The sequence below is a fragment of the Cavia porcellus genome, unplaced genomic scaffold (assembly GCF_034190915.1).
Source record: "Cavia porcellus strain 051 isolate PalLab524CR breed Dunkin Hartley unplaced genomic scaffold, mCavPor4.1 scaffold_34, whole genome shotgun sequence".
NCBI lineage: Eukaryota > Metazoa > Chordata > Mammalia > Rodentia > Caviidae > Cavia > Cavia porcellus.
Window position 1 is genome coordinate 19,778,750 of NW_026947517.1, and position 144,179 is coordinate 19,922,928.

A 144,179-nucleotide genomic window follows, 5' to 3' on the forward strand; every position below is an offset into this window, starting at 1 on the left:
CAAACCTACAGCCAACGTTATATTAAATGGACAAAAATTGAAAGCCTTCACACTAAAATCAGGAAGAAGACAAAGATGTCCACTATCCCAACTCCTATTCAATATAGTCCTGCAAATATTATTCTGAGCAATGAGACAAGAGTGTGAAATAAAAGGAATAAAAATAAGGAAAGAAGTTAAATTATCATTACTTACAGGCAACATGATACTCTACACAGAAGACTCCAAAAACTCCATTAAAAGACTACTAAAGGTAATAAACAAATTCAGCAGCATCGCTGGATACAAAATGAACACACAAAAAATGAATAGCATTTCTGTACACAAATGCCATGAGAGAGAAATTATGGAAATATCACCTTCCATAATAGCACATAAAATAATGAAATACTTGGTAATCAAACTAGCCAAGAATATAAAAGTATGTGCTGAAAATTATACTACTCTTAAAAAAGAGACTGAGGAGGATATTTTAAAATTGAGGCATATTCCTTGGTTGTGGTTAGGAACAACCAACACTGTGAAAATGGCCATACTCCCAAAACTGTTTCACAGATTCAATTCAATCCCAATCAAAATACCATTAACATCCCTTGCAGATCTAGAGAAAATATTCCTACAATTCATCTGGAAACAGAAGAAACATAGAATAGCAAAGGCGATTTTGTGTAACAAAGGCAAGACAGGAGGCATCTCAATTCCTGACTTAAAACTATATACAGAATTACAGTAATAAAAATCAACATAGTACTGGCAGAGACCTGAGAGAAGATGCAAACAGTACCACAGAGATACTCGGCCACATTACATTTGACAAACTAGCTAAATATGTTCCCTAAAAGAAAGATAGCCTCCATAATAAATGGTGTTGGAAAAATTGGCTTTCCACATGCCGAACACTGAAACTACATTCATGTTTATCACCATACACTAAACTAAAGTTCAAATGGATGAAGGATCTAAATATTAAAAAAAGAAACACTAAATCAACTGGAGAACAAGGTAGGTAGAAATCTTGGGGACATTGGGGTTGGCAGAGAATTTGTGAATAAAATGCAAACCACATAGAAAATGCTTCAAAGATTCAACAACTAGGATCTCATATTATTGAAACATTTTTGCACTTCAAAAGAAATCAACAACTAAGTGAAAAGTAAACTCACAAAATGGCAAAGTATTGTAGCAAACAGCCACTCAGACAAAGGACTTATATCCAGAACATATAAAGAAAAACATGAAGCCCCCCAGATTTGAAGACCATCTCCACAAATGGGCATCAAAAATAAACACACAGTTCTCAGACGAAGATATACAAATAGCAAATAAATATATGAAAAAATATTCATCATTAATGATCATTTGAGAAATGCACATTAAGACAGCATGGAGATTTCCTCTCACTCCAGAAAGAATGGCTGCCATCAAGAAATCAACTGATAACAAATATTGGTGAGGCTGCGGGGGAAAAAGGAACATCAAGAATTACCCCTGTGTTCCTGGGGTAAATCCCACTTGGTCATGTTGTATAATCTTCTTGATGATTTGGTGGGAGTGCAGACTGGTGCAACCACTGTGGAAATCAGTATTGAGATTCCTCAAAAAACAAAGATTGGAAGTTCCATTCAATCCAGTTATTCCTTTCCTGGCTATTTTCACAGAAAAACTGAAAATGTCATGTCACAGTGATATATGTGCACCCATGTTCATAGCAGCACAATATGTGATAGCTAAATCTGGAAAACAACCAAAATGGTCATCAGCTGCAGAGTGGATAAAAATGTATTTTTATACAATGGAATACTACTCAGATATAGAAAAGGACGGTCTTGAGTTCTTTATAGGTAAATGGAGGCAACTTGAGAATATCCTCATAAGTGAAATAAACAAAACTCACAGTAGTAAATATCACATTGTTTCAATGGTGTAAAACATACTAAAAATGACAAAGTAATATGATCCAAAAAGTATAATAGATATTGTAAAGGAGAAAGGAAACTGCTTTAGAGGATATAATGGTATGTATAGTGTGTAAGATAGATGTCCATATTACTAGATTTCTGTTAATCATTGATAAGAAGGTTTTGCACTGTAAATGTTTGAGTGTTTAGCCACATGATATGCTGTTTTTGTAACTTTAAAAATTATTTTAAGATGACAATATGTAATGTATCAGTTAGCGATTTTATGATGTTAATTTTTTTGAGATCTGTATGCTACCTTTTTATTGTTTGTTTTAATAAAATTTTTTTAAAAGAAATGGATGTGGAGTTCTCTGCCCTCCAGGCCTTGCAGCAAGACCTGCATATGCAGTGGAGAGAATCCTTGGGATCCATTTCACTCTGGGTGGCCATAAGCTGCACTGCAGTGGGATTAGTTGTATTATGGTTTACATTTATAGTGGTTGTGGTATTTTGTGCATGAATCCATCATATGGGTCACTTACAATAAGCCTATTTTCCCTGATCTTTGAGGTGCTGGAATGTGGGAAACCACTTCACATTGTTTCAACCCCAAAGGCTTTGAGGACCTGTATGAACCTGACCCAACTGAATAGCATATGCACAGCATGGACACAAGTCTATAAGCAGGACTTAGCATAGACAGCCATGGATGTGCTAAGGCTTGTGAGAGTATGCAAGAATGTAATGCCTAATGATGGATGATATATCCAGGCTGGATAATGAAGATGCTTGCTTACTGCTGTTGCTAATATTGGCTCTGTGTGGTTTCTTCTCCTTTTACCCACTAAAATATCCATTCACCACCCTATCTCTGAGAAAATCTCATACCACAAACACAGGGAACTTTAATACTCCACAAAACTAAAGCCTCTGTCCCCTGTTTCAAGGCACACATAACATCCTAAAGACCAAGTCTCTTTTGGGGTACAGCTTTAGAAAAGAGACGAAGTTTCAAGTCTGCACCTTGAAGATCACTTCTTAGCTCTGTAATGAACATCTGCCTCACTTCCATCCATCCTCTGTATACACAGAGCATTAAAGTTCTAAAATGTTCTGACCTTGACCTGGAATGCAGCTCCCCAAGCAACAAATGTGCAGCCTTCAAGCAGACTGGTCAGTCAATGTGCTCAGATGAGTCAATCCCCAGGCTGAAGGACAAGAACAGTGTTATCTGTTGACCCCACTGTCACACAGTGGAGCTACTTACCAGAATATATTAGCCTCCCTTGATTCCTGAACCCATGGGGACTCACTTTTCCTGTGGTTCATAGTGTGTTAAAGCCAGGCACAGAATTAATGTGTGTTAGGGAGAACCCATGCCCTTCACAACCCCTACTGAAGTCAGCTCCTTATGTACTCTGCAAGGCACCTGTTCTTATCAAGTCACATATAAAAGTATGTTGATAAAATATATGTTGAATGCCTTGCTAGCCGTCTCCACCAAGCCCACTTGGCAGCAGCTCAGCCTTCAAACCTCCATTGGGCAGGTAGGGGAGGAAAGTAGAGGAAGACAAGGGGCTTTCTCTGCCAAGACAGAAAATATAGAAGGACAAGGAGCATCTCCAGCTGTCACTGTTACACCCACTTCTGAGCCTAATTCCTGAGGCCAGAGAGGAGACAGATATTTTGATTACTTTGCTAGAAATCAAGAGTCTGAGCAGAGCAGAGCTACAAAGGCTGGACTGAGGAGCCCAACTGAGGGCTCCTCAGGAAGATTTGCCTGCATTTTGTTTTCACTTTCTTTTCCATGACTCAGTCATCACCAGCTGTTGGCAGTGTGGGTTCACTTGTCTTCCCAAATGATCTGCTTCTGGGGATCTTGGGTAGTCAGCACACAGTGAGATCTCTATGTGTCTCTGTTAGGTTTTGCACAGAGCAAAGTATAAAAGTGCAGTTCCCATGATAGCAAGGTTGGCCCCAAAATTCCATTAGTGAGGTCTTAGTTTGAGGACAGCTGATGCTTTGATTGTCCGGTTTGCTTGTGCATGAAGGACTCAGTGCTGGCCAGGAAGAGTGTGTCCTTCTGGCATGAGATTTTTCATCAGTTGTGCTTTTATTCCCATATATCAGAAGTGGATTTTCTAGCTGTGTGTTTTGCTTGTAAATTATCATATTTTTTGCTAGTACCTATATACAGTGCATACTGATTATGTTTTTGATAGGTCCATGGCACATGTGATGCATACAATGGAAATTAGGCCCTACCTTGTGCACAATGGTGCAGTCCATCAACTCATGACTGTTCTCAATGTTGTGGGCATTGAGAACCTAGCTCAGGACCAGGACAGTGCCAGCACAAAGCACTGCTTTGTCTGGATTGTCCTTACTTTATGATCAATGAAGTGCATATGATGCAATATTTGGAAGCTTAGTCCAGACCTAACCCTAACTCTAACCTGAACCCTAAATCTTACTAACACTAAAAAGTCACTACCAGCATTCTCTGGGCAAAGAAAACTTGATGGCATTGATGTGGGAAATGTAACATAAGTTGATTATGAGGATGTAAGGTTACTGGTGGCTGGGGTGGAGTAGGAGGAGAAAGTAAAAAAAAAGCATTGTGTAAAAATTTGAAGAACATTCTGGAATTGGACAGTGGGGAAATCCACACAACACTGAGAATACACTGAATGCCAGCAAGCTGATTACTTTAAACTTCATTAAAATGTTAAATTTTATTTATTTTGTTCTGTCATGAACAAATGTCTGAGAAATAAGGGTAGCGATGAATACAAAGATAAATAAAACTGGAAGAGAGGAGAATGGCAGCTGTGGGTCAAGAACTGCACACAGGTAGAACTCAAGAGGTGACTCCTGCTGTAAGGCACCCAGGAGGTCCAGCTCTGCAGCTGATGGACAAGGGGATCCAGGTGCTGGCTCTTGCTGTGGGGCCAGAGCTGGTGAGGGAGCTGCAGATGGAGCTGGCATAAGGTCAGGAGGTGCAACTTACACATGGATTGAAACTGGCCCTGTAATTTCAGGAAGAGAAAATATCACCAACTGTCCATGGATTTCTTGGACAAAACCTTCCCACTGCCTGTCAGAGGCAGCTGTGTGCACCAGCTCAGCCCCAGCAAAGCCTCCCAGACTACATCCCCACACTGACTGCTGAGGATCTCATGCTCCTGGGTCACACAGCATCTGGGCACTTTGCTTAGTTCCAAGGCATATCCCCTCCCCACAAACCCACAAACTCTGGAGCTCAGGCCTGGAAAGTTCAGGATGCTCTAACTGTTCCTGAAGAAGCTTAGCCTGGGGATCTACATCGAAGTACAGTTTCAATGAAGAGTCAAGTAAAGAAGATGTAGACATGGGGTAGAAGGGAGCGGAGTGAGAGGCTTGATATACCTGGGCAACTCACCTGTAGGGAGGGGTGTGTAGGCCTTCTTCCCAGTCTGTACAGCATCCAGCCACAGCCTCTCCCAACCACAGTGGGTCACTTTGGGCCCATGAAGCCCTTAGTGGCTGAAAGAAATCTCTGAGAGGGAGAACTTGCATAATTGTATCACAATTGTACTTTCTGACACATTGTCTCCCTGCCCCTCCCCAGTGCAGTCAGCTTGGTGAAGGCAGTGATAGGTAAATGCCATGTCTTTTCACTCAATGGATCGGGACCACTGCTCCACAAATATCTGAGAAGTGAGAGGCCAGTCATTATCTGTCTTGCTTCTCTGCAGTCTCTAGCTTAGGCAGTGATCCATTGCTGTACCCACTTATGCATGGTCTGTACCCACATTTGAGGGAGGCCTGGGGTCCAGAAAAATGGCTTTTAGGTGAGCAATATCTGTTCTGCTGCAAATGGTGACTCTGTGGCCTCCAAAGAACATTGTAACTCAAAAGGGCAGGAGTTGCATCTGCTCTGCTTACAAGGTCATTGCCAATACCCTGAAATGTGTCTGCACACAGTGTGTCTTCATGTGTATTTCTAGCATGATTATACCTATTTGCTCTTCCATGATATGTGGCAGTCATGGATTCTTTGATGTCCCCTGGATTTCCTGCATTGAACAAACCCTGAGGCCCATATAGTGACTCTCCAATCTCCTTTCCAAAGAAAAGAACAGCTTCCCCCATGTGTTGCTCAGTAAAGGGGATAGAAGATCATTCGTGGGAATCAGCACAGCCTCTACTGTAGGACTTCATGGGGCCAAGGCCAAAGCTAACCACTTTGCATGGAGCTCCCATTTCATCCTCAGTGACCCTGAGTTCTCAATTCACTCAGCACCTCATCATTCAGCATTGTAAACTGGGGTTGAGGGATCAACTTGCACATGACCAGGACCTGAATCTGCAGGTGTCCAAGTCTCGCTGAGCTGCTAAGGTAAGAAGTCACCTTCTCAGCTTTCGTGTCTGTGGGGCTATGATGTCAGCCATGGAGCAAGACAAAGAGGATTGCCCAGAAATGGGGCAGCTGTCCAGGAAGGCTAAGTTCCGAGTCTCCTTCAGGCTGTGAGGTCCATCTGCCTGCACCTGGCTTGCTGTACAGACATCTGCCAGGATCTCTGTTGGCTGACTTCCAATCTGTGATGAGACAGTGGGGAGACATGGAATGGTGTTGTGCACATGACTTCTCAGAAGGGTTGGAGCTGAAGCAAAGCCCACACTCCAAATGGTCCACAGAGGCTTGTGTTACAGGGCTCACTAAGGAATATTACCATGCTCACATCATTTTGATAGAGGAGACACAGAATATGTCTATGCATTAACTAAACCTATGAGTCTTAAGATGGCCTCCAAGTTTAGAGATAATAAAATGGAGGATCATTCTGGATTTCCAGATCCATTAATGAGGCCCCACAGAATGTTCCCCAGTTTCCTGATAGCATGTCCACAGGAAGAAATTAAGTTACCCTTCCATAGCCATGGAAGGTGAGCAGCTGTGTTCACTACTCTTATTGTGCTCAATTAGCCCTGAGGCTCCTATGATAGGAACTGCGGTGCCTGAAAAATTCCTGTAAGACAAGTGCCAGAAAAATAGACAGAGTAGACTGACATTTGAGGTGAGCACATCTGTGGTGAGTTGATGATGTGTAAGTGCTGGGGATAGGGTAGAGAGGCAGCCAGCTAATGGTCCATGGACACCAGGCCTAGGGCTGAATATGAGATACAATGGCAGAATTCAATGATGCCAAGAAATGAAGTGACTTTTAATTTGTGTCCCATTTCCCCTTCTCCCACCAATGTGTGTACAATGACCTTGCCTGTGACAAGGTAGAAGCTGAGTAGAGAGCATATGGTATTGGAGCACTTGGAGTCTAGATTCCTTGAGAGCAGGACCACAGACACAGTGTTTGACAAGTCCTGGATGGATGTGCTTAAATGGTTAATCTGACCAAAAATTTGCTCAGTATTCTATAGGCCTCTATACAGTCCCTTCTGCTGACACACCCTGCACTAGAGCAGATACCTATTGTTATTGTGGGTACCATGTCTGGAGCAAGGACATGACAAACAGGGCCCACGGGCCAGGTCCAAGCCCATGTCCTGTGTACAGCTCTGTTGGGGCAGAGCCCAGAAACCTGGAGAAAGCCTGAAGCTCTGAGAAACCACAGGATTCACATTGTTAAACAACATAAACTTACTTTCCTCAAAGACAAATGTACTGTCCCACACTTCTACCCAGGAGAACAAGAGATGACTCTGGAGGCTGTGGATAAACATGGCCACTGCCCTTTCCTCCTGACAGCCCTGTCCTAGATGGGAACATAAATGTGACAGTGGCTCAAGCTGAGTTTCCCTGTCCCTGATCAGGAGCATTTGCTCCTTTGCTCACTTTGAAAATTTAAATGCAGCAAACATACAGATGCTTCAGATGTGGCAGGCATGGTGCCAAGCACACAATTCCATCCAAAGGTTCCATTGTCTCTGATGATGAGGTGTTAGCAGTGTCTTCAATTAGAGATCTGTAACATTTTCAAGTGACTTGCTTTCCTGGGCATACATTAGTTTCATTTCAGTTTCATTAGGGATCATGGAGATGTTCCCAGAATGCCCATAATATTTTTCCTTGATGGATGTGAATGTTTCATGTTAAAACCCCCACACGTCCAGGGGAGGAGGATTCCTAGCAAGTCTTCCTCTCACATGCCTATGAATGATTACTTATTAGTCCTTGGATGTTTACCTCAGCCACACACTGTAGTGCTCCATACTCTGATAGCCTATGGGGGTGGGGGGCGGCAGCAGGTGGTGAGAGCAAGGGAAGGCGTTGCAAGGCCATGAACAACATTACCCCATGTGGATGAAGGACACATGTGCGTCACTCCTGGGGAACTTGTCTCCTAGCCAGTGCTATCACTCCCAGTCCTCCCATCCCAAACAGCTCATGAGCTTTGTGTCCCTCCTGGGTAGTTTGCCTTTACTAGAGGTGATGGTGCTGAGCCTGTTCAGTGGCAATGCTCTTTGGTTGGTCTCCTTCAAGCAATACCTCTGTGCTGGGCTCCCTCTGTGCTGTCACCACCTGCTATTATGGGGCTGAGCCAACCAACTGTGACTTGTTCATGCATGTGTCACCTATGTGCTGATGGCGGTTTATTCTGTTTATGGCTTGGTTATTGAAAGCGGGATGCCACAGACATTTTTATACATGTTCTTGTGTGTATATAGTTTTATTTCAAAGAAATGTGCTTGAATGTGAAATTACTGGATCATATTTCTGTTGTATGGCTAACTTAGAAATTCTTAAAGTATCTTTGGAAGCAGTTGATTCAAGCAGAGTTAAGTGGTTGATTTTTGTTTTGTTGTGCTATACTATGCCATCCTATGTTATGTTCCACTATGTTAAGTGTTGGTTAGGAGTTTGAAACTCCTTCAGTGCTTTCTGATTTGATTTTGAATAATCAACCTGAGAAAATATTAGAATATAACTTAATTTTGTTTTGGAGAAAATTTAAAAAGGAAAACCCAGTCAGGGACGTTGGTGCACACTTGTCATTCCAGTACTCAGAGGGGTTGAGGCAGAGGGATTGTAGTGACTTTGAGGTCATCCTTGGCTACAAGGTAAGAAGAAGACCAGCCTGAACTACATAGCAAACCCTTTCTAAAAACAGAATAAAGAAATAAAGAATGAATGAAAGAAAGACAAAATAAATAATATAAAAATGAAAAGTCAAGTCACCTGTCAATTGAGAAATCAAATTTTGTGAGGTTTTCTTGAATATGTACTTTAGTCAACACAACTAGCATAAGATTTAGCATTATGTAGGCATTGATGTTCTGCCTGGTGTTTGCATTGTTCTAATATTTTAAAGTTTTCACTGAAATGACTGCAGATATGCTACTGAATATTCCCTCTTAGTATATGAGTAGCTCAGTATGAAGAGAATTTGATCATTCCTATTTTCTCCGTCCTAAATTTATGTTTCAAACCAAAATTTGATCAAGGGATTACTATCTTTTTTGAAATAGTAATAAGAATCATAAAATATATGCTTTTTGAGTGTATAAAACTGTAAAAATAATTACAGATTAATGGTGTTTAATGTACCATACACTGGGATTTCTGGGATTTCTGAAAGATTGATATTTTCACACATTTGAAAAATTATTTACAAATCTTAACACATGGTCTCACTAATTTTCTATGTTTCCCAGGCTAGGCTTAAAACATTCCTCATCTTTCCTCACACCTCCAGAGTGCTGGGATTACAGGTGTACATTATCCTGCATTGGCAATTGGTAGCAATGTTGTGTATTCATGGATTAAATGTTCAGCTTTGGTCCTTAGACACTTTGCAGAAAGAGTCCATCTAGTTAACCTATCTGCTCCCTTCCTAGCCTGCAGTTTCTTTTACAGAGAGTAAGACTGAAAATCCCATTGACACTGTTGTAGATTCTGTGCTTTTTAACTGTGGTCCGCACGAGCTTCAGAGCATCACTCCAAATGTGTTCTGCACTGGAATGAGACTTGCCGTCCTTGAAGCACATTTTCTTTTTCTTTGATCACTCATGGAATTTGATGATTATTTGAATTCAGATCCCAGAAAAGTGTGAAAGTTAAAGCTACTTGGAGCATACTGCCCTCCCAAAGGCCAGGCCAGTGTAAAACATTATTTTTCCTTTAGTCCTACTTTCCAAGGTTTTGTTTTGGTTTTTGGATATTGATTTTTATTTGTATTTTTTGTTTAGTTTCTAGGGATTTGAATACAGAGTTTTGCACTTGGTTCCTTTGCCTTCTCCCTTTAAAATTATTCTTACTTTAAGCCAGGTTCTAAGTAAGTGGCTAAATAGCTGAGGCTCTCCTTAAATTTGTGATGTTTCCACGTCAGCATTTCAGACTGCTAGGCTGACAACTCCAGCAGACCTGGTTTCATCATAGCGATGTAAAAATCTCATTGGCTGAGCAAGGAATGGTGCAAATGCCTGCAATGCCTTCATTCAGCCTGCTGAGGCAGCAGGATTCCTGGGAGTTCCACACAAGCCTGCAACACACTCTGAATTCAGCTCAGGCCTTAACCACACAGGGAGATCCTGACCATAAAAAGAAATCTAAAAATATAGGAAAAGAAAGAAGAAACAACACAAAACTCCTGGTGACTGAGGACTTGGTTTGTCTCTGGGCCAGATGTTTAATCTGCGGCCCTGTTCTTGCATTACAAGACCCTTTTGAGTGTTGTCACTTTATAATAGACCAGAAAACAATGTACTTTGGTATCTCTACCTATAATGTTCTTTACATGGCTGCAGGAAAACTCCTTGTACTTCCTTGTGAATTTTCATATTGTTTTTCCATTTTTAGAAAAATAGCATTGCTATTTTGACAGCAATGGTATTGAAACACCTGGTTGCTTTGGGTAGCACGTACATTATAACAACATCAATCCTTCCCTCTCTCATCACTGTCTGTCATTACTTCTGTTAGTGCTGCTTCACTCATTTCATCAATTTCTACAATTTTCAAAGAGTTTGATTAAATTTTATCTAAGCATTACCCATTTTTGATGAATCATGATATGAAATATATTCCTTATAATTGGGACTGCCATTTGTTTGAAGTGTATAGAAATGAATTGATTAGGACATGTGGATCTTGTACCCTGAAACTTAAGGGATTGGTGAGTTTGTTCTAAAAGGTTTTCACTGGAGTTTTAAGTTTCTTATATGAAGAGATGCAGCCTTAGGAAACAGAGAAAAACCTCAACACTTCCTTTCTGCTTTGTAAGTATTTGATTTCTTATTCTTGTCTGAATTCTATGTCTAGGACTTTGAGTACTGTGTTGAAAAGAATTGCAAGCCTTGTCTCCTTCCTGAACTGAGAAGAAAATCTTGCAGATTGTCAGCCTCTGAGCACCATGTCAGGGATGGGCTCAGCATTTTCTGTACTTGTTGCCATCTGTGGTGATTGCTTTTGAGTTACAAGAATTTGTCACTTCTCTCACAAAGTGGACTCTTGAGACATCTTTCACACCTGTAATAACAATCATCTATCTAAATATTGGTTGTATGGAAAGGTTTCCTGCTGCAGTCTGTACATTAGTCTTGTTTCTGTTTTTCAAATGTGATGTATCAGAACTTTCAATCTCCCTTCTGTCACAGAAATCACTGGAACATGATTTTCCAACATGAAAAGATAAGTATATACAAAATGGTCTCTACATTTACCCTGTAGAATTTGTCTATCTGGTATTTTCTCTTCTATCAAAGAGCAATAACAGCCATTCTCTTCCAGCAATGTTTGGCCAAACAGAATCTGATGCACTGATATGAAAGATTCAGAGTAGCAAATCACATCGAGCAAAATGTTAGAAGCACATGGGGACTAGTAGGAGAGTACAGGCGTATGGATGGGTCCAAAACAGCAGAATGCTGAAACTCAACAGATGTGAATATTGTACAAATTGGTGATGCGCTTATGATAGGGCTACTGAGTTGAACATGTTGAAACTAATAAAATCTTAACTGTTAATTTAAATTAACTTAGAATGTAATGTTTAGAAGAATTACATAAGAGTAGAAATGCAAACTGAAAGAAATATAAGGGTTACAAGGGGAGGGAAGGGAAAGGCAATTCTTTGCAGGACTTGGTCCTATGCAGAGCTCAGGATGTCTACCATGGTGCCAGCAACAGCCCCAGCTCTGAAATTTATGAAGTCCTGGTACTGAACTGGGCATAGCTTTCACATTGATCCCAGAGCTGGTGAGGTCACTGGAGCTGGAGCTCGCATAAGCTCAGCAAATAGGACTTGAGCTCAGTCAGGTACCAACCCTGCCTTGGAGGAGGGAGAAAAATCACCAACTGTCCTTGATGCTTGCAGGCCCCAAAGCCGCCCAAGGCCTCTCAAAGGCAATTCTGTGCACAAATACACCCCAGAAAAGCTTCCTGTTCTGGCTTGCCCCACACACTTGTGCATGCCTCATTGTTGCAGAAGGCCCCAAGTTTGAGATTCTTTCTCCATGTAAAGTTACACATGCCCTCCCCAGAGAATAACAGAACAAGCTCAAAGCTTGCTCTCTGTAGTTCTTGTCTTCAGTGAGTTCAGGTTGTTCCAAAAGACTCAGTTTAGTTTGGACTGAGTGTCCCAACTTGGTAAGCAGCACCTACCAGGAGTCAGTAAAAGAAGCACTGGTCCTAGGGAGGAAAATTGCAAGCAGCAGTACAGGTCCAGCCTCTCTCCCAAACTGCCCTCCCAAGGCATCCTGTGGAGTTTGACACCAGCCTCTTGTTCCAGCTACAGAGAGCTCAGCCCCAGCTATCACTGTGCCCCGAATGGGACAGTGCTGACCCAGGCAGCCCTCATGTGCTAATGGAAGTCCCTGGACAGTGCTGTGACCACCTGTTCTCCATTCTTCAGGAAGCCTGAAATGCATCTCCCTTTCCCAACCTCATGGCATGTTACCTCTGTGAGAAAGAGAGTGGTGTCTTCAGTGTTACTCTACTCATGGGTACTGTACAGGGTGCTGCTCTCTAACTATCTGAGAAGTGATCAGATGGAGTGTGTCCTGCCTGTTTTTCGTTCATCTTCAGTTCATATACTGATGCATCACTCCATTCTGTGTGGCTTCCCATGACATTCTCCTCTATTTTGTGTCCCCATGTACAGAGGCCAGGAACATAATCTATAATATTTGTAGTATTTGGTCCAAGTTGATTGTGTGCCTGGACAAAATGAAAGCACAGGAGAGCAATTGTTGCATCTGCTCTTGGCATTACATCATGGTCAGTGCCTGGTACACTCATGATTTAAAGCATTCTCCAGCTCCTTCCATGATGTGTGTGTGGACCTGAGTCCTCTGATATCCCCCAGAGATTACTGCTCTGCATACCACAGAAACCCATGGAATGACCCTCTGGTGTCCTTCACAGTGAAGAGAACAGCTTCACCGAGGAAAGGGCTGCTTGGTAGGAGGCAAAGCTTCCACATAGGAAAGAAAAAACAGCAGTGTAGCTAGGGTGCCACTTCTTAGGAGAAAGACCTGCGTTTAGACCTAACTCCTCCTTCTGACTTCCTGTGTAAACCTAGGTAAGACATCATGCACTCTGGAGGTCATACTGTCATCTGCTTCCTAGGGGCATCATCAGAGGTGTGAGATGACATTTGTGAAAATTGGCAGCTGGTATCCCAGGTACATAATGTATAGAAATAGAGGAGAAATCTGGGAAGGGTTGGAATGGAGGTGAATACAGTGCACGCTGGGGTGGTTCCTCCTTTCTGGTGGTGGAAATGACACTCACCTCTGGACATGTTTCCCTGGTGGCATCATGAGGAGACAGAAGTTCATCAGTTTGGCCATCCTTATGTTCCCTAAGCAGTGCAATTGTTTCTATGTATTGGTATTGTAGCCTCAAGTGCAGAAAGTTATTGACATCTCATAGAATGACCCCTGGGTACAGCCTGGAGAGAGACAGCAATCAACCATGTTCTGAAGGTGCTCAGCCAGACTATAGCAGTAGATTGGGAGTTGGTTTTTTAAAAACTCCTAGAGAAACCAGTTGAGGATTGAGTCTCTGTAATCCCCATGTTCTACCAGACTAGGGCAAGAGGGTCACATATTTTGAGCCCAGAGTGAACAACTTAGCTGCACAGTGAGACTCAGTGTCAAATTTAAATATCAAAAACTAAAAGGGGATGGGGATGTCGCTCTGTGGGGAGGCCCTCAGTTCAACCCTCCTATATCAATACAAAACTTATTACCTTGTGAAGAAGCTCAATCAAGAGGATTCTACAACTTCCTTGGGGCAATATGAAAGGAAATTCCCCTAGGAACCTTAAGCCCCGATTGTCCAAAATGGTATGAGATTCAGTAATTTGTAAGAGAAGGTGAGTCAAGTTGTAGGCAATGTTCATCCATCTTCAAGAAGCAGAGGTGAGGCCATGTCATGATGTTGTGCTCTCTGCTGAGATGTCATGGGGATGCAGTGTCCCCATAGGAACACCACAGCTTGTAGACCTGCATTTGCCAGAGGTCACCATGAAGCTCTGTGCATGGACACTGTACATGCAGACCCATGGACAGGAACTGGTCCTATGCGAGCTTCTATGACGGTGACAGAAAAATTCCACTGCTAAGAATCTAACACACAAAATGAGATTTACAAAGGTGGTTGCTTCACATAGGATAGAGTCTGACAAGACTGTGTCTCCACATCCTAGATGCAATCTATGAGGAACTGTTCCCTGAGACACACTCCCCACCCAGCAGTTTTTTTTTTAAAGAAAAGGAAACAAAAAAAAAATGCATGGAGATGAAAAAAAAAAAGGGTAGAAATAATACAATATTACAGAAAAACAAATGGTAAGCAATTGCTGGTTGATAAGTTACACATTGTCATCTTAGAAATATCTGTTCAGGTTATAGAATTAAAGTATTTAGAATGACATTCAAAAAGTGACCCTACAAACCATTCTGCTCTATGATCGAACAAAAGCTCAGTAATATGATTATCAGTCCTACACATTGGTTTTACATCTCAAAGAAGGTAAGATTAAGCATATCAAAACAGAACAGAACATTTAAAAAAATAATTTAAAGAAATACAGATTTCAAAGCAAGTCCATTGGAGATCTTCATTATCTATATGTCTCTAGTTTCTTACAAATAGTTGTCCCTATCTTCACCCACTTTATATACTTATTGCATATTATAGAACTAATCAAATCATTACAGGATGATGAAGTCTTTTTAGGTCCTCAAGTTCCAAATTAGGGAAGACAATAGTAACTACCATCGCATCTCTCATTCTCTTTTTGATAGCTGTCCCCATCTCTACATATGCTGAAGTTGAACTCAAGAAACCAGTCCAATGTCATTCTAATCAGTGAACAATAGATTGCTAGAATTTATATTATAATGCGACAAAATAAGCCTCGGGTTTCTCAGCATCTCTTCCTCAGAGTATCTGTTCCTTACATCTTGCATTATATAATCTGTTCCCATAAATAATTAGAAAAAACCCATGTGTGAATTTCTACAAATATATCTATCCTCTCTGTGTTATAGGGAAAACCAAATCATAGCAAGACAGCAAAACAATTTCCTAGAAAAACATGCAATGGATAAGACATATAAGACTACAATATAAATGATCTTCCATAGCTACTATGTTTTCTCTTGTTATTTTCAATAGATTTGTCCACAACACTGGCTTATTATAATTAAACATAGTATCACCTATTTTTATAAAAACTTAACTTTGACAGCATTGTAGGATTTGAGAGCTGTTACTAATTAATACCAGTATGGATATCCTTTACATCTTGTCATGCTCAGAGTAGTTGCCTCTACTTTTAGGGTTGATACTAACAAGCATACCAATTTCAAATAAAATCAGCCAAGGCCAACCAATAGTCTTATGATTCAGATTCAATTAAGATCAGTCATAGTAAGGCAATGAAAGTAATACAGGATTTCAGTTTAAGTTAATAGGAAAGTAAGGATAGTTACCATGGTATAACCTGCTATTTTTGGTTCAAGATGTCTGTGCCCTCAAATCTGACGTGAGTGGACAGACCAGAACAAATTAAATTCAAACTAAATATGGCAATAGGACTACTGTGTCTTTTAAATCGTTATACACCATTAACAACTACCTCTGCTTTTTTAAAAATATAATTTCAGAGTTGTCTATACTAAAGACTATAGCTTACTGTCTCTGCCTCATGTCTGCTACTCCACTTTTCTGCTATAATTTGTCCATCTTATTCCCTCATTCCATTGTCTGCCCCATTCACCGAGGCCTCTCTGCCACTGTTGCTGGAATCCTGGTATCTCTTCCTCTCTTTCTCTGTAATGTCCTTCAGCACTCTCTGTAGGGTTGGATTGGTGGCCACGAACTCCCACAGTTCCTCCTTGGCTTGAAAGTATCTTATTTCTTCATTAATTTTGAGAGAGAGTTGTGATGGGTATATGAACTTTGGTTGCATATTTTTTAATTTCAGGACTTGGAATATTTTTCCCCACTCCCTTCTTGACTTAAGAGTTTGTGTTGATAAGTCTGCTGTTATTTTGATACCCGTTGTAGGTAATCTGGATCTTTTCTCTGGCTGCTTTTAATATTCTGTTCTTTTGGTGGATTTCTGGAATCTTGATTATTATATGTCTAGGCATAGATCTGTTTTGGTTGTAGGTAGCTTGTGTTCTGTATGCCTCTTTTATCTGGATATCATTTCTTTTTGCTATACATGGGAAATTTTGCTTTAATATATCTGTGAATATTTTTTGTATTTCATTTTTGGTTGCTCCTGCTTCCTCACTCACATTCTTTATTTTTAAGTTATGTATCTTTTTGTCATCCTCCAGTTTTTGAATTGCTTCTTTCTGGTTCCTTGTTATTTTTAAGAGGCTTTTTCTTTTACGATCATATGCCATAAATCTCTCTTCAAGTTTCAGAAGGCTGTCTTTAGTTTCTGTCAAGGCATTTGGCCAGTGTTCAATGGAGTTTTTAGTTTCCTCGTATTCTCTTTGTATCTGTTTCATGTATTCTAAGTTATGTTTAAATTCTTCTTCAGAAGTTTCTCTTTCTTTTCTGATTTCCTCATTTTTTGAATCTGTGTTCTCTTGGGCGGGGCTTGTCATTTCTTTAATTAATCTCTTTATATCTTGCCTCACTTGGATCAGTAGTACAGCTTTAAATTCCTCTATGAGATTTTAATTTCGGCTGATGCTGTGTCGAGCAATGGATGGTTACTGTGCTTGTTCTCTTCAGTGTTTACTTCTCCGGGGCTTATTTTCTCATGTTGGGCAGCTAGAGATTTTTTTTTTAAATTTTTATCTCTTGTCATGTTTCTGGTTTCTTTCAGACTGTCCTGGGGTTCTCTGGCCCTCTCCAAATTGCTTAGGGCCTTTCAGAAGCGTGCTGACTTGAGTTTTTGCTGTCCTCCCCAATTTGCTGTTATCTGGGGTAGGCTGGGATGCAGTGGCGGTACAGGCTAGTCTCCAGCCTCTGTGCCAGTTAATCCATAAATTAGGCTGTACTTTCTGGATGTCACTGAGTTGTGACTATTTTGTATCCACTCATTGGGCCCCAAGCAGAGGCTTGGTTTAGCCCCAGTAGCTCCTGCCAGTTCTCTGTGTACCAGAAGCAGCTGACTAATGTCACTATGGCACAGGGTTCTTCCCAAATCCCAGCTGTTCTCTTCCAGACCTCTCTGTGACAGGAGCACCAGAACAGCTGATCTGCCCAGATCCAAGATGTCTCCTACTAGTTCTCTGTATGGAGCTGAAGCCAGCACGTAATCAGGCTCTGCAAAATTTCAAGATGTCTTCCACCAGCCCTCTCTACAGGGGGACCTTGTGATGTCACCGAGCTGTAGTTTCTGCCCAACACTAAAATGTCTGCCGCCAGACTCTGTGTTATTGATTTCCCAGTGGTGGCGGGCACTGTCCAGTTCCAAGATGTTCCCTGGCCAACCCCAGCAGCCGCAGGGTTCCCAGTACTTACCAGAGTCCAGCGCAGGTCCTCATTCCAGGTCCACCACACACCAAGCTGCCCACCTTTCCCACACTCCCAGCACAGCGTGGGATGGTGCACAACATGCGCTCCTGGCACAACACGGAATGGTCAGAAATCTGCGCACCATTTAGACTTGGAATTCCAGAGCATTGTACGATCTCCTCTGGTGCAGCGCTGCAGTCCTGGCTGCTACTCGGAGTCCCAGGTCCCAGTTTGCCGCAGTCACCAAAAGCCAACACAGCTTTTCCTGCTGGGTCCACGGGTCAGTTTGTTGGTTTAAAGGCACGGGATCTGCAGCCTCCCATTATCAGCATTCACTATCTCAGCACGACTTTAAATCCTCCAGCTGTACTGTCTTGGTTAATAAGAATCGCTATCAATTTGTCTGGCCCTCTCCATGTTGTCATATTCTAGCTTCTAGTATGATTTCTCCAGAGAGACTCTTCGCTCGATCCCCTAGCAAGCTGCCATTTTGATCGAATCCCCCACCCAACAGTTAAAACACTCAGGCTGACCCTAAAAATGAGACTGAAAGAGTAGCACCTAGGAGGGAGGCCACTGTTCCTGGATGGAACAACAGCCACTATGTCCTATATTATTCACTCATATTGCATTGTGTATTTAACCATAATGTGTATTTCTTGCCCCAGAAAAGAATACTGGATAATTTACTGATTCTGTGATTGACTAACCAAGGACATTAGCTTAAGATTCTGCCTTCTCACAAAAAAGCAACATTAAAAAGTCACATCCAGCACCCTCTGGCTGAAGAGAACTTGATGGCATTGATGTGGAAAATGTAGCAGAGGTAAATTATGAGGACATAAGATGAGTGGTGGCTGGGATGGAGCAGGATGGTGAAAAAAAGAAAACACCTTTCTGTACAAAATTGAGGAGGAAAATGTTCTGGAAGTGGTGAAATTTGCAAAACTTTGAGAATACACAGAATGCTACCAGTCTGATTATTTTAAACATGACTGAAATAGTAAACTTTATTCATATTAGTTCCATCACTGCCATACCTCTGGGAAATAAGGGTAGCAATGAATACACTGATAAGTAAATCTGTAAGAGAGGGGAATGGCAGGTGTGGGTCAAGGGTTCCCTGCAGGTAGAACTCAAGAAATGACTCCTGCTGGGGAGCCCCAGGAAGTCCAGCTCTGCAGCTGGTGGAGAACTGAATCCAGGTGCTGGCTCTTGGTGTGGGGCCAGAGCTGGTGAAGGAGCTGCAGGTGGGGCTGGCACGAGTTCTGTGGGTGCAACTTCAGCATGCACTGGAATTGCCTCTGCAGTTGCAGGAGGAGAAAACACCAGTGACATTGCAGGGACCTCTCAGGATGAAATCTTCCCACTGCTTCATGCTGTGTGCATGAATACATCCCTAGTAAAGCCTCCCAGACTGCATCCCCAAAATGACTGCTGAGGGGCTCACGTTCCTGGGTCTCCCATCATCTGGACACATTGCTGAATTCCCTAGCACATTCCCTGCCCTCAGGGCCACAGTCCACATCCCAGGGCTCCTTACCCTGTGACTTAGGCTCCAGGGACTTAGGAAGCTCCAGATGGTCCATGAGAAGGTTGACTTGGGGATCCACCTTGGAGTTCAGCTCCAGTTAGGAGTCAAGAACAGGATATGTGGACCTGGGGCAGACAGGGAGGCAGCAGAGTGAGAGGTCTGGCCTCTCTTCTCACACTACCTACAAAGGTAACCTTAGGAAGGGTGCATGGGGCAGTAGCCCAGCAAGTGCAGTATCCACTTTCACTGTCTCCCAAATACAGTGTGGAACTGTGGACCTTGGGAACCCTGACAGGCTGACAGAATGCTCCATAGGAGGCAGTCCTTGCTTAGTGGCATGACACCACTCCCTTCTTCAGGGAATCCTGACACAGTGTCTCCCTGTCCTTCCCCACTATGGGTCAGCTCAACAAAGGCAAAGACTGATATCTGCCATGTTTTTGCACTCAAGGGCTCAGGGCTGATGCTACATGAATATCAGAGAAGTGATGGGTCACCATTATCTGTCCTGCTTTTCTCCAGTGTCTAGATCAGGCAAAGATCTCTTGCCTAGTTCTCTTTGCCTCTGTACAACTCCTCCTGCATGGTCTGTACCCACATCTACCGAAGCCTTGGACCCAGAAAAACTGATTTGAGGTGGACAGTGTCTGTTCTACTTTCAATGCTGACTTTGTGACCTCCAAAGAACATCAAAACTCAAAAGGGCATTGTTTGCACCTGTTCTCCTTACAGGACCATGGACAATACATGGAAAAGTGTCTTCACACAGGGTTTATTCATGTGTATTTGTGCCTTGATGACATCCACCCACTTTCCAATGATACCTGTGGGCTGTGGACACTTTGCCATCCCCAAGAATTCCTGTTCTAAGCACACCCTGAACTCACTAGTGTGACTATCCAATCTCCTTTCCAATGAACAGAACAGCTTCCTGCAAGTGTGGGTCAGTGAGGGGGGTGAAGGTCATCCCTGGGAATCAGCATAGCCTCTGGTCTTCATGGGGATAAGGCCACAGCTATCCCCTTGCCATGGAGCCCCCATTTCCTCCTCAGTTACACTGCACTCTGCATCCACTCAGCACTGCATTGTTCAGTGTTGTAAACTGAGGCTGAGGTGCTTGCTCATGGCCACAACTTGAATGCACAGGTAGCCAAGTTCCACAGGGCTGCTCAGATAAGAACTTACCTTCCCAGTATCTGAACTTATCCTGGACTCAGTGTCTCTGAGTGCCTGCTGAGTGAGCCTAGGTATAACTGTCCTGGGCTCCCTCTTGTCTCTGGGAGCCTCTGGCCTGGGGCTGGTGAGTCCTGGCCTGAGCTGCCCATGATGGTTGGGTGTTTTCAGGTTAGCTTCCTGAAGCATCTGGGCCAAGTGAACCATTCTCTCATATGTTCCCACATGGTTCAGTGACACAGGGTCCTGATGCTGGAGCTGCGAGGCCTGGGAAAGCAGCACAGCATTTTCCCTATTCACTCTCTCAAACCAACGGTCTGTGATGGCCCACTGTCACCAGAATAAGGTGCCTCGTGAACAGATCCTTCAGAGTTCTGTTTGGACCTGACACCAAGGAAGTGAGGTCATGTGCTGGGGTCCACAGTTGATCCTCTCCCTCTGATGCCTCCTTTGTTTTTATTGTGAGCTCATCTTTGTCCTCCTTAGAAACAGCAAGTTAAAAGACTAGAAAAATATGTGTGTTTTTAGACTTTTCTGCACTTTGAAGATTTTAATGCAACAAACATGTAGATGTTTCAGGCAGGGTGCCAAACACACTTTTCCATCCAAAAGATCCTTTCCCATGAGGATGAGGTGCACAGTGTCTTCACTTAGACATTTCACAAATTTTGTTTTGACTGTGTTTTCTGTGCTTATCTTTTTTTATGTCAATTTCATTAAGGAGCATGATGATGTTTCCCAGAATGCCCACTATAATTTTCCTTGAAGGATATGAAATGTTTCATGTTATAACACCCATGTGTCTAGGGGAGGAGGATTCATAGCAAGTTTTACTCTCACGTGCCTATGAATGATCACTTATTCATCCTTAGATGTTTCCCTCAGCCACACACTATAGTGCTCTGTACTCTGACATTGTGTGAGGAGGGACAGCAGGTGGTGAGTGCAAGGGAGGCTTTGCAAGGCTGTGGACATCATCACCCCAGGCTGATGAAGGACACATGAGCATCACTACTGGGGAACTTGTCTCCTAGCCACTGCTTTCACTTCCTGTCCTCCCATCCCAAACATACCATGGGCTTTGTGTCACTGCTGGGTAGTTTGTCTTTACTAGTGGTGATGACGCTATGCCTGTTCAGTGTCAATGCTCTTGGTTGGTCTTCTTCAAGCAATGTCTGTGTGCTGGGCTCCCTCTGTGCTGCTTCTTATTGGTGGTGGATCCACCACACACTCTCATGGGGCTGAACCAACCAAATGTGGCTTTTTCATGCATCTGTCACCCATCTGCTGATCCCATTTGTTTTGTTTCTAGGTTGGCCCTGGAAAGCCACCTGCCACAGCCTTCTTATGCACGGTCTTGAGTGGACACAAACTTTTATTTCAAAGAAAAATACTTAGATGTGAAATTGCCAGATTATATGTCTTCTGTATGGTTAACTTACAAAATGTTATGGTACCCCTGGGAGCATTTTTTAGAATTAAAGTTAGGTGGTTATTTTCAGTTTGGTGATGGGGATTGAATTTATGAACTCAGGTTTACTGAGTGGGCACTTACACTGCTGAATTAAACCCCAATCCCTGTTTTCTTATTTTGTTTTGCTTTGTTTTGTTGTGTTTTTTATGCTATATTGTGTTACGTTATGTTATGTTATGTTATGTTATGTTATGTTATGTTATGTTATGATATGATATGTTACACTGTGTTTTCTGTTGGTGAGCATTTTGAATTTCCTTCAGGGTATTTTCAGTGCTTTCTGATTTCATTTTGTATAACTCACCTGATAAACTATGAGAATATCACATTATCCTGGGTAATTTTATTTTGGAGCTAATTTAAAAAGGAAATGAGAGCCAGGTTTAATAGTAAAAGTCTGTAATGCCAGAAGTTACAAGGCTGAGGCAGCAAGATTGCTGTGACTTGAGGTTGGCTTGGGCAACAACGTCCTGAGTTCAAGGCAGTCTGAACTTCATAGCAAAACAGTTTCTCAAAAATAAAAAAAATAAAAATAAAAATAAATTTAAAAAGGTTAAAAAAGAGACAAAAATTGTCTATCAATCGACAAATCAAATATCTGTGAATTTGTCTTACATTTGTACTTTAGTCAGCACACTGAGCGTAAGGTTTACCATCTGTTAGACATTGATCTACTGTCAAGATGTAGAACTGTTTCAATTTTTTTGACCTTTTAACTGAGATGAATGTAGATATGCTACTAAATATACCCTCCCAGGATTTGGAGAGCTTAGTATGAAGAGAAATTGATGGTTCTTTTTATTTTTGAACTAAATTTTTATATGGAAGTAGGATTTGAGCAAAGTGTTACATTACTATTTTTTGAAAGACTTCCTTGTCTTATTTTAATGTAACTCATGTACATTTTACTAAGGACCACATAAAAGATGCTATTTTTAAGTCTATAAAAGGATAAAAAATTATACAGAATAATAATGAGAGAATAACATTAGCTAATGTATTGTACACAAAGATTTCTTGGATTTTTTAATGATCTATAGTTTCATAAGGTTTTTAAAATTGTTAATGTTTTTACAAATTTTAAAGCATGATCTCACTAAGATTGTGAGTTTCCCAGGCCAGGCTTAAATCTTTCCTTATTCAATCTGCTTCCTCCACCCAGAGTGCTAGGATTGCAGATGTACATTATCTTGTGTTGGCAATCAGCAATAATTTTGTGCATTCATAGAATGAAATAATTTGCTTTGATCTTTAGACACTTTGCAGAAAGAGTGGATCTAGGTAAGCTCTCTACCACCTTCCTGACTGGCAGTTTCTTTCATAGTGAGTAGGATTGAAAATCCCATTAACACTGTTAGTAGATTCTCTGCTTGGTAACTGTGGTCATCATGCACTTCAGAATATCACTGCAAATGCCTTCTGCACTAGGACTGAGGCTTGGTGTCCTTGAAGCACATTCAGTATTTTTTTTATCCTTCATGGATTTTGATGATTGTTTGAAGTCAAACCCCAAGAAAGTTGTGAAAGTTAAAGCTACTTGGGTAACACTGCCCTGCAAAAGGCCAGGACACTGTAAAAAATTATTTTCTCTACCATCGGGCTGTCCAAGGTTTTTTGTTTTACATTCAATTTCTACAGATTGAATACTGAGGTTTGCACTTAGCTCCATGACCTTCCACATTTAAAATTCTTTTTCTTCTCATCCAGGTTCTGGATAAGTGGCTACATTGCTGAGGCTGTGCTTAAATTTGTGATGTTGCTGCCGCAGCCTTCCAGAGTGCTGGCATTACTAGCACATCACCAGACCTCCTTTCATCATAGTGTTGTTAAAATTTATTGGTTGAGCAAGGAATTCCTGCAAAGGTGAAAATTCCTGCAATGCCTCCACTCAGGAGGCTGAGGCAGCAGGATTCCTGGGAGTTCCAGACAAGTCTGCAACACACTATGAGTTCAGCTTAGGCCAGAGCTACACAGGAAGACCTTGACCAAAAAAAGAAAAAGAAAAAGAAAGAAAACTAGAGAAAATGGGAGCAAACTAAAGAGGAGAGGAGAGGAGAGGAAAGGAGAGGAGAGGAGAGGAGAGGAGAGGAGAGGAGAGGACCCAAGAAGCAAAGCTTGCAGCTTGTCAGCCTCTGAGCAGGATGTCAGTGATGGGCTTGTCATTTGTGTTATTTACTGTGCTGAGATTCACTCCTCCTACACATGGTGTATGAATGGTTCTTATCATGAAAGGATGGAGACCTTTTGAATTTCTCAAAATGATTTTTCCAAATCTCTTGAGGGGTTCATTGTGCCTCATGCTGTGAATGTGGCAAGTGACACTGAATGATTTGTGCAAGTGGAACCATTCTAGCACCACTGAGGATGAACCCAGTGTTTATTGTGGTGTTTGCATGGTGGTGTTTTGCACGTGCTGGTGAATTTAGTTGATGAGCATTTGGTTGAATATTTTTGTGTATGTTAAGAATATTGCCCATTAGAGTGTTACCATTTTTTAATGCATTATGGTCTGGCTTTGTTAGCAGGTGACTTCATCATCTACAAGGAGTTGGGGTTGGTTCCCTTCCCTTGAAAGACATGAAAGATGATTAGTAAATAATTTTTTTCAAATTTTATTTTGATGGTAGGTAATACAACAGAGCAAAACAGAATAAACAAGTGGAAACAATGCAGTGAAATTGGTACAGAACTTCACAACAGGGTACCATAACAAGTAAGAGGTACCATAATATATCTCATTATCTTCACAATAATTTTCCACTCAATAAGTTATAGCATAATCAGACCCAAAAAAAACCATTTACAAACCATTCAAAAGAGAATATTGAACAGAGCAAAACAATAAATCATAACAAAGCAAAAGATTAAAGACAACATCTGTTTTCAAACAGAAGATAAAAGGAAATCCCCCATATTTTCTATATTGCACACAGTCATATTTCCAAGAGATGCTCAGAACTCAGCATCCTGTTGCTAAACAGGGGGTGAGCAACAGGGATGTATGTTTCTCAGTCCACGCACAAGTAGGCTCACTGGAAATGGTGACTGGTTCTCCTCCTGGATCCCACCAGGGGTGCTTTCCAGGAAGGCCTGAGAATTTTTTTCAGCTGCCTAAGTCTCAACATGGCTAGATCCATTATTTATTCTTTATTATGCACTTGATAAAACTCAGCTGGGCTTTTATCATATGCTGGCATTTGTTGTTGTTATTAAGCAGTTATGATTGTAGACCCATTGCCTGTGTTTGTTATAGCTCTGTGAAATGGTGTGTTTTTCTCCTGAGGGTGTGGGTTAGGGACACCAAAAGTGATCATGTTCCCATTAAGGGTCATGTCTCATTTTACTTAAGGACATAACCATTTACTTTTGTATCTTCAAACTTCCCCTACAATATATATATATATATATATATATATATATATATATATATATATGTAACCTGTTAAGTTATTTACTCTTTTAATGCTCATTGTTGCAGGGTGCAGTTACTCCTGGAGCACACTGGGGCAGGCTAGGGTCAGGTCTCTTAATTCAGGCTTTTTACCCTTAACTGCCTGAGGAGTGTCCCCACCTCCTCACTTGCTCCCTGTAAACACCTGTCCTGCTCCACAGCTGTGGTGAGTCCACATGCAGCAGTTGAGATCTCAACTGGGTGGAAGACGTTCAGTCAAGTTGGGCTGTGTAACAGGCTGAACTCATACAGAGCTCCACTGAGTGAGACAGGGGGTCTCAGGCCTGCAGTGAGGAGCTCTGACAGCACGGCCATTCCCAGTCCTCTCTTATCCAGCAAGCAGTGTGTGCTGCTTTGCTGAGAAGCTGACTGATGGATCAGAAGGCCTGGACCTGGGCATTTCTTGCCCATGATTCTCTACTAGGTACCCTGGTGTCCTGAACTCTGCCTGGTCCATCTTCCCTGGACATCAGATCTCCACAGAGACTTGAGCATCCCTGAGCTTCTCCTTCTAGGCTCCAACTCTGTGCTTAGGTCTAGTGTGAATTCTAAGACCAGAAAATTCAATTTACATATGGTTAACCTGGAAATTCCACTTCTAATGCCTCATTATAATAAAATGAGATTGACAGACACCTGTAATCTCTTCTTCCTCAGTTACGAGTGTGGGTAATTAGAAGCCATGAATGTGTCAGAGCAGAGCTGCTGAGTCAATTATAAAATTACAGTCACAGAAAATGCTGAAAGAAGGTCTTGCCCTAGGCCACTGAAAATGTGGAAAGAAAGCATATTCCTGGGCCATGTCCCCATTCCTACCTGAGATGATAGAAGAGCTGATGGCCTGGCCTCTCTCCACCCAGGAATGAAGAGACACAAACCCAAATCACAGATGAGGACAAGAAAGAGTATCTCCTGGAGGGCAGCCCACTGATCCTGGGAAGGATGCTTTTGTGGAGTATTTCCCATTTTTCATTCCATTGCATTATTTATAGTGTTCTATTCAATATTACTTTTATTCAATTCAGTTAGCATTTAATAGTGCCTAATTTCTTGAATAGGTTTGTGGAAATGGATGATTTAATTTCATTATTATATAACGAAAGTTATGCACAATACAGACACTTTGAATACAACTGTATATATACAAAATAAGGAGGCTTGATATTCAGCAAGCCAACACAACTTTCATGACTAACTTTTAAAAACTCCAACACATAAAACCATGAGCATTCCTCTGTGGTGTGTGTTGCTGCCCTTCCTACCTTAGAAACCATCGTGCTCACCTGTGCTTGCTACTGCAGAGGACAGAAAGAGTTTTTATTCAGAGTCTATTTTTCCAGCAAGGAATTCCTGAACCTTCCTGCCTTCAGGCAGAACAGGGAGTTTGCAGCATGCAAAGGAGCCCAGCACTACCTGCCGTACATCCCTTAACCTCACCACATCCATGCTGCATCCCTGCAGACACGGGAAGTCAGAGCAGCCAGGATGCATCAAAGACTCTGCCACCTCTGGCACAGGGGCCTCAGTTACGGGGTCCTGGTCCCAGGATTCAGGTGCTACCCTGCATTCATCTGGCTTAGTGGGCTGGGCACACACTCTGCCCCTTAGGGGAGGAAGACCACTCACACAGTGACCCTTCCAGCCTGCAAATTTTGCTTCTCTCCTTTCTAACTGAGGCTGTGACATTTTAACAAAACACAGCATTGTCATTACATTTCTTTTTCTTCTCCTTTTTTCCCAGTTTCTCTGTTTATTTAAGCATATATTTAGAACTGCATTTTGCCAAAAAAAACAAAAACAAAACAAAACCTTTCCTTGTCTTTTCATTCCTCACTTAACAGAAAATTTTACAGATTTCTACTGTAGTTCAAACTCTATGTGCTTGAATGCTGAGAATCCACTCTCCAGCTTGGTAGAATGAGGGAAGCAAAGCAGAAACTGAACTTGGGGACATTTCTGTGCCTTCCAGCATTTTGTACAGCAAACCTTGACTCATGCCTGTTTACCCACAAAATATGGGCTTCCGTACTAACTGAATCTGTCAATGACAAATGAGTTTCCTACATTTACTTCAAACAATCTCATTTGCCCTCAGCTGTCTAACCACATTGTGTAAGGTTTATTATGCCTAAACTTGAAAAATAATTTCCAGTAAACAAGAGGCTACCACCCATACAGGAAATCATGATGGGATTTTATGTAAATACAGTCTGATACACATCCTGGCAGCCATGAGCTGAGAGAGCTGTAGATGGCTTATGCAGGTAGAAACACCTCCAAATTGTCAACCAGCAGCAGCATCAAGCAGGGAGCAGAGCTGCTGAGCCTTCACAGTTGCATGATGGAATCTTGTGGTGGGCTTTGTGCTGGGTTTACTGAGGTGGTAAATCTAGGTTGCTGCTGGGATTTTCCTTCCTGTAGTGCAGTGCCAAAAGGAAGTCATGTACATGTAGCATTTATTTGGAGTTTTTCTTTTGCAGTTATGAAACCTGCATGCATGTGATTTCACACCTCTGCCATAGCAGACCCACCCATGGGCATGATTTTCATGACTTGTAAAGGGTACGTTTATTTATACAACATGCAGAATGCTGTTATCAGCCTTTTAGTTTTACTTAGACTTGTGTATTTTAAATCATTTCTTCAAAGGAAGCTAAACAGTTTAGTCTGAGCAAACTTCAGTTGTGTTGCTTTGCTTCTGTGTGAAGTCCTTGCTGACAGACCTGAAGCAGGAAGTGAGATGGACCTGCTGGAGGTTCAGCTCCAGAGTGATACACTTTGCTCAACTGTGTCTGGCAGGGCTGACCCTCACCTGACTGGCCACTCTGGCATCAAAATGCTCTTGCCCAGTGCTGGCCCTGGATTTGGGAAGCACTCGTTTGCAGTATAGACTCACACTGGATGAACCTTAGAAAACCTTGCTGTGCCATGAGCATTTCAAACCTAGACCTGCACCTCTATGACCTAGGGCCCAGCTATCTCCAACAGCCATGCACAGCATCCTCCAAGTAGCTCTCCTGTGCATGCTATACGTGGAGGCTAGGGAGGGTCCCAGTTCCTTCCTGCTTCAAACAGTACTATGAGTCAAACTCTTGAAATGAAATCTTGAAAATTTTTGAAGCATTCTATGTTTGAGAAATCTATCTTCTTAGTGCTATGAGGTCTAGGGACAGCTCTATATAGCTGTGATGGGAGATGCAGGACAGGACTCTGCTCTGTCCCCCATGTTCTCTCCAGTGCTGTTCATCTCCTGCCTTAAAATGTGCCATTGGATGGGGACACAGCACATCTCAGTGATTTGTGCCTGTGTGAATCAACTTTGGGAGGCTGAGTGTTTTCTGCACCTGTTGGCAACAGGTGGTGATTTCCTTTCAAATTACAAGACTTCTCTCCCAAAATGGACTCGTGAGACTCCAGTAATTCAAACCCTGGAAAGGTGAAGTACTTTCATCACCAATCACAGCACTAAACAATGAACCAATCACTGATGCTAGGTTTAGCTGCCTCTGTGACTTCATGAGGCTATGGGCGGGACACCCAGATACAAACCATAACAGCTTCTAAAGTAAATCCTCTGAAGTTGCCCGTGCTCTGGACTAGAAGATAATAACTTGCCTTAGTCCAGGTTTTTATCTTATTTATTTTATTTTATTAATTTATTTTTTGAGACTCTCCTTGTGTAGTTCAGACTGGCCTTCAACTCACTATGTAAACTTGGTTGGCCTGGAACTTGCAATGACCCTCCTGTCTCCTCCTAAGGGCTGGGATTACAGGCATGTACCATCACATCCAGCTATTGTTTGCTAAGTTGTATTTATTGATTTACTTGAGACTACTCAATTTATTTATCCTTGTTATACTTCATTGTACAAAAATCCTAATAAATGTGATGAAATTCAAGAGCAACCTAAACAACTTAGCCACTTAGCAAGGCCCTGTCTGGAAATAAATTATGATAAAAGGACCAAGGCACTGGATTCAATCTCCAGCACTGCCAAAATAAATAAATCTATAAATAAAACTTCTTATACATAAATCAAAAATAAACAAAACTGCTTAGAAATAAATTCATAAATAAATAAAATTGCTTGTAAGTAAATCTATCAGTAAACAAAATCTATGATGGGAAGCTCAGATAAGAAGTGTTTTAAAAGCAATTTTCTTTCATTATAATTGACATACAATGAACTTTCAGGCTTAAAGTACAAAATTAGATGGATCTTGACATGGGCCAGGGATATAGCTCAGTGGCAAAGTACTCCCTTGCAAGCACAGGTTCTGGAATTTGGTTCTTAAATACCAAAAACAAAACTAAATTAAAATTGAAAAACAAACAAAGATCCCCTAGGAATCTTGACATACATGAGCCCCTTGAAAACCATCACCCAATGGTGAGGCGTATGTAATGCTCAAAATTTTCTTATGTCTCTTTTCAAATGCTTCCTTCTATCCTAAGCAATGCATCTGCTTTTTGTCTCTGGGAATCACTTTGTATTTTCTAGAGGTGACAGGTCTGTAACCACCCAGTATACAGAGTGTTTTTGTTTTTGTTTGTGGAGAGCTGGTAGAATTTTTTCAACCCTCATAAGTATGTTAGGTTTCCCGAGTGCTGCTCCTTGTCAGTGGCTGAGCCATCACATCCCACTGTGTGGATGAAACACTGACCCTCATGTGTCCATCAGCTGAGGCCCTGTGTATTGTTTCCAGTTTTGATCTTAAAAACAGTGTTGCTGCAGTCATTTTTGTGTTTGTATGGATACACCACTCATTTCCCTGGAGAAGATACTTGTTGTTCAAAGCAAAATTAAGACTTCTGGCTCTTGCTGTGAGTATTTTTAAACCCTGTTTTTATGTTTTTCAGCCTTTTTGAGGCAATTTCATAAAATTTACCTAAGGAAAGGTTATTTATATTATATAAAATTCAGCATTTTTTGACTTTGGATAGAATTTTAAAGATGCAAAAAAAAAAAACCCAAAGTAAGGTATATATGCACATATGTAAATCACCTATAATTTTAACATCACAAAACTTCTGCTATGTGATGATTAACTTCATTGCCAACTTGATGTGCTTGAGAGCTCTCCAAGGGATTAGTAAAGTGTACTTCTAGGCTCATCTGTACATGTCATAGAGGAGTGACCATAGGTACTCCATCTGGTATCTGGCCCCTTCCTCCCTGGCACTGTCCCTCCACTCTGCATACTGGACACCATGGACTGAGCAGCTTTGCTCCATCACACCATCCTGCTGTGGTGTCCCTGCCTTGCAACAAGTAGGACTGAGTCCCCTCAAATTATAAACCAGATTAAACATCTCCTCTTCCCTGTGTGGGTCTTGGATTCTGTGTCCTACTAATGGAAAAGCTTGACCAAGACAAATGTTTTATGTTTACATATGTGCTTCAACCTACACAACTTTTGTAGAATTTACCTTAATTTCACCCTTACTTTCAGGTCAGATGTGGGAATTGTTTTCATCTTTGTTTTACACTTTTAAATGGGATGTGTACAAACATACTGTTAAGTGTATTCTTTCATGATTTAGAACTTTTGTGACTAATAATATGAAATTATTCTAAACTGTAAATATGTACTTCTTTTTATGCTTCCATTTATATAAATATCCAGAAAAGGCAAATCCTTAGAAAGCATAATAGTAGTCCATGGCTGAGTGTGGGGAATGGAGAATGAGAGTTTAATGAACCTGGGTTACCACTGGGAATGGTGAGGGTATTCTTTACCAGGCATGGTGAGGGTCTCACAGCCCTTAGTGCATGAAATGCCACTGGTCTGTGTGTTTCAGGATAGATGCTGAATTTTAGATTGAATTTTACCTTAATAAAGAAAGAAGAGCAGATGAGCAGCCTCCCTACCCTCACGACAGACCTGTAGAATGGGAGCCCACTGAGGACAGCACTGGTCATGCAGACTTTTCCCGAATGTTTCTTCTCCTCCCTCTGCATATAATGAAGCAATCAGGGACACATTACTGAGTGTAGGTGAAGAATCAGATGTGCATGATCAGGAGACAAGAAGTTTTAACTGTAGGTTCTGTCTTTTGAGTGATATATGGGATGTGTGTTGTGATCAGGACCCACGAGAGTATTACTCTTCAAAAAGTGAACAGGGTGTCACAAAATTGTCCCTGAATCCACTCATCTATTCTGTCCAATTTATCAGCGCCAATCTACTATCTGAAATATGTTAAAGTATGCACAACACAAAATCCACTAATTTTGTCAGTGACCAGTTCAGTGAGTTAAGAACATTTACCTTGTGCAGTTATAAGCACCATCCTGCTCCAAAACTCTACTTCCGAACTGAAACTGTGCACCCTCCCAACAATAGCATCATTTCCCTTCCTTCAACTTCTGGAAATACCATTCTACTGTCTGTCTCCAAGAATTGGACTCTTCTTGGCCATCACGTATTTGGAATCATATAACATTTTCCTTTTCTCTCTGTTTTATTTCACTTAATATAGAATTGCAGGATACATACATACCACCTTTTGTTCATCCACTCTTTGGGAGTTGTTTCCACGTTTTGGCTCATAGGGATAGTGGAAATGCAAATATCTGCTTGAGCTCCTGATTTATGTTAAGCTGTATAAGCATATTTAGAATTGTTGAATCATAGGATAATTCTATAGAATTTAGAGAGGACAGCTATGTTGTTCCCTACAGCAGCCAGTCCATTTTACAACCCCACCAAGAGCTCACGAGGTTTGAGTTTCTCACTGAGACCCTCTGGACCAGGGGGTGATCATAGAATCCAACTGCTGACATTGATTCTTGGTCTGGGGAGCCTCAGACTACACTCCACCTGATGGATTTGTGTGGCACATGGGGCAGTAGGAACAAAGAGGGACTGGACCCACACCCAAGTTAGGGTCAGTTCTGCAGTGATGCGAACTCTTTAGGGACTGTCCCCTTATGCACCATGGAAACCATTAGCCTGGTGACCCACACCTTGCAGCTCCCCACTCCCCAGTGAAGCTCAGATGCCCCAGAAATCTGGCCTTTGCAGGGTGAGTGTGTGCACACTCCACTTTCTGTTTTTTAGCAGAAAGAGCTAGATGAATCAGCTGTTGCCACTACAAGGGCAGCGGAGCTCTGATTGGCTTTCTCCCAAAATTAGTTGATGATTCTCACATTTCCCAGGAAACTGATGTTCAGGCTGGGATCTGCCTTGGGTGAGCTGGAGGAACCAGACCTTGGTTGAATGCCCTGTCCATGCATGGGACCCCAGTGAGTGCCAGATTCCAAACAGGAGAGCTGGGGATGGAATCCCCACCGCAAAGGCCTCCTGGATCAGTCATGGGAAAACTTTCAGAGACCAAGGGCCCAAACTGCAACCCAAAACCCACTTATTTATTGCACTGCCAACACTGCAAATAGATCTGAATACTAAACTGAAGTTTTAGTTTAGAAAAAAACTACTCATCCATTGACATATTTTGTCTTGAGAGAAAAACACAATCACAAGGCTTTCAATGATACAATCTTTTACTGAAAAGTGAAGGTTAGCATTTGGTAAGCTTTCACACAATGTTATCTTTGCTGTTGCATGTGCACAGATAATTTGTCGAAGGTTGACTCATACTGCATTCGTTTCAGAGCAACACATTCAATACTCAAGCTATCTGTTGATCTGTTTCATGAATCAGATTTAATAAAATTCAAAGCTGAATACAGCAGCCTACAAGCATAAGTTGATCCATGGTAACAAAAGCAATCCCCAGTTCATTCATTGAGTTTTTGTCTTTTTGAGACAGATTCTCATTATACAGTTCAAGATGGCAATCAACCTGTGAGTAGAAAAGACCAGTCAGGAAAAGAAACAAATGAAGGTGAGAAACATGAAGCCATGAGAAGAAATACATCTACAACTACATGAAACAGGTCATAAATGCAATGGCTTTTGAATGAATGTGTAAAACTCGTAAGCATAAGTCAAATGAAAAAGTCATACCCTCAAAAAACACAAACTGTAAGAGCACACACTTGGATATAAATGCACATGCAGATGTATAACTGATAAAAGCAGGACAAATTAATCTCTGGATAGGATTTATCTTGGGGGAGGAGAGGAGAAGCAGCCAGAAAAGAGCATAAAAGGTGAATGTTCATTTTTTTTTGTCTTTTTCCTTTTTATTGATACTGGGGATCGAACCCACGACTGCCTGCTTGCAACGCAGGCGTTTATGCCACTGAGCTAAATTAAATCCCCAGCCCCGTGAATGTTCATTTGATTTATGAAAATTCATTGAATTCAACATTTTTCCTTTATTTTTCCTTGTTACCAAAGCGTCACTTTCCTTGCTGCCTTCCTAGAAAACATGTCAAAGTTGACTCGCTGCTCCTTCTCCATCTCCTGGCCATTGTGTGATCTACAATGCTGGACTAGAGAGGGCTCCTGATGCAGCTGGGCTAAGTGAGAGGGATGCTGGTTAATACATTGGACAGAAGACACAGCCAGCCAACCAGCCAAGCCCTTTCAGTGTGAAAACACCCCTTTAGGAGCCTTCTGCACACAGCATCTCTCAGACCCAAACCTGTATATGCACACAAATGTAGTGGGAAAAAGTCATCAATCTAGTCACCTCCCTCTGGTCTCCATTTCTCCTAGACACCCCAGATCTCAACTAAGGCTGTAATTTAGAGTCATCAATATGCTAAGGTGTCTTTTTCACATACTATATCTCATAAAACCCTACACCCTTGCCAAAAGAAATGTATTTAATATACCAGGAGGTTAGCAATAATTAATTTCAATGCCATATAAAAACTTTGCATGCATTTACTTAGATTTGACACCTAAGGCAAAATTTAGATTTTTTAACAGACACTTCTGGAAATTTAATAAATTTAGGATACAGTGTTAATGACCATATACACAGTTGTTAATCAATACAAGCTTATCTTATTTATATAATAACTAATTGCTTATTTAATTAATTCCAGCAGATATAGATCAAACTTCAAGTACCATAACCAACTGTTAAGAGATGTCAAAATATTTTACTGCTTGGTTTAACCTTTAGATGTACACTGTGTGACAGAGAGCACTTGTTATTTTTGTATGCTCTAAACATATGTAGTCTTAACTCTGTGCCTGAGAGTCTCCTGATCTCAACAAAAATTGTCCTGTGACGGGGACAGAACAACCAATCACTGAAGCAGTAGGCAGCTGCACCCAGGGCTTTTCTTGACTGAGTTCATTCAGGAAGTTGCTACAGTCTTCTTTGCCTCCACTTTGGGCCTTGTTTGTGTTGTCAAGAAGTTTCTCACAATACGGGGATTATCCTGAGAGAGGCAGGTGCCACTGTGAGGGGTTCAAGAGTGTAGAACAGAGAACTTCACATGCATGTACTAAAATTAGGAATGAACAGCTGTATAGCTGGGTCAGGTCAGGGATCTGACCACACTAAGAGTGAGCAGCAGATGGAAGGGAGCTGTTTCCTCACCCAGCCTAACGGGATGCTTGCAGAAGGCATGCCAGGCTGGACAGGCATGAGCTGCATGACGTTGGAGGATGAGGAGTCAATCAGATGGTAAGGGTGATCAGACATCAGGGATGGAGGCTTGTGGCCAACTGCCTTAGCAGGACACTTGCTAAAATTGGACAATGCAGATATGAACACAGAAGCCAAAAACGAACTCAGAGTGAGGAAGATGAAATAAATATAGGTGAAAAATTAAAACAACACTGAGATTCCACCTCACCCTGAAAAGAATATCTATATCAAGAAATGAACCATAAGTACTATAGGGCCTGTGGGGAAAAAGGAACCTTCTCCACTGCTGGTGGGAGCATAGACTGGTACATCCACTGTGGAAATCAGTGTGGAGATTCCTCAAAAAACTAGGATTGCTGGTCCCATTTGACCCAGAGGTGGATAACAGATTACCTTAAATTAGATTAACTTCTGGTCACCCCAGGGACTTCGTCATATGAGTGTTTGCTCTGGAGGAAATCTTACAAATGCATTGTGTTTAAGATAATGATTGCAGAGCCTGCAGTCTCAGTGGAATGCTGCTGGCACAGCAGCCCATGTTTGCTAAGATGTGTGCAAAGGACTGGTAAATGTGAAGGCCAGGTAGAGCCAGAAATGGTGCCTGGGAAATCCCAGCTTCAGGATACAAATATATCCAAAGTTACAATGTTTTTTTTTTTCCTTCCCAGAAACTCACTGAAAAAAATCCAGTATTTTAAAGATAAAATAAGGCCTTAAACTGGGCCTTCTTTTGCCTTTTACCTAGAAAATGGGTCTTTGCTTGTTGCCTGTAAGTTGAGCCCCTGCTTTCTATAGACTCACAAATTTCACAGATTTCCATCCTCTAGAATATAGAAGCTCACAGCCCTGGACCATAATGTATCTCATTCTCTGGGCACCTGCACTCTCTTCTGATTATTTGCCTCTTTGAGTCTGCTTACTAAATTTACCTGAGCCTTTCACAGGAATACACAGCAACTCTCCTCCATGACAAGACAGGAACCTCTGCACCAGACCCAGGATGAGTGGAGGTCCCCATCTCCTCTTTGTGGAGACTGCTCAGACCCTGTCAGGTGACCAGAGGATCCTGACTAGGGTTTGGGCAAAGAAAGAATAGTTGTCAGACACAAATGCAAGTGACACATGCCACTACCACTAGAAGCCTTAAGAGTCAGTGCTGTGAAAGAAAATAAGATGAAATCAGGAAAGCTAAGACTTTGTGAAGTAAGTCAGGAAATGCCTGCAGGAGAGTATGCTAACCTGCTGAATGTTAAACTGCAGAATGTTCCTAGACTTAGAGAACAACTGAAGATTTCACCTCCTCCTCCAACAGCTCTCACCCAGGAAGATCCTTGTTAAGTAACAGTCAGATGCATGTGTGACTCAGGTGTCTGCCTGTCAGGGAGCTGTCTCTGAAAAAAGCTGGGAATCCCCTACAACAAACTTTACCACATCTGCCTTATGGGGCTGTCTTGAGGCAGTGCACCTGTACTTCAACACTGTTTCCCATGTACTATTTCTTTTGACATCTGTTGTTTTGTAGCTAACATTGAGTAATTAGTACATTTCTGTTTCCTCTGCTGTAACAAGAGCAGTGTCCCACTGAGGGGAAGGAAGTGCAGGTGATGAGTCAGACACCACTTTTGTCCCCTGAGGGAAGAACACTTGAGAAATGCTTTATGCTTGTATGTGTGATGGTTTGGATTGTAATTGTCCCCAACAGATCCTTGTGGTAGAGGCATGGTCATCAGCCTGTGGCACCACTTGGAGGCCAGCATTCAAGAAACATAATAACATATATAGAGGCTGTACAATAAAGACACAATTGTTCTCTCTGCTTTCTGTCTGCTGCTGCTATTGTTCTCATGTCTGCCTCCCTGCTGTCTCTAGGGACATCACAAGCAATTTACCCCTTAGGCTCCTCCACTCTTATAGATACAAAGGACAAAGGAGGACAGTTCCCAGCAGCAAGGAAGGGGTTCTGAGTAGGATACCCATGAGGGAGTCTTTGTCTAGAAGTTTTAATGGGTTTAGAAAAGAGCTACCCTATGGAAGACTACCTACTTTTCAGGGTTCAATCTAGGAAATGTTGTGTGGAATCACTCTGTTGGGAGCCTGCCGTATTACCCATGAGAATATAGCCACAAGATGGCGTCCGCCTACTGCCTCGCTGCTCCCCCACCCATCATGTGCCCAAGATGGCGCACACATCCTGCTTCCTGGTTCTTGCTCGGCTTACTGTCCCTGCCATATATGGTAATGATTGATTGCTTCCTTGTTGCCGCCCAATCACCTGTCCCCAGGTGTAATCCCATGATTGGATAACATTAGCTATATAAGCCCAAGTATAGGAAGTGCCCGACGCACAACACATAGGAAGCCATCAAGGACGGACGTGTATTGAGGTTGTAGCCCAGTCAATAAAGGAGCCTGCAGAGACAAAGTGTTCGTATGCCTCATTCTGTGGGACAGAAGCGGCGCCGGACAGCTGGTGGCCCGTACGGGGACTCGAAACCATTCCCGTGCCTTCTGCGGCTCCTGTGACTGTGTTGAAGAACGGTATGTACCTGCGGGTGAGAGGCGGCTTAACCCGGCCCTTGGTGGACGCACTTTAAGGGATCTACTGGTCGACCCCTTGCGGGGATCGACATTGCCCGAAAAAGAAGGGCAGGCCTCTGTTGCTATTGCGCCTCGGGGCTCTTTAATTTTGTTAAGATGGGCAATGTTAACTGCGGCCCTCTCACCTTATCGCTGTGGTTGTTGCTTAAGGCGCGAGGGATTAGGATAGATAAGCAAACGGTGCTGCAGTTTTCCGAATGTATCGATGGTTTGGCCCCATGGTTTCTGCCCACCGGATCCCTCACTTTACCCTCCTGGGAGAAGTTAGGATGTGATATTCAGTTTGCTGAGGAACAAGGGATGGGTGTCGACCCTATGGTCCGCCCCATATGGGAGATGGTTTGGGCATGTCTTAAAGCCGAAAGCATGGTAGGCGCAGCTCAAGGGCTTAAGGAGGCGCGCCATGCTTTCGAGCGGGCGCGCTCAGAGAGTTCCAGAGGGGCCTCTGAGGCTGGTTCACCGGATCGCTCCTCAGATTCAGAAGGGGAGGGCCCCTTGACAGGCCCAAAAGGGGAAGACGGCGGCAAGACATGCTCGCGCCATGATACAGGACAGGAGACTAATAAGCCCTCTAGAACCTTATGTAAAGGGTTGATGGAGAGCTTAGAGGAAGAGCTCGAGAGAGTGGAGAATGATATACAGGAAGTACATACCCCAGGCGGGACGAGACCAACCCTGTCTGCCCCTCCCTGGGAGCCACCCCAGGAAATGAGCGCACCTGGAGGCTGGGGGCCGCCCCCTCCCTTCCCTGCCACACTTCCGTCCTCTGGATGCCGCTCCATTTTTGATAAGGAGGGCAATTCTCTGACTGGCCGTAAAGACTCACAGCCAAAAAATGGCCAGAGGGGCCCTCCTACAAGGCGGGCCCCCTTTCCCCCAGCAGCCCCTTTCCGGGAGTGAACAGCCAGTCAGGGCAACCCCAGGATCAGCAGGAGTGGACCTCTGTGCCACCTCCGGACTCATACTAACACCTGACATGGGAGTCCAATTGATAGAAACTTCATTTAAGGGGCCATTGCCACCGAATACTGTTGGCCTGCTTTTAGGGCACTCTTCAGTGGCCCTTCGTGGCCTTACATTTGTGCCAGGTGTCATCGATTCTGATTATATGGGCAAGGTTAAGATTATGGCTCAGTCATTACAAGGAACACTGATTATAAACAAAAGAGATAGGATAGCCCAGTTACTTATTCTGCCCAGCTTGCATGGTCAATATCCAGCTAAGCAACAGTCTCGGGGTGCCCCGGGATTTGGGTCCACGGGCGAAAATTTTATTGGCCTTCATATGACCTTGCAGGAACGACCCATGTTGCTCCTCTCAATCAATGGTAAGAAAATTAAAGGGTTATTAGATACCGGCGCTGACCATTCCATCATCTCTCATAAAGATTGGCCAGCCTCTTGGCCGCTTAATGTGGCAGAACAGACTCTCCAGGGATTGGGATTTGTGCATTCACCCAGTGTGAGTGCGCAATCCCTTCCCTGGCAGGATGAGGAAGGACATGCTGGTACATTTCAGCCTTATGTCCTCAACCTTCCGGTGACCCTATGGGGCAGAGATATATTAGTTCAGATGGACATCACCCTGAATACGGGATGTTCCGAGGTGGCTCAAAACATGATGAAACGGATGGGCTATACCCCTGGCAAAGGCTTGGGCATCAAATTGCAAGGAATTACCTCTCCTGTGCCCGCCGTCACTAAAAGGGACAGGAAAAGACTGGGTTTTTCTTAGGGTCCGCTGTAATGCCTCTCGCACCCACCCCTATAAAACTGACATGGACCTCTTGCTCACTTTCTAATTGTTGGACTGGTTACCCGGCCTTCGCCATTCTAGCATATCATCCAAGCTATCTTTGGGTTCCCGTCCAAGCCCAGGACACTCTCCTCGTTGCCAACTAGAACTAAAAGAGGGATAAAAGATTGGTTGTGGCAGGCAGCGGGGGTGGTCTCTTCTTTGTTTGTCCCTGCAGTGGGACAGGCTGTTTTGCAGGCATGGACCTCCGAGCAGCTCGCGCTGACCATGGATGCAGTCAATCGGCTGAGCAACACCACACGAGAGACCATCAAGGCTCAAAGGCAACAGATTGAGCTTAACAGCCAGGCTATACTTCGGCTACAAGAAGAGATCCAGCTCATCGGGCAGGAGACTGATGCATTGTGGCAGGTTGCCACTCAACTCTGTGATCAGAGGTGGCTGCCTTTCTGGGTCTGCGTCACCCCTGTTCGCACCAACCTGACTGAAACTACAAAGACTATGACTAAATGGCTGCAGGACACTTATTTGCCAAAATTTCACAACCTGTCAATGATTGTTAGTCAGGAATTAGACGAAATAGAAAAAATTCAGTTGAACCCGGTTAGATTTGATTTGTCTACCCTGAGTGATGTTCTAAAAGGTTTATGGAATCATGTCACCTCTTGGTTCTCCTGGCCCAATTTGACTACCTGGATTTTTATTGCTGTTGCTATCCTGGTTGGATTAGTGGTTGTTAAAAGCTTGCTTGATCGCTTGATGCAGACTCAACAACAAGTCAGATTTACAGCCATGGCAGCTATGCAGCTGGCGGAGGCTGGCCCATCTGGTGGTCAGGCGGCTGCATAGCTCCTTCATGTTGCAGAGCATCAGTTATAAGGATGCTGAATGGGCGAGCCAAAGACGGGTAAGATCAAGGTACCCCACCTTGCTCAACCTAAGACAGGCCTTGTTCCATTAAGACAGCGAGAGGTACCAAGGTGCGAGACCAGATGGTACTGCATGACATTCTACTCTTGGGGTTTTTGAAGAGAGATGTCAGGCTATATGCCTGTATGCATCTAGGTTTCATCTGAATTACCCTAGCCCTGCGCAAAAGGATGAGGCTTGGAGGTCCCTTCCGACACGGGGGTGGCCAACCTGTGCCGGGGGATGACCTCAGAGCCATGCACAGCGGGGTACAGACCTCTGTAGTCACTTGGAAGGTCTCGCTGTCCTTCCTTGTAAATAAGAAAGGGGGAGATGTTGGGAGCCTGCCGTATTACCCATGAGAATATAGCCACAAGATGGTGTCTGCCTACTGCCTCGCTGCTTCCCCACCCATCGTGTGCCCAAGATGGCGCACACATCCTGCTTCCTGGTTCTTGCTCGGCTTACTGTCCCCGCCATATATGGTAATGATTGATTGCTTCCTTGTTGCCGCCCAATCGCTTGTCCCCAGGTGTAATCCCATGATTGGATAACATTAGCTATATAAGCCCAAGTATAGGAAGTGCCCGACGCACAACACATAGGAAGCCATCAAGGACGGACGTGTATTGAGGTTGTAGCCCAGTCAATAAAGGAGCCTGCAGAGACAAAGTGTTCGTGTGCCTCATTCTGCGAGACAGAAGCGGCGCCGGACATCACTCCAACTGCTTCACAGTTCAGGGACATCTAAAGTCAGCTGAGGACATGACCATGCTTGTCTGCACAGGCACACAGTGGGGTATAGTTATGTAAACATGACTTAGCACAGGTGAATTCCCATGGGCTGGTTAGAGCACTACACAAGAATGTAAATATGAGATAACAACCTGTGTAAGAATTATATAACAAAAAAGTGGTCCTCTGCTCTGCTCCATACTGCGTACCACTGTTGCTGATATCTTGAACATGTACATTCTCTAACCTTGGGGCCTCATCCAAGAAAATCTTCCTTGAGTCCCCAAAACAGGCCAAAAAGTGCTCACACAGTGCCCATGCACAGCCCATGTACCCTTCAGGCAATGGCCTGCCTGGTCATGTTCTGGAAAGTTCCTGAACAGCTGAAGCACATTCAGCAGATGTTTTTAGTAAAGTCCCTGGAGGGGCACAACTCAGCAGGCTCCATTTTAGACATCCTGACTCCATTTGGCAGCTTCTGTCCTTAATGCCTGAAAGAACCCTAATTCCTGTTTCACTGATTCCTGTTACAATGCTGTAAACCTAAATAAACCACACTGGAACCATGTCTGCAATAAATTGTTAACAGGAAAATGGGGGCTAAAAATATACCAATAATAGTTACCTCTCTACATACAAAAAGAGCAAATATTTCTAATTTTTCCTCCTTTTTTGTTGGACCTTTTGAAATGTGTAAATATTATCATAATTACCAAAACAATGATTGAGGTGCAACAGAAAAAGAAAAATTAGAAGATGGCGAAAGGATTCAATGACAAAACTTTGAAAGTCCGTTTTCAAGGGGACCTGATTTAAGCCTCTGCTGCCTCCCACTGCAGGAGAAGCCATTGTCCTCCTCTTATCCTTAGGGAAACACAAAAGCCTTGTCCATTCTTGATGGCCAGAGATGCAAAGCTAAAGAACAGCTGCAAAACACTCTGGCCACCTCTGACTCATGAACACCATGGAAATGCTATTTCTCATCTGCATTCTCTACATAGCTGCTAAAATAAGTGATCGCTTTTAAGTGTGAAAACTAAGTGTGGAAAAGTAAGACGATCTGTTCAAGCTCATTTCTGCAATAGTAGAGTCAGCATGCAAACCCTGTTCCTGGAGTCAGACAGTCATCCCCCCACCCTCCCAACATCTGGAGTCAGGGAAGCACTCTGGTACAATACATTGCTTGGGGGAAAATAAAAACACTTTTATCAAAGATAGAAAGATACTTAGCCTTGAACCTCTTGATTCATGTTCCACATGCAAGAGTCTGAGCCTTGAATATGGCCATTGATATTTTTCCAGCAATCTAGGATCTCCTATATCTTGTGTTTGCCCCAAAGGGGCAAGGGATTACTAAGCAAAGTCTGCATTAGTCTGAAACTGCCCACATGCTTTAAAATTTGTTCCATTTCCTTTCCATTAAAAAATGTAATTATTGACACATACTAGTTGTACAGAGTAAGAAGATTCATTATGATATTTTCATATATGCATATACTGTGCATTGATCAAGTTCGTCAACCCCTCTCCTACCTTCACCCTCTCTCCTAACTGTCCTCCCAGGCCTGTGTAGCCCCTCTTCTACTTTTTTTTTCTATTTTACACATATGAGAGAAAACATGCAATATTGGTCTGTCTGAATTATTTTGTTTCCTTTCTTTCTCCCTCCTCCATCCCTAATTCCCCATCTCATTAGATAATGTTCACAATATTTATTTTATTTTGCCTCTTATCTATATTTTCAGTTTCCCACACCAGAGAAACAACATAGTACACATGTCAAACACAAAATTATTAAAAATATATAAAATTACCTTCAGGCTATGAGTTTGAATTATATATGAACTATAAATAAATTTCATATTTAAACATGGGTCCCATCCTCAAGACAACATATTATGTCCTATGCAAGTTCTTCAATTAAAAAAAATCAGGAATTCCTAACACTTCTGGTCTGAATCATTTTGTATAAGGGATAGCGAATATGCAGATGTTTAATTAACAGCCTCAAGGAAGAAGTACAAAGGCTGATCAAAATATACAGCTAATATTCAAACTTTTAAAATTTACTAAAACAAAAGATACATGCCCATTAATCCTCCTTAAAAAACACCTCCTTAAAAATAAATTGAAGAAAATACATCTCCTTGCTTCAAACACACTTCTACATTTGTTCTTGGTTTTCTGAAGCAGTTTGGAAGTCCTCCTTTGTGAGTGTCCTTATAAATTGAGATAAAAAATGTAGTGAATGCAATTGCTGAATGCCATTCAATGGAAAGGAAGGCTCATAAATACATTATGGTGCAGCTTCATCCACCGAATTCACCAGATCGCGACCCTTGTGACTTCAGATTCTTCTCCAAAATTAAAATGACCATGAAAGGAAAATAGTTTGAACTGATTCAAGACTTTGAGGCAGCCACAACTGCAAAACTGAAAAATCCAAAGCAGAACTGCAGCGGTGCTGTGCTAAGTATCGGTTTGTTAAGAGAGATGCTGGTGCAAGGTAAACTGGGTTAAAATTCTGTCCCTTGCTTTGTCATTGGAAAAGGTATTTAATGTTGGTGTCTAGGTTCACACAGCTATGAAAATGAAGATAATTCCTAACTCCTACTCTTGTAAGAATTAACATATGTAAAGTGCCTCAAAGAGGCCCTGGCCTGATATCCATAAGTGTTAAATATGCTTGTTAATATGTTATATTCACATGTAAACATACTTATAAGTTATGATGACATTCAATGACGGACACCTAAAGCACTCATTTCTCTGTAATAAAAGAAGGGCAACAATGCAAATAGCAATGATACCTGAGTACTTGCTATATGGTAGGAACCATGGGAAGAGCTCTGCAGGGTTTTCATCAGATCTTCACAGCAGTGCCCAGAGATGAGTATTACCATTCCTCAGGTTTTTTTTTTTTTTAATGGAAAACACCCTCAATATTTCAAAGCAAAATAACAGCAGAGTAACAATAGTGGAAACTGAGGCTCCCAGAAGAGAAGCAGTGTGCCTAAGGTGTCAGGCCTGGGAAGATTTGAGTCCAGAAATCTATAAATTCCAAGCCTCAGTCCACTCCTCTGCTTCCTCTCATAATGGGCCTGGGGTTGGGTCTCCCAGAAGCCTCATCAGAGACCTCCACCTGCAGCCAAACCCTGCCTCAGGGGGACCCTAAAACCCAATGCAATGCCCACTGCGTCATTGTTGCCTCACAGGAGGACTCTGCACTTATTGGGTCACAGCTTCTGGCCCCGCCCCTTGCCCGCCCCTCACACCGCTTGACCCCACCCCCTGGCCTCAAAGGAAGATTAAACTCCACCAGGCCCAACCTGGGCAGGCCGCGCCCATGGACCACCCTGAGCCGCGCGCCTGCACATCCCAGCTCAGTCCCGCCCCGCCCCGGCCTTGCTTTGCAGTGGATGCTGGTCTTGTGCGTGGAGTCGCTATTTTGCAGCTAGCAACGCCATCTGGAGACTGGAGCGCTCTTCCTTAGGCGGCCTAAGCTGTGGCGGGGCCAGGGCTGGGGTCTGGGGCAGGTAGAAGGGCAGAGCCCACGGTGAGTGGCGGCTTGGCCAGGTGGCCCTGATGTTAGCAGTGCAAGTGCCTAGGGCGGGATGTCTGGGGTCGGGGGCCCAGGGCGGCAGCGAGCGCGTCGCTGGGGCGACCTGGCCTGAGGTCTGCAGGGCCCCTCTCTCTTCCTCTCTCTTCTCCGTAGGGGATCAGCATGGCCAGGCCTGACTCGTCGCCCGGGATGCCCGGCCCCCCTGACAGGCACTGCTGGGAGCCCAGCCCTGGTGTGGGACCTGTGGTGCAGCGGCTTGGGGTTTCACATGGCCTCTGCTGTCAGTGAGCTTGGCCATACTGAGCCGTGGACATTTACCGTAAAAGGACGATTGGATTCTACTCAGAACATTATTGGGTAGTCACATGGTAGTTTTTAGTTAATGAAAACAAAGTTGATTAGACTATCTTCTAAAATTCTCTTCATGACATAGAGAGGATTAGATGCACAGAATGTTAAGTTAGTCAGATGTGTTACTCTTAAACATACTACCAAAATGATTTCTGAAGTGAATGTATGATTAGTAAGGTAGAAGGAGTCTCCTTCCTGCACTTCCTCACAAACACCAGTGTACTTTGACCTAAAAATCAAAGTCTGCTCATAGTGCTCTCAAAACATAAGCAGGGTTTCTCCTTGTGTGATGAATATTCATTTACCTGATTACTGATAATGATAAGAGACATGTACAGACTGGGAAGGGTCCATCTGACTCCCAAGGGCAAGTTGAAGGCTTTAAAAGTGGTAGAAACATGTATCCCATGTTGGCCTTGGAATCACTGCTGGTTCCTGCTGAAGTCATACTGCATGACCCAGGGAGCACCACCTCCTTCTGTCCCATGACCAGGACAGTCTCTGTAAGCATTCCTGGGCACTGCATGACAGACCTGCTACTTGACTGAAGGTGGGGGAGGTGGAGCCCTTAGCCTGAAGATGGGGACTTGAGGGACTGCTCCTCTCTACCCATAATACATGTATACAATCTATTTAGCCCTGGAATAGGGGAGCTGGCAAAGCATTTGAATTAAAATGTGAGTGAAACTGTCCCAACATAGGTGGTATAGCTATGAGGAAGTGGAGCTGATAACCCAAAATTGAGCCCACAGGAGGTGTCCCAAATTTATTCCAGCCAGTACTCCCTCTATGTGGCCAGTTCTACAGAATGTGCAAGGGACAGCCTGTGAGCAGTTGGCAGAATTTGATAAACTTGTTGATAGCAGCACCCTGGGATCAGAGATGACAGGGCAGCAAGGTGCAGATTTGGAGAACATGACCACATTACAGGGACTGGGCCCTGTTATGTACAGTGCCTGGAGTTGGATAAAAAGAAACTAAGAAGCATAACTGGGTGGAGCCCCACTTTGTATTCAACAGGTAAATGCAGCATTGAGAAACCCCATTATGGAGTGGATACCATTTGACTTGTGTAACTGTGTATCACTGACAAATGTTACAAACATTTGGGGTGGCAAACAAGCTCCCCAGTGTGGTACCTACCAATTGGCTTACTGTGGAAGCCTCATAGGTCTATGTCAGAATGTGCTGACAATAACTTTCCACACAATGACCAGGACACTGCACTTGGGGATTCCCATATATCCAGGGAACCACCAAACCCATCATTATGGACACACCACAATATTCTGAAACAGTTCTATAGGTGCCACAATACTCAGCAGGTGCCACCATATTGTACAGGTAGCTGGGTGATTTTGTCTGGTGGCTTTGTTGCTACCAAAGGCAGGAATCATGGGCCTAACCCTCCATATTGAAACTATTGTCAATGAAGGACCCAAGCTGTGAGCCTCATTGCTAGCCTTCATGTTGCTCATGGATGAAACTTCTCAAATGCAACAGGTGGTTTTGCAAAACCACATGAGCCTTTATTTGTGAACCAGAGCACAAGGAGGTCCTTGCAGCCTCTTGCATGTAGAATGTGGCATTTATATCCCTGACAGGCAGAGATAGAAACAAGAGGCCTTGCAACAAATGGATGTACATCTGAGAAGCCCAAACTGCCACCATATGCCCACCCATTGAACCGGCAACCTAGGAAACCCTGGACCACCACTCAGGCCCACTCCTTGAAGAACTCTCCTACCTCCTGGACCCAGTATTGCAGTTGATTTTTGGGCACAACCCCTTCTTCCAAAACCTTGGACTATAGGCGATTACCATGCTGGGTCAATGAGAGATTCAGGAACCCATCATGCAAACCGAAACCATCATCAGACTGCAGTAAGTTTGGTGAGTTTATCCCTAAAATAGAGATCTGCAGTGGGTAGTAGGAGCAGAAATGATGCTCCCTCCAACTGTAAGCCCTTGGGAAACCTTGCAAGAGATTAAGTAACACTCCACACAGAGAACAGCAGGCAAATTGAATAGTGTGCCAATAAGGCCTCCTCCAACTTAGAGAAATGTAAAAAGCTCATAAAACACCCAATGACACAGTAGGGCCTCAGCTGACACAAACACTGTGGACAAGGAGATCTGGTGACCTGCAACAACCTGAAGACATAGGAATAGCAGGACCTGAGAGTGGACCTACATCAATACTTCTAGGCTAGTTAGCCCAAGAAGAATATAGGACTCACAAAACAGGCCCTGCTGGAGGAATACAGGTGACTGGCTCTCCTCTTCATTTTGGTACCCAGCAACTGCACAAATATCAACCAAACAGTAAGACCCTAAAATTCACACTATGTTGGAACTGAAAGACCAAATATTTACCCAAAGAGTGAAAATGACCAAACAAATTGGCAAAATGCAATCTCAAACACCTAGTCCATTAGGAGCAAGTACAGGCAACACTGAAATAGAGGATCTTAAAATCATACACCAGGAATCTCTGAAAAGATAGCAACTAAAGTAAAGAAGCAAAGCCATGAGGCTATAGCAGAAATCAAATTAGAAAGAATCACCCATGTAAAGACAGAAATACCAACCTTATTAAACTTGTTTCTCAGCATAGCTAGAGAAGAAAGATAAAACAAATAAGAGCATAGGAAATTGATTAAAATTTTGAATGAACAATGTAGAAAACAAGCAGAATCCATGAAAGAAATTCAAAGAAATATCCAAAACAAAAGAAAAATTCTATTGAAAGCTCACAAAACCATTTAAATGAAGCTGAGGATAGAGTCGCACATAGTGATTATGAAAGTTTAGAATTTATAAAAATAACAAAGTAACATAAAATGACAATTCAGTAGCTTCAAGAGGATGCCAAGAGAAATGTTATAAGAGTCATAGACACCCATGAAGATGCAGGAGTCAATACTAATGCCATCAGTAAACTATTAAGAAGTAATAGCAGAAAATTTCCCAAAGGCAGGAAAAGTCTGATATACAAATAAGTGAGACATACAGAATGCCAAACAATCACAACCAACATAAGTCTGCACCCAGATATATAATAATTAAGATCTGATATATACAGCATAAAAACAGAATACTGAAAGCTTTTAGAGAAAAGACACAACTCACACATCAAGAGAAGTCTATTAGAATCTCAGCAGAATTTTCAGCACAAATCTTCAGGCTATGACACACTTGGAGTGAAGTATTTCAAGCCCTAAAAGAAAACAACTTTCAACCCAGACTGGTTTACCCAGTAAAATTTTACTTCAAATTTAATGGAGAAACAAGATACTTCCATGACAAAGAACAACTGAAGCAATTCATGTCCACCAAACCAATCATAGGAAAAGTACTGAAAGACATGCTAGATAGAGATGAAAATGACCACAATCTCCAGAACAGAAAGAAACCACAAGAAATTAAACAAGGGAGCAAAGCAGGAAGCCAACAACAGAAACACAACATGGCAAAATCAAGCCAGTAAATATCAGTGATATCCATAAATGTAAATGTGCTCAACTTAACTATCAAAAGAAACAGGTTAACAGAATGGATCAAGAAATAGGATCCCACAGTATGCCGTATACAAGAAACACATCCGACTCAAAAAGAAATTCAGATTAAAAGTCAAAGCATGGAAAACAGTTTCCACACAACAGGAATCCAGAAAAGAGCAGAGCTAGATATACTGTTTTCAGACAAAGTGAACTTCAAACCTAAAATGATTAAAAGAGATAATGAAGGCCACTACAAACTTATACATGGAAAACTACAAAAGGAAGCACTAACAATTATAAATATATATGCACCAAATACAGGGGCACCCATCTGTGTAAGACAAATAATAATGAACATGAACACAATTGTAATAGGACACCTGAACACCCCACTGTCACAAAGAGATATGTCACCCACCTGGGACAAAAAGTCAGCAAACAAATAACAGAACTGAATAATACCTGTGAGTGAATGGACTTAGTGGATGTTTACATAGTATTCCATCCAACCACATCAGAACATACAGTCTTCCCAGCTGCAAATGGGACATTCTACAAAACAAACCATATATTATCCTATAAAATATTCTTAAGTAAATGCAAATGGAGCAAAATTATTCCATGCATATTATGTGACCATAGTGTACTAAAATTGGAAATCAATGGCAAAAAACTGCAAAACCTGCATAAATGCATGGAAATTGAATAATCTTCTGAACAACTAGTGGGCTGCAGAAGAAATTAAAGAAGAAATAAATCAATTCATACAATAAAATGAAAATGCAGAAACAACATATCACAACCTATGGGACACAATGAAAGCAGTCCTAAGTGGGAAATACATAGTAATAAGTAGTCACATCAAGAAAATTGAATGAGCACAAATAAATAATGTATTGGTACATCTCAAGCTTCTAGAAAAGGAAGAGTAAGTCAAACCTAAAGTTCCTAGAAAAGTGGAAATTCTAAAGATTAGAGCAGAAATAAAAGCAATTGGAAGTATAAATACAATAGAAGGAATTAATGATCAAAGGGCTGGCTTTTTGAGAGAATAAAGCTGATAAACCTCTAGCCAAGCTTATAAAGAAAAAAACCTAAATAATAAGGACTGAAAAGACAGCATATGCTGTAGATCCCATGGAAATTCAAAACATCATGAGCACCTACTTTGAAAATCTCTACTCACATAGGATGGAAAACAGAGGAAATAGATTTCTAGAAACACATGAACTATCCGCACTCAAAGAAGAAGATATTCCAATTTTGAATAACACAATATCAGGTATTTTAATCAAAAACGTGATTCAAAACTTATCAACAAATAAAGGTGAGATCCTGCTGAATTCAGAGCTGAATTCCATAAGAAATTCGGAGAAGATCTGACTCAAATACTCCTTAAACTCTTCAATGAAATTGAAAGAGAAGCAGTCCTCCCTATTTCATTCTTAGAAACAAGTGTCACTCTGATACCAAAACCAGAAAAAGATCCAACCAAAAAGCAGAACTATGCAACGAATCTCATTAAAATATTGGCAAGTAGAGGGCAGCAAATCATCAAGAAGATTATACAACATAACCAAGTTGGATTTGTTACAGGAATGTAGGCGTGCTTCAACATATACAAATCAATAAATATAATGCACTACATCAACAGAGCCAAAAATAAAAATCACACAATCATCTCAATACATGCAAAAAAGCTTTTGATAACGTACAGAACCTGTTCATGATAAAAACCCTACAGTAACTCAGAATAGATGCTATGTACCTCATTATCATAAAGACCATTTATGACAAACTTACATCCAATGTTATACTAAATACTAAATGGACAAAAACTGAAAACCTTCACACTAAAATTAGGAACAAGATAATGACGTCCACTATCACCATTCCTATTAGATATAGTTCTGCAAATGTTGGCCAGAGCAATTAGATAAGAGGGAGAAATTAAAGAAATAAAAATAAGAAAAGAAGAAGTTTAATTATGATTATTTGCAGACGACATGATACTCTGCATACAAGATGACAAAAACCCCATTAAAAGACTAGGAGTGGTAATAAACAAATTCAGCAGCATAACTGCATATAAAGTCAACACTCAAAAATCAATAGCAATCCTGTACACAAACAAAAACTCACTGAGAAGGAAATTATGGAAATGTAGCCTTTCACACTAGCATCTAAAAATGAAATACTTAGGAATCAACTTAAGAATGTATAAAACCTATATGCTGAAAATTATACTACTCAGAAAATGGAGATTCAGGAGGATATTAGAAAATGGAGACACATTTCTTGTTCTTGGTTGGGAAGAGCCAACATTGTGGAAATGGCCATACTCCCAAATCTGTTGCAGAGATTCAGTGCAATCCCAATCAAAATATCATTGACATACATTCATATCTAGAGGAAATATTCCTACAATTCATCTGGTAACAGAAGAAATCTAGAATAACAAAGGTGATTCTGGACAACAAACGCAAGACAGGAGACATCTCAATTCCTGACTTGAAACTATACTACAAAGCCAAAATAATAAAATCAGCATGATACTGGCAGAGAAATAGACCTAAGGATCAATAGGACAGATTAGAAGATGCAAACATTACTACAAATATAGCCATCTTATATTTGTCAAAGGGGCTAAACATGATCACTGGAAAAAGATAGCCTCTTTAATAAATGGTGTTGGAAAAATTGACTTTACATGCTGACGACTGAAACTAGACACATGCCTATCATCGCACACTAAACTAAAGTCAAAGTGGATCATAGATCTACATATTGAAAAAGGAACAAAAATCCACTGGAGGACAAGTTAGGTAGAAATCTTAGAGACATAAGGGTTGGCAGAGAATTCATGAATAAAATGCAAACCACACGTGAAATACTTCGCAGAATCAACAACTGGGGTCTCATATTACTAAAAAGTTTTGCACTTCAAAAGAAATCAAACAAAGTGAAAAAAACCCTACAGAGTGAGAATGAATCTGGATATAAGGCAAAGAACTTATATCCAGAATATATAAAGAATTGAAAAACATCTAGCCCCAAATTCAAAGACCCTTTCCAAAAATGGGTGTCAAAGATGAGCACACAGTTCTCAGAGAAGATATGCAAATGGCAAATAAATACATGAAGAAATGTTCACCATCACTGGACATTTGATAAATGCAAATTAAGACAGCACTGAGATTTCATCTTACTCCTGAAAGAACAGCTGTGTTCAACTAATCAACTGAAACAAATGTTGGCAAGCATGAAGGGGAAAAGGAACACTTGTCCACTGTTGGTGGGAATGCAGACTGGTGAAAGCACTGTGGAAATCAGTGTGGAAATTCCTCAAAAAAACTAGAATTGAAAGATTCATTCAATCCGGCTATTCCCCTCCTGGGTATTTTCCAAGAAAAATTGAAAACATCATGTTACAGTGATATATGTGCACCCATATGTGTAGCACAATTGAGATAGCTGAATCTTGGAAACATCCAAACTGCCCATCAACCGCAAGGGGATGAAAAATTGTGTTTTTACACAATGGAATACTACTCAGGTATAGTAAAGGATGATCTTGAGGCCTTTATAGGTAAATGAATGTAACTTGAGGATATCCTCATTAGTAAAATATGTAAGACTTACATTAGAAAATATCACATTGTCTCTCTAGTGTAAAAAATAATAAAAACTGACATAGTAATGGGATCCAAAAAAGTATAGTAGATACTGTAAAAGAAAAAGGGAAGAAAAGTGGTCTAAAGGATACAACAGTATATATAGTGTGTAAGATAGATGGCCATATTACTAAATATCTCTTAGATCATTGAACGGAAGGGTTTGCACGTCAATGTTTCAGTGTTCAACCATTTTTATGCTTTGTTTTTGTAAGGTTAATAGCTAGTTTTAAGATGACAATAGTAATGTATCAACTAGTCATTTTATGATGTTAATTTTTTGAGTTCTGTATTCTATACCTTTTTGCTTTTTTTGTATTTTGTTTCTTTTAATTTTTCTTTCTTTCTTTAACTAAAAAATTAACAAAATAAATTGATGTGGAATTTTGTGCCCTTAATGCCTTGCACCAGGACCTGCTCATGCAGTGGTGGGAATCCTTGGCATCCACCTCACTCTGGGTAGCCATAAGCTGCACTGCGGTGGGATTGGTGGTAGTATGCTTTAAATTTATTGTTGTTGTCTTTATGTGCATGAATCCACTCTATGGTCACTTACAATAAGCACATTTTCCCTGATCTTTGTTGGGGTGGAATGTGAGAAACCACTGCACACTGCTTCAACACCAAAGGGTGTGAGGACCTGTAGGACCTGACACAACTGATTAGCCTGTGCACACCATGGACATAGTTATATAAGCATGTGTTAACATGGACAGCTGTGGATGTGCTCAGGCTTGTGTCACTATGCAAAAATGTAATGGCTGATGATGGCTGGTATATGCAGGTTGGATAATAAAGACCCTTGCTTACTACTGTTGCTAATGTTGGCTCAGAGTGATTTCTTCTCACTTGTGATCTTATCCACTAAAATACCCACTCACCTCCCTAACTCTGAGAAAATCTCATACCACAGACAAAGGGCACTTTAATGCCCCACAAAACTAAAGTCCCTCTGCCCTATTCCAAGCCATGAGTCACATCCTAAAGCCCAAATCTATGTTGGGGTACAGCTTTAGAAAGGAGACCGAGTTTTATGCCTGTACTTTGGTGATCACTTCCTAGGCCCTGTGATGGACATTTGCCCCACTTCCATCCCTCCTCTGTACCCCATAGGGCATTAAAGTTCTCAGATGTTCAGACCTGGACCTGGAACACAGCTCCCCAAGCAGCAGACGTGCAGTACTCAAGCAAACTGGTCAGACCATGGTCTGAAGTGAGTCACTCCCAGGCTGTAGGCCAAGGACTATAGTGTCTGTTGGCCCCACTCTCACACAGTGGAGCTTCTTACCAGAATATCTCAACCTCCCTTGATCTCTGCACCCATGGGGACTCACTTTTCCTGTGTGTCATAGTGTGTTAAAACCAGGCACAGCATTAATGTGTGGTAGGGAGAACCCATGCCCAGCACAATCCCTCCTGAAGGTGGCTCCCCATGTACTTTGCAAGCCATCGTTCTTAACATGTGGCACCATGTTGGAACTGATTGCCATGAGGAAGAGTGCAGAACAAGGGCAGGAGCAGGTGCTATGGAACCCCACAGAGGTGGGCAGGCCTTCTCAGATGAGTGTGGACCCCCGTGCCTGTCAAGATATCAAGATTGCCCTCTTAATTTGAGCTAGGGTGATCTCTGGCTGGTGAGTTTTGGTCAGGGTGGTTTTGGGTAAGTGGACACTGGCTGTGTCTGGCAGCCACGTTGGGCAACAGAGAGTGTGTACCATTGCCACATACCCAGGACATCCCCCCAAACTCTCATTGTTTTGTTGTTCCCCTACCAGATTTGTCTACCCAGGTCTCTCCTTGTCCACTCCAATCTACCATGGACCTTTAAATAGAATCACAAGGGGAGGCACTGCATGTGTAGCTGCCCAAAGTCCAGTATAACTGTTGTCTGGTGTCACCCAAAAAGTATGGGGGGTAACAAAATCAGGGGTCCCTCATTGAGTAACTTGGGGCCTTTGTGTATTCTTCTTCCATCTTCCATTCCCTCCTTCCTCAGGCATCTCTCCCTCCTCCTGCTATACTCTGTTCTCCTAAGAGCACACAGCTGGGCTTGTGCTAGCCTTGGCTGGCCTGGGGGCTTCTCTGTGCCTCTCCCATCCCTTTCTGTCCCAGAGAGAATACTTTCCCACAGGTATGGCTGATTGGATATCACCTAGAAAAAACTTAATCCAACCTGTGTTGCCCTTAGGTGAGGGCCTGGGATTGAGGTTACTAGGAGCCCCTAATTTTAGCTCCCAGATCTAGAAGTTCCCCTCAGAACATGGTGCTTAGAAGTGCGGTCTCAAGGTCAGTCTGGAAACCACAATCTGTGGAGCATCTAAAGGAGCTGCTCTAAGCTGTGGGTTACCATGTGATGCATGTGTATGTGGATATGTGGGAGACAAATTCAGATGCTCCTTTCTGGCACAATCCAAGTAGAATCAGTAACTTTGAAATGGCTTCTGTGGGATGGGCAGAATTGGATCTGGTGAGGGAACAAAGGCTATGTGCACTGGACTTTGAAGGAGGGCCCTGAGATCTGGACCACACATTGGAAGAAAGGGAAATAACGGTGTCCCAGGCCAACTGTGTCTGGGGACAAATTCTTCCCAACTGTTACTATGCACCTCTGCTCTGTCCAAAGACCACCTGACTGTGTAATAAGGCCTGGAAATTTCATCACCCTGCTATTCGGATGTCTCTGGGCCCCTCAGGGGTAGACAGCACCTGGAAAGGAAATGAACCAAGGCTCACCTGTGCGTAATGTGCCACTGTCTCAGTGACCAACCCGCAGGTAAGGTCATCATGGCCACTGTCATCTCCTTTTTAAGTCTGGCCGGCTAATTGCCAGGTGCCTCTGTGTTCTCACTTGTCAGTGTCGCTCCCAGCTGGCAGGAAAGAACACACGACAGATTCTGACGGTGTGCAACCTTGTCTTTATTTGTCTCCGCGTGGGCCGCGCGAGGCCTCTGCTCTGCCACCAGTCCTTTCTCACCGGTGGACTTCCTCTATCTCCCTTCTTTTAGCAGGGTGGGTCACACACATATATACGGACTCATTGTCCAATAGGGCAACAGCAGGCAATGTGAGCTGATTGGTCATCGTCATTGGTTGCTGGGTAGACCAATCTATTGCGCGGGCTGTTTACGTCACCAGGGCAATCAGGGGTCAGGAAGCAGGCGCCATCTTGGCTCACTCGATGGGAGGGGTAATTTAGCTCAGGCTTCGCTCTTTCCTACAGGCCTCAGCGGCTCCCAACACTCACTTTCCTGCCCATTGGCTCCAGAGGCAAATACGTAGTGTTCGCGTCCTGGTGTCAGTGAGGCTTTAGCCTAATGTGATGGGGTGAGGCAAGAGTCCTTGCAATCAGCAATGGGCCAGCAGTGTTTTGAGTGGCTATGGAAAGAATCCCATAAATTTCCTTCCCCACCACATTGATGTTGGCATCTTGATGTATAGAGGAGGGTTCCTTCCACTTAGTTGTCACTTTTTACTACATCTTTCCATCTCATTACCATTTTCTGGAAAACTGTCAGAATATCACATACAAAAGTATGTTGAAGGCCCTGCTGAGCTTCTTCACTGAGACCATGGTACAGCAGCTCAGCATTTGAAACTTAGTGGGAGAGGCAGGGGAGGAAAGTGGAGGAAGACAAAGGCTTTCTCCTCCAAGACAGCAGTTACAGAGGAGCAAAGAGCATGTCCAGCTGTCACTGTCAGACCCACTTCTGAGTCTGTATCCAGAGGCCAAAGAGGGGACAGCACTTTTGTTCACTTTGCTAGAAATCAGGGGTCTGAGCAGAACTACAAAGGCAAGGCTTGGGAGCCAGACTGAGGGCACCTCCAAAAGATTTGACTGTGTCTCTGTTAGGATTGGGTAGAGCAAAGTATAAAAGTGATGTTCCTCTGATAGGAAGACTGGCCCTAGAAATCCCATTAGAGAGGCCTTAGATTGAAGACAGCTGATGCTTTGCTCTTCATGTTTGCGTCTGCATGAAGGACCCATTGCTGGCCAGGTAGAGTGTGTCCTTCCTGTGTGAGTTCTTTTATCCTTTGCTCTTTTTCTCCCCACATGTTAGAATTAGATTTTCTTTCTTTGTGTTTTGTTGACAGATTATTGTATGTTTTATATTAGTAGCTATTTACTATTTATTAATAGATGTATACTGATTATCTTGGTGATATGTCCATGGCACATGTGATGCATAGAATGGAAACTGGGCCCTATCTCATGCACAATGGTGCAATCCAACGACAGTGACTGTTCTCAAAGTTTTCTGGGTTGAGCACACAGATCAGGGCCAAGACATTGCCAGCACAAGGTGCTGCATTGTCTTGATTGCCCTTTCTTTATGACCAATACAGTGGATAATGATGCAATATTTGGGAGCTTAGCCCAACCCTAACCCTAACACTAATGTTAACCCCCTAAACCTAACTCTAATCCTAAAAGTCACTACCAACATTCTCTGGCCAAAGAAAACTTTATGACATTGATGTGGAAAATGTAACATAGGTTATTTATCAGAACATTCAATCAGTGGTTGCTGGGATGGAGCAAAAGAGGAAAGAAAAGAAAACACTGTTGTGTAAAAATGTCAGGAATATATTCTTGAAGTGGACTTGGGGAAATTTGCTCAACAGTAAGAATGCACTGAATGCCAGCAAGCTGATTATTTTAAACAACACTAAAATCTTAAATTTTATCTATATTTGTTCTATCACTAACATATCTCTGGTAAGTAAGTGTAGCAGTCAATACAATAAAAAGTAAACCTGGAAGAGAGGGGAATGGCAGGTGTGGGTCAAGAGCTGCCTGCAGGTAGAGCTCAAGAGATGACTCCTGAGTGGAGACACCAGGAGGCTCTGATCTCCAGCTGCTGGACAAAGGAATCCAGGTGCTGACTCTTGCTCTGAGATCATAGATGGTGAGGGAGTTGCAGGTGGAGTTGACACAAGGTCTGCAGGTACAACTTCTCCATGGGCTGAACCTGGCCCTGCAGTTGTAGTAAGTGAAAAGATCGCCAACTGTCCATGGGCTTCCGGGGCAGAACCTTCCCACTGTCTGTCAGAGGCAGCTATGTGCACCAATACAGTTCCAGAAAAGCCTCCCAGAGTGCATCCCCACACTAACTGCTGGGGGTCTCATGATCCTGGGTCACCCAGCATTTGGGCACGTTGCTGAATACCAAGTCAATCACCTCCCCACAAGACCACACCCCACACTCCAGGGATAATTACCCTAGGGCTCAGTCTCTGGGGCTCCAGCTGGTCCAGGAGAAGCTCAGCCTGGGGATCCACATGGGCATACATTTCCAATGTGGTGCCAAGGACAGAAGACCTGGGGTAGGAAGGGAGACAGAAGAGTGAGGAACTGGCCTCCCACAATGCCTTCACTGTTCACTTGTAGAGAGGGGTTCCTGGACCTCCTTCCCACTCTACAATGTCCAGGGACAACCTAATCCACCACAATTGGACAGTGAGGGCCCTAGGAGCCCTTATAGGCAGAAAGAAGTCTTGGTGGGAGGGAGACCTTGCTTAGTTGTATCACACCTGCCTTCTTCAGGGAATCCTGACACAGTATCTCCCTGCCCCTCCCCAGTGCAAGTCAGCTTGGAGAAGGCAGAGACTGGAATCTGCCCTGTCTTTGCACTCAAGGGCTCAGGGCTGCCACTCCATGAATATCTGAGAAGTGAGGGATCCATCAGTGTCTGTCTTGTGTCTGTGCAGTCTCTAGCTCAGGCAATGATGCATTGCGCAGTCCTGTTTGCCTCTGCATAACTCCTTGTGCATGGTCTGTCCCCACCTCTAGGGAGGGATTGGGACCACAACAATGGCCTTGAGGTGAGCTATATTTTTCTTCTGCCAAGGGTGACACTGTTGCCTCCAAAGAACATCGAAACTCAAAAGGGCATTGGTTGCACAGGCTCTGCTTAAAGGATCATGGTGAATACCCAGTAAAGTATCTGCACACAGTGTGTCTTCATGTATGTTTGTGGGTTTATGACACCTATCTGCTCTTCCATGACATCTGACAGCCATGGACAATTTGCTATTCTGAAGATTTTCTGTGTTGAACAAACCCTGAAGTCCACAGAGTGACTCACCCATCTCCTTTCCAATGAGCAGAACTGCTTGCACCAAGTGTTGGTCAGTAAGCAGGATGAAAGATCATCCATCAGAATCATCCAGGCCTCTAAAGTAGGTGTTCATGGGGCCAAGGACAAAGCTAACCACGTGGCATGGAGCCCCCATTTCATTCTCAGTGACCATAAGGCCTCAATCCACTCATTCCCAACCTGTTCAGCAATGTAAACTAGGGTTGAGTGAGGCCCTTGTATAAGGCCAGGACCTGAATACACAGGTGGCCAAATCCCACTGGTCTAAGGTAAGAACTCCCCTTCTCAGCTATGGTGCCTATAGAGTAGAGATGTCAGCCCAGGGAGGAGTGGCTGTGCCTGGGGGAGCTATCCAGAAGGCCGGCTCCATAGGCTCTTTCAGGCTGTGTGGTCCATCTGCCTGTACCGTGCTTCCTGTATAGACCTCTGCCAGGCTCTCTGCTGCCTGACTTCTGAGACTATGTGTAGACATGTAATTGGTTTCCTGCACATGGCTTCACAGGAGGGTTTGGGGCTGAAGCAAAGCCCACACTCCAATTGGCCCAAGGAGGCTCATGGTAATGGGCTCATAGGAGGCCCCCTGCAGAAAATGAATTCTCATATTAAAAGTTACATTTCACAAGGGACACTTAGGAATACTAGTGTGCTCAGATATCCTCAATAGAGAGATTGAATAGAAGTCTATTCATGAACAAAACCTACTGGTCCTAAGACAGCCCCCCATTTTAGAGATGAGAAAAGGAGGCTCATTCTGGATGTCCAGGTCCATTAATGAGGCACCGCAGAATGTTCCCAGGCTTCTGATGAAAAGTCCTTGGAAGGAATTAAGTTCCTCTTCCATAGCCATGGAAGGTTGAGCCGCTGTGTTCATTGTTCTCTTCTTGTGCTCAGCTACCCCAGAGGCTCCTGCAATAGGAACTGCAGTACCTGAAAAACTCCTGTGAGACAAGTGCCAGAGAAATGGACAGAGTGGACTGACATTTGCGGTGAGCACATCTCTGGTGAGGTGATATTGTGTAGTAGCTGGGGACAGTGGAGGAAGACAGCTCGCTAATGGTCTTAGACACAAGGCCCAGTACTGACAATGAGGTACAATGGAGGAATTCAATCTTGACAAGAAATGAAATGACTTTGTGTCTGTTCCCTTTCTCCTTCTCCCACCAATATGCATACAGTGACCTCACCTATGACAAGGTAGAGGCTTAGTAGAGAGAGTATGGAAGTTTAGCACTTGCAGTCCAGATTCCTTTGGAGCAAGACCATGGGCCCAGTGTCTGACAAGCCCTGGAGGGAGGTGTTGGAAGGGTTAATCAGACCCAAAGTTCCTCTCAGTCATGTGTGGGCCTCCATTCAATCCTTTCTGATGACACACCCTGCAACAGAGCCAAAACGTATTGTTAGTGTGGGTCCCATCTCAGGAACAGGGATGTGGTACACAGGGCCCAGCATCCACCTCCACACCAATGTCCTGTGTGCAGCATGGTTGGGGCAGTGCCCAGCAGCCAACAGGAAGCCTGAGACTCTGAGACACCACAGGTTTCACTTTGTGAACCCAGATAACCTTATGTTCCTCAAACACGAACAGCTCTGCTACAGACTTCTACCCAGGAGGACAGGAGATGACTCTGGAGGCTTTGGATACACATGAGTGCAGCCCTTCTCCTCCTGCCAGCCCTGTACTCAGTGGGAACATGACAGGAGCACCGGCTCACCCTTCTCAGCACCTGCCCCTGCCCCAGAGCATCTGCCCACAGTGCCTGTCCTCAGAGACCTTACATTGATGATTTAGGATGGGATTTGTTTAGGAGAACTTACAGAGGTGGCCAGGCCTTAAAGTACTGTCCTCTAGTTGGTGTCTCTGAGTGGCTGGTGGCTGAGCATAGGGACACCTGTCCTGGGCTCCCTCTTGTTTGTGGTCTCTTGGGGGTTGGGGCTTGTGAGCCCTGTCCTGTGCTGCCCTTGACTTTAAGTGGTTCCTTGTGAGCATCCTGAAGCATCTTGGCCCAGTGAATGTTCCTTTCAATAATTCCCATGTGGTTTTCCCATACAGGATCTTGAGGCAGGGGCTTCAAGACCTCAGAAAGCAGCACAGCATATTCAGTGGTCACTCCCATGAGCCAAGTGCCTGAAGGTCAACTGTTACCAGACAAAGGTGCCTGGTGACCAGATCCTTCATCAAAATTCTGTTTAGACCTGTTGCCAAGGAAGTTGTGTCATGCGCTGGGGTCCATAGCTGGGCTGCCCCCTCTGATAACCCCTTTTTATTGTGGAACAAATTTGTATTCCTTAGAAATGTCAAGTGGAGGCCTGGGGATTTAGTTCAGCGGCATAAGCACCTGTGTTGCAAGCAGGTGATTGCAAGTTCGATCCTTAGTACCAATAAAATGAAAAAGACAAAAAAAAAAAAAGAAAGAAAGAAAGAAAGAAAAAAGAAATAGCAAGTGAAAAACTAGAAAATGGAGTGTGTTTTTACACTTTTCTTCACTTTGAAATTTTTCATACAACAAACACGTAAATACTTAAGGAGTGGCAGGCTGGTTGTCAAGTGCACATTTCCATTCAAAAAGTTCTTTTCATTGAGAATTAGGCTTTACTTAGAGATGTGTCAAATCTTAGGATGAGTTTCTTTCCTGGTCTTATGTTAGTTTCGTTTCAATTCCATTAGGGAGTATGGAGATGTTCCCAGATAATAATTTTTTTCTTTGAGAGATGTAAATGTTTCATTTTATAACCTCCTCATGTCCTGGGGATGAGGATTCCTAACAAGTTGAACTCTCATGGGCCTATGAGTGATTACTTATCCATTCCTAGATGTTTTACTCAGCCACATACTGTAGCTCCATACTCTGACATCCTGTGGAGGGGAGAGCAGGTGGTGATTACAAGGGGAGGCTTTCCAAGGCCATGGACATCATCACCCCATGCGGAGGAAGGACACATGCATGTCACTCCTGGGGAACTTGTCTTATAGCCATTGCTATCACTTCCTGTCCTCCCATCCAAAATAGACCATGGGCTTTGTGTCACTGCTGGGTAGGTTGCCTTTCCTAGAGGTGATGACCCTGAGGCTGATCAGGCAAAATGCTCTTTGGTTGGTCTCCTTCAAGCAGCGTCTCCATGCTGGGCTCCCAGTGTGCTGCCACCACATGTCATTGGGGCCTGAATGAAATTAACTGTGACTTGTTCATGCACTCCTCACACATCTGCTGATGGCCATTTCTTCTGTTTCTGGGTCAAACCTTGAAAGCAAGCTGCCACAGCCATTCTTATACATGGGCTTGAGTGGATGCAGACTTTCATTTTAAAGAAAAACTACTTAAATGTGAAATTACTGGATCATATTACTGGTTTATGGATAACTTAGAAATTCTTAAAGTATCTTTGGAAGCAGTTGTTTAAAGCAGAGTTACGTGGTTGCTTTTTGTTTTGTTTTATTATGGTATACTGTGCTATGCTATGTTACATTATGTTACATGTTGGTGAGATTTTGCAACTGTATTTTCTGTGGTGTCTGATTTGATTTTGTATATTCAACCTGAGAAAATATAAGAATATGACATAACTGTGAGGAAGATTTTTTTGGAGAAAATTTAAAAAGAAAAACACAGTCAGTTATGTTGCTACATACCTGTCATTTCAGTACTCAGAGGTTGAGGCAGGGGATTGTTGTAAGTCTGAGGTCATCCTGGGCTGCAAGGGAAGATCAAGGCCAGCCTCAACTGCATAGCAGAACCCAATCTCCAAAAAAAAGAATGAAAGAAAGACAGAAAGAAAAGAAGAGAAAAAGAAAAAAGATTAAAAATACACAGTCAAATATCACCTGTGAATTCAGAATAAAAACATATGTGAGTATTTCTTGCAAGTGTACTTTAGTCAGCACACCTAGCATAAGGTTTGCCATCATGTAGACATTGATGTGCTGCCAGCTTTGTATTGTTTCATTTTTTTCAAATGTTTTACCGAGATGACTGCAGATATGCTACTGAATATACCTTCTTAGGATTTGGGTGGTTCAGTATGAAAAGAATGTGATCATTGTTGTTTTTAAACCTCTCCTATATTTATATTTAGTGTTGATCAAGAGATTAGTACTCTTCTAAAAATAATTATAAGGACCATATAAATGATACTCTTTTTAAGTCTATGGAAAAATAAAAATAATTGTAGAATAGCAGTGGTTAATGTACCTTGCACAGTGATTTCTAGGATTTCTTAATGATCAATAAATTCATACATTTGTAATTTTTAAAAAGATTTTAAGACATGATCTCACCAATTTTCTCCATTTCCCATGCTAGGCATAAATCCTTCATCTTCCTTCTTCACCCTCAGAAGGCTGGGATTACAGGTGTACATATTATCCTGAGTCAGCAATTGGCAGTAATTTTGTGTATTCATGGAATAAAATATTTCAATTTGATTTTTAAACTCTGTGTAGAAAGAATCCATCTAGTTAAGCTATCTACCACCTTCTTAATCTGCAGTTTCTTTTACAATGAGTAGGACTGAAAATCCTATTAACAATATTGGTAGAGTCACTGCTTTTTAACTGTAACTGTGGTCACCATGCGCTTCAGAAGATCGCTCCAAATGCCTTCTTCTGGGGGACTGAGGCTTGGTATCCCCGAAGCACTTTCTCTTTTTCTCTGATCACTCATGGAAATTGATGATTGGTGTCAAATCCCAAGAAAGATGTGAAGGTTAAAGCAACTTGGGGCGCACTGCCCTCCAGAAGGCCAGGCCAGGATAAAACATTGTTGCCTTCCCTTCTACTTTACAAGGTTTTGTTTTGGGTATGATTTAGGTTTTCCATTCAGTTTCTAGAGATTGAATACAGAGCTTTTGCATTTAGCTCTATTACATTCCACTTTTAAAAGCCTTCCTTTTGGTCTTTTTTGTTTTTATTGGTAACAGAGATCGAACTCATGACTGCCTACTTGCAAGGCAAGTGCTTATGCCACTGAGCTAAATCCCCAGCCCCCAAAGTCTTCCTTTTTTGAGGAATTTCTCAATAACTTGCTAAGTTGGTGGGTCTATCTGTGAATTTATGATGTTCCTGCCTCAGCCTTCCAGAGTGATAAGATTACAAGACACACCACCAGACGTGGTTTCATTATGGTGTTATTAAAAACTCATTGGCTGAGCAAGGAATGGTGAAAATACATGCAATATCAGCATTCAGGCTGCTGAGGCAGCAGGATTACTGGGAGTTCCAGACAAGCCTGCAACACACTCTGATTTCAGCTCAGGGCAGATCGATGGAGGGAGAACCTGAAAAGAAAAAGAAAAGGAAAATATAGGAAAGGACAGGAATAGAATGAAGAAACAAATCCAAATTCCTGCTGACGCTATGAGTTGGTTTGTCTCTGGGCTAGTCACTTTAATCTGCAGTCCTATTCTTTCAGTATAAGACCCTTTTGACTGCTTTCACTTTATAATATATTTGGAAACCAGGTATTTTGTGCTTCTATGTTTAATGTTCTTTACATGGCTAGAGGATGACACTTTGTACTTCCTTGTGAATTTTCATAGTGTGTTTTTGATTTCTAGGAAAGTATCAGTGGTATTTTGACAGGAATGCTTTGAAAGGGCTGGTTGATCTGGGTAGCATGTACATTGTAACAACATGAATTCTTCCCATCCACCATCATAGTATGTGTTTTATTCTGTTAGTGCTATTGTACTGCTTGCATCAATTTCTACAAATTTTAAAGAACACGTGAGTTTGGTTAAATTTTTCCTAAGAATTAATTCTTTTTGATGAATTGTGAAATGAATTGTATTCTTTGTATTTGAGGCTGCAGTTTGTTTGAAGCACATAGATATGAATTGTTTAGGACATGTGGATCTTGTACCCTGCACCTTATGTGATTTTTGAATTTGTTCTAAAAGGTTTTCAGTGGAGATGTAAGTTTCTTATATGAAAGGTTGTGTCCTCAGAAAACAGAAACAGTTCTTAATTCTTCCTTTCTAGTTTGGAAGCCTTTCATTTCTTATTCTTGAGTAAATTCTAGGGCCAAAACTTGGAGTACTGTGTTGAAAGTTGCTGCAAGCCTTGTCTGGTTCCTGATCTGAGAAGAAAATCTTGCAGCTTGTCAGCCTCTGAGCACGATGTCAGGGATGGGCTTCTCATGTATCATCTTTGCTGTGCTGAGGTCCATTCTTCCTATACATGGTGTGTGAGTAGTTCTTACCATGACAAAATGTTGAACTTTGGAATTTCTCAAAGCTATTTTTCCCAATCTATTGAAGGGTTAGCTCTGTCTCATTCTGTGAAAGTGGCAAGTGATGCTCCATGGTTTTTATAGTGGGATGGTAGTTGCATCACTGAGATTGAGCCAAGTGTTGATCATGGTGCTTAAATTTTGCATGTGCTTGCAAATTTAGCTAACAAGCATTTAGCTGAATAATCTTGCTTATGTTCATTTGGAATATTGGTCAGTAGGATGTTTTCAATTGTTTTTTATTTTAATTTTCAATACATTATTGTCTGGCTTCATTCTCAGGGTGACTTTGTCATCTAAAAGAAGTTGGTGTTGGTTCTTTCTCTTCAATTTCTAGGAAGAATCCAAAAGTGATTACTATTTATTCTTTATTATACACTTGAAAAAATTCACTGAGTCATTTATCTTATCATGGTTTTTGTTGTTGTTATTAATGAGTTTTGATTGTTGACCCATTGCCTATATTCATTTTTGCTCTGTTCATCAGTGTGTTTGTTCCTTATGCGTGTGGGTCAGTGACACCAAAGCAGACCACATTCCCATTAAGGGTAACATCTCTGTTTTTCTTCTGGAAGCAACATCTTGCTATGAAGTTCAGGTTGGCTTTAAGATCACTTTATAACCCAGAGGGTTTTCAAACAATTCACCTGCCTCAGCCTCTCAAGTACGTGGCTTACACATACATGCTATCAGGCCCAATTTAGATTAGGTATGTTAAATGCATATTCAGTATTTTTTTCAACTGTTTTGGTTGTTAAAGTATTGCCACTTTTTAACTCCAGCATTATAACCACTGTGACCTTATTGAGATGGGGATGTGCATATGACCAGCCTCATGACATTCTCTCCTGGGTTCAGTGCTTTCAGTGTACTGCAGTGAGACTTATGTGTACAAATGTATATAACTGCTTGTTTTTCTACTTTCCTTCAAAAAGATTTTAAAATTGCCTTGTACAATCAATAACCTTGTCTACAGTTTGATGCAAATGCCCACAGTTAAGCAGAGTGTAGCACACACACACACACACACACACAGAGGAAAGAGACCACATATTTCCCATGAGAGGTTTGTCAAGGCAAATGAGGGGACAACTCTCTGGAGGTATGTGTTCCTGATTATTACATTTGAGTGATCCTCAGGTTTTCTCAATGTTGTTTATGTGAGGTAGACCAGATGACTACTTTAAGATATGGAGTTACATAATGTCCTTTTTTTTTTTTTGTACAGAGGATCAAACTCATGAACTTGACCTTGCTAAGCAGATGCTTATGCCACTGAGATCAATCCTCAGCACCCTATAAAGGCTGTTTTGAAATTTAAGTACCTAAAGATCTGCTTTGGTGATGTGGCCCACTTAGTAATGTCAACTTAGATCACCCAGTGAACTGTGGCACCATGGTTTTGGACATAGAGCATCCATTGAAAGGTTTTGCAAACACCATCAAAGGAGAAATGGAGGGGAATCTGCTGGGCTGTTGATTCTCGTGGAGAAGCTGGTATCACAGTTTTCCAGATATGAACACAGACATCATCATCATCATCAGAGGAGTAGGATCTCAGGACATCATTAATACTGTGCATCGCTACTGTTTTCTTTTGCAGATCTCTGGCCCTCAACTTGAGCTTTTTGTCTTGGCTCCAGTACTGATCATTCAGCCTGATGACACACATGCTGTGCCCAAGTGCACAGACTTTGTAGCTTCCAACACTGAACTTTGACTCTTCCTAGTACACAACCTTGATAGAGACTTGAATGAGACATTGGCAGTTCCTCTAGGTCTCCAGGTAAACTTGTTGTGGTCCTTGCCATGGGCTCTAGATGTTCAGCAAGACTTAAGAAGTATATTGTCATAGGATTCAGATTGTCAGCTGGATTCTTTAGGTATCTAGTATGTGGACAGATCTACACCTCTCTAAATCTGACTTTTTGGGAGTAAATATTTTAATATAATCTTATCAATTGTAAGTTGCATATTAAATCTCTTTCCTTGCAAACCCTGACTACAACAGATGGGAAAGGGTAAGAGGTGACATTTTTCAGACATGACAAAGTTCTTTAGTTAGTTAATGTCCCATGCAACTTTTCTCATGTGGAGAAGCCCAGCTATATCAATAGCTTGGTTTTGAAGACTGTTGAGAGATTTTCTACAGATATTAAGCCATTACATTCTGTGTTGCATGATCAAGAAGCACATGGGTTAGGACCTACATGGTGCTTCTTATCACCTGAACCTAGCCTTTTAGCCTATGCTGTCTGGCCTCTGTGTACCTTAATTCCCAAAAAGGATCCACTCACAGATGCAGTCATTTTATACAGACAATTAACTTGCAAGTCTATTGACATGTTATATCCTGCTGTTGCATCTTTAACTTTCATGACAAAGAACATCTAAAGAAATTTATGACCACCAAGCCAACCCTGCAAATAATACTGAAAGACAGTTTAGATACTCATAGAATAAAACTACTAAGCAAGTCAGACAATTAACCAGTATGGAAACATGTCAACAGTAAACCAATATATAACAGTTATAAACATTAATGTGAGTGGGCTCAATTCACCAATTAAAAGAAACAGACTGATACAATGGATCAAGAAACAATGACCAATCACATGCTGTCTATAAGAAACCCATCTAACCCAAAATGAAACTCACAGACAGAAAATCAAAGGATGGAAAACAATGCACCATGCAACAGAAAGTGAAAAAAAACAAGGGTAGCTATTTTGTTTGCAGTCAATGTGAATTTCAAATCAGGAATGATTCTAAGACATAAAGAAGACACTGCATACTGTTTTGGGGAAAAATTCAAGAGGAAGAGATAACTATCTTAAATATATATGCACCAAATTCCAGAACACAAAGTTATCCAAAGGAAGTATATATAGAAATGAAAAATCAAATAAGTAATAACACAATTCTAACAGGAGAATGTAACACACCATGGACACCAAGAGACAGATCAACCAGACATAAGTCAGCAAAGAAATGACAGAACTGAATCACACCTGTAAACTAATGGATCTGATGGACATATACAGAGTGTTCCTCACAACAATATCAGAATACATATTCTTCTCAGCATTATATGGGATATTCTCTAAAATAGATCATATACTAAGCCACAGAAGATTTTTAAATAAATGCAAAATGTTGAAATTATCTCATGCATATTATAAGATCATAGTGCCATAAATCTAAGAACTAATTATAAAAAAACTGAAAAATTCACACAAACACATGGAAATTGAATAACACACTCTTGAGCAATCCGTGTGTCAAAGTGAAAATTAAAGAACAAATTAAACAATACCTAAAAGCAAACAAAAATACAGATACAACTTACTGGTATGTGTGGGATGTAATAAAGCAGTCCTCAGAGGAAAATTTATTGCACTGACTTCCCACATCAGGAAAACAGAAAGAATATAAATAAACAACCTGATGCTACACCTCAAATATCTAGAAAGACAAGAACAAGTGAAGCCCAAAGTCAAAAGAAGGGAGGAAATTATAAAAATCAGAGCAGAAATTAATGCTATACAGACTAAGACCACAGTCCAAAGAATCAATGAATGAAATAGTTGGTTCTGTGAAAGAATAAATAAAATTGATAAGCACCTCACCTACCCTATTTTAAAAAGGAAAGTAAAAGCTCAAATTCATGAAATAAGGAGTGCAAATGACAAAATCACAACAGACTCTTGTGAAATACAGAAGATCATCGACACCTATTTTTAAATTGTCTATTTTCATTGGTTTAATAACACAGAAGCAATGGACAGATTGCTAGAAACATATGAAGTACCAAAGCTTGATCAAGAAGATGTAAAACTACTGAATAACTCAATCTCTGTTAATGAAAATGAACATATAATAATTCTCCTTAGGAACAAAGAAGAGCCCAGGCCCAGCTGGATTCACTGTGGAATTCTATAAAAAATACAAAGAAGTTTAATGCCAGCACTCCTCAAACACTTCAATGAAATCAAAAGGAAAGCAATTCTTCCTTAAATATTCCTGGAAGCAAATATTATTCTAGTTGCAAAACCTGAGAAAGATCCAATAAAAAAAGAGAACTACAGGTCAACTTCCCTAATGAACACAGATGCAAAAATCCTCAATAAAATATTGGCAAACAGGATGCAGCAAATCATCAAGATGATACACCACAACCAAGTGTGACTCATCACAGCATGCTGGGATGTTTCACCATATGTAAATCAATCAATGTAATCCACCATATCAATAAAACCAAAGGTAAGAATCACATGAGCATTTCTATTGATGCAGAAGATGCTTTTCATAAGGTGCAACGTCCATTCATGAAAAGAACTTTACAGAAAATTGGAATGAATGATCTTTACCTCAATATGATAAAGGTCATCTATGACAAACCAACAGCCAGCATCATATTAAATGGTCAAAAGCTGAAGGCCTTTACTTTAAAATAAGGCACAAGACATGGATGGTCCTCAATACTGATCCTATTCAAAATAGTACTGGAAATACTAGCCAGAGCAGTGAGATAATAGACAGAAATTAAAGGGGTCAAGACAGGAAAAGAAGAAGATAAATTATTATTGTTTGCAGATGACATGATACTCTACATAGAAGAGCCTCAAAATTCCATTGGAAGTCTCCTAGATACAATAAATTCAGCGAAGTAGCTGGATACAAGGTCAATACTCAAAAATCAATAGCATTCCCATACACTAACAAGAAAATTATTGAGAGAGAAATAGGAGAAGCTACACTCTTCACACTACCACTCCAAATGAAATGAAATATTTTGGAATTAATCTCATGAAAGAAGTAAAAAAAATCTATAAGGAAAATTAATATCCTGAAAAATACATCGAAGAGAATCTCAGAAAATGGAAAGACATTGCTTGTTCAATGAATGTTAAGAATATATATTTTGAAAATGGCCTTTCTCTCAAAACTGGTATAGAGATTCACTGCAATCCCAAAGAACGTAGCATCAACATACCTCACAGATCTAGAGAAATCAATCTTAAAATTATTCTGGAACCACAAGAAACCTAGAATAGCAAAGATAATTTTAAACAGCAATGAAAAGTCAGGAGGCATCACAGTCCTTGAGTAGAACTTATGCTGCTAAGCAACTATAATAAAATCAACATGGTATTGGAATAAAAACTGTTCTGAAGATCAATGGAAAAAATTAGAAAATACAACGACAACTAAAAACAAACTCAACCATCTTATATTTGATAAAGGGGCCAAACATGTTCACTGGAAGAATGACAGTCTCTTTAATCAATTGTGCTTGAAAAACTGGCTCACCATAGGCCAAAAACTAAAAATAGACCCATGCCTATCACCATGTACTAAACTAAAATATAAGTGGATCCAAGATATGAATAGTATAACAGAAACACTAAATCTGTTGAAAGATAAATAGGGCACAGTTCTTGAAGACATAGGAGTAGGTAGAGAATTCATGAATAGTAATCAAACCACATGGGTAATATTTCCCAGAATCAACAACTGGGATCACATCTTATTAAAAAGTTTGTGCATGTGAAAAGAAATCTCCAGCATAGTGAAAAAAAAAAAAACACAAACTGGGAAAACATCTTAGTGAACCATCCCTCAGACTAAGGATTTCTGTCTAAAACATATAAAGAATTTTAAAAAATAAGACTCCCAAAATTCAAAGATCTAATCCAAAAATAGCATTTGAGATGAATACACAATTCTCAGATGAAGAAATACAATTGGCAAATAAATACATGAAAAAATGTTCACCATGATTACTCATTAGAGAAACGCAAATTAAAACCACACTGTGATTCCATCTCACTCCAGAAAGAATGGTCAGGATCAAGAAAATTACCAACAACAAATGCTGGAGAGGCTGTGGGGAAAATGGAACTCTCCTGCACTGTTCATGGGAGTTTAAACTGGTGAAACCATTTTGAGTCAGTATGGAGATTTCTCAAAAAGAGACAGGAAGTAATACTTGATCCAGCTATTCCACGTCTAGGCATATTCCCAGAAGAATTGAAAGCATCATACCTGAGTGATATATGTACATCCATTTTTATAGCAGCACAACTTTTATAGCAGCCAGATCTTGGAAATAGCCTAAGTGTTGGTAAATTGAGGAATGGATAAAAAATCTGTGGTATTTTAATTCAATGGAGTACTACTCAGCTATAAAGAATGATCATATTGAGATATTTATAAATAAGTGGATTCAACTTGAAACCTTACTCATACATGAAATAAATCAAACTCACATGAACAAATACTGTATACTCTCCCTAGTGTAAGAACCGATAAGAGTACATAAGAATTTATGGTAATCATGATTCCCCATTACATTGCTTTGGACACTTATAATGTTCCATTGATTAGTTGTAATGATTTTATCCTGGGTTGTTGGATTTTATTATTTGTGATGGTATGAACAGCTATATTTAAGAACATAAGACATTATTATAACCAATGCTAATTTAATATCATCTTGCTTTGAAGTGCTACCATGTTTTGTTCTGTTTCCATTGGTTACATCATGTTTTATCTAATTGGATTTTATTATGTGTGATAGTATAAAAATACTTTATAAATATAGAAACAATATGGTAACAATTTTCCATTTTCTGTTATTTGGTTTTGAATGTCCTATAATAATTTCATTCTCTTTAATTATTTTATACCATTTTGTTATGTTTGATATTATTGTATATGAAGGTATACTCAACTATTTCAAGGAAAGTGAAATTATGGTAGCTACTGATATATGGGCTTGTCTTGTGGTGAAATACTGTGTTGCTTAAATTGTTCTGTTCTGAAAAAAATATAATTTGAAGTCTGCCATATCTTTTACTGGTTTCGTTAATGTGAAAAAGATGTAGGATGCACAATCTGAGTTCCCAATAATCAATTATTACAACTCTATAGACCTATCTGAACTCATGGAAATTCAACTATAGGCTCCCCTTATTCCATCTAGAATCAACCTTGAACCTAAGTGGTTTTGCAACATGTTACTAACTTTTACAAACACAAGAGTGATAAGTTTCTCAGAGCCTCTCTTCTCCTTTTTAGTTTACATTAATACAGTGTGTAACAATGCCATGTCAGCAGACCCTTGCCTTTGCTTCAAACTACTGTTTCTGCCATCAATGCTATTTTTACATTGTCTGGGTAACCTATTTGTGGTATTCAAGCAACTCTAGATAAAATGCAATTTTACTCTTCATTTGAACTCATGAGTTTCTGCTTTTTCTCATTTTCTTACAGCATCTTGCACTTTTAATTTCTCCTTATCACCACTGTGAGTTTCATACTCACTTGGTCTAAAAGTATTATGCACACTGAGAAATAGTATTGATCAAAAAAAGTGTCGTCTGTCCTCAGCATCTCATGGCTCAGACTGACAAATTCTCTCCTGTTGAGCATGGTGACTAAGCATAAATGTGATGAGATAGGGTAAATGTCTATCAGTATGCAGTAAAACTGAAAGGCCACATCTATGAGTGAGGGAAAGTGGCAGTGATTAATGAGACCTGAGTGATTTGCACTTGTGATTGATGTAATTATATGGAAAATGTTGGAGCCAATGAAGCTGAATACATATGCAAGCCTGTGGCATGGTCTGGGCATGACTGAACTGAGAATGAGGAGACATCACAGGGGGACAGAAAGGGCAAGATAGTTCACCTAAATTACCATAATTTGTTGCTCGGAGGGATCCTTGAACCCCTCCCAAGATCCTGTTCAGGTTTCCTCCATTGTCCACTAAACTCCTTTCTGGTTCTCATTAAATACTTGCTACCCAGCATCATTCACCCAGGTGGCTAGCAGACTTATGAGCTCTGCCAAGAATTTTACTTCTCCTGCAGCCCTAAAGATTGTGTCACTTGTTTCGTTGTTTTGGGCCTTTGCCATGAACCTGTTTGAGGAGCTGGGGTTCCAGGAATGGAACCCAAAGTCTTGGTGCCTCAACAGGAACTCTAGAGTGGAGAAGTCTGATGAAGAGTGTAACTTACTTTTGCTGAATTTCTGGAGTGGAATACAGCCCCCAAAGCATGTCTATTTCACTTTCTTTGGAAAATCCTTTCTTTTATTTGAAAAAAATCACTTCACCCATTAAATCATGGAGAATTCTATGTCTGAAGTGCAACAGGAACAAAATGCAGAAGTGCATTTCCTTAGGATGGCGGGCCATGTTACTTCCACGGATAGTTTGGTGCACCTCTTGAGGGAAATTCATGATCATTCTCCTTGTTATTCTGAGGTTGGTGTGGTCATTGTGGCAGATTGGGAGAAACATAGATAAACTGCTGCACTAAGGAACCTTGAGCTCTGTTCTCTGTCTTGCACACTTGGTATCTTTGCAGGGATGCTGTGACATTTGGTAGACAGGCACATGGAACAACACATGGTTGGCTTCCCAGTTTTCCTGGATGCCTCACTTGTGCAGCTTCTCACCTCCTCTTGCTGCTACTTCCAAAATAAGCAAATCCTGCATAAGGTCTGGGCAACCCTTCACCTCTTGGACCTCCCAGGCAACAGATGGTGCAAGAAGGTAAACAACATGGCAAATTAATTGCTTGACCTGTCTTGTATCAATAGGAAAACAGCCCCACTTTGAAAGTTTGCAGTACTCTATTTAAAGCATTAAAAGGAGCAGGGGGTAATTTCAGTGGCCTAAGTAGCTGCCTGACACGCTCAAGTTTGTGAGTTCAATCCCATGTTTCAAAAAAACAAAAACAAGAAAGATCAAGAGTTTAAAATGGCTGTCATGGAATATGGACTTAAAAGTACTTTTGTAATTGACATTATTGAAGGTATCGTTCATGGTTGTGAAATGACACCTTTGGATTGGAAAGTCTCAGTGTGTACTGTTATTACTCCAGCCTAACATCAGGTGTGGCTTAAGAACATACTGGTGCTGAGGACATGCGAGCTATTATTAATTTTGATTGCTATATTCCTATAGGAGCTGCTGAATTATGAGGGGAGAGAGATTTTTCAGACATTTGTCAACAAGTTCATTGCCACCTTCAGGCTATTATCCTCAAATTGGTTTAAAAGCTTGAAAAAGAATCCCTGAAGCAGTGGACACACAAGGTTTTTAGTACTATCAAACAGGAGGACACTAAACCTTGCCTTGCCTTTATAGAAGTTTAAATAAAGTTATTGAATGCCAGGTGGACAACAAGACAGTAGCCTCTATCTTTTTATTTTTTTTTTTGTCTTTTGCCTTTTTATCAATACCAGGGATCGAACTCACAACTGCCTGCTTGCAAGGCAGGTGCTTATGCTGCTGAGCTAAATCCACAGCCCCAGTAGCCTCTATCTTGTTAAAGCAATTAACATACAGAAATGCAAACCAAGGCTACAAAAATGCTTTAAAAGATGTTTCTATGATACCTGACACTAGCTTGGAATTCCTTGGTATGTTTTAGAAGGTTCCTACTACTTTTCATGGTCCTTTACCTCCTGGGAAAGCTGGCCAGTTCTTTCCTGTTCACCTGCATCAAAAAAGAGGTACTTTTGTTATACTTGGCCTCATTGATGCTGGTTATATGGGCATATTGTTGTTTCAGTTGTGATCTGTCTTACCCATTCAACTAATTTTTTTGAATCTGTAGCCCAACTAATTGTCTTGGCTTGTCTCCTCTAAAATTTGTGATGCTATTCATGGAAATCAAGCATTTGGCTCTACTGTGGTGGCTACTGCTATTCCCCCGGTAGATGAATGCTGAAGCCTCTCTGTAACTATTGACAACCTTTCCTTTTCAGGTTTGTTACACACTGGAGATGATGGTTTTCTTTTACTGCACTCACCTGGCAATACTTTATTTCCCATTGCCAATGCTATTCCCTCTCATCTCTTGAGGATATACTGGGACGCTTATAGTCCTTGGAATTGATTTAATCAATACTGTCTTACCACTTACCAAAGCTGACTTTTCCTTTTTGCTGTCCTCTGCTGTTTACTCGGCAAGACGCAGGCCTGGGAATTTAGCTCAGTGGCATGAGTGCCTGCCTTACAATGCAATGTCATGAGTTTGATCCCTGGGACCAAAAAAAAAAAAAAATCCTCTGCAAGTGACTTTGGCTGTCTATGTTGGTTCCATTTTTATTGATATGACCCATGATCAGTTTTTGTCTCTATTTGCCCTTCTTCCCTTTTCTCTTCAAACTTTTTTGGTTAGCACCACTTTAAATAGTGCTCTCGCTCTCTTCATTGATGGGACCCTCCATCATGAAGCTGTAACATATGCTTTTATAATACTTGGAAACACCTGTGTTCACTACCATACACCTCTTGTCAATGCAGTGAGCTCTCTGTGTTATCCTTGCTTTGCAAATTTTTTTCATCCCAAGTCCTTAACTTAGTTACTCCCTCTTTATCTGTACATAATGCTACCCCACACTTATCTTCTCTTGTTATCTCTCCTGTAGCAATAGACTCTTGCATCTACATGCTCCCCTTTGCCTTCCCCATGCCCCTCTTTTTCTTTGACATATAGGTAGTCATTAAGCCCTACCTGTTGTTTGATATGATAATTCTATTACTTATTATCAAGCACTGAATATTCTGTTACCTCTTTTTTGTGCAAAGTCTTTTTAACACAGTGTCTCTATATGAGATTAATTGAGATTAATTTGTAGTCTACCCTCATTTGATAACACTAAAGAAAGCCTTGCCTTTTTTCACCAATCAGCATGTTCCTTGCACAAATTGTTTCACATTCCACGTTTTGCAACTAGAGCTTTTATTTCCACTGGTTTCCATTGTGCTGCCATGCCTCACCCTTTTCCCTGTGATGCTGTCAACTCTTGTGGCCTCTGCTCTAATGACTCATGGTAACATGCTACACACAGTGTTCCTCCTTAAAACGTTTTCATTTCTTCAAGTTTTTGTTGATACATTTTCTGTTTTTATTTGTGCTTCAACACTGCTTGGTGAATCTGCCCGGCATGTAATTCAACATCTCCTGGCTTCATTAGCTGTCAAGGGTGTATCTTCCTTTTTTAAACTGACAATGGTCCAGCCTACACCTCACAGCCTTTTACTTCCTGTTGTTCCACATGGCAAAATGTTATGTAACTTGTATCCCCTCTAATCCCAGTGGCCACACTATCATTGTACAAGCTCCTTATTCACTCAAATATCTTCCCTTGAAACAACTAAAGGAGAAAAATGCTCTTCCTGCACAAGTTTTACTATTCTGTCCATGGTGCTATTTACTTTCAGTTACTTGTCTTTCCCTACAAGGCTTTCTTCTTCTCTGATTCAAATACATTTTCATGAGGGTATACCTCTAACAAAGCATTTTATATTATATAAAACACCCCAAGAGCCACGTAGACAGGGTCAGGTGCCCCTACTGAACTGGGTAAGATGGGATACTTCTATGTTATTGCCTTGTGTGTATTTCTGCTTGTTGTGTTTTCCCTGCATGGAATGAGTTGGTACCATAGGCTGCTCAACATAATTCCACCATTTCCCCTCTCCCTGAATCAAGCCTTGGATCGTTTTATACCAGATCTGTGCTAGTTGGTGTATAACAAATCCAACTGGTTTATTTGTAGTTGTAAATTCTACATTTGTAAGAAGGTATTATAATTTGGCTTGATAAATGATATGCTCAAATTTACTCTGATCTTATATTTGTCAGTCTGTCCACATATCAGTTGCCTGTCCAGTCGGCTTGTAAGCAGGTGCTGAAAGCTTCTGAGCTTGTGATTGTTCATACCTGTAAAGTAGAAAGCAAAAGTGCCCTTACAGCATGCTCAAGGTGCACAGAACATCTGGGAAATGTCCTGAGGGCATGGAGTGCTGGAGGTGAACAGGTGTTCCAGCACTGGGGGCACGGATTTTAAGAAGTGAGCTAGTTTTCTTCTGTTTCATCTAAGTTATCTTCTGTTTTTATCTCTTCTGTGGCAATGGACTCAAACTTAGTGTCTTTTTTTTACATTTACAGATTCTTCTTTGCCCTCACAATGCTGCTCTTTTTCCTTTACATATATGTAGTCATTTACACCTACCTGGCTTTTTACAAGATAATGCTATTTCTGATCAAGGATTGCATATACTCTACAGCCCCCACTTTTTTGTTTTTTGGCCTTTTTGAGGCAGGTCCTCCCTATGCAGTTCAGTCTGGCCTTGGGCTTACTCTGTAGTCTACCCCCTTTTTGATAACACTAAGCAAAGCCATGCCTTTTTTCAACAATAAGCTTGTTCCTTGCATAAATTGTTTCACATTCTGCTTGTCCTGCTTGCCCTATCAAAAGATACTCAGTACCTAGTATTCTGATCAGGAAGATGATGAGACCACAGAGGAAAGTGAACTTTGATGCAAGGTGTGCCTAAGGAGAGTCATGAGTCACCAGAAAAATCTCCTAAGATTTCCCAGAAATCAACGTGGTTAAGCAATGGCCCTAACTCTTCCAGGTGGCTGACACTGACAGAAGAGATATGAGGAGTTATGCATGGTTATAAGATTGTTCTTGAGTAGACCTAACTGGCCTTGATAGGAAGTAATGAACCAATTGTCCTTAGTGCAGTCCTTATGTGAGCTTGGTCTTGAAACTTCTGCAGAAAAGTCTGGCCTCTGGAGGTACAGTGCAATGTAAAATATTGTCTGTGGGTGAATCTCAGATCACCCACATTCTCTGACAATTGCTGGCTATGCTGGTAACTGACTACCATTATGAATGTATGGACTGTGCAGTGGTGGGAACACTAACACAGCCTCTCCATCTTCTGCTGGTCACCCATCTGTTTATCAACAAAACAAAAGGAGGGATATGTTGGAGCCATTGAAGCTGAATGCTCATGCAGGACTGTGATGTGGCACAGGCATGATTGAACTGAGAATGAAGAGATGACTCAGGGGGCAAGATAGGCCACAGCTGAGGCCACTTAGACACTTTCTGTGGGATAGTTCTCTGCATTTGGGATCATCTGTTGCTCTGAGGGGGTCTTGAACCTCTCCCAGGATCCTGATCAGGTATCCTCCATTGTCCACTCAACTCCTGCCATCATGAGTTGGCCAGCCGGCTAGCAGAGTGATGAGCTCTGCCAAGGATCATTCTCCTCCTGCAACCCTGAAGACCATGCTGTGTTTCTCATTTCTTAGAGCCTTTTTGGTACACCATTTGGGTGTCTTGGTTTCTAGGAAAAGACCCCAACATGAAACATAAAATGTATCTGTTTTAAAGACTCAGCACTGAAATATGGTATTGTTGGATGATGACAGGACAAAGTATCAAACCTGTTTAAGACAATTTAAGTATACAGACACTGTTCTATTCCACCGTATTTTTTTGGTTTACCAATGCCAAATCCTCTTACATGACACAACTTTCCTCAAGACATTTCCACTCCAATCAATGACCTACATATGAATTATTTTCTGTAGGACCCACACATAAATATGCAGGTTTTATTATATGTCTCCACTAAGTCATGCTGATGACAAAATTAAAAATCCTGAGCCATTCCAGGCCTGAGAGGAGAAATAGAAAGCTAATCTGCCCTTCCTGTGAGCTTGTGGAAGTCATGTGGGGAATAGTAGGGGAAACTAGCCAATGGTGTCCATGTTGAGATTCTGTGGGATCTATTCTGGTTCTCAGAAGAAAAGCAAGATAATAACTTACACTTCCTGTGAGCTAACCACTGCATTCGCTGGGAGAGGAGCACCACAATCACCTCCTCCCACCACCAACCATCAGACTGGCTTAGAGGACATGCTGAGTTGATAGCAATGGAGGTATAAAAACAACTTAATCCTTGTATTACTTGATTGACTTTGCAGCCTAAGGCTAGTATTCTTAAGCATGTATTTAAATTGGGAAATAATGGTAAAAGAAGCTGCAAAAACTTCATAACTATATGGAAATTAAATAAAACTCTCCTAAACAATCAATGGGTGACAGGTGGAATAAAGGATGAAACTTAAAAATACCTACAACCTAACAAGAATGTAGAGGCAAAATCCTGTACCTTATGGGATTCAATGAAAGCAGTCCAAATAGGGAAATTTATAGTAGTCAAATCTCACATCAGGAAATAGAACACAAACAAATAATGAGATGTTGCATCTCAATCTTCCAGAAGAAGAATGGCAAGACAAACAAAAATCCCACACAAGGGAGGAAATTATAAGACCAGGCAAGAAATTCATGCAAAGAAAACAATTCAAAGAATTAATGAATCAAAGAGGTGGTTCACCGAAAAAATAAACAAAATTGATAAACCCTTGGACAACCATATCATAAAAGAAAAAAATAAAGACTGAAAACCATGCATTGAGGAATCAGAAGAATAAAATAACTACAGATCCTGTGAAAATTCAGAAGAGCATCAATATCTACTTGAAAAGCTTATACTTTCATAGGTTGGAAAATATAGAAATGCACTGACTCCTAGATACATATGAAATGCCAAATCTGATTCAAAAAGATATAAAAATTCAAGAAAACACAGTGGCAGTTAATGAGAATGAAGATCTATTTAAAAATGTATCAGCTGCTGGGCATGGTGGTGCATTCCTATAATCCCCGAACTTGGGAGGCTGAGGTACAAGGATTGTTGTGAGTTTGAGAATAACAACACTACAAAGTGAGCTCAAGGCCAACCTGAACTGCATAATGAGAGCCTGTCTCACGAGCACATTAAAAAAAGAAAAACAATGTCAACAGAAAAGCAAATGACCAAAATAAAAAAGTCTAGTTCCTGATGGATTTACTGCTTAATTCTACAATAAATGTAGAAAAAAAATTTAAGGCCACTGCTGTTTAATGATTTTGAAAGAGAAGCTGTTCTCCATAACACATTCCTGGAGGAAAGTATTACCCTGATACTAACACCAGAGAAAGACCCAACCAGAAAAAGAAAACTTATAGGACAGTTTTCCTAATGAACATAGATGCAAAAATCCTTAACAAGATACTAGCAAAGTGAATGTAGCAAATCATCAAGAAGATTTTAAAACCTGAACAACTTGGATTCATCCCAGGAAGGCAGGGATGTTTCAGTACATGCAAATCAACAAATTTAAATGTCATATCATCACAAGCAAAAACAAAAGTCACATGGTGATCATCTCAATAAATGCACAATAAGCATTTGATAAAGTCAAGCACTGATTTGTGATAAAAACCCTACACTAAATAACAACAGATGACCTTTATCTCAAGCTGATAAAATAAAAAAAGTGACGGGGTTGAGTTTAGCTCAGTGGAATAAGCACCTGCTTTGCAATTTTGTGGTCATGAGTATGATCACCAGTACCAATAAAAAAGAACAAAAAAAAATCAGACAATGACAATGAAAATCCAGCATCATACTAAATGGAGAATAACTGAAAACTTTCATTCTACAGTTATGAAAAGGACATGGATGACTACTATGAGCACTCCTATTCAATATATACCTGGAAACATTAGGCAGAACAATTAGACAAAAGAGAGAAATAAGAATAAGTATATAATAGAAATTAAATCATCATTATTTAGAGATAATATGATAGTCTAAATAGAAGATGCCAAAAACTCCACCAAAACAGTCCTAGAATTAATAACCAAATTCAGTAATGTAGCTGGAGACAAAGCTGACAATCAAAAATCAATAGCATTTCTGTATACCATCAACAAACACACCAGGAGAGAAGTTACACAAACCAGACCCTTCGCAATAGCCTCCAACAAAATGAAATACTTAGAAAGACCCTAACAAAGAAAGTAAAGGACTTACATATGAAAATGTATAGCACATTGGAAAAGGATATTGAAGAGATTATCAGAAAATAGAAAAATATCCCTTGCCCATTCTGTGCACTGTGTTTTCACTCTGTTAGTAATTTCTTTTGATGTACAAATATTTTTAATAAGCTGGGGCCAGTGGTTGATTCTTTAAAATGTGTATTTTGTTCACAAAGTCTAATTAGTGTTTCTGTTTTAATATTTAGATCTTTCATCTACTTTGACTTATATTTATTTCATGGTGATAGATGTGTCCTGTTTAAGTCTTTAGTATGAGGAAAGTCATTTTCTTCAGTACAATTTATTGAAGACGCTATCTCTCTTCCACTGAACCTATTTGGCTCTTTTGTCAAAGACAAAGTAGCAGAATGTGTTTGTAGTTCTATTTGCATTTTCTAGTCTTTTTGGATGATTCTCAGTCTGTTTTTCTTCCAGAACAATGCTGATTTTGTGACAGTAGCTTTCTAGTATTATAGCAAGTCAGGAATTGTGATGCTTCCAGACTTGCCTTTGTTGCCCAGCAATTACTTTGGCAATCTAGAGCATTTCTGTTTCCAAATGAATTTCAGAAATGTTTTCTCTACATTTGTGAGCTATCCTAATGTCATTTTGTTTGGCAATGCATTACATCTATATGACAGTTTGCAACAAGATTTTTTGAGTTTTCTCCATATTCTTGAACGTAGTTTAACTGGTCTCTTATACTCACCAGATGAAACCTAATATGTATAATCCTAAGAGTTTCAAACTGTTGAGTTCTTCTTCCCAAGGAGATCAACAATAATATGATATTTTTTCTGTTTGTTTGAGGCAGGATTTCCCTATGCAATTCAGGATGACTGTGGACTCACTTCTTAGTCCAGTAAATTCAAACTGATTGTCCTACTTCAGCCTCTTAAGTCCTGGGATTACAGGTGTGCACCTAACACTTGAAAGAATTAATGGTGTTTTTTGAAACATGAAGAAACAGTCATGAGATACACATGTATTCATTAACTGCCATTCCCTTAAAGGAAAAGTGTTTAATTTAACACACAACATCATTGGAGTGTAGGGAATCACAAGATGTGTTTCTATCTCTTATGGGCTGGTGATCCCAGACCAGAGTACCAGCAGAAACAGGAGATGTCACAGGTAGGAATATGAATCAAATGTGAGCATTAGTATTTAGAACTCAGAGAGTATTGTATTTAATGATGATGTGGAAAAGACCAGTGGAAAGCAATGAGAGACCTGGTGGGCTTAGCTTATCCTGACTATAGATCATTCTTTATTACAAGAATGAATATCACAAATTTTGAAATATTCAAACTATGTATTTTGTACCCTTGAAAATATTGAGGCTTAGCACTGTACCTCAGCTGTTTTGTAGCTTGGTACAACAGATGCCATCTTGTGCCCTGCATTTATCTTGTGCTCTGTATTTGACCCAGGAAAATTAAAAATCACTCATGATATAAGTTCCATGAGAAAAGTAAAAGGAGCTGTACCCAAAGAAAAAAATAACCTGCTAAAAAAAGAAGCAGGATACAGGTGTCAAATAAAAATTCATTTAAGATTCTAGCTAGATTGTTTCCAAACAGGATGTCTTTTGTGATTCTCTCTTTTAAAAAGGCTTAACTTTCCAGTTCAGGGTCACTTGTTTTGATTCTGAAATGGGGAGGGTGGTCTGTATATAAGTAGTTCAGCTATTTAAATTCCAAATTTATACTTTGGATGCATGAATTCCTATGCTGTTGTTCACAAACTCACTTCAAGATGCAGAAAGATTTACTGACACAAGCAAACATCAGGATTAAATGTCAGTGCCCGGAAATGAAAGAATAATAGTGAAAAAGAGGGAAAAAATTAGAAACACCATGTGTTATGATGCCCAATCTTTTCCACAGCATTAAAGAGGCGGAAACAGGAGAATGGTCATGTATGCAAGACAATCTAACCTACATGGTGAGTGAAAGGCCAGCCAGAACTACAAAGTGAGACTATGTCTTTAAAAACAAGAATAAAAATGAAAAATGTAAAAACCCAAAGGAGAGAGAAATACCATTAAAGGCAAACAAAAACAATAGAGCTGAATGAAAGCTGAGTTAAATTGGCAATTATGGAATGATGTTACAGAGGAAAGCTGGCCATGTAGTAGCATCTGGGCAGCACTGACAAATACAGAGTTAGAAATGGTGCCTAGAGTGCTACAGCACAACAGTGACCTCCTTCCACCAATAAATCTGCAATTTGCTAGAATGAAGAGGTCCAAAAGCTCATGGAAATCTTAAACTCACAGCAATCATGTAACTTCACACAAAGGCTTTGGAACATGGCCTTTAGCAGATATTTCATGTTCAAATTGAAATAGGACAAATATAATCCTGCCCTGTTTGATGTCAAATGCACCAAGTTGGTTGACTCACAACACTGAGGAATGAAGTCACAAAACAAAAGAAGTTCAGAAAGTTTTCAGGGGAAAAAAGAGAGAAGAATAGCCCTGGATTTTCAGGAATGTTCTTCAGTGATAAAGGCACAGACCTATTGTCAGGGGTCATTTTACAGGAAAGTCACAATGCAGGTACATTGTGGGTCTCAAACTACAATCAACCTATAAATTTGTGGTGGCTTAACTAATATTATTCAACCCTTGGAAGAAGTCACCCAGAAAAATTATGTTGAAAGAGCCAAGGCATTTTGTGGGAACAATAGTCCAGTTGTTCTGGTCATTTTGTATGGTAACTGATGCCTCTCTGGACTTCCTGGAGGAAGAAGTGATAACTGTAGTACATGTCAAGCTATTGTTTTTCTCTTCAGGAGGCAGGTAGGAATGGTCACTGCATCTTCACCTTCTTTCTTTCTTCAGTTGTACCTCTAGCAGGGATTGTTGTGTTTAGGTTTTTACACTGACTCCTTTGAGTTTCCATTTCCTCTCTGACTGTATATCAATTCCTCTCTGCTTTGACCTCCTCTAGTAAAATAACAATACGATTTGAATGGATAAGGTAATGTTTAAACATTTAATGAAATATTATTTAATGGGTGCCTGGGATTTAGCTCAGACGGCAGAAGCACCTGCCTGAGAAGTGCTAGGTGGTGAGTTTGACTTCTGGTACCTAAAAAAAAAGGGTTTTAAACTGCAATGAAAGAAAATAATTTCATTGAAGATGTAGATTAACAAGATTTTTAATTAAATATGTCAATGGAAATTAAACATTGGTGATAGTCATGTTTAGAATCTAAAGATGTGAATATTGAGCTCAGTGGTCAAAGCACCTGCCTGGCAAGCACAAGGTCAGGAGTTCAATCCCTGCTACCAAAGAAAAATCTACAGGTGTCAACCCTGTAGTGCTATGAGCACAACTATTGAAATTGATAGTTGTTCATTAAAAAGCTCAATGTTTCTTTTGTTGTCTATGAAGTACCTACAAATAACATAGTAACTACAGTGAGTAATACACTGTGCACTATACCATTGCTATTTGCTCAGAGCTGCTCTTATTTTTCCCCATATGGTTGAAAGATGAAAATGACTGGTGATGATAGAGAAACTGTGATAATCCATTAAGTACATTTTATTTGCTACAATTATGCTAAGTGAAATAAGTAAATAATTCTTAATGTTAGAGGCAGCTGTGTTAGTCAGAAATATAGGCAGTCAGATAGTTATATAATGGAATGAAACTCCTGACCCTACTATGTCTGGTAGGTGTTCGTGTTATATAAAATGGAAGAATGAATTTTAGGAACAAAAGAGGTAAAGAGCAGAATATACTACTGAGAGAAAAAAGTGAAAGGTTTTTGCTCTAGATAGGATATTACCGCAGTGGGAAGCATGCCAGGGGACATTTACCCTGAGGTCACTTACCTCTCCCTTAGGCAACTTACCTGTGGCAGGAAAAGAGTCCCAATCAGATACTGGCACATCAGCAATGCCACCTTTAAGCACCACCGCAGTCAAAAAGTAGATATAAGCCCCCTCACCAGGTATCCAGCAGTAAAAGGCAGATGTCTAGTGGTCATGTGATCCACCTTCTTAGAATAAAGGCCATTTTTACTTTATATTCTCTCCTTTATCACAGTGAAAACACTATCAGAAAGCTTCTGTCTGAGAGAACAAGAGGGGTCATAAGTGGTTTGTCAAGGACTCTATCTTCTAAGGACTTTATAGAATAAAATCATGGGGTGAGATGGGTTTAAGGTGGGGGAAATTGGGAACTCGCAAGGCAGATGGGCATGACTTTGGACAGAGCTATGTTTAGCCAGTATAATTAATAGTTCAGGCAAAATGATTTACACTGCAGACAAATGGGGAAGCGAGGTCATAGAAAGCAGTCATTTTACAGAGCAGTATCTCTCCTCTATGGGATTGGGAGGGTGACTCCTGACTTCAGCAGGGTGACAGGGAACTATTTAGAAAATCAATTCTTAGGATATGGATGAATTTGCTTGGTATTTTCTCTTGAGGCCTGTCCCATAGCAGGAGGTATCTGTCTCCCCATAGCTGCAAGGTATCTGGGACTTCTGAGCTGGCCTTCTAAGACCTGATCCTGTCTCCCTGGCTATATATTTCTAACAAACTCAGCTGCCTATAATAACAAGGCTTGCCCCTCAAAGGGGCCAGAAAATAAGTTCAGATTGCTTGCAGGATTGGAAGAGACAATCACCTCCTGCTGTGGGCCAAATCTCAAAACAAAAGGTAAATTAAATACAACCAAGTGCTAAGGACCAACAGTTCAAATAGTTCTCTGATCACCCTGAGGAACACAGGAGTCGCCATCCCAATCCTCTACAAGAGTCTCTGCTCTTAAACCTGCCCACTTAATATGACTTGCTCTCCCATTTGCTCCCAATTTAATCAATTTTACCTGAGCAATTAACCTTATTGGTTGATCACATTTCTATTCCACCTTAAGCTTAACTTTCAGATTCCCATTTGGCCCCTCCCCTGGACCCATCTAACCCCATGATTTAACTCTATACAAGTTTCTCAAAAAGACAGAGTCTTTAGCAACCCACTCAGACCTTTCCTGTCTCTCAGACAGAAGCTTTCCTTCTCCCAATAAATATATTCCACTCTTAAACTCCATCATTCCTAAAATTCATTCTTCAATTTTAGAGAACACAAACTCATACCGGACGTATAGTAGGTAAGGAGTTTCATACCCCTATACCATTAACATGAGCCAAATTAACATGACTATAATTTTATAATGTCTGAAATTTGTTCCATTTCCTGCAGTTTCAAGTGATTAATACAACTCACAGTAATTATAGTCCTGGAAATATCTACAATTATATACAGCAGTCATTATAAGTGTAAAATAATTGCTTTGATTGTTTTATTTAGTAAGACATAGACTTTTCCAGGGCACTAGGTTATATCTTACAAAAGAGAAGGTTCATGTATAATTGTTCAGAAAAATTTCTACATTATTGGCTGCTTGAACAATTTTTAATTAGATAAACTGTATTTTTTCAGTTTCTAGAAGGCTTCTATTATATTATTGAAAGCTGTCTGTAGGCCTCTAGGACCTTGGCTATATTTGATGCATAATTCTGTTTTGAAACTTGTATGAATATTTATTTTTATCTTAGGGCTAAATTTACTGCATTGACACTGATAGAGTGAAGCAAAAGCCCACTGCATTAATTTCCATTGGATACTCATGGCATAGAGCATGTGAATTACTGGGGAAGTAGATTAGCTTCATACATAGACAAGAATGAGTTCTGTTAGGATTTTGTGGCCCAATAGAGAAGCCCAATGATAGGATTATTTCCAAAAGATGAAAAATATTTCCAAAAGATGAGAAGTATAAAACAAAAAGCGGCGCTTATTCTGAGGACATGGAGAGAGATGACTGGCACCCCCCCCCCAACGGCTAGAGTCCAGTGATCTCTCTGGTGGAAACATGGGATGGGGGAATGTAAGTAGCCTTGGTTTGGGGTGAAACCTAAGGAGGGAATTAGGGATGCACAGGTAACCCATTGGTCCTAGGTTTGGTGCCATAGGTAAATTTCCAGGGGCGGGAAGATGGCTTCACAGGTAAATTCCTAGGGGTGGGTGAGATAGGAGCTTCCTGCTTCTGGTTGAGGCTTTCCCAGCTACAGAGTCCTGTCTGGGCCAAAACCCTTTCACAGAATATAAGAAAAAGTAGCAGTGTCCTTTCTATTTAAAGAATGTGGAGAGGAGCCTAAAGTCACCAAGGGTTTGCCTTGTTTTCTGATGGATTATGAGATTATAGGGTATATATGAAATTTGGTGGTGCTGGCACTGACATTGATATCATGTAAGGAGCTGACTGGAATTTTCTTTTGGCCTCTGGGAAAGGAATGAGGAAGTGGTATTCAGGGAAAAAAGAGGAAGTAGCCATATGGGTAAGCATTCCTGATTTGACCTTTCACCCTGATGAACTACCACCATGATGTCCTGTAATTTATTCTAGGGCAAAAATCTTTAAAGTACATCCTTCAGTTTAAATTAAGAAATGAAAACAAAGAACTTTTGTTATGTGTCTTCTTTCATGGTTAGTGGCAAACAATTCACAGGGAAAGTTTCCAGTAATTTCCTTAATGCATTGTGGATAGCATAAACAAAACTGCAGATCAGTTCACTTTCAGAAAACAGAAGCAGGACTAAAAGGCAGGGATAAAGCCCTTCAATGCAAATGTCCCTTAAGAGGTGAGATCAACATTTAAGAATACAATCGTCTACTGATTTCTCTGACTTCAAGAAAGAGAAAAATTTACACTGTTATTGCTATAGGGTAATGAAACTCCAGGTCTACTCTGTCTGGTATGAGTTTGTGTTCTGAAGTAAAAAAATGAATTTTAGAAAAAACAGAAGTCAAGATAATATAATTATTGGGAGAAACAAAGCAGTGTGAGAGAGAGCAAATGCGTCCTGATTGCATTGGCAAAGACTGTATTTTTTAAGGACTTTCATAGAGTTAAAATTCATGTGGTGAGGTGGTTTAAAGGGTGGGAAAACTGGGAACTCACAATGCAGATGGGCATAAGATGGGACAGAGCTAGTGTAGCCAATAAGATAAATAGTTCAGGTAAAGTTGATTAAATTGTGAACAAAGGGGGAAGGGAGTCACTTAGAAAGCAGACATTGTTAGGCAGCAGTGCCTCTTCCCTTAGGGGTTTGGGAGGGTGATTCCTTTGTTCATCAGGATGATAGGAACTATTTAGAATGTCAGTCTTTATAAGGCTACATTTCTTTGAATGGTGACTCCTGACTTCCTCAGAGTGCTAGAGAACTATTTAGAATATCAGTCCTTAGGATATGGATGAAGTTGTTGATATTCTGTCTTGAGGCTTAGCCCATAGCAGGAGTTGTCCATCTTCTCCATAGTTGCAAGGTATCTGGGTTTCTGAATGGGCTCCTCAGAGGACCCAGCCCTGTCTCATTGCTAATCATAACTAACTAACTCAGCTCCACATAACAGTACTTTTAGGAAAATTGAATACACATGTCTTGTGCTCTGGGTGAATGATTCGGGATGACAGTGTGCAATGTATATACCAGTGTTGCCCCATGATTCACATGTTTTGAAATTTAGTTTTAGTTTATTTTTTTCTTTTTATCCTTGAAATGAAATGGATTTGGAAATGAAAAGCCTGAGTTAAGGCACTTTGGTACACATATTCCTCTGTGTAGCTGAGATCAACACTGTTGAAGAAAACCAGCTACAGAAGTCTCTGACTACTGTCTATCACTTGGGATCCTCACTTGCAGGAAGGAGTTCCTTTCCCTGTTTATTTCTGACTCAGAAAGAAGACAGTAGAGCAGCAGTCAATCAGTGATGAAGAGGCGGGCTATATGAAATGTCCAATCAGGCGAGCCATGGCAGGAGTTCTCTTGGGTCTCTTCCGGTGTGTAGACATTGTTTAACTGTTTGGAATACAAAACTGGGAGCAGAATGCTTGCTGGATCTCATTTACTGGTTTCAAAGTCCTGTGGCCTGATTAGCAAAGAATCTGGGAGACCCTCTAGCCACGGAATGGTGAGGCTTTGGATGGGAGGCCAGAAATAGGGAGGAATTGGGAGAAAGCTGTTACAAGTGGTTAGAAGCTGTTCTGATGTCTGTAGACTCAGATAATTTGTTAGCTTCAGATCCTGAAGTCTTCTAGCATTGGCCTTGGGTCATCCACTTTCCCTTTTTTCTCCTGCTGGAAGCAAGGATGATTCTGTGTCCTCAGAACACTGAATTAACTATGATAGCACCAGATTGGAGTATCATCTTTAAAATTTTCTACTGCCCTGGCACCTCCATCATAAGGAGCAGAGGAAGGAGCTCGGGAAGCCCCTGACTCTGATGCATTTTGTAGCTGGAGCAACGGTACTGAGCTTGGTCTCTGCTCTCATTCCAGGGATCAGCATTCTTGATGTACTAAAGTTTATAAATGTATGTAATGCAGCGCCTCATATCCACAATGGAACTCCTCAAACTTGTAGTTTTTTGTATGTATAACGATTGCCTAAATTTATGGTATGTTCTCACATTTTCAACCTCATGACAGGTGTTGGCAAAATCATGAGAATTCAAAGATGTGTAGTGATGTGCTTCAGAGGAAGGAAGGATTTCCAAAAACCTAGTGAACACCTGTGTATTATAAATAACAGTGCAAAAATTTCTGAACATACTTCATGTGACACATGTGCTCATAGAATATGTTTATGAGAACAGCCATAGAGGTTTGAATTTTGAGAAAAATGAAGCAGATATAAAAGTGTCATCAAGGGTAGGGTAAAGTGTGCTTGCTACAGACAAATTTCAGAAAGGGGTGCCTGTTAAATCCTCACTGAAAAATGCCTAAATGTAGTCATTTGCATGAACATATACACGTGATATCCTGTGAATGGAAAGAAATATGGGTGTCATCTCTGAATTAAGAGCTGATTTACTACCTTGGTTGATCATATACATTGTTTAAATATGGAAATGCTCTGTAATGGACTTTACTAATTCCTGTAAATGAGATGCCCTAAATTGAAATTATGCAGGGATATCAATAGTTTTAGCATGAAGGGTTTTCTGCTTAGGTTGGATCAGATGAGCATGCAAAGGATGTGGAAGTGACTGGCAGGACACAGTGTGCAAATAGCAGGACATACAACAGAGAGGGTCTTCACTGAAAGTTGGGTAATTCTTAGGGTAAGCATGAAGTTCAAGTTGGCTTATGATATCTTCTTTGAGGTGAATAACACCAGCTCTGGTAACAATCAGTATTCCACATCCCTGTCAACCCATGAATTCTGTGTTCTTCACTTGAGATCTAGTTTTGAATTTCTCAAATTATGACCCAATATCATGAAGGTGAAATTTGAATTTATTTTTGTACCAAGGATCAAACTCATGATCTTAAGCTTGCAAGTTAGGTTTTCATGCTGCTGAGCTAAATACCCAGCTCTGAACGTGTTTTCTGTATATTATGGATGGTATCAAACTTGTTCCTCAGAAAATGTTGAATATTGTGGAATTTTTCTACATTGCATGGCTATAATTTTTAAAGCAAACCAAAGGTGTCCTATGCAGTCACTTTTCAAGTTTCACATTGTCTGTGGGGTGGCTCAGTCAGGGCTATTCTATTTCAGACAGCTGTGTAAGTTAGGCTACCCCCAAACTCAAGACAGTTCTCCTGCATCAGCATCACAAGATATATTTCTTACATCTGAATGGAAAGTGATCACTTGGTGACACTGAGCTATAATTTAAAGCTTGCACCTGGTTTCATTGTTTATATGTTTTTTACATACAGAAGTTTTCCATGAACATTTGATTTATTATTTATGTACCATATTTGATATTATTTATGTTTTGTTCTGTGAAGCCAAATTCAATTATTAAAATGCTGCTTAAGTATATTAAGAACAAAGGACTCAGTGGCCTATTAGAGATTTGAAGAGACACCATTTTTAGTACATCAAAGTGATTGGTGAGATATTTGTCTGCCTCTGTGCTTTATGGATGCTGGACCTACAGGCTCTCACTATGAGCTCTGCATTAGAAACAATGCACAGTGACTATTGCAGTGACTCAGCATAAGTATCAGTGCTCCTATTTGGCTGTTACATTAGCTGTGAGTTGCAACATAGCATCAAATTGTTGTCTCAAAAAATTTGTATATACAAGAAATTAATCCCCTATATATGGAATTAAGATTTGAAGAAATCATTCTCCATTCAGCTGTTTTGTTTGGTTTTATTTGTTTACTTTAGTTTTGTTTTGTTGATACATGTCATCTCTATGTATATCAGCTAGATTTGAACCCCTTATGGAGTGCATAATTGGCCTAACCTCAAAGCAGCACTCCTGTCTCAGCCTCTTGAGTGCTGGAATTATAGATATATGTGTTTTTTACCCTAGAAAATATTGAGGCTTGTAACTTAAATGTGTTGTAGCTTGGCATAATAGATGCCATCTTGAGCTTTGCATTTAACTAGTGCCCTGTATTTCACCCAGATAAATGGGAAATCACTCAGGGTAGAAGACCCAGGAGAAAAGCAAAATGAGCTGTACCCAAATAAAAAAATTAACCTGCTCAACAAAAGAAGTGGAATACAGTTGTCATCCAAAAATTATTATAAGATTATAGCTAAATGATTTCCAACAGGATCTTTTTATGATTCTATCTTTTAAAACATCTGTAACTTTCCAGTTCAAAGCCTCTTGTTTAGATCTTGAAATGGGTGTGGGGGTTCTGTATACAAGTGGTCCTGAGACCAGCTAATGAAATTCCACATTTCTCAATTGGGTTCCTATATTGGCTTCCTATATTATTGTTCACAAACTCAACTCAAGCTGTAGAAACCTTTACTGACATAAGCAAACACCATGATTAAATGACAGTGCCACTGAAATGTAAGAATAATAGTGAAAATGAGAGGAGAAAAAAGACAAATGCCATGTGTTATAGTGCCAACCTCTTTTGCATCTTCACCTTCAGTTCTGGCTTTCTTCAGCTGTGCCTGTAGCAGTGATTGTTGTATTAAGTTATTTGCATTGACTCTTTTAGGTTCCAGTTCCTATCTGATTGTATATCAATTTCTGTATACTTTGACATTCTTTACTAAAATTACAATACTATTTGAATGGATAAAGTGATGTTTATACATTTAAAAATATTCATTAATACAGGCCAGGGGTTTAATTCAGCAGGCAGAAATGTCTGCCTGGAAAGTGCTAGGTTGTAACTTTGATCCCTGTTATCTATAAACAAAAGTAATTTAAACTGGAAGGAAAGAAAATAATTTCATTTGTGAAAGTGTATGTTTACAAAATTTATAAATAAATACATCAATCTCAAATTAAAGATTGTTAATAGTCATATTTAGTATCTAAAGTTGTTGGTTCTGGGGATTGAGTTCAGTGATACAAGCTGCCTGGAGAGCACAAGGTCATGAGTTCAATCTCTCATACAAAAAAAAAATTCACAGTTGTCAATGATGCAGTGCTATGAGTACACTTATTGAAACTGATAAATGTTACTTAATAGGCTTAATGTTTCTTTTGTGGTCTGTGAAATACCTACAGATAACAAGACAATTACAGTGAATGATACACTGTCCCCTATACGATTGCTATTTTCTGAGTTGTTTTTATTTTTTGTTTTCCCACATACTTGAAAGTTGAAAATGTTGGGTGATGCTAGCTAGAAAAAGTGTGATAATCATTTTTTCAATTTAATGATATATTTCCCTATATCCATTAATAACATTTTATTGACTACAATTACTCCAAGTCAAGTTGATAAACAATTATTAAAGTTACAGGCAGCTGAGTTAGTTAAAAATACAGGCAACCATACCATGATGAAGTGGAATGAAATTCCTGACCTTCAGTGTCTGGTATGAGTTTGTGTGCTCTAAAGTTCAAGAATGAATTTTAGGAACAACAGAGTTGAGGAGCAGAATACATTTATTGAGAGAAAGAAAGTGAGAGTATTTTGCTCTAAATAGGATATTTTGGAAGTGGGAGGAGGAACCAGGGCACTTTTACCTGGAAGTCACTTTCCTCTCCTGTATTCAACTTACATTAGGCCAGAAAAGGATCTCAGTCAGCTAATTGCATATCATCACTGCCATCTTTAAGCTCCACCCAAGTAAAAAACTGTATGTATGCTGCCCTCACATTTCCAGAAGAAAAAGCCAGACACCCAGTGGTCATGGGGTTCTCCCCATATTCTTAGAATAAAGGCCATTTGGACTTTATATTCTCTTATTTACTACACCAAAAATCCTAAAAGAAAGCTTCTGTCTGAGAGAAACCGGAGGGTTTCTGAGCCTGTAGCAAAGGACTCTGTCATTTCTAGGGACTTTATAGAATAAAATCATGTGGTGAGATAGTTTTAAAGTGGGTTAGATTGCTGAGATTATTGAGGAGGTAAACTAGCACAGTAGAGAAGCAGGAAATTAGAAATGTAAAACTGGCCTTTTATTTAAAGAATGCGGAGAGGAGCCCACAGCCACCAAGAATTTGGCTTTGTTTTTCTGACTGACTATGGGGTTATGGGGTATATGTGACTTTTGACTGGATGTGGTGCTTGGAGGGGACATTGATGTCATGCCAGGAGCTGATGGGAATTTTCTTTAGGCCCCTGGGAAAGAAAGAGGAAGTTGTAATCAAGGAGAAAAGAGGAAGTGGCCGTAAGAGTAAGCATCCCTGATTTTACCTTCTTCCTCCTTGAATTACCACCATAAGGTCCTGTAATTGTTTCTAGGGCAAAACTCTTTCAAGTACATCCCTTGGTTTGAATGAAGAAATCGAAACAAAGAATTTTTGCTGTCTGTCTTCCTCCACGGCTGGTGGTAAACCATTCATAAGAAATATTTTGAGTCATTTCCTTAATGTATTGTTGATACCTTAACCAAAATTACAGATCAGTTCACATTCAGAAAAAGAAGCAGCACTTAAAGGCAGGGATAAAGGCCTTCAATGCAAGTATCTCTGGCAAGGTGAGATCAACAGTATGTGATACAAACTACTACTGATTTCTCTGACTTCAAGAAAGAGAAAAGTTTATACTCATATTGCTATAGTGGAATGAATCTCCCAATTTACTATGTCTGATATGAGGTTTTTGTCCTGTACATCAAAGAATGAACTTCAGGAACAACACAGATTAAGAGAAAAATATACTTATTGAGAGAAAAAAAGCTGCTTGAGAGAGAGAAGGGGTCTTGAGGAGGTTGCCAAACACTGTTCTTTCTAGGGACCTTTATAGAGTAAAATCATGTGGTGAAATGAGTTTAAGGTGGGGAATATTAGGAACTCACAATGCTGATGGGCATAAATGGGACAGAGCTATGGTAGCCAATAAGATTATATGTTCAGGTAAAGTTGATTAAATTGGAAACAAAGAGGGGATGGAGTCACATAGAAAACAGGCATTCTTAGGGGGCAGTGAATCTTCCTTTAGGGATTTGGGAGGGTGACTACTGAAGTCATCAGGATTATAGGAACTATTTAGAATGTCAGTCCTTAGGATAAGGATACATTTCTTTGAATGGTGACTCCTGACTTCCTCAGAGTGCTAGGGAACTATTTAGAATATCAATCCTTAGGACATGGATGAATTTGCTTACTATTTTTCTTCAGCCTTGGCCCATAGCATGAGGTGTCAGTCTTCCCCATAGTGGCAAGGTATCTGGCCTCCTCAATGGGCTCCTTGGAGCACCTAGCCCTGTCTCCTGCCAATATTATTTAAATCACTCAGGTCCCTGTAATAGTACTATTTGGAAAATTGATTACAGATGTCTTGGGCTCTGGGTGAATGATCTGGGCATGTCAACATGCAATGTGTATACCAGTGTTGCCCCCCGATTGACATGTTTTGAAATTCAATTTTAGTTGATGTGTTCTTTTTTCCTTGAAATAAAATGAATTTGAAAATTAAAAGCCTGAGGTAAAGCTCTTCAGTACAAACACTCCTCTGTCAAGCTGAGTTCACCACTGTAGAAGAATGGCAGCTCCAGAAGCCTCTGCTCTATAGTCTATCATTTGGGATCCTCTCTTGCAGGGAGGGGTTCCTTTCCCTGTTTATTCTTGACTCAGAAGGAGGGCAGTAGAGCAGGAGTCAATCAGTGACTAAGGTGCAGGCTATATGAACTGTCCAATCAAGTGGGCCATTGCTGGCTGTGACTTCTGTCTCTTCGGATGTCTCATCATGATTTACCTGTTCTGAGTACAATACTTGTAGCAAAATGCTTGCTGGATCTCATTTAGTACTTTCAATGTCCTGTGGCCTGATTAGCAAAAACCTGAGAGATCCTGGAGCCATGGAATGGAGAGGTTGTGGATGGGAACCCAGAAAAAGGGTGGATTGGGTGAAACCAGTTACAGGTATTTAGGAGTAGTTCTGGTGTCTGGAGCCTCTGGTATTTAGTTAGTCTCAGCTCCTGAGGTCCTCCAGCACTGGCCATGGGTCACTCACTGTCCCCTTTGCCTCTTGCTGTTGGCAAGGGTGATTTGGGGTCCCAAGAACCCTGGCTCCACTATGACAGCAGCAGACTCAAGTATCATCTTTGAAATTCACTGCTAGCCTGGTAACTCCACAATCTTAGGCAATGGAAGGACCTTGGGAGGACCCTGACTATGATGCTTTCTGTAGCTTGTAGAGAGGTAATGAGCTATGTCTCTAATCTTTTTCCTCAGAGTAGCAGATCTGGAATGTCCAAAGTTCATTAATGCCTGTAATGCAGGGCCTCATAGTCACAATGGCTCAACTTAAACTTTGGCTTTGTTGTATTTATAGTGATCTGTATTTATAGTATGTTCTCATATTTCCATCCTAATGACAGGTGGTGGCAAAGGTCCTGAGAATTCAGAGATGTGTAGTAATGTGCCTCAGTAGAGTAAGGCTTCCCAAACACCTGGTGAACTCCTGTGTATTATACAGAACAGTGCAAAATAATTTCTGAACATAATTATTTAGGTGGCACCCCTGCTCACAGACTAGGTTTGTGAGAACAGCCATAGAGTTTTGAAGTCTGAGAAAAATGAAGCAAATATGAAAGTGCTATCAAGGCCACTGTAAAAATTTGTATAGGACAAATTCCAGAAAGGGCTACCTGTTAAATTCTCATCAAAAATGCTGAAATTTAGGCATTTGCATGGACATTTAAACATGATATCCTACTGAATGGAAAGGAATAGGGGTGTCATCTCTGAATTAAGAGCTGATTTAGTAGCTTGGTTGTTCATAGACAGTTTAAATATGGAAATGCTCTGCAATGGACTTATCTAAGTGGTATAAAGGAGAAGCCCTAAATAGAAATTTTGCAGCGATGTCAATAGTTAGGCAAAAAGGGTTTTCTGCTGAGAATGGATCAGAGAAGTATGAAAAGGATGTGGAAGTGACTGACAGGATTCAGGAAGCAAATAGCAGGACATACAACAGAGAGGGTCTTCACTGAAAGTCAGGTAGTTCCTAGAGTATGAAGTAAAGTTGGGTTCTGATTGCTTCATTGAGGTGATCAACACCAGGTCTGGCAACAATCAATATTCCACATCCCTGTCAACCCATGATTTTTGTGTTCCATACTTGAGATCTAATTTGGATTATCTCTAATTATGCCCCAATGTCAAGAAGGTAAAATTTCGATTTTTTTGTACCAAGGATTGAACTCATGACTTATGCTTTCCAGGCATGTGGTGATGCCACTGAGCTAAATACCCAACTATGAAAGTATTTTCTTTGTAGTATGGAAGATAACCACATTGTTTCTCAGAAAGTGTTGAATATTGTTGGAATTTTTCTGTATTATATGGCTATAGTTTTTAAAAACAAACCAGAATTATCTTATGCAGTCTCTTTTCAAGTTTCACTTTGTCTGTGGGGTGTCTCAGTCAGGGTTTCTCTATTTTAGATAGCTCTGTAACTTAGTATAGCCCCAAATTCAAGGAAGAACTCCTTCAGCAGCCTCCCAAGATATACTTCTTATATCTGAATGGAAAGTGATAACTGTGTGACAGTGAGCTATAATTTACAGCTTCGGCCTGGTTTCATTGTTTATAAATATTTTTAAAATACAGCTGTTTTTCACTAACATTTGTGTTATTATTTATGTACCATATTGGATGTTATTTATGTTTTGTTCTATGAAACCAAATTCATGTTTCAAAATGCTGCTGAAGTATATTAAGAACGAAGTATTCACTGGCCTAAATGAGATTTGAGGAGACATCATCTGTAGTCTATTAAAGTGATTAATGAGATTTTTTTTCTTTTTCTTAATTTTGAAATTTGTAAAATACAACAGAACAAGGCACAATATGGCAAACTCAGATCATACAGTGAAATTGGTACATAAATTCACAACAGGTTACTGGGATAACAGTAATAGGTATCACAGTATATTTTGTTATCTTAATAATAATTGTTCTTCAATCACATATACCAAAATGAGATGAAATACAGAACATTATAGAACTTATCAAAACAGAACATTGAATAGAGCAATACCATGAATCAGAATAGAGCAAAACAGTAATAAAAATATTTGCCTTCAAAGAGATAGTAGAAGGAAGTCCCCCGTATTTGTTATGGTCAACTTCCCAGGAGACACTCAGATTTCTGATTCCCATTTGCTAATGGGGGTGGGGGTGACAGGAGAAGAGGGGTAGGGGAAGTGGGATGTTTGATTCTAGGCCATGCATCAGTAGGTACACTATTGCTTAGTAGGGAGACAGGCTGGTTGTTTGGTTTCACAGCGTCCTAAGTTCCAACATGGCACAGATCTCAGGAGCTGTTGCTGGTTCTCCTCCTGAAAAGGATGAAGTCTGCCAGACCACCACTACTTATGAGGGAGAGGTGGTGCTTGCTTGGCTTCACAGTGTTCTAAATTCCAGCCTGGCATGGATCTCAGGAGCTGCTGCTGGTTTGCCCCCTGGATGGGCCACAGTCTGCCACACTGCCACCACTTACCAGGGAAGGGAGGTGCTTGCTTGGCTTCCCAGCTGATTAATGCGATATTTATCTGCCTCTGTGCTTTGTGGATGCTGGTCCTGCAGGCTTTTCACTGTGAGCTCTGCATTAGAGACAGTACACAGAGAATATTGCAGTAACTCAACACAAGAATCAGTGCTCCTATTTCACTGTTACATTAGCAGTGAGTTGCAATCTAGCATCAAATTTGCTGTCTTCAAAAATGTGTATATATACAAAATTAATGACCAAGACATGGATTTAAATTTGAAGAAATCATTCTTCATTCAGCTATTTTGTTTGGTTTTATTTAAGTTTAGTTTTGTTTTATTGAGACAAGCTTTCTGTTTGTATATCAGCTGTAACTGAACACCCTATGGAGCCTATAATTGCCCTGAACTCACCTAAGCCATTCTGTCTCAGCCTTTTGAGATTCAGATTTGTAGGCAAGAATTTAAGATATATCAAACCTGGGATCTCAACCTTTCTTTGAGAAATACATGTATGATCCTTTAGGAGGTGGTGACCTTTGAGGATGTGGTCGTGAACTTCAGCAATGAGGAGTGGGCTTTGCTGAGTCCATCCCAAAAGAACCTCTACAGAGACGTGATGGGCGAAACCATTAGGAACTTGGCTGCAATAGGTAAGGATGAAATACTTTTGTCACTCATGCTGTCAGAATATTGTTTGTTGCTCATTAGTGCTGTTTCATTAAAAGAATGTGAAAATACTTTTAAAAATAGCTCAGATCTGGACCCATTATATCATAAATCTAAACAAAATCTATTAATTTCTATGTAGTATTCTAATGAGCGCTGGTATTTCTATGTCTACAATTCAGGAGGACTTGGGGATATCCAAGAAGCTAAAAAAGAATGCAAGATTTACTGGAGATACTTAAGGTAATTCGCACTCACAAGGAGAAGGAATGTTCTTGAGTAATTAGTAAGCAGAAGAATGGCAGCCAAAGAAATGAGGCACCATTCAATTTAATGTCAGCAATATTCTCTGAAGATGTATAAGCTAGGGTATGATAATGAGGGAATTAAAATCATGAAAATGTATCACATTGCATAGAGATATGAATGAAAGGCATACACTTTGAGTTATGATATTGTGCCTTCAGTTTTTCTACTCATATATACATATTCATTATCTAAAAATTACTGAGATTGCAATAGAATTTGAAATAAAATGGAGTGCTCATGTTTCCAAGCCATGCTCTAGAGAATCAGACATTCTGATTAAACTTCTTAGTAATCTGTTGTAATGTTAGTGCACTCACTCTGAATATCAGTATGCAGTTGTCTCTAGAAATAGATCCTCTCATACTTGTCCTGGATATATTTTTAAAAACTCAAAATCTGCATAAAATTCTGATACATGCTTACTCATATATAAAAAAAAATCAAGTTATAACAGATCAGGCCTTGAAGAAGCTTAGCTATCTATCACTGGATTTGTGGAGAAGGAAAATATTAATGGACTGTATGATTGTGCATTCTTGTAAACCCAGCACACTAGGAATCAGATTTTGCAGAATGGCAAATTCAAGTTCAAACTTCACAGCTTAATGATCAGTGAAAATCTCTAAAATCAGATTTTAAAAAGGCTATAGATGTTATGCTCATACCTGTTGCTCATTCCCAGCATGGAAAAGAAAAAAAGTGTGTTATATAATCTCAAAAAATAAATAGTATAATGTCATTTACCATAAGAAATAGATGGGTCTTTCTCCCATCAATTCAGTGAAATAGCTCAGCTATAAAACCTAAAAGATCACAGGGTTTCTTTTAGATGAGAAACCAAAATATAAATTGTGGAATGAAATGAAAGAGAGTTGATAGAGAAAGATTAGACTGACCATTTGAAAAAGGGAACTACAGTTAAGGACAGAAGTGAGATTGTGATGGGCAAACATATCAGAATGATCTGTATGTGATACACATATGTACCCACTCCCAAAGTGAAGATAAAGATTCTGCATTTCAAAAGGTACCAACTTTTAAGATTTTAAAATGTGTACCAGTCTTTTGGGAATTTTTTTTCAACATATCTTACAAGGCCATTCTGTTGCTTCATGGTCAGAATTCTTAGCAGGCATTAAAAACAGAACTTGACATTAATGCAGTCATTAACCCGATTCACTGTGAATTTTTCTTTTTTTTTTTAATTTAATGTAAGGAAAGACTAAACAAAACAAAATAAGTAGAAATAAAACTACTTTCAAAGTGAAAATAAACAGTAAGACATCGAAAGATGATGATTACATATGGTGCTCATAGAAATAGTTAATCAAATACAAAAGTGAAACATATGAAGTTGGGATTCAAACAGCGAGACTGCAAACAGTTTTGTTCAACTCTCCAACAAAAGCTTAGTAATATGCTTATCAATCCTATATGTGATGTTTTTGTTTACAGAAATGACAAGCTAGGGAAGTCCTATGGACATACATCTTGGAATCAGTGTAAAGAAGTATTCCTTTGTACTGCAGAAGGTAATGTGAATGTGAAAGAAACAGAAACACACCACAATGTTCAGATCCATAAAAAATATTGCAGTGGAGAAAATCCCTATGTATGTCAGCAATGTGGAAAAGGTTTCACCAAATCTGGACATTGTAAGCAACATGAAAGAATTCACACTGGAGAGAAACCCTATGTATGTAAGCAATGTGGGAAAGCTTTTAACACACGGAGAAATTGTAAGAAACATGAAAGAATTCACACTGGAGAGAAACCCTATGTATGTAAGCAATGTGGGAAAGTTTTTAAAACACGTGCATATTTTTGTAAGGTTCATGTAAGATTTCACACTGGAGAGAAACCTTATGTATGTAAGCAATGTGGGAAAGCTTTTACCACACATGGACAGTGTAAGGCACATGAAAAAATTCACACTGGAGTGAAACCATATGTATGTAAGCAATGTGAGAAAGCTTTTACCACACGTGGAAAGTGTAAGGCACATGAAAGAACTCACACTGGAGTGAAACCATATGTATGTAACCAATGTGGGAAAGCTTTTAAAACACGGGCAGATTGTAAGAAACATGGAAGGATTCATACTGGAGATAAGCCCTATGTATGTAAGCAATGTGGGAAAGCTTTTAACACACGGGGAGATTGTATGAAACATGAAAGAATTCACACTGGAGAGAAACCCTATGTATGTAAGCAATGTGGGAAAGGTTTCATCATCTCTGGACATTGTAAGCAACATGAAAGAATTCACACTGGAGAGAAACCCTATGTATGTAAGCACTGTGGGAAAGCATTTACCCAACATGGACATTGTAAGCAACATGAAAGAATTCACACTGGAGAGAAACCCTATGTATGTAAGCAATGTGGGAAAGCATTTACCCAACATGGACATTGTAAGCAACATGAAAGATCACACTCAAGATAAAACCAGGTATACAAGTATCATGAGAATTTTTTGAGCACATATACATATTGTATAATGCATGAAAACCTTTACACTGGGCAGAAAACGTATATATGTAAGGAATGTGGGAAAGGTTTCAGCAGAAACGCTCATTGTCCAATACATGAAAAAAATTACACTGTTGAGAAACCCTTTGTATTTGAAGACTGTGGGAAAGCTTTCACCACATATGGATATTATAAAATACATCAATGACTTTACACTGATGAGAAACCATATGTATATAACAATGTGGCAAAGCTTTTACTGCATACAGTCATTGCAAAACACATGAAAGAATTCACACTGGGAAGAACCGCTGGCTATGTAAGGAATTGGAAACACTTTCAGCAGCCAGATTGTAAGTGAAATATGTGAATAAAACTCACAAGGAATAAATTCTATGTGTTATGGGAACCCTCAGCACACATGATCATTGTTACAATATCTGAAAGAGCTCACTGGGCAGAGATCCTATGTGGATTAACAATGTGAGAAATATGGCAATCCATGTTTGTTGTTAAATACATAGAAAAAGCATCACTCTTCAGACAGTTTAGATCTAAGTTTACTTTAAAAATCCCTAGGATACCTGAAGAAATAATACATAATTTTGATGTCAATATTTCTTCACAAATTTTACAGAAATGACAAATCTCAGGAGGATCTCTACTCAAGTGCACATGTTGTATGGTTTTCAGTTAATCACTTGTACCTGTTTAGATTTTTTAAACTGTCTTTGTGCTTCAACATGGCATCTTGTAATTAAACATGGTAAACTGAAATGGGCTTTTCACTTTCAAGTATGGATAGTGTCTATGTACTTGATATTTTGTCTTTAAAATATTTTATATTTTTGGTGAATTTTAATGTTGTTTATATAAAGAGAAAAAAACAGAAAAAAGGTGTAGAAATAATACAGAATTTCAGAAAAATAAACAATAAGAAATTGCTAGTTGATTTGTTACATACTGTCATCTTAGAAGTAGTTGTTCAAGTTATAAAATTAAAGCATACAAAGTGATATTCCAGTAATGACACAGCGAACAGTTCACCTCAATGATCCAACAAAATTAATATGCTTATCTGTCCTACTCACTTGTATTTTTCTTAAAGAGTGTAAGATTAAACATGACAAAACAGAAGAGAACAGTTCATAAGAAATCAAGTTAAGGAAACATATTTCAAAGCAAGTCCACTGGAGATGTTTACTGTCTATCTTACTGTCTCTAGTTTTCTTCCAAATAGTTGTTCCCATCTTCACATGCATTAAATATATATTGAACACTATAGATCTAAGCAAATAATTACTGAATGATGCAGGCTTTTTTGATCTTCAAGACTGATTTTGAGGAAGTCAAAAATGACTATGATAATGTCACTCATTCTCTTCGTAGTAGCTTTCTTTATCTTTATGTATGCTGAAATTGAGCATAAGAGACTAGCCTAATATCACTCTGAACAGTGAATAATAGCATCCTGAGAAGGAGAAAGGTGAGGAATTGCCTAATAAAAGAAGGCAGAGAACATTGTTAAAAGTGTATCAGGATTTAAAAGCTACGGTTGTCTTATTGCTCTGTTTAGTTTTATTATATTTTGTTCTGGTCTGTCTATTCATATTAGATTTGAGGACACAGAGAGATAACCCCCAAACAGCAGGTTATACCATGGTAACTATCCTTAATTTCCTATTAACTTAAACTGAAACCTGGTATTACTTACATTGTCCTCTATGACTGATCTTTTTTGCAGCTGGGTTGTTTGAATGCTATTTGCCCTTGACTGAATTTATTCACATTTGCTTTGCTTGCTGGTATCAAGTCCAAGAGTAGAGGCAACTACTCTGAAGATGACAAGGTATAAAATATATACATTGGGTGGCTGGGTATTTAGCTCAGTGGCTTAAGCACCTGTCTGGCAAGTGTGAGGTCATGAGTTTGATCTCCAATATGAAATAAATAAATAAAAGATATCCATTCCAGGTTTGATTATTTTTTATTTAAAGAGAAAAAAGAAAGGAAATAAAAAACAAAGCAGTAAAAGGGTACAAATAATACAGAATTTCAAGAAAAAATACAGTAAGAAATCACTAGTTAATAGGTTACATATAGTCATCTTAGAAACAGTTGTCCTTATCAAAAAATTAGAGTGTACAAAGTGGACATTCACACAGTGAGATTCTAGACACTTCCATTCAGTGATCCAAAAAAGCTCAGTAATATGGCTTTCCATCCTACACACACAAACATGCAGTTATATCCCTTAGACCACCTTCCTTTCCTCTCTTTTTTACAATAACAATTACACTTTTTGGTTTTTTTACTCCTACTGGTCTCATTACTTTTTTTGAAGAGAATAAAACCTAACATGACTAAACAAAACAGAGTCAGTTAGAACAGAAGGATGGGCATAGTACATGATGCAAAAAATAGAATATCAGGTGATCAAAAATGGTTACCATTATGCCTCTTGCTATTTTTAAAAAGAGTTGCCTATTTCATCAGGTATAATAGAATTGATCAAAACAGTACAGAACAAGACCAATAAAACCTACACTGGAGACCTTATAGGATTTCAAAAGAAGATAATAGTCAAACCATAATGAGCATGATAGTAAATCTTATCACCTTCAAAGTGGTTGCCTAGCTTCCGGGAGAACATGGCGGACAGATAACAGCAACTACCAGAGGCTCTCTGAAAGACTCAGCTCAGAAGCCAGGAATGGTGCGGACTAAGGAGAAATAAGCAGGTGGAGATATGCTCCGCTGACTCAGGAACGAACTGGGCTGAGAGAAACCAACTTGGAATGCAGTCCTGGTGCTAAAACAGGAACAGAAAAGCCTCGGTGTGGAGGCTGGACTCCGCGCCATTGTAAGCCGCGATTTGGGTTTCCCACCGCGTGGCGGCTGGCTGCCTCTACAGTGGCTCGGCAAGGAGAGAGACGCGCAGAAGCTCTGAGAACGGCAATCTGCGAACGGCAGGGAGGCGTGCACTGACTTGTGGTGAGGTGAGTGAGAGAAGCTGACACTCTACCACAGTTTGACTCCAGCGGAGGACTTTCTGGGTCCGAGAAGTCCTGCGGGAGTAGGGTGCGGTGGCGACTCCAGCCACACATCCCCGTCTCGGGCGATTTTGGTGAAAAGTGCCTGGCCTGCGTGACGCTGCCGGCGGACCTGGTAGGCTGTCCCAACCCAGATCCCAGAGCCTGACGGTGGCCGGGAGGGGAGACGCGTAGGCTGCCTGGTCCGTAACTCCCTGGTGCGCAGCGGTGAGCGGGAACACCTAACTGGCGCAATTCGATCAGGCTGTGGCTGACTGGGAGAGAAGCTGGGCCTCTTATATAAGCTTGCATATATAAGGAACAGAGAAGAAGAGGCAGCATGGGAAGAGGCAGCAACAAGAAAGGCTCCTCGGCCCCCAATTCTGAGAAACAGGCAATAGCAGACACCACACCAATATACATAAGGCACCATATAGAGAGCCTCATAGACCAATTCAGGAATGAAGTTATCAACGACCTGAAGCTAGAAGTATGCAGAATAGTTAGAGAAATGCTAAGTACCACCCAAGAAAAAACAGGCGGTGGAATGGAAGAACAGAAAAAAAGGGGAGAATTGTTTGATGGAGAAAACAGAGAAAGCATAGAATACGTGAAACAGGTGCAAAGGGACTACCAAGATACTAAGAAGTCTATAGAAGACTGGCATAACAGCTTGAAAGAAACTAAGGACAGACTATCTGAACTGGAGGGCAGACTTGTAATATGGGAGAATGAAATGAAAAAATTCTTAAAAATAACAAAGAAACAAACAGCAATAATACAAAGACAAGAAGATGATAAGAGGATCCATAACTTAAGGATTAAGAACATAAAAGAAGAAGTAGGGACACAAACAAGTGAACTACAAAAGCTACTCACAGAAATAATCCAGGAGAATTTTCCTAATTTAGCAAAAGGTAAAGATACTCAGATGTATGAGGCATACAGGACCCCAGCTACCTACAACCCAAACAGAGCAACACCCAGGCATATAATAATAAAAATTCCAGAAATTCAATACAAGAATAGAATATTAAAAGCTGTAAGAGACAAGAAACAGACCACTTACAAGGGAACACCCATCAGAATTACAGCAGATTTCTCGGCACAAACCATCAAATCACGAAGAGCATGGGGGGAAATAATTCAAGCTTTGAAAGATAATAATCTCCAGCCAAGATTGAGATATCCTGCACAACTGTCCCTGGAAATTGATGGAAAAACAAGGTGCTTCCAGGATAAAGAGGAACTGGGGGAATTTGCAACCACCAATTCAACTCTACAGAGAGTATTGCAGGATATTCTAAAAAAAGAAAAATACAAAGAATCCAGAAATAATGGCAGAGAGGCCACAACGAATGGAGCAGAGAACAAAATGAAGAAGACAAACTGACAGCTACTGACAGGAAAAGAGCTCAACAGAAATGAGGCAGAGAAGATTGGATGATAGGAACAGCTATTTTGGAGAAAATGACATCTTAATAGGTAATACTGATTTAGTATCATCTTGTTTTGAAGTCTCATCTAGCTTTTGTCCTTCTGTCTCCAATGGTCTAAATAGGCTGTATCTTATTGGATTTTATTATGTACGATAGTATAAGCAAAAACCTTTTAAAGACAAGGAGATTATACAGAAACCATTGTTCATTTTCTGTTAGTTGATTCTAAATACTCTGTAATGCTGTGATTCTCTTGAATGGTTTTACATTGTTTTGATATACTTAATGCTACAGTATACGAAGTTGTACTCAAGGATTTCAAAGAAAGAGACAATATGGTAACTACTTTTAGGTTAGGATTATCTGGTGGTGAAACACTATTCTGCTTAAATGGTTATGTCTTGGTCTGCGCTGTTTCGTTGTTATGCCCTCTTTTATCTCAATCTCCAATCCATTATTTACTTTTTTATCTTTATCCTTTTAATTAAAGGAAAAAAATAGCAGGATATATTATAGTAACCCACTTTGACTTTTCATTACCTTGATTTAAAGCCCTGTATTACTCTCACCATCTGGTTTTTAACTGATGTTCCCCTATTCTGTTTTGCTGGATAGTATCAGGTTCGAAAGTGTAGGCATCAGCTGTGAAGATAATGAGATTCATTATGACGCCCATTTTTGTTGACTTTTATCTACTTTTGAAGACCTACAATGTCTCCAATGTTTTGGTTTTGTCAGTTTTATTCTTTACTGTTTTGTTCAATTGTATTATAACTAACGATATAGGCAATTCTATTAGAGATAGCAGGAGGCATTATGGTAACCATTGTTGATCACCTTGTATTATGTTTTTACGTTATCTATTCTGTCCACCCTTTTGACTTGACCGATTCTGTTCTGTTATGTCACATTTGGTTTTACTCTCTTCCAAAAAAGTAATAAGAACCGTGGGAGCAATGAAACCCAAAATGTGTAATAGTCATGGTACAAAAGAGAGGAAAAGAAAGTGCTCCAAACTATATAACTGCATGTATATTTAAGTGTATAAGATAGAAAATGATATCACAGAGTTTTATTGGATCAATTAACAGAACTGTTTGCAGTATCATTGATGGAATGTCCACTTTACAAGCTTTAATTTTGTGACTTGAACAATTATTTCTAAGATGACAATATGTAATCAATTAACTAGTGATTTCCTACTGTTCATTTTTTTCTGTAAATCTGTATAACTTGTACCCTTTCCCTGCTTTTTTTTTGTTTTCTCCTTAAATAAAATTAAAAAAAAAAACAAAACAAAAAACAAAGTGGTTGCCTATACCCTCAAACTTGATACTATCAAACAAAATAGAATATAGTAAAATCAGACAGAACAAGATTGGGAGAGCAATACTGGGGTTCAAATCCAGTTAATAGGAAAACAAAATGTTACTATAATATATCCTGGTATTTTTAAATTTAGTTTTCCTTTAATTGAAAAAAATAAGAAAAAACAGATTAATTTAAAAAAAATGGTGGAGATTGAGATAAAAGAGTACATTTTATTAGAGCAACACAGGTCAGAACCAAACAATTTAAGCATCATTGTGTTTCACCCCCAGATAATCTAACATAATAGTAGTCACCATAGTGCCTCTTTCCTTGAATTATTTGAGTATCACTTCGTATACTATAGCATCAAGCATATCAAGACAGTGTGAAGCCATTCAAGAGAATTAAAGAATTACACGTTATTTAGAACCAGTTAAAAGAAAACAAACAATGGTTTCTATATTATCTCTTTGCCTATTAAAAATTTTGTTTATACTACTGAATATAGTAAAATATAGTAAGATACAACATGTTAAAACCAGTGGAAACATGTACAACAGCTTGATGGGACTTCGAAACAAGATGATATTAAATCAGCACTAGCTTTTATGATGTGTTGCTTTCTTCAGAATAGCTATTCATACTATCACTGATACTAAAATCGAACAACCCAGGTTAAAGCCATTGCACTTAATGAGTGAAGACATTCTATAGATTCAAACCAATATGATTGGGAATCATGATTACCACATACTTCTATGTATTCTTATCATTTCTTACACTAGGGAAAATATTCGGTTTTTATACATGTGAGTTTGATTTGTTTCACTTATGAGTATGGTCTCAAGTTGCATCCATTTATTTATATCTCAATGTGATCATTCTTTATAGCTGAGTAGTACTCTGTTGTATAAAAATACCACAACTTTTTTTATCCATTCCTCAGTTGATGGACCCTTGGGTTGTTTCCAAGATCTGGGTATTACAAATTGTGCTGTGTTAAACATGGGTGCATGTATATCACTTTGGTATGATGCTTTCAGTCTTTCTGGGAATATGCTTAGAAATGGAAAAGCTGGGTCAAAAGGTGCTTCCAGTCCCAGCTTTCTGAGAAATATCCAGACTGACCTCCACAATGGTTGCACTAGTCTACACTCCCTCCAACAATGCAAGAGAGTTCCTTTTTCCCCCAGCCTCTCCAGCATTTGTTGTTGTTGGTTTTCTTGATCTTGGCCATTCTTTCAGGGGTGACATGAAATTTTAGTGTGGTTTTAATTTGCATTTCTCTAATAACCATTGATGGTGAACATTTTTTCATGTATTTATTTGCCATTTGTATTTCTTCATCTGAAAATTATTTATTCATCTCAGAGGACCATTTTTGGATTGGGTCTTTGAATTTTGCATCTCTGGTTTTCTTTTAATTCTTTATATGTTTTAGACAGAAGTCCTTTGTCTGAGGGCCAGTTCACTAAGATTTTTTTATGAGTTTGTGGGTTTTCTTTTCACTATGCTAGAGATTTCCTTTGATGTGCAGAAATTTTTTAATAAGAGGCAATCCAAATTATTGGCTCTGGGAAGTATTTCCCATGTGGTTTGAGTCCTGTTCATGAATTCTCTGCGTACTCTTATGTCTTCAAGTTTTTTACTCAATTTGTCTTCCAATAGATTTAGTGTTTCTGTTTTAATACTTAGATCCTTGATCCATTTAGATTTTATATTAGTGCATGGTGTTAGGCATGGGTCTAGCTTTAGTTTTTGGCATATGGAAGCCAGTTTTTCCCCACCATTTATTAAAGAGACTGTCATTCTTCCAGTGAACATGTTTGGCCCCTTTATCAAAGATAAGGTGGTTAGTGTGTTTGTAGTTGTAGTCTACTATTAGAAGTTTGTAGTCTTCTAATCTATTTCACTGATCTTTAGCTCTGTTTTGGTTCCAGTACCGTGTTGATTTTACTACAGTTGCTTTGTAGTATAAGTTCAAGTCAGAGATTGTGATACCTCATGACTTGCCTTTGCTGCTTAGAACTGTCCTTGGTATTCTAGGTCTCTTCTCACTCCAGATGAATTTTAGGAGTGATTTCTCAAGTTCTATGAGGTATGTTCATGGGATTTTTATCGGGATTGCATTGAATCTGTATAAAAGTTTTGTGAGAATGGCCATTTTCACAATATTTATTCTTCTTATACATGAGTAAGGAATGTCTTTCCTTTTTTTGAGATCAATTTCAATTTCATTTTTCAGTGTGTTATAGTTTTCCCTGTATAGGTCTTTCACTTCTTTCTTGAACATAGTTCCTAAATATTTCATTTTTTTGGTTGCTAGTGTGAAGGGTGTTGCCTCTCTTATTTCACTCTGTGACTTTGTTGTTAGTGTATAGGAATGCTATTGATTTTTCCATATTGTTTCTGTATCCAACTACATTACTGAATTTATTTATTATATCTAGAAGTCTTTCAATGGAGTTTTGGGGATCTTCTATATAGAGTATCATGTCATCTGCAAATAATGATAATTTAACTTCTTTTTCTATCTTTATGCCTTTTATTTCTCTCTCTTGTCTAATTGCTCTGGCCAGTATTCCAGTACCATATTAAATAGGAGTGATGATAAGGGACATCCTTTTCTTGTGTCTGATTTTAAAGTAAAGGCCTTCAATTTTTGGCCATTTAGTATGATATTGGCTGTTGGTTTGTCATCAGCAACCTTAATTATATTGAGATAAAGACCATGTATTCAAATTTTCTGCAAGGTTCTTGTCATAAATAAATGTTTGACCTTATCTAAAGCTTTTTCTGCATCCATAGAAATGATTATGTGATTCTTACTTATATTGATATAGTGTGTTACATTTATTGATTTATGTATATTAAACCATCCTTGCATGCCTGGGATGATTCTGTCTTGGTCATGGTGTATGATCTTGATGATTTGCTGCATCCTATTTGCCAATATTTTATTGAGGATTTTTGCATCTGTGTTCATTAGAGAGACTGGTCTGTAGTTCTCTTTTTCATTTGGTTCCATCTCTGGTTTTTGTACTAGAGTAATATTGGCTTCTAGGAACAATGTAGGAAGGATTGCTTCCCTTTCTATTTCATTGAAGAGTTTGAGGGGTGTTGACATTAGGTCTTCTTTGTATTTCATGTAGAATTCTGCAGTGAATATGTCTGGGCCTGGGATCTCCTTTGTAGGTAAAGATTTAATTACATTTTCAATTTCACTAATAGAAATTGGGTGATTCAGTAGATTTACATCTTCATGACCTAGCTTTGGTGCTTCATATGCTTCTATGAATCTGTCAATTTCCTCTGTGTCATCAAACATTTGAGAGTAGAGGTTTTCGACATAGGTGTTGATGATCTTCTGTATTTCTATAGGGTCTGTAGTAATTTCACCTCTTTCATTCTTTACTGCATGAAATTGAGCTTTTCTTCCGTTTTTAAAATAAGGTTGACTAGGTGCTTGTTGATTTTATTTATTCTTTCAAACAACCAGCTCTTTGATTCATTGATTTTTTTTGGATTTTTTTTTTTTAGTCTCTATTGCATTGATTTCCGCTCTGATTTTTATAATTTCGTCTCCACTTTTGGCTTTGGGATTGACTTGCTTTTCCTCTTCTAGATGTTTGAGATGTAACATCAAGTTATTTATTTGTGTTCGTTCTGTTTTCCTAATGTGGGAACTCAGTACAATGCATTTTCCTCTGAGGACAGCTTTCATTTCATTCCACAGATTCCAGTAAGTTGTATTTGTGTTTCCATTTGTTTGTAGGTATTTTTAATTTCTTCTTTAACTTCCTCTTTGACCTACTGATTACTCAAGAGTGTGTTATTCAGCTTCCATGTGTTTGTGGGATTTTGCAGTATCTTTTATCATTAATTTCTAATTTCATAGTGCTATGGTCCAATAGCATGCAAGGGATAATTTCAACCCTTTTGCATTTATTTAAATATGTTCTGTGAATTAAAATATGGTCTATTTTAGAGAATGACCCATGTACTGCTGAGAAGAATGTGTATTCTGCTGTTGTTGGGAGGAACACTCTGTATATGTCTATTAAGTCCATTTGTTCACAGGTGCAATTCAGTTCTTTGATTTCTTTACTGATTTTCTGTCTGGTTGATCTGTCCATTGGTGTCAATGGTGTGTTAAGAACTCCTGTTAGAATTGTGTTACTGCTAATTTGGTTTTTCATTTCTGTTAGTACTTGTTTTATGTAACTTTGTTCTCTGGAGTTTGGTGCATATCTATTTAAGATAATTACGTCTTCCTTTTGGAGTTTTCCCCTAACCAGTATGTAGTGACATTTTTTATCCTTTCTGATCATTATTGGCTTGAAGTTCATATTGTCTGCAAGCAGAATAGCTACCTCTGCTTTTTTTGGGGGTGGGTCCTTTTCCATGAAGTATTGTTTTCCATCCTTTGACTTTTAGTTTATATCTTTTTGCGTTAGATGGGTTTCTTGTAGACAGCATATGGTTGGTTTTTGTTTCTTGATCAATTCTGCCACCCTGTTTCTTTTAATTGGTGCATTGAGACCATTTACATTAATGGTTAGAACTGTTATATATTGGTTTATTGTTGACATGTTATCTTTCTGCTGTTGCATCTTTATTGTTCTGCTCTGTTTAATTGTCTGCTTTGGCTAGTGGTTTTTTTCCTAAATGTATCTAGGCTATCTTTAAGTATTCTTTGCAGGGTTAGCTTGGTGATCATGAAGTTTTTCAGCTGCTCTTAGTCATGGAAGTATCTTATTTCTCCATCAATCTTGAAGGACAGTTCTATAGGGTACATCAGCCTAGGTTGGAAATCATTTTCCTTTAGGATCTAAAATACTCAGTCCGTGCTCTTCTTGACTTTATTGTTTGTGCTGAGAAGTCTGCTGTGATTCTAATAGGTTTTCCTTTGTACGTAATCTGTCTTTTCTCTCTGACAGCTTTTAACATTCTATTCTTTTGTTCAATTCCTGGGATGGTCATTATTATATGTCTGGGTGTAGATTTATTTTGCTTATGGCTATTTGGAGTTCTATATGCTTCATTGATCTTGATATCAGTTTCCAATCTCATGTTTGGGAAATTTTCAGCTATTATATCTCTAAATATCCTCTTGACATTCTTTATGTTGTCCCTTTTTTCATTTATCCCTATCAACCTTATGTTTTTCTGCTTTGTGTCATCTTGCAGGTGTTAAATAGTTATTTCCTGATTTCTTGTTATTTTTGTAAGATCTTTCCTGTTCACTGGCTGCAATCTTGTCTTCAAGGTCTGAGATTCTATCTTCACATTCACTGAGGCAGTTTTTATAATTTTCAATGGAGTATTTTATTTCCTGTATATCTCTTTGCATCTGATTTAGCTATACTGTTTGTTTCTTACAGTATTCATCCAGGGATTCTATCTTTTTGTTTAGTTCCTCCAACATTTTAACTGTGTCTTCTTTAGATATGTTCAGCATCTCCTTCATTTCTTCTTTTACCTGAGAGATTATTTCTAGTTTGAATTCCTTTCAGGTTTCCCAGAGTTGTTTCTTTATTTCAGTTACTATTATTTCAGGCATTTCAGCTATGTGGAATGTGTTTTCTTCTATGCACATGGCACCTAGGCTTTCTTGGGATGGGCTGGTAATTTGAGATTGCATTTTGGTCCTTCATTTTGTCATTTTCCTATAGTTTTGAGCTTCAAATGTTGTTCCAAGTGAGAAGAGATTTCCCCCAGACTGGGATGGGATTCCGTGCCTCGGCCCCACTCGCTGGTCCTGGCAGGAAACCGCAGCTGGTCCCCAGGCAAGGAAGAGAGTTCTCCCAGATTGGGATGGGATTTTGTGCCTTGGCCCTACTTGCTGGTCCCAGCAGGGAAACACACGTTCTACCCCAGGTTTGATTATTAACTGCTTTCACATTCTACACTGTCTTCAAAGTTGTGTTTTTATAAAAATAGCTATGTAATGTTATGCTTAACTATATAGTGCCTAATGATGTGGACAATTCTGTTGAAAATAAGACAAATCATAGTGAGTACTGTACATCACCTAATATTGTGGTCTTATATGTCTTTTTCATATCATGATTTCCTAGAAATTTGTTTTGTTGTCTTGTTTTGATCTGTTTTTCCTGATAATACTGAAAGGATAGATATATACATAGAAATTCACACATGGGAAGAATTTCTAACCTAATTATTGGAACAAATAATATAATACATGTTGTAATGAACAGATACTCTGAGGAAGAAGAGACACTAAGAAACCCAATGCTAATTTTGTAGCATTATGATATAAAATCGAGCAATACTGTTATTCACTGTTCAGAGTGATATTAGTCTAGTCTCGTTTTTTGGTGAATTGTAATTTTAACATAGCCTTTTCTTTAATCTCTTGATGCACATGCTTCATTTTCTCTTTCATAAATGATGTTTCTGAAATGGATGCAATATTTGGCATTAAGATATACATTTATAGAGGCTTGGAGAATGAGTTTTTGACAAAGTTCTTTTTACATAACTTGTACATTAATGAATGTCATGTTTTCCATGTTGTGAGGAGACAAGATACCTGCTGATTTCCTAACATCCCTGGGTATCATACCATGTTCATTATGTTGCCTGATTTTCTTTCTCAGTGGAGCCAATATTTGTCATTTAAGTAAACCTTTGGTTTTCTAACCATCAGAATTTTACCTGTTATGTTTATATTACATCTTTACTTTGCTAGTAATGTTTCCACACATGTACCAAAAGTAAACCATATTACTGTGAATTTCTGATTGCCCCATAGTGACAGAACCATAACTTGTCTCCAATAGCACATCAGAAAATATAGTAATATCTCCAGAAATTATAAAATTTGGCAGGATTTATGAGTAACAATACTTTGAAATCAATTTTGATTAAATGTGGAATTGTTTTGGGGGAAAAGGTTGTTATTGGATGTATCATGCAAATTCCTTTAATTTATTCCTTGATGCTGTGAATGCATTATATATTTTGTAATTATTACTGCTTTTTTCTAATATGCTGAAGTAATGGCCAAAAGGGGAACCTAAATTTTGTGCTGTCAACATAGTAAAAAGTAAATTTGCTAAATTAAGATTCAGATTGTGTTCTGTTTTACTGAATTGTGAATTTATATAATGGCATATCTCTTTATTTATTAGGACCGTTGCATGATGTTTGTGGTGTTTGCCGATTATCTTTAAACACATACACTGTGCCATGAGCCCCTGTTGGTTTCCTGTGGCCTGTGGTTTTCACTCCCATTTTAACTTTCATGTAATTTGTAAAGTGTTTAATGAAGTGTTGTTGAATACAAAATCTGCTTAGGTTCCAATGGAATTACGTTGTTAAAAAATGTGGTGTCATGAAAACACAAGTGAACATTGCATTATATAGCCCTAATCCAGTGAAGATAGTTTGCCCAAATCTCAATTATCCTTGGGAAAATAAATCACTCACCTGTTGTGTAATCACCACTAAAACTATGTCTATTTTTTACCTGAAGAACCTGATATACTTCACAAAGTACAAGACATCGTGAAGTACATTGTCAGCCTCTATGCACTACAGCATGTGGCCAGATTCCCTGCAGCACATTTCTGCTTACCATCAATGGAAAATTTTGGAGTTTGTGTTACAGCTAATAATGGAATACTGAATCTATAAGACATATATCCTGAGTATACGCACTTTCTCATTTTACCATGAAAGTAAATCTTGCTGGTCCTGTTGACGCATGCTTGTAATCCTAGCACCTCATGGGGCTTAAATTAGTTGAAGAGGAAGTTGAGTCCAACCTACATAATTAGTGTGACCTTATCTCAATATATATCTTCAAGTTCTGCAGATGTATCTTAATGCTTTAGATCTCCTTCCTTTCTTCCCCAGTGTCAACATTTTTTAATACTCACAATTACACATCAGTAGTTGTCCTTTTGTCACTTGGCCACTTAGCAGTTATCCCTGAAAATCATTTGGGAAGCACATTTGTTTATGCAGTGACCATTCTGAGCATCATTGGGGCAGTTCTCAATTTAACCCATTCATTCTTTTATTGAATACAGTAGAATGGTCACTTTTATGTTCTTTGTTGTTTTATAAAAACTAACAAAATAATGCAATTTTTGATCATTTTGTGTTTAAAAATTGCATTGGTAAGGAGTTACCTATAAAGATTGGCTAATGTTAATTTCTTTAGTCCTAGCATCAGGAGAGAATGAGATGGGATGATCATGGCTTTGAAGCTGACTTTGGGAGGCAACTTCTAGATGATTTAGCAGAGTTTGAAGCAGTTGTTTTTATCCCTGCATTTGAAATTTAAAGAAACAAGTAAGTTGAGGTCAAGAATATAAATGAACAATGGGATAAAAGAATCACTACTGCAAATTGTGATTTTTCTTTCATGCATGAAATGTACTTTTTGTGGTAACTTGTGCAGCAGTCTCAAATATGACTGTATTAGAGTAAAACATAGTGAAATATGAAAGAGCCAGACATTCCATGTTCTGAATATAGAAGTATTAAAAAACATTTTTTCTTAATACTATTGCTGCTGTTTTGTGTAGAAAATAAGATAGGGTGACAAAACAAGCAAAAAAGACTTTGTAAGGTTTTATTCCTCCTGCATAAACATAGAAGCCACAAAAAAGTCAAACCAAAAGGATGAAGAAATAAACTACAGGATGAGAGAAATTTCGCCTATTAGTCCATGACAGCTAACATGTTAACCAGTAGGAATGTGAAAGGAACACACATTTTTCAGAATACGTACAAATTGCCAAGAAATACCTGAAGAACTATTGAGCATTTTTACACAATAAAGAAATGCAAGTAGGGACATCATCTCATAGCAGAGAGAATAAATCACCACAAGATCTAAGGAACATTCATGAGACTACAGGAGAAAAGGAACTATTTAACCTTGTTGGTGGAAATGTAGATAAGTAGTTCAACTACTACTGAAGTCAGTTTTTAAAGTATTCGAAAGGCTAAAATTAGTAATTCTCATTAGTGCAGTGCTTCCTTTAGTGGGTCTCTTCCCCAAAGAGTTAAGGATATATTGCAGTGATTCATGCAGATACCTGTTACTGCAGCAATATTCATTTTTCTGTGGAGAGCAGCAGCAAGCACTGCTCCATCACCACCAAATACCAATGATGAACAATAAATACTCACTCTTGTACTCCATTTGGTAAATGATATGTTATTTATTGTGCAATGGGCTGTAACTTAAGTTTTCCTAGTAGAATACAGGTCATTATAAATATAATAGTCATGCTAATGTCACAAGGCCATCACTAGTTGATATATTTATCTTTTTGAGGATGCATGTTGCTATGAAGTTCAGGCTGGCTTTGAGGTCACATTATAACCCAGAGTGGTCTCAAACAATTCTCCTTCCTTAGTGTCTCTAGTCCTGGGCTCCATGCAAGAGCCACCAGGCCTAGTTTATATTTGGTATATTAAGTGCATGTTCAGGATATTTTATTTCAACTGTTTTTCCTGTTAAATTATTTCCACATTTTACCTCCAGGATCTGTAGAAAGTTCAGCCTTATTGAGGTGATGATGGGCATACCACCAGCCTCATGACATTCTCTGCTGTGTTAAGTGCTGTCAGTGTACTGCTGTGAAATGTAGGTGTACATAATTGTTTCTTTTTCAACTTTCCTTAGAAAAGATTTTTAAAATTTCCATGGATAGTCAGAGGGTCAATAACCCGGGCTAGAGTTTCATGCAAATGCTGACAGTAACGTAGAGTGTAGCACTGACCTGAAGATACTCTCTGTCATCAGTGGATCTCTATAGTCCTTTCTGCTCATACACTTTGTGCCTGAGCCAGCACCTGTTATGGGTCCCAGAGTCTGCTGCAAGGTCTTGGAATACATAGCCTAGTGACCGCCTCCTTAGGTGTCCTATATGCCACTCTGCTGAGGCAGAACACAGCTTCCAGCAGGAAGCCTGATGCTCTGAGGCTCTGACACAACACAGGTTTCACTTTGTGAGACAGACAGCTCTGTCCCATATTTCTACCCCGGAAGAAAAAAGATACATCTGGAGACTGTGGATTAAACAGGGAGCCTACTCTTCTGCTCTGCCAGCCCTATCTTGGGAGGGAACCTGACAATGGCCCAGGCTCACAGCTTCCCAGGTCCTACACCTGCCCAGGAAGATCTGCCCTCATGTCGTCAAACCGAGTCACAATGTTGACTTAGGGCAGGAATTGTGTAGGGGGACTCACAGTGGTGGCCAGGACTTAGTGTACCTCTGCTGGACTCCGTGTGTCTGAGTCTGGTGTCTGAAGCTGGTGGCTGAGTCTAGCAAAACCTGTCTTGGGCTCCCTCCTGCCTCTGGATGCCAGAAGGCTAGGGACAGTGAGCCCTGTCCTTTAATGCCCTTGTCATTTGGCATTTGCCACCAATCATCCTGAAGGCTCTGGGATGAGTGAACCATTTATTCAGTCATTACCACGTGATCTACCTATGCAGGATCCTGAGGCTGGGGTCTCGTGTCCTGGGAAAGCAGCATAACCTGCTCCCTGTTCACTCTCTAGAGCCAACTGTCTGTGAAGACCAACTGTCACCAGACCAAGGTGTCTGGTGATCTGAGCCTTCAGAGTTCTCTTTGTACCTGTCGCCAAGGAAGTGAGGTCATGCACTGGTGTCCACAGTTTGGCCCTGCTCTGTGATATCACCTTTCTTTTTGTTGTGGAACAAATCTATGTCCTCCTTAGAAACAAGTTAAAATGCTAGAAAACTGTGTATACTTTTAGACATTGCTTCACATTGAAGTTTTAATGCAGCAAACATGTAGATGTTTCAGATGTGTCAGGCTGTGGGCCAAACACAAATTTCCATCCAAAGGGTCCGTTGTCTCAGAGGATGATGGACTCATCGTCTTCTGTTAAAGATTTGTCAAATGTTAGGATGACTTCTTTTCCTGGGCTTATGTTAGTTTCATTTCAGTTCCATTAGGGAGCAGAATACCCATAACAATTTTACCAAAGAATGTGAAGGTCTCATGTTATAACCCTCATATGTCCAGGGGAGGAGGATTCATAGCAAGTTTTACTCTCACATGCTTATGAATGATTATTTATTCATCCTTAGATGTTTAACTCAGCCATACACTATAGTACTCCACACTCTGACCTCCTGTGAGGGGGGACAGCAGGTGATGAGTACAAGGGGAGGTGACATTATCACTCCGTACTGATGAAGGACACATGTGCATCGCTCCTGGGGAACTTGCCTCCTAGCTGCTGCTATCACTTCCTTTCCTCCCATCCCAATCAGACCATGGGCTTTTTGTCCCTGATGTGTAGTGTGAATTTCCTAGAGGCGATGGTGCTGAGCCTTTTCAGTTGCAGTACTCTTTGGTTGGTCTCCTTGAAGAAGTGTTTCCATGCTGGGCTCTACCTGTGCTGCCACCACCATTATGGGGCTGAACCAAGCAAATGTGACTTTTCATGCACCTGTCATCCATGTTGTGATGGCCATTTTTTATGTTTCCAGGTCAGAACTCAAAAGCAAGCTGCCACACCCATTGTTACACAAGCATTTGAGCAGAAACCGACATTCATTTCAAAGAAAAAGCATCATATTGCTGGTGTATGGATAACTTAGAAATTCTTACTTGGAAGCAGATGTTTAAAGCAGAGTTATGTGGTTCCTTTTTTATTTTGTTTTGTGTTATTATGCTATACTACGCTATGCTCTGTTATGTTATCTTTTATGTTGCTGAGGATTTTGAAACTCCTTCAGGGTGTCTTCACTGCTTTCTGATTTGATTTTGTATAACCAACCTCATGAATTTTGAGAATATCACATAACTCTGAGCAGTTTTGTTTTGGAGAAAATTTAAAAAAGAAAACATAATCAGGGATGTTGGTGCACACCTGTCATTCCAGGGCTGTGAAGGCTGAGGCAGGAACATTGTGGTGAGTTTTAGGTCATCCTGGGGTACAAGGGAAGATCAAGGCCAGACTGAACTGCATAGCAAAACCCTGTGTGAAGAAAAAAGGAAAGAAGAGAGAGTGAAAAAAATATGATAAAAATAAAAAGTCAAAAATCACCTTTCTAGTGAGAAATCAAATCTTTGTGAGGTTCTCTTGCATGTGTACTTTAGTCAGCACGCCTAGCATAAGGTTTACCATCATGGAGACATTGATGTGCTTCCTGGTGTTTGTACTCTTTCAATTTTTCATGCTTTTTACTTAGATGACTGCAGATATACTGCTGAATAGGATTTGGGTAGTTCAGTATGAAGAGATTTTGATCACTCTGTTTTGTTTTTCTGTCCTAAATTTATATTGAGAAACAGAATTTGAGCAAGGGATTACTACTTTTATTTTGACATAATAATAAGAATCATATAAAGATATACTTTTTAAGTCTATAAAAAAGAAAATAAGTAGAGATTAATAGTGGCTAATGTACCTTGCTCAGTGACTTCTGGGATTTCTTAATGATCAATATTTTCATACATTTGTAAAACCTTTGGTTTTGTACAAATTTTCAGATACGGCCTCACTAATTTTCTGTTTCCCAGGCTAGACTTAAACCTTTCCTCATCCTTCCTCCCCCTCTCAGAATGATGGCATTACAGGTGTATATTATCCTGAGTTGGCAATTGGTAGCAATGTTGTGTATTCATGGAATAAAATGTTCGGCTTTGGTCTTCAGACACTGTGTAGAAGGAGTCACTCTAGTTAAGCTGTCTGCCACTTTCCTAGACTGCAGCTTCTTTCACAGTGAGTAGGACTGAAAATCCCATTAACTCTTAGTAGATTTTCTGCTTTTCTAACTGTGGTCATCATGTGCTTCAGAAGATCACTCCAAATGACTTCTGCACTGTGAATGAGGATTGGTGTATTTGAAGCACATTCTCTTTTTCTTTGATCCCTCGTGGAATTTGATGATTGTTTGAAGTAACATTGCAAGAAAGGTAAGGTTAAAGCTACTTGGGGCACACTCCCCTACAGAAGGCCAGGCCAGTGTAAAAAATTATTTACCCTCTTGGTGTCAGTTGCAAGGTTTTTTTTTTTTTCTGTTGTTGTTGTTCCATTTCCAGTATTTGAATACAGAGCTTTGCATTGGTTTCTTTGTCTTCACCATTTAATGCTTTTCTTGTTTTGAGCCTGGTCCTTAATAAGTGGCTAAATTCCTGAGGCTCACCTTGAATTTGTGATGCTCTTGACTCAGCCTTCCAGACTGCTAGGATTACAAGCCACACCACCAGAACCAGTCTCATCATAGTGTTGTTAAAAACTTATTGGCTAAGCAAGGAACAGCAAATACACTTGCAATGCCTGTACTCAGTGGCTGAGGCAGCAGGTTTCCTGGGAGTTCCACACAGCCTGCAACACACTCTGAGTTCAGCTCAGGCTACAATGACACAGACAGACCCTGACGAGAAAAAGAAAAAGAAAAAATAGGGAAGAAAAGGAAAGGGAAGGAAAGGAGAGGAGAGGGGAGGGAATAGGAGGGGAGGGGAGGGCAGGAGAGGCAAGGGAAGGGAAAGGAAGGGAAGCGAAGAGAAGGGAAGGGAAGGGAAGGAAAGGAAAGGAAAGGAAAGGAAAGGAAAGGAAAGGAAAGGAAAGGAAAGGAAAGGAAAGGAGAAATAAAATAAAATTCCTAGTGATTGTGTCAGTTGCTTTGCATCTGGGCTAGCTGTTTTAGTCAGTGGTCCTTTTCTTCCAGTGTAAATCCCTTTTGCCTTCTGTTACTTTATAATACCTGGAAAATAGTATTTTGATCCCTCTACATTTAATGTTCTTTCTATGTCTATAGGATGACTCTTTGTAAATCCTTGTGAATTTTCATATTTTTTTTTATATTTCTAGGAAAATGGCACTGTTATTTTGACAGGAATGACACTGAAACACCTGGTTGCTCTGGGTAGCATGTACATTTCAACATGAATTCTTCCCATCCCTCATCACAGTACGGCTTTTCTTCTGTTAATATTCTTCTACTTATTGCATTAATTTTTACAATTTTCCAAGAAGCGGTGAGTTTGCTTAAATTTAACCTAATCATTAGTGATTTTTGATGATTTGTGAAATGAATTGTGTTCTTTGTATTTGAGGCTACAGTTTGTAGTACATAGTAATGCATTGATTAGGGCATGTTGCTTGTATATCCTGCAATTTAAGTGATTTGCAAATTTGTTCTATAAGGTTGTCAGTGGAGTTTAAATTTCTTATATACAATTCTGCATGCTCAGAAAAACTGAGAGAACTCTTAATTCTTACTTTCGGATTTGGAAGGCTTTGCTTTCTTATTCTTGATTAAATTGTATGGCCAGGACTTCGAGTACTGTATGTTGAAAACAGTTGCAAGCCTTGTCTCCTTCCTGACCCTAGAAGCAAAGCTTGCAGCTTGTCAGCCTCTGAGCACCATGACAAGGATGGGATTGTCATGCTGTGCTGAGGTCCATTCCTCCTACATATAGTCTATAAATGATTTTTATCATGAAAGAATGGTGAGCTTTTGAAGCTGTTTTTCCAAGTCTCTTGAGTGATCAGCTGTGCCTTATGCTGTGAATGTGGCAAGTGACACTGAATAGTTTGTGTAAGAAGACCATTCTTGCACCACTGAGATTGAGCGCAGTGTTGATCATGTTGGTTTATTTTGAATATGCTGGTGAGTTAACATGGCAAACATTTAGCTGAACACTTTTGTGTATGTTTGTTAGGAATATTAGCCAACAGAGTGTTTTCATTTATTTTATTTTTAACACATTATTGTCCGGCTTCATTCTCAGGATGACTTGGTCACTTAAAAGAAGTTGGTTGTGGTTTCCTTCAACTTGATGGAAGAATTGAAAAATGATCAGTATGTATTCTTTATTATATACTGGATAAAATTCACCAGCACACTTATTGTATCCTAGCTTTGTTGTTGTTATTAAGCAGCTGTGATGTTTACCCATTGCCTGTGCTCTTTATTGCTCTGTTCATCAAACTATTTCCTTCTGATGTGTGTGGTTCAGGGACATTAATGGACACCACAGATACATTAAGGGTCACATCTCATTTTACTGACGGATGCTACCATTTTCTTTTGTATCTTCAAACTATCTCTATAATATATAATTTTATGAGTAACTTCTTTCAGCTGCTCAGTTTTTAATGCACAATTTTGCAGGGTTTGGTTACTGCTGGAGAAAACTGGGGCTTGTGAGAGCCTGGTCTCTTATTTAAGGCTTCATGCCCTGACCTGCTGGCAGTGTTCCCATCTCCTAACCTGCTTGCTGTAAACACCTGTACTGCGCCATACGTACGGTGAGCCCACATGTGGCAGTTGAGATCTGCAACTAGGTGCAAATTATTCAGTCAAGGTGGGCTCTGTAACATACTGACCTTCTCGTACGGAGCTCCCCTGAGTGAGACAGAGGATCTCAGGACTGCAGAGAGGAGCTCTGGAAGCAGGAACATTCCAGCCCTCTCCTGTCCAGTGTGCTGTGTGTGATGCTTTCCTGAGAAGCTGAGTGATGGATGAGGTGGCCTGGTACTCAGCGTTCTTTGGCCATGGTTCCTGCTGGGTGCCATGGTGTCCTGCACCTCTGCTTGGTCTATCTCCCCGACTTCAGATCTCAACAATGTCTGAGCAGACTCAGGCTTCCTCTTCCAGACTCCAACACTATGCGGAGGCTTCAGGTGAAAAGTCTGTGACCCTCAAATTCATCTTATATACATTTAACCTGGAAATTCCACTTTTAAGGGTCATTATATAAAATGAGATTGATAGACACTATTATCTTCTTAATCAGTTAAGGTGTGGACAGATGGAAACCATGAACATACCACAGCACAGCTGCTGAGTTAATTATAAATTACAGATACTGAAAATGCTGAAAGAAGGCCATGTCCTAAGCCATGTCCCTGATCTTTCCTGAGATGGAAGAGAGCTTGTGTCCTGGCTCTTTCTCCACACAGCAGTGAAGAGACACAGGCCTGCACAGCAGTTTAGAACAGGAGAGAGGAGCTGGTCAATGGCATCCCTCTCATCCTGGGTGGGATGCTTTGTGGTTTTTCATTTTATTTTCAGTTGCATTATTTATAGTGCTTCATTCAATATTACTTCTCTTCTGTTCAATTCAGTTAAGAATAGTTGGTACTGAATAGGTGAGTGCAAATGGATGACTTAATTTTCTTTTATGTGTAATGTAGGATATGCATATAGAAGAACATTCAAGCATCACTTTATAGATACATAAAATAAGGAGTCTTCTTATTCAGAAAGGCAACACATCATTCATGACTAACTTTTAAACCCCCAACACATAAAGCCATGTGGATCCCACTGTGGTGGGTGTCCTGCCCTCCCTACCTGAGAAGTCACTGTGCTTATCTGTGTCTGGTAGTGGACACCCAGAATCTTCTTCAGAATCTCTTTTTACAGCAAGGAAGACTTGAATCTTCCTGTGCTCAGGCCAAGCAGGGAGTGTGCAGCATGCAGAGCAGCCAGCACCTCCAGCCTTACACCCTTTTCCACCACTGCATCCATGCTGCAGCCCTGCAGGCCCAATAAGGCAGAGCCATGAGGGTGCACCAAAATACTCTGCCACCTCAGCCCCAGGGGCCTCAACTCCTGGGTCCTGGCCTCAGCCTCCACCAGGCTCCAGGCTCTGCCCTGGGTTGGACTTAAATAGTGGGCCAGACACACCATCAGTGCCTTGGGGCTAAGTCCATTTTCCACAGTGACACTTCCATTCTGCAAATTTTGATCCTTTCCTTTCTAAATGACGCTGAGGCATTGGAGACAAAACCCCACACATTAGCATTGCTTTTTGTTTTTCTTTCTTTTCCTTCTTCTTTTCTTCTGCTTGTCCTTCTTTTCCTCCTCCTCTTCCTCCTCCTCTTACACTACCTCCTCCTCCTCCTCCTCCTCCTCCTCCTCCTCCTCCTCCTCCTCCTCCTCCTCCTCCTCCTCCTCCTCCTTCTTCTTCTTCTTCTTCTTCTTCTTCTTCTTCTTCTTCTTCTTCTTCTTCCCCTTCCTCTTCCTCTTCCTCCTCATCTTTGTCTTTGTCTACTTGGTTTCTTTGATGCTTTAAGCATATATTTAGAGGTGTATTTTGCCAAAAACCTTTCCTTGTCTTTTCACTCCCAAGTTAACTGAAGTTTTTACAGATTTTTACTGCAGTTCACACCCTATGTGCTTGAACACTCAGAATCTATTATGCAGCTTAGTAGAATGAGACAAGCAAAGCAGAAACAGAAATTGTGGACATTTCTGTGCCTTCCAGCATCCCTGACTCATGTCTTTTTACCTCAGAATTATGGGCTTCAGTAGCAGCTGAGTCTGACACAGACAAAATGATTTTCCTGCATTTATATCAAACAATCTCATTTCTCTCAAGCAGATTGTATAAGGTTTGTTATGGCCAAACTTGAAGAATTATTTCCGGTACATGAGAGGCTGACACTGGTCCTGAAATCATGAAGGAAATTTTTGTAAACACATAGTCTGATCTACATCCTGTGGATAGAAGCTAAGAGAGATGGTTGGCACAGATAGAAACACCTCAAAATTGTCAACCAACAGCATCAACAAGCAGGAACCTAGTTGCTTAGCTTTCACAATTGGGTGATGGAATCATGTGGTGGATTGTGCCCTGGGTTTACTGAGGCAGCTCAGTAAATCTAGGTTGCTGTCTGGATCCTCCTTCCTGCAGTGCAAAACAAACAGAAAGTCATGTGCATGCATTGTTTATTTGCAATTTTTCTATTGCAGTTATGAAACCTGTGTTTGTGACAGTGTACATCTCTGCCATAACAGACTCACCCACAGGCATTACCACCAAGTCTTGTAAAGTGTCAGTTTATTTCTATAAAATGCAGAGTGATATTCTAAGTCTTTATTTTCCAGACTTGTGCATTTTCCATCATTTCTTGAAGGGAAGCTAAATGATTTAGTTTGAGTACACTTCAAGTGAGTTGCTGTGCTTCTGTGTGACGTCCTTGCTGCCAGACCTGATGAAGGCAATGAGTGGGATCTGCTGGAGGTTTAGCTCCAGAGGGACACACTTTGAACAGCTGTACCAGACAGGGCTGCCCCTCACCTGACTGGCCACTCAGGTATCCAAATGCCCTTTCCCAGTGCTGTCCCTGGCTTTGGGAGGTGCTAGATTCCAGTGGAGATGCCCAGTGCACTGGCTGGCCCTGTGGAAAACCTGTTGTGTCATGAGTTTGTCATCCTTAGCCCTGCACCTCTGTGAGCCTGGGGCCAGAGCAGAGTTCCCCTCAGCTGCAGTGAACAGCATCCTCCAGACAGCTCTCCTGTGCATGCTCTAAAGGAGACTAGGAAGGGTCCCAGTTCCTTCCTGCTTCAGACAGGACTGTGAATCAAACACTTGAAAATTTTTGTAGCATTTTGTGTGGGAGAAAACTCTATTCTTATTTCTAGGAATTCTAGGGCAGGCTGTGTAAAGCTCTGATGGGAGCTGCAGGACAGGGCTGTGTTTTGCCCCTCATGTTCTCCCCATTGTTGTTCAGCACCTGCCTTAAAAGTTGCCAGAGGATGGGTAAACAGCACATCTCAGGGATGTGTGTCTGCATGAATCAGGTTTGGGAGGCTCAGTGTTTTCTGTGCTTGTTGGCTCTGGTGATCCCATTTGAGTGAGAAGAATTTGTCATTTCCTTCACAAAATGAACTCATGAGACCTCTTTCACATGTGTAATAAAAACCATCTATCTGACTATTGGTTGTAAAGAAAGTTTCCTGTTGTGGTTTTTGCATTATTGTTGTTTTTCAAATGCAATGAATAAGCCCATTGTAACTCCCTTTGTATCAGTGAAATCATGGAAAATATTTTCCAACATGAAAAGATGAGTACATACACAATGGTCTCTACATTTTCCCTGTAGACTTTGTTTCTCTAGGATTTTCTCTTCTATCAAAGAGCAATAGCAGCCAGTCTCCTCCAGGAATGTTTGGCCAAACAGAATTTGATGCACTGATATGAAAAACCCAGGGTAGTAAATCACAGTGAGAGAAAGGTCATCATTCGGTGGGGACTAGCAGGAGAGACCAGGGGTATGTATGAGTCCAACACTGAGCAGAAAGCTGGAACTCGTCAGATGTGAAGACTTTACCAATTGACACTGTGCTTACATGTGACTCAACTGAACATGTGGAAACTAATAAAATCTTAACTTAAAATTATCTTAGAATTTAATGTTTCAAAGAACTATAGATTAAAGTGTAGAAATGAACACTGAGAGAAATACAAGAGGTAAAGGGAAGAAGAAATGAAGGGCCGGTACTTTGCAAGACTTGAGCCCTAAGTAGAGCTCAGGACACCTGCCATGGAGCCACGGACAGACCTGCCTTGGAATTCCACCAGACTGGGTATCTGCCCTTGATTTTCAGGTTGATCCCAGAGCTGGTGAGGTCATTGGAGGTGGAGTTGGCACAAGATCTGTAAGTAGATCTTGAATTCATTCTAGTACCAGCCCTGCTTTAGAAAAATTACCAACTGTCCTTGCTCCTTGCAGGCCCCAAAACCTCCCAGGGCCTGTCAGGGACAGCTCTGTGCACAAATGAACCCCAGGAAAGCTTCCCATTCTCCCTCACCCCACTCTCTTCTGCATGCCTCTGGGTTGCAGGAGTCCCCAAGTCTGAGAGTCTTTCTCCCTTTAAAGTGCCCCGTGTTCTCCTCAGAACCCGACAGACACAGGCCAATTCCTTCTCAGTGTAGTTTTTATTTTCAGTGAGCTAGGCTTGGCCCAACTAAATCAGATTAGGTTGGGCTGGTTGTCCCACCTTCCTCAGCAGCACCTGCCAGGAACCAAGAAGAGAAACTCTGATCCTGAGGAGGACAGGTGTAAGCAGCACTACAGGTCTGGCCTCCCTCCCAAACTGTCCTCCCAGGGTATCCTGTGTGCTAACCATAATCAGCCCTCACTTGCTGTCAGAGGTCCCTGGACAGTGCTGTGACCACCTGTCCTCCACTCTGCAGGAAGCCTGAAATGCAACTCCCTTTTCCACCCATGTGGCCCGTTGCCTCTGTGAGAAAGCAAGTGGAGTCTGCAGTGTTACTCTAATCATGGGTGCTCCACAGGGTGCTGCTCTGTAACTATCTGAGAAGTGAGTGGACAGTGGGAGTGCATCCTGCCTGCCTTTCCTCCACCTTCAGTTCATATACTGATGCATCAACCCATTCTGTGTGCCTTTGTGAGTCTCCCTTTCCCCTATTTTATGTCCATGTGTACAGAGGCCCAGAAGTTAGGCACATTCACCATAATGTGGGTAGTACCTGGTCTGCTCTTCAGGGTGACTGTGTGGACTTCATAACATGGAAGCACAAGAGACCAGTGTTTGTATCTGCTCTGGTCATTGCATCATGGTCAATGCCTGGTACACTGATGATTTAAGGCACCCACCAGCTCCCTCCATGATGTCTGTGTGGAACTGGGTCATCTGGAATCCCCCAGAGATTCTTGCCTGGATACCATGGAAGCACATGGAAGGACTGCCGAGTATCCTTCAGATTGAAGACAACAGTTCCACTCAAGTGATGGATCCTTGGCAGGAGGCAAAGCTTCCCCATGGGAAAGGAAAAACCACAATGAAGCCAGAGTCTTCGATCTGAGAAGATGTAGTTTTAGACCCAACTCCTCCTTCCTAATTCCCTTGTCAACTTAGAAAAGACACCATGCCTCTCAGGTCCTTTACACTGTGTCCCCCCTGAACTATGGAAGTCATATTGGCATCTGCTTCTTAGGGACATCATCAGAGGTGAGGGATGACACTTTTAAACCTTGTGAATTGGTGTCATGTGTACACAGTGTACAGAATTAGAGGTGAAATCCATGAAGGGTTGGGAGGGAGGTGAACACATTGCACACAGGCCTAGATCTTGCTGTATGGTGGTGTAAATAACACTCACCTTCTGGACAGGTTTACCTGGTGGCATCATGAGGGGGCAAAAGTTCATCAGATCAGCCATCATTATGTTCCCTAAGCATCTCAATTTCTTCTATGTATTGGTGCTGTGGCCTCATACCTCACACAGGCTAAGCAAGCACTATGGATGCAGATGGACTCCCAAATCTACCAGCACTGTGCCTACATTCACATCTGTGTGAATCACCACAACCATGGCAAGCATGCTCAACTGCTGACAGCTCACCTTCTGATGGCCACATCCTGAGTAGCCCATTCCTTGAGCATGGGTCACATATATTGAATTTTGTTCTAGCTTGTATTAGCCAGGCTGAAATTGAGTCCATGTCCTCATGCATGGTAGGCAAGTGCTCTATCCTGAACTCTCTCCCCAATTCCTTACTTGTTCTTAATAACAGAACATGGCAGACATGATGGGATGTGACTATCCAGATTCACACATAAAGTGACTGACTAATCTCCGGCTCTCTCCCTCCTCTGTTCTTCCTTTCTTCCTCTCTGTTTTGTTCTGTCTTCCACTCTATATCTCTGACTATCTCTGCATCTTCCCTGAGGAGAGGCTCACTCCTTGCAGAGAAACAGGGTAACAGACAGAGCAGACATCAGGCCTCCATCCTAACTGTGTTCCTGCCTGTTAGTGAAAGAGCCTGAGAACAGATGTTGCCACAGTTGTGCTTCCACTGAGCCTGCAGCATGGTCAGAAGAAACTATGGTGGGTCCCCCAGCAGCACCTCCTGAATTCCTAACCCATAGGACCTGAGAGAACTGAAGTTTACGTGTTGTACCTAAGTTTGCAGCCACACATTCATCAGTGGTCACTGATCCACTATAGCAGATGTGAGGTTCTGCCCCCACCCCTGCTCCTCCCCCACTCCTCCCCTCCCTTATTCTCACCAGGCCCTCTGTTTTCTCTTCTCATCTATTTCTTGACTAAAAAAATTGACTTTGAATCTCTAAATGGTTGGTCCTCTGTCTTCTGCCACACAGACTCAGCTCTGTACAGCATTAGGGCCCACATGTCTCAGGTTCAGGCATCAGCTCCATCTCAGTGAGGCTGTTCAGATGCCCCCAGGTAGTGACCTTGGCCACTGTGTGCCCTTGCTTTATTGGGATATAGCACTGGCTCTTATCTTACACTACATTCTACAGTGGTTTGTCCATCTCCTCCAGCCTTCCAGCTTCTGGGTGGCCAGTGACATATTGTCCTTTTCTGTGTTGGTGCCAGCCTAGTTCAGCCCAGGAATAAGGTGAGAATTTGAGGCATGTAGTTTGAATAAATCAGATCACTTTTCCTCTGAGCAACCCAGTGGGTGCCCATGGCATCACTGTTTGTTCGTGTGTGTGTGTGTCTGTGCACATGTGTGTGTATCCCTTGGGATGCTGCTTGAAATCAGTCCCACATGTTTAGGCTCAGTTCCCAGGAAGCTGGGGGCTGCTTTTCTAATGCCTTTTGGATTGGGCTGTGTCCTGTGCTAGGAGGTCTTTCTCCTTTGGATTTCTCCCCCATCCTCTTCACTCTGCCATGTCCTGTGCTTTGGGACTGGCATTGTCCCTCTCTGGGCACTGGTTCTCAAATGTGCTTCAGGAGTGGAATAACATGCATAGTCCTTTACTGTGGAGATTCTAGCATGCTTGGGGATGAGGCAATAGAGGGTCACATGGACATGGGGTTCTCTTCACCTGGGCACTGTCCCCATCCATACCTGCCTGTAATTTGATACCATCCCTACTAAGGCCATCATCTTTGGGTTACCTCACATTGCCATTGTCACATGCAGTTCATTGGGCAGGGCAAGGCCTGGACTTAGAACTCTCCACTCACTGTCCCCAATACCTTGCCCCAAACCTGTGAGTCTTTATAGGCTCCCTTGGTTCAAAGACCATGGGAAAACTTTCTACCATCCATAGAATTCAGGAGCCACAGCTTAGCTCACACTAGGACACCCACGTGCTCAGCTATTTTTTTGTGGTAAACCCAGTGGCTGCTGAATGAGTGACTTAACCTCTTCTACTACCCAGCCCCCAGTGGCAGCACAGTGCAGCCAGGACTTGGGGGAGTAACTTCAGCCTGGAGCTTTTATAGCATGGAGCAACCAATCAGCTGGCCTCTGTGAAGGCTGCAGGGTTTTACACCATTTCACAGCAGACCTGTGATTGAAGACTGCACCCCAGCTCCTGAGGAGTCATGGAGAGCTCTTGCATCCCCCCATCTACCCCAGCCCTGCCAGGATCCTGGTGGATTCGAGTTCTGGGCTGGTTTTTACTACCTGGGACCTGATGCCAGTGCTGTTTCCCATTGCTCATTTCTCCCACTTGTTTGCCTCGTTGACCATTGTTTCCTTTCTTATGTACACAAGGCCTCATTATTCTTAATTGGCATGTGTTCATGTGTCTTGTTCTTTGACTAAATTACTGGGTAAGAACTGAAACTTATAGGTGGTGACATGCTGAGCCAGACTTAATGCAAATTTACTCTGTCCAGAGAAGAGGACATAGGCAGCCATATTCATGACATTGCATGGAAATAAACCACAGGGGAATTCAATGGACATGCTGCCTGTGACACTGCACTTTCCATACTGGGTTATAGACTTTCCTTGGAACACACAGTGCCTCACATTTTAATGGTTGTATTACAACTACAATACTTTACTTTTGTGATATTTTTCCTGTTAAGCACTCATAAATTAAAATTAATAATTTATCATTGGAAATATCTAAAGTATAAATATGGGTGTGACACTCCCATGGTGCTGCTCTGTAACAAAAGAAAGTGTGTTAGTCTCCTTCATATGAAATATATGTGAAATGAGCTACATGTAATTAAACATGGAGAAGATTTGACTTGTATATGTTTATAAAGCCAGGAACATAATCAAGAAAACAAAGAATCCTAAGAATTACAAAAAAAATCCTGAACTCTTTTTCTATGCCCTGCCAAGAGTCCGTGAATACATGAATGAGAAATTGATGCAATCTATCTGGATTTTCCTTTCTCAGACAAGGCGAGATTAAACAGTTACTTACAGCAGGGTAAGGGAGAGGAGAAACACAACTGCAATGATGTGGAAAAGGTAGGACAGGTAAATTACAAGGACATAGGATGAGTGGTGGCCAGGATCTAGTAGGAAGGAAAAGAAAAGAAAATATATTTGGGTAGTGAGTTGATGAAAATGTTATGGAAGAGGACACTGGTGAAGGTTTCACAATATGGAGAATGCACTAAATCGTACCAAACTCATCAACTGAAACAAGAATAAACTCTTAAATTTCATTTACAATGATTCTATCACTGGCAGCCCAGAATAGAATAATAATAAATAGAATAATAAGTAAATCTGGAAGAGAGTGGAATGGCAGGTTTGGGTCAAGAGCGACCTGCAGATAGAGGTCAAGAAATGTCTCCTGCTGGGGAGCCACCAGGAGATCCAGCTCTGCAGCTGGTGGAGAAAGGAAAACATGTGCCTTCTCTTGCTGTGGGGCCAGAGCTGGTGAGGGAGCTGCAGGTAGAGCTGGCACTAGCTCTACAGGTGCAAATTCAGCATGCACTGGAATTGCCTCTGCAGTTGCAGGAGAAGAAAACATCACTGACTTTCCAGGGACTTCTCAGGGCCAAACCTTCCCACTGCCTGTCAGAGGCAGCTGTGTGCATGAACACAGCCCCGGTAAAGCCTCCCAGACTGCATCCCCACACTGACTGCTGAGGTGATCATGGTCCTGTGTCTCCCATCATCTGGGCACATTGCTAAGTTGCCTAGCACATTTCATTCTCTCAAGGCCACAACCCACATCCCAGGGCTCCTTACCTTGAGACTTAGGTGCCAGGGATTTAGGAGGGTCAAGCTGGTCCATGACAAGCTTCATCTGGGATGCACCTTGGAGTTCCACTCCAGTGAGGATTCAAGGACAGGAGATGCGGATCTGGAGCAAACAAGGAGGTAGCAAAGCAAGAGGTCTGGCCTCTCTTCTAACACTACCTACAGAGGTTACCTTAGGGAGGGGCACATGGGTCTCTAGCCCAGCAAGTTCAGTGTCCACTCCCACCCTCTCCCAACTACAGTGTGGCAGTGTGGGCCTTGGGATCCCTGAGAGGCTGACAGAATGCCCCGTGGCAGGCAGTCCTTGCTTAGTGATATGACACCAATCGCTTCTTTAGGGAAGCATGACACAGTTTCTCCCTGCCCTTCCCCACTGCAGGTCAGCTCAACCAAGGCAAAGACTGACATCTGCCATGTCTTTGCACTCAAGGGCTCAGGGCTGGTGTTCCAAGAATATCTGAGAAGTGATGTCTATCCCGCCTTCTGCAGTGTGTAGGTCAGGCAAAGATCTGCTGCCCAGTTCTCTTGGTCTCTGTGGAACTCCTCCTACATGGTCTGTAACCACGTCTAAGGGAGGCCTTGGATGCAGAAAAACGTCCTTGAGGTGAGCAATATCTGTTCTGCTGCCAGTGCTGACTCTGTGACCTCCAAAGAACATCAAAACTCAAAAGGGCAGTGGTTGCACCTGTTCTACTTACCAGATCATGGACAATACTCAGAAAAGTGTCTTCACACAGGGTGTCTTCATGTGTATTGTGGCTTGATGACACCCACCCACTTTGCAATGATACCTGTTGGCCATAGACACTTTGCCATCCCTAAGAATTCTTGCCCTGAGCATACCCTGAGAGCCCTAGAGTGACACTCCAATCTCCTTTCCAAAGAACAGAACAGTTTTCCCCATGTGTGTTTCAGTGAGTGGGGTGGAAGGTCATCTCTGGCAATCAGGACAGCCTCTGTAGCAGGTCTTTATGGGGCCAAGGCCACAGCTAATCCCTTGCCATGGAGCCCGCATTTCATCCTCAGTGATCCTGCAATCTGGATCCACTCAGCACCGCACAGTTAAGTGTTTTAAACTGAGACTCACGTGCTTGCACATGGCCAGGACTTGAACACACAAGTAGCCAAGTCCCGGGGGCCTGTGCAGGTGAGAACTTAAATTGCCTGTATCTGAACTAGTCCTGGAATCAGTGTCTCTGAGTGGCTGGTGGTTGAGCCTAGAGATATGTGTTCTCGGCTTCCTCTTTTCTCTGGGCACCTCTGGGCACCTCAGTGTGCCAATGAGTCCTGGCCTGAGCTGCTGACAGCTGGGTGTTTCCAATTGAGCTTCCTGAAGCATCAGGACCAAGTGAACCATCCTCTCCATATGTTCCCACGTGGTTCCCTGACACGGGGTCCTGATGCTGGGGCCACTAGCCCTGGGAAAGCAGCGTGGCATGTTCCTTGTTCACTCTCTGGAGCCATCCATCTATGAAGGCCAACTATCACCAGACCTCAGTGCCTGGTGACCAGAGCCTTCAGAGTTCTGTTTGGACTTGTCACCAAGGAAGTATGGTCATCTGCTGGGGTCCACAGTTGAGGCTCCCCCTCTGATGCCTCCTTTGTTTTTATTGTGAGCCAATCTGTGTCCTCCTTAGAAACAGCAAGTTAAAAAACTAGCAAATGTGTGTATTTTTAGACCTCTTCCTCCAAAAGATCCTTTCCCTTGAAGATGAGGTGCACAGTTTCTTTATGTAGAGATTTCTCAAATTTTATTTTGACTGTCTTTTCTGGATTTATGCTAGTTTCATTTCATTATCATTAAGGAGCATGGAGATGTTCCCAGAATTCCCATAATAATTTTCCTTGACGGATATGAAATGTTTCATGTTATAACACCCATGTGTCCAGGAAAGGAGGATTCATAGCAAGTTTTACTCTCACATGCCTATGAATGATCATTTATTCATCCTTAGATGTTTACCTCAGCCACACACTGTAGTGCTCCATACTCTGACCTCCTTTGAGGAGGGAAAGCAGATGGTGAGGGAAAGGGGAGGCTTTGCAAGGCCGTGGACATCATCACCTCGTGCTGATGAAGGACACTTGGGCATCCCTCCTGGGGAATTTGTCACCTAGTCCCTGTTGTCAATTCCTGTTCTCCCATCCCAAACAGACCATGGGCTTTGTGTCCCTGATGGGGAGTTTGCCTTTCCTAGAGGTGATGCCACTGAGCCTGTTCAGTCTCAATGGTCTTGATTGGTCTCATTCAAGCAGTGTCTCTGTGATGGTCTCTCCACATACTGCTGCTTATTGGTGGTGGAGCCACCACACACTCTACATGGGGCTGAATTTTTCATGCATCTGTCACCCATCTGCTGATCCATTTGTTCTTTTTCCGGGTTGGCCCTGGAAAGCCAGCTGCCACAGCCATTCTTATACATGGTCTTGAGTGGACATAGACATTTGTTTCAAAGAAAACATACTTAGATGTGAAATTGCCAGATTATATACCTTGTGTATGATTAGCTTACAAACTGTTAAGGTACACTTGGAAGCATTTTTTAAAATCAGAGTTAGATTGTTATTTTCTTTTTGGTACTGAGGACTGGACGTATGACCTCAGGTTTTCCAAGTGGGCACTTATACTGTTAAACTAAACCTCCAACCCTGTTTTCTTATTTTGTTTTGCTTTGTTTTGTTGTCTTTTTTATGCTATAATATGTTATGCTATGGTGTGTTACACTATATTTATTGTTGGTGAGGATTTTGAGTCTCCTTCAGTGCATTTTCAGTCCTTTCTGATTTCATTTTATGTAACTCACCTGATAAACTATGACATATGACATAATCCTGGGTAATTTAATTTTGGAAAAAGTTTAAAAAGTAAATGAGAGCCAGGTTTAGTAGGAAACATCTCTAATGCCAGAAGTTACAAGGGTGAGGCACTAAGATTGCTGTGAGTTGATGTCAGCCTGGGCTACAATGTGAGTTCAATGAAAGCCTAAGCTTCATAGCAAAACCCTGTCTCAAAAATAAATAAATAAGTTGGAATAAAAATACATTAAAAAAGGTATAAAAAGACAAAAAATCACCTGTAAATTGGCAAATCATATCTTGATGAATTTTTTTACATATGTACTTTAGTCAGCACACTGGGCATTAGGTTTACCATGAGGTAGACAAGAGCAAGTATAAAGAGAATTTGATGGTCCTTTTTATTTTAGTACTAATGTTATATATGGAAGTAGGATTTGAGCATAGGATTACTGTTTTTTGGAAAGACTTTCTTGTCTTATTTTAATGTAACTCAAGTACATATTAATAAGGTCCACATAAAAGATACTATTGTTAAGTCTATAAAAGGATAAAATACAGAAGAATAATGAGAGAATAACATTGGCTACTGTATTGTGCACAATGATTTCTTAATAATCTATATTTTCATACATTTGCAAAATTTGTTAATCTTTTTACAAATTTTAAGGCATGATCTCACTAAGATTGTGAGTTTCACAGGTGAGGCTTAAACCTTTCTTTATTGAATCTCCCTCTCTCTCTGAGAGTGCTAGGAATGCAGATGTACATTATCTTGAGTTGGTAATAAGCAGTAATTTTGTGCCTTCATAAAATGAAATATTTGGCTTTGATCTTTAGACACTTTGCAGAAAGTGTGGATCTAGCTAAGGTATATACCAGCTTCCTAACTGGCACTTTTTCAAAGTAAGTAGGACTGAAAATCCCATTAACACTGTTTGTAGATTCTCTGTTTTGTAACTGTGGTCATCATGTGCTTCAGAATATCATTTCAAATGCCTTCTGCACTGGGACTAAGGCTTGGTGTCCTTGAGGCACATTCTCCTTTGTTTGTGGGTTTTTTTTTTTTTTTTTTTTTTTTTGTAATCGCTCATGGATTTTGATGATTGTTTGAAATCAAATCACACAAAAAGTATGAAAGCTAATGCCACTTGGGGCACACTGCCCTCCAGAAGGCCAGGACAGTGTAAAATATTGTTTTTTCTACTGTTGAACTTTCCAATTTTTTTGTTTTGCATTCAGTATCTATGGATCGAATACTGAGATTTGCACTTAGCTCCATGGCCTTCCAGATTTAAAATTCTTTTTATTTTCATCCAGGTTCTGGATAAGTGGCTATATTGCTGAGGCTGTCCTTAAATTTGTGATGTTGCTGCCTCAGCCTTCCAGACTGCTGGCATTACAAGCCACACTAGCAGACCTGATTTCATCATTGTGTTGTTAAAAACTCATTGGCTGAGCATGTAATGGTGAAAATGCCTGCAATGCCTGCACTCAGGAGGCTGAGGCAGCAGGATTCCTGGGAGTTCCAGACAAGCCTGCAACACACTCTGAGTTCAGATTAGGCCAGAGCTACACAGGAAAAACTTGACAAAAACTGAAAAAGAAAAAGGAAGAAAACTAAAGGAAAGGGAAATGAAGGAAAGCAGAGGTGAAGGGGAGAGGGAATGGAAGGAAAAAGGCAAAACAAAACAATATTACTGGTGACTGTATGAGTTGGTCTCTACTGGGCTGGCCTTTTTAATCAGTGGTCCAGTTCTTTCAGTATAGGACCCTTTTGACTGCTGTCACTTTATTATATACCAGGAAACTATGTAATTTTTTTGCCTTTAACTTAAATGTTTTTTCCATGGCTATAGGATGACTCTTTGTCCTTCCCTGTGCATTTTCATTTTGTTTTTTCTATTTCTAAGAAAATGGCATGGATATTTTGACAGAAATAGCATTTAAACACCTGCTTGCTCTGGGCAGCATTATAACAACATGAATTCTTTCCATCCACCATCACAGTCTGTCTTTTCTTATTTTAGTGCCACTTCACTCATTGCTTCAATTTCTACAATTTTCCAAGAACAGGTGAGTTTGGTTTAAATTTTACATAAGCATTAATTCTTTTATGTGAATTATGAAATGAATTATATTCCTTGTATTTGGGTCTGCTTTTTGTTTGAAGCACATAGATATGAATTGATTATGACATATGGATTTTGTATCTTGAAACTGAAGTTATTTGTCAATTTGTCCTAAAAGTTGTTCAGTGGAGTTTTAAGTCTCTTATATGAAAGGTTGTGTCCTCGGGAAAGAGAGGCACCTCTTAATTCTTCCTTTCTGATTTGGTAAACTTTTGGATTCTTATTGTTGACTCAATTCTAGGACTATGACTTCAAGTAGTGTGTTGAAAAGAGTCCAAAGCCTAGTCTTGTTCCTGACCTGAGAAGCAAATCTTGCACTTGTCAGCCTCTGAGCATGATGTCAGTTATGGTCTTGTCATGTCTGTTCTTTGCTGTGCTGAGATTCATTCCTCCTGCACATGGTGTGTGAATGGTTTTTATCATGAAAGGATGGTGAACTTTTGAATTTCTCAAAGTGATTTTTCCAAATCTCTTGAGGGGTGAGCTGTGCCTCATGCTGTGAATGTGGCAAGTGACACTGAATGATTTGTGCAAGTGGAACCATTTTAGCACAACTGAGGGTGAACCCAGTGCTTATTGTGGTGTTTAAATTTTGCATGTGCTGGTGAATTTAGCTGATGAGCATTTAGTTGAATATTTTTGTGTATGTTCATTAAGAATATTGGCCATTAGAGCATTACCATTTTTTTAATGCATTATGATCTGGCTTTGTTATCAGGGTGACTGTCATCTAAAAGGAATTGGTGGCAGTTCCCTTCCCTTGAAAGATGTGAAAAACAATTAGTATTTATTCTTTTTCAAAATTTTATTTTGAAGGTAGTAAAATACAACAGAGCAAACAGAACAAAGCAAATTGAGACAATGCAGTGAAATTGGTACAGAACTTCACAGCAGGGTCCATGATAACAGTAATAGTTACCATAGTATATCTCATTATCTTCACAATTGGTTTCCATTCAATGAGTTATAGTGAAAACCAAACAAACACAGAATATTTTAAAACCAGTCAAAAGATAACATTGAATAGAACAACACAATTAGTCAGAACACAGAAAAAGAGTCAAGACAACATTTGTTTTCAAACACAAGATAGAATGATATCCCCCATATTTTCTATATTGCACACAGTCATCTTCCCACGAGATGCTCAAAATTCTGCCTCTCCTTGCTAACCAAGGTTGGGCAAGTGGGATGTATGGCTCTCAGTCCATGCACCAGTAGGCTCATGGGATATGCTAACTAATTCTCCTCTTGAGTCGCACCAGGGGTGCTTGCCAGGAAGGCAGGAGAATTGTTTTCTTGTTCAGCTTCCTAAGTCCCAACATGGCCAGATCCAGTATTTATTCTTTACTATACACTTCATACAACTCAGGAGGGCATTTATCATACCCTGGCATTTGTTGCTGTTATTAGGCAGTTATGATTGTTGACTCATTGCCTGTGTTTGTTTATGCTATGTCAAATGGTGTGTTTTCTTCTGAGGGTGTGGATCATGGACACCATAGGAGATCATGTACTGATTAGGGGTCACATCACATTTTACTTAGGGATGTAGCAAATTACTTTTGAATTTTCAAACTACGCCTATAGTATATATTTTTGTGAGCAATCTGTTAAGTTATTTAGTCCTTTAAAGCACATTGTTGCAGAGTGCAGTTACTCCTGGAGGACACTGGGGCAGGCTAGGGCCAGGTCTCTTATTTCAGGCTTTGCATACTTACCTGCCTGCAGTGTCCCCGCCTTCTGACCTGCTGCCTGTAAACACCTGTCCTGCTCCACAGCTGTGGTGAATTCACATGTGGCAGTTGAGATCTCACCTGAGTGAGAGACATTCAGTCAAGCTAAGCTCTGAAACATGCTGCTCTTCTTGTACAGAGTTCCCCTGAATGAGACAGGGGGCCTCAGGCCTGCAGGCAGGAGCTTGGACAGCAGGGCCACAACAGACCTCTCTTATCCAGCATGTAGTATATGCTGTTTGCTGAGAAGCTGACTGATGGATCAGGAGTCCTAGACCTGAGCCTTTCTTGCCCATGGTACACTACTAGGTGCCGTGGTGTCCTCCACATCTGCATGGTCCATCTTCCCCTGACTTCAGATCTCCACAGAGATCTGAGGAGTCCTGGGCTTCCCCTTCCAGGCTCCAACTCTATGGTGAGTTTTATTGTGAATATTATGATCAGGAAATTCAATTTGTATACATTTAACCTGGAAATTCCACTTCTATGTTCTCATTATAAAAAATGAGATTGAGAGACACCCGCGATCTCTTCTTATTCAGTTATGAGTGTGGATAGTTAGAAACTGTGAATGTACCACAGCAGAGTTTCTGAGTCAACTATACAATTATTGTCACAGAAAATGCTGAAAGAAGGCCATGTCCTAGGCCATGTCCTGAATCCTACCTGAGATGATAGAAGAGCTCATAGCCTGGCCCTCTCTGCACCTAGCAATGAAGAGACACAGGCCTGAACAGCAGGCAAGGACAGAAGAGAGGGGTTCCTGGAGGACAGAGCACTGAACCTGTGGGGAAGCCTTTTTGGTGGTTTTCCCATTTTTCCATTCCATTGCATTATTTATAGTGTTCTATTCAATATTCCTTTCATTCAAATCAGTTAATATTTAATTGTGGCTAATTTCTTGAATAGGTATGTGAAAATTGATGATTTGATTTCATTATATATACTGAAAGTTATGCACAATACAGACACTTCAAATATCACTGTAAATATAAAATAAGGAGGCTTGGTATTCAGCAAGACAACACATCGCTCACGACTAACTTCTAAACATTCCAACACACAAAGCCATGAGGATCCTGCTGTGGAGGGTGTCCCTTCCCTTCCTACCATAAAAGCCACCATGCCGACCTGTGCCTGCTACTGGCATAGGACAGCAAGAGTTTTTCTTCAGTGTCTGTTTTTCCAGCAAGTCCTGAATCTTCCTGCTTTCAGGCAGCACAGGGAGTGTGCAGCTTGCACAGGAGCCTAGTACTTCCTGCCTTACACCCTTTTCCCCCACCTCATCCATGCTGCATCCCTGTAGGCAAGGGAAGGCAGAGCAGCCAGGGTGCAGCAAAACCTCTGATTCCTCAGCCCCAGGGGCCTCAGTTCCTGGGTCCTGGTCTCAGCCTCCACCAGGATTCAGGTGCTATCCTGAATTCACCTGGCTTAGTGGGCAGGACACCCAATCTGCACCTCTGAGGATCAAGACCACGAAGACCACTGTCTTCAGTGACCCTTCTACTCTGCAAAGTTTGCTCCTATCTTTGAGACTGAGGCAGTGCCACTGGAACAAAACACAATATTTTCATTACATTTCTTTTTGATGTTTTTTTTCTGGCTTCTTTGTTTATTTAAGCATATATTTAGAACAGCATTTTGCCAAAAAACATTTCCTTGTCTTTTCATTCCCCAGTTAACAGAAGTTTTTACAGATTTCTACTGTACTTCAAACCCCATGTGTTTGAATGCTGAGAATCCACTCTCACGCTCGGTAGAATGAGGGAAGCAAAGCAGAGACTGAACTTGGGGACACTGCTGTGCCTTCCAGCATTTTGTACAGCAAACCGTGACTCATGCCTGTTTACCCATAACATATGGGCTTCAGTACCAACTGAATCTGCCACTGACAAATGAGTTTCCTACATTTACTTCTAACAATCTCATTTCCCCTCAACTTGCTAAGCACATGGTCTAAAGATTCTTACACCCAAACTTCAAAAATAATTTCCAGTAAACAAGATATTGCTACCCATCATGAAATCATGATGGGATTTTATGTAAAGACATAGTCTGATCCATACCCAGGCAATCATTAGCTGAGAGTGGTGGAGATGGCTTGTGCAGATAGAAACACCTTGAAGTTGTCAACCAGCAGCAAGCAGGGAGCAGAGCTGCTGAACCCTCACATTTGGGTGATGGTATTATCTGGTGCATTTTGCCTTGGGTTTACTGAAGTGGTTCAGTAAATCTAGGTTGCTGTAGTGCAGTGCCAAGGGAAGTCATGTCCTTTAGCATTTATTTGGAGTTATTTTTTGCAATTGTGAAACTTGCATGCATGAGGTTTCACACCTCTGCCATTGCAGACTCACCCACAGACATTATTTCCATGACTTGTAAAGGGTCAGTTTATTTACACAACATGCAGAATGCTGTTTTCAGCCTTGTTTTTCTCAGACTTGTGCATTTTCCATCATTTCTTCAAAAGGAAGCTAAATGATTTAGTTTGAGCAAGCTTCAATTGTGTTGCCATGCTTCTGTGTGATGTCCTTGCTGACAGACCTGAAAAGGAAGTGAGGTGGACCTGCTGGGGGTTCAGCTCCAGAGGGATATTCTCCTCAGCTGTGTCAGTCAAGGCTGCCCCTCACCTGACTGGCCACTCTGGCATCCAAATGCCCTTGCTCAGTGTTTTCCCTGGTGTTGGGAAGCACTGGATTGCAGTGTAGACTCCCAGCGCATAGGTTAGCTCATGAAAAACCTTGCTGTGCTATGAGTTTTTCACCCCTAGGCCTGCACCTCTATGGCCCTGGGAAGACTACCCTCCAACAATCATGCATGGCATTCTCCAAACAGCTTGCCTGTGCATGCTCTACATGAAGGCTAGGGAGGGTCCCAGTTCCTTCCTGCTTCAAACAGTACTGTGAATCAAACTCTTGAAAAGAAATCTTGAAAAATTGTCTAGCATTCTGTGTTAGAGGAACCTCTCTTTTTAGTCCTGTGAGGTCTAAGGACATCTTCATATACAGCTGTGAAGGGAGCTGTGGGACAGCACTCTGCTCTGTCCAGTGCTGTTCAGCTCCTGCCTTAAAATGTGCCATTGGAGGGGGACACATCACATCTCAATGATTTGTGCCTGTGTGAATCAACTTTGGGACACTGAATGTTTTCTGCACCTGTTGGCCACAGGTGGTGATTTCCTTTTGAATTACAGGACTTTCTCACTTCTTTCATAAAATTGACTGGTGAGACCTCTTTTACTTGGGTAATTCAAACCCTGACTAGGTGAAGCACTTTCATCACCAATCCCAGCACTAAACAATGAACCAATCACAGATGCTAGATTTAGCTGCCTCTGTGACTTCATGTGGCTTTGGTGGGGACACCCAGATACAAACCAAAACACCTTCTAAAGTAAATCTTCTGCAGATGCCCATGCTCTGGACTAGAAGATAATTCCGTGCCTTAGTCCAGGGTTTACCTTATTTTATTTTATTAATTTATTTTTTGAGACTCTCACTGTGGAGTTCAGGCTGACCTTCAATTCACTATGTAAATTAGGCTGATCTGGAACTTGCAACAATCCTCCTGCCTCAGCTTCCTAAGTGCCAGGATTACAGGCATGTACCATCAAACCCAGCTATTGTTGGTTAAGCTATATTTGTTGATTTACTTGAGACTACTCAATTTAGTTACCTTTGTTATAATTCAGTATACAAATATGCTAATAAATGTAATAAAATTACAGCCCAATGTAAACAACTTAGCAACTTAGCAAGGCTCCAAGGCACTGGATTCAATCTTCAGCACAGCAAAAAATAAATAAATCTATAAATAAACAAAATTGCTTGTTAGTAAATCTATAAGTAAATAAAGCTTTTGTGGGTAGCTCAGATGAGAAGTGTTTTAAAAGCAATTTTATTTCATTATAATTGATATTCTATGAACTTCCAGGTTTAAACTACAAAATTGGATGAATCTTGACATGAGCCAGGGATATAGCTCAGTGGCAAAGTGCTCCCTGGCAAGCACAAGTTCCTGAAACCAAAAATAAACAAAACTAAAACTAGAAACTAACAAAAAATCCTCTAGGAATCTTGTCATACATGAGCCCCTTGAAAATAGTCACCAAAGTGATGATGTGTACATCACCTTCACATTTTCCTTATGGTTCCTTATAATTGCTTCCTTCCATCCTAAGCAATGTGTCTGCTTTTTGTCTCTGGGAAACACTTTGTATTTTCTAGAGGTGACAGGTCTGTAACCACACAGGATGCAGGGTGTTTTTGTTTTTGTTTTGGGGGAGCTGGTAGGGTTTATTCAATCCTCATAGCCATGTTAGGTTTCCTAGTGCTGCTCCTTGTCAGTGGGTGAGCCATCACATCCCACTGTGTGGATGAACCACAGATCCTCACATGTCCATCAGCTGAGGCTCTTTTTGGTATTTCCAGTTTTGATCTCAAGAATAAAGTTGCTGTAGTCATTCTAGTGTTTGTATAGCTGTATCCCTGATTTCCAAGGGGAAGATGCTTAGTGTGAAGTCGAATATTTCAGGTCATGCATGTTTAACTCAAAAATTGCTTAACTGTCTTTCAAGTAGTTGTTCAAAGCAGAGTAAAGATTTCTGGCTCTTCCTGTGAGTATTTTTAAACCCTGTTCTTTTTCAACTCTTGTTCATTTATTTTTCAGTCTTTTTCAGTTCATTTTATAAAATTTACCTAAGGTAAGTTTATTTCTACTACATAAAATTCAGCATTTTTTGACTTTGGATAGAGTTTTAAAGGTGGAAAAATCCCAAAATACTGGATATATGCACATATGCAAATCTCCTATAATTTTAACATCACAAAACTTCTGCTGTGATGTTTACCTTCATTGTCAACTTGATGGGCTTGAGAGCTGTCCAAGGGATTAGTAAAGTGTACTTCTGGGTTCATCTGTATGGTTCATGGAGGAATGATGCTAGGTACTCCATCTGGTCTCTGGCTCCTTCCTCCCTGGCACCGTCCCTCTACTCTGCTTCCTGGCCACCATGGACTGCTTAGAGCACTTTACAAGAATGTAAATATGAGATAACAAACTGTGAAAATTATACAACAAAAACAGTGGTTCTCTGCTCTGCTCCACACTGACTACCACTGTTGCTGATATCTTGAACATGTACATTCTCTGACCTTGGGACCTCACCCCAGAAAATCTTTCTTGAGTTCCCAAAGCAGGCCAACAAGTGTTCACACAGTGCCCATGAACAGTGCATGTAACCTTCAGCCAATTGTTCTGCATCTCCAAGGGGTACATGGCCCTTTTGTGTTCTCCCCATGACTCTGCAGATGGCCATTCTAATCTTACTTTGTAAATCCTTTATGTGTGACACACACACACACACACACACACACACACACACAAATGAAATCTGACCCTCTGCTGAACCCTGACACAAACTGCCTCTAGCTATCTGTGCAACCTCCCATGAACAATTTCATGCCTCACTCATGTGAAAAATCCAAAGCAGAGCTGTAGCAGTGCTATGCCAAGCATGGTTTATTTAACGGAGGTGTTGGTATGAGGCCCACTGGGTTAAAATTCTGTCCACTCATTTGTCATTGGAAAAGTCATTAAATGTTGATGTCTTGGCTCACACAGCTATGAAACTGAAGATAATTCCTAACCCCTACTCTTGTAAGAATTGACATATGTACAGCACCTCAGAGAGGCCCTGGCCTTTTCACCTGTAAGTGTTACATATGCTTGTTAGTATGTTATATTAACATGTAAACATATATTTAAGTTATGAAGATATCAGATGACGGATACCTAAAGCACTCATTTCTCTGTAATAAAAGAAGGGCAACAACACAAATAACAATGGCATCTGAGCACTTGCTATATGGTAGGAACCATGGAAAGAGCTCTGCGGGGTTTTCATTGGATCCTCACAGCAGTGCCAAGAGGTGCGTATTACCATTCATCTCGGTTTGTTTCTTTTAATGGAAAACCCCCCACAATATTTCAAAGCGAAATAATAGGAGAATAACAATAATAGAAATTGAGGCTCCCAGAAGAGAAGCAGTGTGCCTAAGGTGTCAGGCCTGGGAAGATTTGAGTCCAGACATCTATAAATTCCAAGCCTCAGACTCAGTCCACTCCTCTGCTTCCTCTCACAGCAGGCCTGGGGCTCAGTCTCCCAGAAGCTCAGCCTGCAGCCACACCCAACGTCAGAGAAACCCTAACCCCCACTGCCACGCCCACCGCCTCATTCTTGCCTCCTGGAGGGCTCTGCACCTCCTGGGTCCCAGCTTCTGGCCCCGCCACTCACATCGCTTGGCCCCACCCCCTGGCCGCCAGCGAAGATTACACTCCACCTGGCCCAACCTGGGCGGCCTGTGCCCAGGGACGGTCCCTAGCTACTGGCCTCCGCATCCCACTCAGTCCCGCCCCGCCCCCGGCCTCGCTTCACAGGGGATGCAAGGAGTGGCCATTTTGCCGCTTGTGACCCCTTCTGGAGACCTGAG